Here is a 137,589-nt window from a genome sequence, read left to right on the forward strand (position 1 = left end):
TTAAGTTACGTTGCCTTAGATTAAGTTCCGCTTCATGTCCAGTTTTGTGAATTGGGGTTTTGGGGTTAGGACTGGTAAGAGATTGTGTGTGTGTGTGTGTGTGTGTGTGTGACAGCATCACAACTCCCCAGCATCCTTAGAGATGGGCTGGCATCAGCTCCTTGGAATCCCTTTCCACCTCCCCCTTCGATCCTGCCCTGCATCTCCGCTAGGTCTACTTTCCCTCACTCCTCCTCCCCTCCAAACCTCCTCCTGCAAGGACACCCCCGTGCAAGGAAGGTGGGCCAAAAAGGCGGAGCCTCGGAACCAGCCTTTTTTCAGCCCAGCTGCTACCGAAAGGGGTGCACTCTGTCCATGCTCAGAGGCCAGGAGCCACCCAGGTGCTGAAGGACAGCTCCCGGAGGTTGCGCCAGTAGTCGGAGGAGGCAGAAAGGGGGAGGGAGGGGCCGGGGGTGGGAGAACCCCCACCTCCTGCGGCCAAGGAAGGGCGGGGCCTCCCTCTAGGGGTGGGGCCAGAGCCCCCCCTTGCCCTCCCTCCGGCCGAAGCTCCCGCAGAGCCGGCCGGGCGCCAGGCGAGCGCCATGGCCGGGGAGCGCGCCCTTCTAGCGGCTCGCCAGGGCGATCTGGAGGCGCTGAAGGCGCTGCTGCCTCCGCCGGCCGACCGCGGGGTCCCTCTGCTGCCCCCCGCCGCCCTCCGGGACCCCCTGGGCGCCTCCCCCGTGCACCACGCCGCCCGCGCCGGGAAACTGCGCTGCTTGCGCTACCTGGTGGAGGATGCCGCGCTGGGCGCGCAGGGCCGGGCGCGCAACGGGGCCACCCCGGCCCACGACGCCGCCGCCACTGGCCACCTGGCCTGCCTGCAGTGGCTGCTCGGGCCCGGCGGCTGCCGCGTCCAGGTGAGCCCCTGAGCATGGGCAGAGGGCCGGCTTGGTGGGGGGTGGGGGGAGCGCGGGGCAGGATCGCGAGGAGATCGCGGCGCGGGCGCTTCAGATTGTTGGAGACTCCAAGACGGGAAACGAGGGGTCTCTTTCTTGCCCCCCACCACCACTCTGTCCACCCGGCTTGCATGAGGTGGCTGCCCGGCCCGAGTCCAGGTTAGCCTCTGAGCACGTACAGAGGGCAGGGAGGAAGCGAAGAGGCAGGAGGGGTGGGGAGGGTCGCGGCACGGGCACTTCAGACCGATGGGGACCCCAAGAGAGGGAAGTGGGGGGGTCGCTTTCTCGGTTCCCCTTCTTTCCACCTGTGGGGGCCGTTCGGTTTCGGTTCAGGTGAGCCTCTGAGATCGTGCAGAGGGCAGGAAACAAGGCGAAGGGTCGGGATCGCGGCGCGGGCGACCTCAAGCGAGTGAGTGGGTGGGGGTCTTTTCCTCTCTTGTCCCTCTGTCCACACGGCCTGCCTGCAGCGGCTGCCCCACCTGGGTCTAAGTGAGCCTCTGAGCACGTGCAGAGGGCAGCCAGGGAGGCGGGGATAAGGGAGGGGTCGCGTCGGCTTCAGTCCCCCACAGTGGGAAATTGGGGGTCTCTACCTGGACAGGTAGAGCTTCTTCCCCACTCGCCCCTCTGGCCTCCCTCCAGCTTGCCCGAAGGTGGGCGAGAAACCGACCCCGTGTTGGATTCACACAATCTCTCAACCCCGACTCTGATCGCAAGGGGCGTGGCGGAGGTCCAGTTGAGACGTTTGCCACTGGAAGGAGCCGTGTCACGGGTCACCCCGTTCCCAAGACCCCCGGCCCCACATTCTCACAACACTTTGACCCACCTTGTGGCTTAACTAGCCCGTGGGACCAGCTCGACTTTCTGGCTCCGGATAGAAAGAAGAATGAAGAATATATTTTTTTTCTCTCTCTCCAAAATGTAGCATATTGTAGAAGGTAAATTATTGGCCTGTGTGTGTTCGTAGATTGAACACTATCTCTGAGCATGTGCAGAGTGGGAATTGCCTGAGCTAAGCCAGCGAACATTTTAAAGACTTTTTTTTAAAAAAACTTGGAGCGTCTCATCAATCCAGTCGTTGCTTGTTGGAAACGGGACAAAATTGGTGAAATTGGTGAAATGAATTGGCAAACCATCTTTAACCATCTTTTGCTTCTTAATGCGGTGTCGAAATCCAGTTATCCCTTCAGGTTTTTAAACATATTTTTCTTGCTCAATTTTATTTTAAAAAAGTTTAGTTTAGTTTAGTTTAGTTTAGTTTAGTTTAGTTTAGTTCACTTCACTTCACTTCACTTCACTTCACTTCACTTTACTTTTGTTGCGTCCTTTGACTTCCATGAATCTTTGCCTTCCAAATTGCAGAAAACAACAAAAAAGGATTAGCTAAAACTCCCTTGGGAGCCATTCCCTGAATCTAACAAGTTTGTTTTGATGGCTTCCATTCACACAACCCTTTACACTAAACTAAAATGAGGTTGGGTAATTGGTGTGTAAGTTGGTGGGGAGAGCCCAGCCAGTCCCATTTTGTAGGACCTGCAAAATTGTGTAAAGCTGTTTGCTGCAAACCCGGGACTCGTTTCTTGTTAACCTGGGTTTAACAAGTTGTGTGAACGCAACCTTCCAACGGATGGAGCAGCAACCGTATCCTATCTCTCTCCTTCCTCCTTTCCTTTCCTTTCTTTGTCGTGCGTGGCCCAAACTTTGCCAAACTGCCTCGGAGTTGTGACGCCCTCGCCGTGTCCGTTCTTACAGGACACGGATCATTCGGGCGCCACTGTCCTGCACCTGGCCGCCCGCTTCGGCCACCACGACATCACCGACTGGCTCCTGCGCTTCGGGGGCAGCGACCCTCTGGTGCCCACCGAGACGGGGGCCCTGCCCGTCCACTACGCTGCCACCAACGGAGACCTTCCTTCCCTGCATCTCATCCTCGGACACTGTCCCAGGTAAGGGACCGCCTCGCTAGGTTGGCGCCACTTTCCCGACGCAGAATGGAGCATGTGTGGGTGGGTGGGCGGGCATGGGCGTTTCCAACTTTCACCGGGCGAAAGAGAGTTAAGGCTAACCATCATGTAAGTTAGGTCAGGTCGGTTGCTCTGCAAACCATGTTAATCGCTGGTCAAGGGAGGTTACACCCAGCCTCAAGGACCGGCCCCGTGCCTCAGTGTCTCCAGTGCAGAATGCGAGGTCTCTCGGCGTTCCCGCCGCAGCTGTGCAAAGGATGTCACAAGCGCCTCGGGCACAATCCTGGCTTGGCTTTGCTCCCATCCTGGCTTGTCTCCCTATTAGTTCAGCTTGTTTTCTGCATCTCTGACAGCTTTATGGGCAGGGGAGGGAGGGAGGGAGGGAGGGAGGGTGCGTGGGCTTCGGAGTCCCAATGGAAATGTAGCCCATGGGGCTTTGCAAAAAGCTGATAACACAGTGGCCTTTGTGTCTGCGGGTGTTATGCAAAGGGATTGTGTGCCAGGCGGGTGTGGGGGGAGGCTCCTCAGATGGGGAGGACAGCCAAAATTTGGGTGGGCAGGGAAGGGGGAGGACAGTCAGGGAGGGGCCGATTGAGGGAGGAGAGGGAGGAATTTGAGCCCCCATTTTCCTGAGAAGGGTGGAGATGTGTGTTGTTGCTCTCTGGCCACGTTGGGTGGGTGTGTAAGCTGTCATGTGGGTGGCTTGAGAGACACACAACTTCCCTCCCTCCCTCCCTTTTCTCATCCATCCCTCTTTCCTTCTTTCCTCTCTCTATTTCCTTCCTCCCTTTTCCTTCCCTTTTCTCATCCATCCATCCATCCCTCTTTCCTTTCTTTTCCTTTCTCTACCTCTTTTCTTTCCTTCTCTTTGTTTGTCATCCCATCCCTCTTTCCTTCATTCTTCTCTCCTTCCTCCCTTTACTTTCTCATCCATTCCTCTCTCCTCTTTCCTTCCTTCCTTCCTTCTCTTTCTTACCCCTCCCTCTTTTTCTTTTTTTCATCCTCTCCTTTCCTCCCTCCTCCCTCCTTGTCTGCTTCCATTATATATTCATACACACACAGAGATAGACACACACAGACAGACACACAGACAGACACACAGACAGACACACATACACATACACACACACACACACACACACACACACATATATAAAACTTGAGAATGAATATATATATATATATATATATATATATATATATATGAATGAAAAGAGGGAGAATTCCTTTGCAAACCAGACCTTTTTTAAAAAAAAACCAGTTCAATCCACCCTTGAAGCGTAATGCCAGAGGTGGAAGGGACCCGAGAGGTCGTCTATCCCAACCCTACCCCACCCCTGCCCTGGAAAAAAGATCACCACCATAGCTTTTCCAGCCAAAGCCCACCCAGCCTCGGCTGAAGAATACCTTACTTAGAATTGAACTCCGGCCAAAGAGCTAATATAAAATCACTCCGGCTGGGAAAATAGGTCAGCGGGATCCTTTTGAACTGCACCGCACAGTATGGGACAGATTAGAGGGTTTTTAATCTCATTTTCCACGGCGAGCCAACACGGTTCAGCCACAAATAGCCCTCGGAGCGAAGGCGGCTCGGAAGGGTAATTAAAAAACCTGCAAGATACGTTATTCCTGCCAGCCCAAAACCAACTTAAAACAAAAGCACAGGGTGTCTTTCCAACTTCGCAGCATGGAAAGTCCACTTTGCATCGAACAGAAATATAATCATTTAAGCCAGGCCTTGGTTAATGCAGAATTAATTTTGGGGACAATCGCCTGGTTTTCGCTCCTGACAAAGAGGAGAAAGAGAAAGAGAGAGAGAGAGAGAGGGAGAGAATATATATATATATATATATATATATATATATATATATATATACACTAAACAGCTTTTCAAAACATTTCTTCCTTTTTCGCTCACGAAAATTCTAATTCCACGACTTTTTGGCCGTGACGGTTAAGGGAATGGCTTCCGTTGTTAAGGGAATCTTGCTGTCGTTAAATGAATCTAGCTTCCCCATTGCTTCTGAAAAGGTCGCAAATTTGGATCACCTGATCCCAGGACGTTGCAACCATTGTAAATACACACCGGTTCCCTGCAACAGTCGTAACTACGAGGACCTAAGCCACTTTTTAAAGAACAAGTGGCCTTAAGTCGAGGACTTCCTGCATCGACCCCACAAGTCTTTAAATTCATGGCAAGGGAAATATCTGCAATCTTTCGCTTCTCTCCCTTTTCCTCGCAGGAGATCTGAGGATTACGTCCGTTCAAAATCCGGCAAGAATTTGTAAGACATTGATAGGATTAGCCAATGTATTGGCACGCCATTCTGCCGCAGGTCAACCTATCTTGTTTGGTAGTTTAGGATAGAGAGATCCAGGTGACGTGGGTTGGCTGGTCCCGTCTTCGTTCGGACCTCAAATAAATACTATTTAAGACAGACAGACAAATAGATAGATAGATAGATAGATAGATAGATAGATAGATAGATAGATGTAGGTAGGTAGATAGATGATAGATAAGATGATAGATAGATAGATAGATAGATAGATAGATAGATAGATAGATAGATAGATAGATAGATAGATAGATGTAGGTAGGTAGATGATAGATAAGATGATAGATAGGTAGATGATAGATAGATAGATAGATAAATAGATAGATAGATAATTATACGAGAACATATATTGTGTTTTGCCTGCCTTCGTTACGGAACAGCATGAATGATTTACAGCCAGGCAAGAACGATCTTTCAGCGGACTTCCACCCCCCAACACAAACGACAGCTTGATCCCGGACTCGGTTACTGGTTATTGCAACCGGATCCCTCCCAGGCTGCCAAGAAACATGGATGGTGGCTTATACAAGGGAGGTTTAGCGAACACAAACCGCCTTCGCATCTTGGCTTACTCTACGAATTTAATGTATTGTGTAATATTGTGTAAAATTCCTCCTTAATTTCAGGTTGCTTCTCTCCTTGATGAGTTAGGACCATTGATTGAGTTAGATGACTTGAATATAGGACCACTTTTCACACTTACGACCGTCGCAGCACTCCTTGCGGTCCCTGACTCAAAATCCAGAGGGAACTGGCATGGTCTTGTGACGGTTGCAGCATCCCGGAGTTACGTCCCTTTGGTGATAACGACCAGGGCCAGAAGGTAGTGACATTGGGGAGGGGTGCAAAACTACCTCCCTTAGCCTCAGAAATGTGGCGCTCAGCGGCGGTCATAAGTCAAGGACCACCTGCATTGCAGAACTCAGGGATTTCACTTCATACGTCAAGCATTTAGGCGGCTGGACTGGATGCTCTTCGAGAGACCCCTTCCTAAACCTCATGCCATCCTGGGCTCTCACTGGAAACATGCCTGGGTTTCGGGGTCAGACTAAATGACCTCCCAGGCGCCCTTTCCAACTCTCAACATCCTTTGGCCACATTTTCTGCCTTCCGGCCGGCCTGATAACCACATCCTTTACACCTTAAAAATAATCTTTTGTGGGTTTTTTGGCTCAAAATCTTCCACGGAGGGGAGGGGGGGCAGGCAGGATCGGGGTGGGGGCCAAGGGAGGAAAGAGACCACCAGGTGTTCCATTGTCCCTGCCTGCTTTTTTATCGCTGTGTCCTTTTTTTGTGTCCCTATAGCTAATCTGCAGCCTGGCACAATAGCAGCTGCCTGGAGGGATCTGATTTACGATGATGCCCGCCTCGCCAAGCGACGCCAGGCAGCACAGATAGCCATTATCGCTGCCTTTGCAGCTTCCGGGGGGGAGGGGTCTCTTCCCCCCCAATCCTGGAACGCCCACCCCTCTGTCCAGGGCAGTGAAGGATGGAAGCGCCTGGGAGAAGCTCGGCCTTCTCCAAGCTGCCCTTGAGTTACGACCATGAGTTGCGCCCCAAACTTCCTGTCAGTAAATGAGACGGGTCCTAAGTGAGTTTTGGCTCCCGTTCTATGACCGAGCAGGAAACCTTGTATATACCATTCAATTCTGGACAAATTATGGTTCAATTCTTTCTTTCTTTCTTTCTTTCTTTCTTTCTTTCTTTCTTTCTTTCTTTCTTTCTTTCTTTCTTTCTTTCTTTCTTTCTTTCTTTCTTTCTTTCTTCTTTCTTTCTCTCTTTCTCTCTTTCTCTCTCTCTCTCTCTCATCTATCTATCTTTCTACCGTATCTATCACAACCACAACCTCAAGGGCCCATTCACCCTAATGAAAGCCCTTCCCTATCTCTAATTAACAGCCGGAATAAATATCATTTATTCCGTTGGAGAGGCTGAAGTTAACGGAGGAGAAATTTGCACTGGTTTTGGGACACACACAACGCGATTGTTTGTCCGGTGTTTGTGTGTTGCAGGCAAGAGAAAAAGAACAACAACAACAAGGACAACTCAACATTTAGGAGCAGATGGAAAGAGAATAAGGTTGCAAAGAACTCGGCTTCTCCAATCAATTATTAAAAAGCCCGGCTGAGTTTTTCTTATGTTGCCTTTTTGAAATATTAAACAGGCTTTTCATGGGGCGTTTCCGGAGGCAGAGGGCATCCGAGCCCCGTGATTCCCTTAACAACGGTGGCAAAAAAAGGGTCTTTAAATGGGGCAACACGTCACTTCTTTAAAAATATGCCTCGCTTAGAGACAGAAATGCTGGTTGTAGGTCGAGGATTCCCCCCTGTAGTTGATTCAATCGCTTTGCCCCCCCAAAATGGAACTTATTCAACAGATTTCAACAGATTCGAGTTGGAAGGGGACCTTGTAGGTCATCTAATCGAACCCGCCACCCAGCACCTTCACGGTTTGATCCTGGAAAAAAAAAAATCTGATTTTTTTTCTATTTCTTTTTTTCTCTCTCTCTTTCCAGTTCGGTCAATGCCCAAACCAAGAACGGTGCCACCCCCCTGTATTTAGCCTGCCAAGAGGGCCACCTGGAGATCATCCAGTACTTGGTCAAGGAGTGTGGGGCTGACCCTCACCTACGCGCCAACGACGGCATGACGCCCCTCCATGCCGCAGCCCAGATGGGCCACAACACCGTCATTGTGTGGCTGGTGAGCAAGGAAGGGGGCGGGACATCGTGTGTGTGTGTGTGTGTGTGTGTGTGTGTGTGTGTGTGTTTTGTCAGGCTTCCGGCATCCACCTCCATTCAAATCACAAGTCTCTAGCTGCATCTCTCAGAGTTTAAAGATGGATTTATTAGGAGCGACCCAGTTGGCGTTGCCTGGTTGCAGCCGACTCTGAGACCCATCATTCATTTCCCCATTGACCCTGGTCTTCCCCCGACCCCCTGGATGTATATTCTCCAATGGGACACATTCATAGCCAAGAGCCATCCATCACGCTCTCCGGTAATAATCTTGCGTGCCAACAGCTTTGGCTGCCTAGCAATTATCTGGAGCATTTAAGGAATGCACTGCTTTCTCCCCACTCCCTTTCTGCTGGCCACTAAAAAGACCAAAGGAGTATTTTTGAGTTGACATGTGTGTCTGCGGGAGGGGGGTAGGCAGAAAGCTTTTCTTGCTGTCGTTCACATGCAGACCCATGTCCTCGACTTACGTCCGTTTGTTTAGTGATGCAACAGCACAGGAAAAAAAACCACTTAGGAACAGGGGTTCTTTTTAACCTACGTCTGTTCATGTGATCAAAATTCAGACAGCTTGGATGCTGTCTCGTATTTACAACGGTCGCAGTGATCAAAATTTGAACAGCTTGGACACTGTCTCATATTTACGACGGTCGCAGCATTTCCGGGAGGGGGAAGAGAAGCCCGATTTGCTGAACGACCGTGTCGCTAACCACAGCAGCAATTCCCCTCCCAACCGTGGCACGAAGGGTCGTTATAAAAGGGAGCGAGACTCGCTCGACTGACATCTCGCTTAGCAGCGGAAATTTCCGGCTCCCTTGTGGTCGTAAGTCGAGGAGGGCCTGGGGAAGGCCACCACCACCATCACTGAGACTCCGGTTCTCGATTAATTGATTATTGTTTAATTTTTTAAATTTATCCTGCTGGCTACGCAGGTGAGTTTCACCAAAGTCCACCTGTCGGAGCAGGACGACGACGGGGCCACGCCGATGCACTTCGCGGCCAGTCGGGGCCACGCCAAAGTCCTGAGTTGGCTGCTCTTACACGGCGGGGAGATTGTGGTGGACCGGTGGGGGGGAACCCCTTTGCACGACGCGGCGGAGAACGGGGAGCTGGAGGTGAGCTGGCAGAGAGATCATCCAGTCCAACCCCCTGCCTGGTGAAGGAATCCTAATTGAAATGTACACAACTGGAAGGGTTGAGAAAGGTCTCTGAGGTCACCTAGTCCGACCCCGCCGGGAACCACAATCTAAACTGAAATTCTAGATTCTAAACCCAAATTAAAAGACGGAAGCCTAAAACGGAAGGCTTTTGAGAGGGTCCTCGGAGGTCATCCAGCCCAACCTGCTGCCCGGTGGGAGGAATCTCAATCAAAATATAGATGCCTAGAATGAGTGGGAGAAAAGGGAGACCACTGAGGTCATCTAGTCCAACCCCCCCAAGTTCCCCCTTCTGCTCACCCATGTCCTCTTCTCTCTCTACCACCCCCCCAGTGTTGTCAGATCCTCGTGGTTAACGGCGTGGACCTCAGCCTGCGCGACCAGGAGGGCAACACTGCCGCGGACCTTGCCGACTACAACGGCCACTCGCAGTGCGCCAAGTACCTCCGGACGGTGGAAAACATGGTGCAGAGATGTGGCGGGGAGGGTGGCTTAGTCTTACCCACAGGGGGGAGGGGATGGAAAGGGGCTTGGGAGGAATATCGGGGCTTCTAAGGGGCATCTAGTGGTGTTCAACCTTGCCTCGGACTTATCCTTTCATCCGTCCGTCAATGCCCTGATTTGAGCCACTGTTCTTAGTCCTCATCTTACAACCATAATCGGGGCAAAAAAATATTAAGCATTCCAGTCTTTAAGTGAGGCCCCCTTGATTTTATAACCTTGTTTTTGCCATGGTCATTAAGTGAATCCAGCAAATCAATCAATCAATCTTTCTATCTTATCTATCATCTCTATATTTATTTATTATCTATCATCTGTCTATCTTTCTATCTATCATGTCTATATTTATTTATCATCTATTGTCTAGATAGATAGATAGATAACAGATAAATAGATAGATAGATAGATAGATAGATAGATAGATGATAGATAGATAGATAGATAGATAGATAATAGATAATAGATAGACAATACATAGATAGATAGATAATAGATAGATAGAGATGATAGATAGATAGATAGATAGATAGATAGATGATAGATAGATAGATAGACAGATAGATGCTATTTACATTATTGTATTTTTTCTCTGTTTTCCATTTAATTTTCAGTTTTGTTGCATTGCCTTTCAATCTTTTTGTTCTTGTCTTTATTTTTATGAGTTTTCTGTTTCTGTTATGGCACCGATTGTTAACATTTCCCTCCCTCCTCCATTTCTTCCTTTCTCTCCCTTTCCTTTCTTCTTCCCGCTCTTCTTTCTTTTCTATTTATGTTCTGCCCTTATTCTTTTTTCCTCCCCCTGTTTGTCCTTCTCCCTGTTTGTCCTGTCTCCTTCGTTGATTTACTTTCTCCTCTTATTCATTATTTTTCCCTTCTCTCTCTCTCCGCTCGGCTTCTCCCTTCCCTCCCGTTTCTCATCCCTGTTGTATTTTTATTTCTCCCTCCTTTTTTTTATTATGTTCATATTTATTTCATATTTTTTCATTCCCATTTGTTTTCCGTTTCTCCTGTTATTTTATTTTCTTTCCCCCCTCCGTCTCTTTCCTCCTCGCTTCTCCTGTTGCATTAAAACAACTCCAGAAAAATAACTATCGCCACAATTTTAAAAAAACACCGGTCTTCCACAGAAGCTGGAACAAGGCCACCGATGCCCTGGCCACTTACGAGGACCTCGTGGTACGTGCCACGGCTGTGGCTTCCTTCCCTGCCACCACTAAATGATGCTTTGCAAACCACGGGCATCGATCCCGACTCGCCTAAAAACCCAACCAATGAAAATGTCCTCCTCTTATTTGATTTAAGTTTATTTTTTGCACGGGGTGTGTGTGTGTGTTTGCAATCAGCACCCCCACTCTTTTCACATTATTTCCGGCCCGTTTGTTTCGGGGGTGGGGGAGGAATTTTGCTTTTTGAAAGCTCCCCAATGCCAGGGGGAATTCCCCAGCTGCTGGTTACCCTGGGCACCGGGTGTAAATCCTGCCAGGGCTGGCTGTGATGTCGAGCAACCCCCAGGGAGGCAAATAAGCCTGTTATTTTACGCTGGATGTTGATTGAGCTTTGGGCTGCGACGGAAGGAGAAGCCCCTGCCCCCCACCCCCCACCGGCATCATGGGCAATGTAAGAGGGGCCCCTGGGTGTTGGGTGCCCTTTTAAGGGGGTGCGATCTGCAGGCGTGACTTGGGGGGGGGGAAACAGGTGTCAATTTCGTGGGCATCTGTCCTGTCCTTGCTTTCAATCCGGTTTGCCTCCAGAGGTTGTGGATGCTGCATCCCTGGAGGTTTTTAAGAAGAAGCCGGACCACCGTTTGTCTGAAATGGTCTAGCTTGAGCAGGGGGTTGGACTAGAAGACCTCCGGGGGCCCTTCCGGCTCTGTGGTTTTATGATTTTGAGGTTGAAAAGATACATGGCAGAAAGAAGGTTGGAGGGAGGGAGGGAGGAAGGAAGGAAGGAAGGAAGGAAGGAAGGAAGGAAGCCTCTCCTGAAAATTGGGGAGGAGGGAGGGGCAGAAAGTCCAGGATGAGTTTAACCACGAGGTTCTGGGTTCGAGTGAAGCCACCTCCCTCTTCTTTAACCCTTCGTTTACTCCACAGAGTGTGGAACACCGGGTATTGTCCCGAGACCCCTCGGCCGACACGGAACTCAAGCAGCCGGATTCCGGCCTGTCCTCGCCCCACACCACCGTCTCGGCCCCCCGGACCCACTTCGAAACGGGGTCTCCGAGCAGCATCTTCTCCAACTACGATTCCTCGCACTCGAGTCAATCCAGCACGGGGGAGAAGCAGAATTACGCAGAGCCGCGTAAGCCAAACCTTTCGATGCTCAGCTGTCAAGATCCGGCGGCCGGCACGACCAATGTCGCGTCCGGATAATACGCAAAGACCATTCTCATCGCGACGTAAATCTCTGGGTGGTGCCCTTTCCCATCAGTTTCCCAAAGTTTCTTCCGCCCTTCACAAGACGCAGGAAGAGCCAACCTTGCTTTTTAAGGAACGGTTTGGCACATCATGTTTTCTCCCTGCCTCCGAAGCTTCTCCGATACCCCCGGTGCTCTACCGGTGCAGGCTGGGAACGAGGGGTGTTGTAGTCCAGCTAGGGCACCCAGTTGGGAAAAAGTTGGCGGGGTCTCCTGCGTCCTCGTCCCGGCACCTCTTTAGAGCAGCCTTCATGCCATTGAAAAGCAACTGGCCTCATTCTGGGAAATCGCCTCTGCTTGTTTTATAGCAAGAGCTCCCACGAGCATGTGCAGAGTGCCTTGTAGGAACCAGGTCTTGGGGGAGACCTGGCCAAAACAGCCTTCGAAGCAACAGCCCGCCATCCAACCAGAACAGTCCGTTTGCTAAGCTGCTCTACCGGTTGGATATCAATTTTATTTCTCCCCCCATTTTCGTTCCAGGGGTCCCCGAAACGGCGCTCACCGATATGCAGACCTACATGGACATGCTAAACCCAGATCTGGCCCCGGGCCCCGCAAAGCCGGGGGGCCAAACCTCTCCGCCCCACCCCCAGTTTCCCGGCACCTTCTCCCCCTCCCGCCCCAAGGGCCTCCCCCACCCCGGGGTACCCGGCGCCGAGCCCCGAAATGCCGCACACCGCCGAGATTTACGTCCAAGCCAAAAACAACCTTCGTCACGTCAACAGCGAATCCCTCAAACAGGAGGTAAGGGGTGGAGTGGGAGGGGCTTAGAGGCCCCGGGAGGGGGATTCTGGGACTTGGAGGAGGTTTTCCCCACCCGCCCTTGTTTTCAAGCGGCCATGTTTGAGAAACATGACCTCGGCTTACGACCAAAACCGAGCCCGGCATTTCTGTTGCTAAGCGAGACCCTTGTGAAGGGAGTCTTCCACGTTGGCGTTGTTGAGTGAATCAGAATTCCCCGTTGACCTTGCAAAAAGGGGACCACGTGATCCACCCGAGACGCCACAGCCATCGTAACTATGGGTCAGTGGCCAAGGGTCTAAATTTTGGACCTGGAACGGTCATAAGTGTGGATAACGGCTGTAACTCCCTTGTTTTCAGTGCCGTGGATTCCTAAGCCGTCACTAAACAGACAATTGTATGTCGTTTGAGGTGTCCCGCCTTGAGGTTGGACAGCTCCGAGTTTCACAAAAGCAAAGAACATTGGTCTGGAATGGATCTCTTGCTTCAGTAGCGGGTTGGACTAAATGACCTCCAAGGTCCCTTCCAACCTTGTGATTCTGTAATGCCAGATCAGGTTAATCAGTGGTTTCCTTCGGAAGTTGTGACTGCTCCATTGCTGGAGGTTTTTGAGAACAGACCAGAGAGCCATGTTGCAGAACGGTATGGGAGGGGGGTCTCCAGTGGGTTGGTCTAGATGACCTCGGAGGTTCCTTTCCAACTTTCTGATTGTGTTAAACTAGGAAAATCCTTGCTTTTTTAAAAAATAAAAAATTAAAAGAAATCAGCCTTGCCTCGGTCTGGCTGTCCAACACTGTTTGCCACCTGTTCAACTTTCATCCTATTTTCCGCCAGGGATAAATGGAGTTTGGCACAGACTTTGCATTTTGACTTATCTCACGCGACGCTCTCGCCGTCGCGACGCCAGAGTGAGGAAACTGGACTTTGCTCCGGTGTGCAAGCCAGATTCGCCCAGGATCCAAACCCAGATTTCTTTGGGAGGTGGGTGGGGAGGGTGGGAAATCCAGAATTCCCCTCCTGCGAAAATCCTTTGGGATTTTCCCACGGCTTGGCAGAGACCAACGCACCGGCCGACGGATGGACAGGTGCGTGCTAGATATCCCACTGGGCTGCCTTTGGTCCTCCTGTCCAGGTGATGTCATGAGGGGGGGCAGTGAAGGGTGTTGCTAATGGACTCGAAGGTCCCTGTAACCTGAGAGGCCAGCTCACCTGTCTCAGGTGTGCCGCAGGTGTCAGGTGTCTTGTGGCTTTCAAGGCAGCTGGAAGAGAAACCCAGAGGGGCACGTCGCTCTCCTTTCCCAGGTAAGAAAACCTGCAAAAGCAGAATTATTATTATTATTATTTTAAGAATATATATATATATATATATATATTTCTTTCTGGCTTGGCCAGGTGAGAAGAGAAGGATCGGAGATGCAAAAGAGCTGTAAACTTTTGAAAACAGAGCTGAAGCGAGCCAGGAAAAATACATACATACATACATACATACATATGTGCACTTTTTTTTAGAGCTTGGTTTGGGATTAGAACGAGAGAGAAAAAAACATTTTCGTGGCGGATCTGGCAGGGTTGTTGTGCATGGTGGCGAAAATGGAAGGGTTTGAGTGCAAAAATAATTCACAAATAAAGGACATTATAAAATGGGTTTATCGGTTGAGGAGCCTTCCCCTTGTTCTGGAAAAATGGAACTTGGGGGTTTTTGAAAAGCAGTTTTTAAAAATAAATAATCTACTTTCCGTGCTTTGCGTGCAAATGGGGGAGCCCATTGACTTAACAACGGCACAATTCACTTAACAACTGGGCCCAAAAAGGGTCACAAAATGGAACAAAGCTCTCTTAACAACTGTCTCATTTAGCAATGGAAAGGGTAGGCTGTCAAGTTTTCCTCTCATAACATTTTACACATAGTTGTAGAAAGATCGAGGGAAAGAGAGATGAGAGAGAAAGGGGAGGTGGGGAGGGATTTGGCAAGGGATTATAAATTCCAGAAAGGTGAGGAGAAAACGAGGAAGGGAGGAAAAATATGAAAAGATAAAAAGAGGAAAACAGTACAAGACAGGAAGAAAGGAAGGGAGGAAGACAGGGAGGAAAGAAAGAGAAAGAAAGAGAGAGGGAGGAAGAAAGAGGGAGGTAGGGAAAGAAAGAAAGAGGGAAGGAAGGAAGGAAAGAAGGAAGGAAGAGGGAGGGAGGTGAAGAAAAGAAAGAGGGAAAGAGAGGAAGGAAGGAAAGAAGGAAGGAAGGAAGGAAAGAAGGAAGGAAGAGGGAGGGAGGTGAAGAAAGAAAGAGGGAAAGAAGGAAGGAAGGAAAGAAGGAAGAGGGAGGGAGGTGAAGAAAGAAGGAAGGAAGGAAGAAAGAGGGAGATAAGGAAATAAAGAAAGAAAGAGGGAAGAAGGAAAATGTAAAATGTGTCCCAAAAAAATGTCATTTGAAGCAAATCTTGCCAACTGCCAAGGTTGGTTTCCCTCCTGGCATCCGGGATCCAATTTAACAAAGCTGATTATTATTATTTTTTTAGCTCACCTGCCAACAGCTGCAAAGGACAGATCCCAGCAGGAGATCCAAAAGATTCAGCAAACAGCCGAGCACGGGGGATTATTACAAACGTCTGGATAGCGGCGGCGGCGGCGGAGAACAGAACAAGAGAACGTCCAGGATGGCCCACAGCGAGGAGGTGAGAATCCAGATTTTTTTGTGGGGGTGGGTGGGATTAGAACCATGGACAGGGGGGCCCTGGGAGAATCTGCAGAACCGGAGTGGATCCCAGATCTCCAACCTGGTGAAGCTGCAATCTAGGCATCGGAGGAGGAAAAGGAGCGTGGGAAGCGTCCCAGGAGGGACCCTCCCTAGTTTCTTGGGCTGTAAAGAGGAGGGGGCAGAAATATTGCAGTGGACTATGGGAATGGCCTTGGGAGAGAGGAGGAGGAGACACAGACTAGGCAATAATCAGATAAGAGGCAGCTGAGCCCTGAGAAGGAAAAGGGAAGCACCTCAGGAGGGACCCTCCCTAGTTTATATATATTGGGTGGGGGGCTCCTTTTCGGATGCTGATCTTTTGTTTTCATGACCCCCCCCCGGCCCCCCCAGGCTTCGCTTCTCTCCAGCGAGAAAGTGCACAACGGAAGCGCGGCGGAGAAGACGCCCACCGGAGAGGCCCCTCCCCTCCTCCCCCTCCCCGAGGGGCTGCTCCCCCACCCCCTCCCCCTGCCTGCGGAGCACACACCCCCTCAACTGGCCAGCGAAGGTCTTCCTCCTCCACCGGAAGTAAGTCTTGGAAAAAACCCCCGTCCCCCCCCCCGACCTCAAAATTTGCATTCCCCTCCTGCTATCTTAAAGAGGTCCTGGGTGCAAATTCAGCCACCCAAAGTCCTCAACCCGCAACTTTTTCAACTTTTCATTCAAAAGTTACGCCGGCCACTGAAAAAAAAAAAAAGGGACTTACGACCTGTCCTCACCCTTACGACCATTGCAAGCATCCCTGGGTCAAATGCTGCCCCAAAGTCTTTTGGCCTGTCAGGTAGACTGCTCCTAAGAAAGAGGCTCGGTTTTTGTGTTTTCTGGAGGTTCACGTTTAGGGCGGTGATAGGTTTGGTTTTCTGTCATTTGGTTTTGGGGGCAGGAGGTTTCCAGGAACAGAAAGCTGAGAAAATGGCTGTGGTTTTTCTAGACTGGCTGAGTCATTTTTCTGGGGTTCCCCACACCCCATTTTCTCTTTTTGTCCAAGCAAAAATCAGAGAAAAAAAAAAACCCAGCTTGTTGGCCAAACCAGAAAAATTACTGTGTATTTGAGGTATAAAACTCACATTAAAATATCTTTCTTTTTCTTTTTTTCTCTTTTTTTCCTTCTTTCTTGTTTCTCATTTACTTTCTCTCTCCCTTTCTCATTTATTTTCCTTCCTTCCTTTCTCTTTCCTTCTTTCCTTCTTGTTTTTCTTGTTTACTTTCTCTCTCCCTTTCTCATTACTTTCCTTCCTTCCTTCCTTTCTCTTTCCTTCTTGTTTACTTTCTCTCTCTCTCCCTCTCTCATTTTCCTTCTTTCCTTTCTCCCAGTCTCTTAGTACAGAAGAGAAGAGAAAAGAGAATAGAAAAGAGAATAGAAATTAGAACAGAACAGAATAGAGTTGGCAGGGACCTTGGAGGTCTTCTAGTCTAACCCTCTTGCACGGGCAGGAAACAATGTACCATTGACTGACCCAAAGTCCAGCTGCAAAATGGAAATTGAATTCCTGGGAACTCTCTGTTGAATTTTGCATCCCCGACAGTTGATTTTTCCAACTTCCCTGCAGGTCGTGAATCGACCCAATGTAGACCAAGGTTTCTGATTTGCATAGGTGCCAAGCAAAACAGTTCGCGTTGCTTCCCAGCTGGACTGGTCATGCCTTACTTTTAAATTCTGCGTTATTATTTTTAGGAAAATATATCTGTGGTCCTTGGGACAACCAACCCAGCTGCTGAAAAGCCAAAGTGGTGTAAGGTTTCCTGCCTAGGCAGGGGGTTGGACTAGAAGACCTCCAAGGTCCCTTCCAACTCTGCTATTCTATTCTATTTTATTCTATTCCATTCCATTCCATTCTATTCTATTCTATATTCTATTCCTATTCCTATTCTATTCTATTCTATTCTATTCTATTCTATTCTATTCTATTCTATTCTATTCTAATTTTCTATTATATTCATTATTTATTTTACATTTGATTTTATTTATTATATTATATTATATGATTTCATTCTATTTTTATTTATTTGATTGCTATACCTGCCCATCTCAGCAAACGACTCAGGGCAACTCACCATTCAGAAACAAACATTGCAATTGCAATCTTCAAAAACAACTCGAAAGCAGTGAAAACAATAGTTTGAATTGCACGGCCGGTTTCCTGCAGTTTGTCTCCCGTTTTTCCTTCGCCCGTGCCCTCCCAAGGTGCCCCGATGCCAACCATGGCTTCCCTCTCTCCTCCTGCCCCACACAGGCACCAAATCCTTCAACATGATGTCCCCAGCGGCCGACAATTCAGAGCTCCTTGCTGAAATCAAAGCCGGGAAGAGTTTGAAGCCAACCCCTCAAAGTAAGGGATTCACCACCATCTTCTCCAGCTGTGGCCAAGCCGGCACCAATGTAAGTTCTAACCGGGAAATGGTTCCTTCTTTATCCAGTTTTTATTTCTCTTCCTTGAGCCGGGAGGACAAACAATTCCTGACTTACAATCCTTCGTTTAGTGACTGTCCAAAGTAACTTGGATTCCGTGGATAAGGCAGGAAGGCGTTAGCTATATTTGCCACCTTATTTGTAAAAATAAGGCACGTAAAAGTATGAATGAATGAATGAATGAATGAGAGGAAGGAAGGAAAGGAAGGAAGGAAAGAAAGACAGTAAGAGAAAGAAGAAAGAAAAAGGAAGGAAGGAAGAAAAAGAAAGAAAGGAAATAAGAGGAAGGAAAAAGAAAGAGGAAGGAAGGAAGGAAGGAAAGAAAGAAAGAGACAGAAAGAAAGAAAAAGGAAGGAAGGAAAGAAGAAAGGCAATAAGAGAAAGAAAAAAGAAAAATGGAAGGAAGGAAGGAAAGAAAGAAAGAAAAGAAAAAAGGAAGGAAGGAAAGAAAGAAAGAAAATAAGAAAGAAAGAAGGAAAGAAAGCCACTTCGTTAACTACCCAAAGAGGAATGGGGGCAGCTATCAGAACTTCCAACCCACGTCATAAGTTCCCCCGAGGCAGGTCCGTCCTAACTTCAGTCACTAAGCGAGGACTGCTTTTAAAGATAAAAGCTAGGGTGGTTCCTGTCTTTTGGCGACGCCTCCCACCTTCGCCTTGGTTTTCCCCACAGGTTGAGTTCCCTACAGGTTCCTCATCCCCCGAGGGGACGCCAACGCCCCCCTCCACCCCCGAGGAAGCTTCCGGGTTCACAGCTTCCGGCTCGCCCAAGCTGGAGGTCAACGGTTCCATGACGCCTTTCGGAAGCCCAACCGGCCACCGGGACCTGGAGGCCCTGATCCCCACGCACGATGAGCAGGGGAAGCCCATCCCGGAGTGGAAGCGACAGGTGATGCTGCGCAAGCTACAGATAAAAGTGCAGGAAGAGGAAGAGAAGAGGCACAAGGTAAACGGGCTGGACACGGGGCAGGGCGGGGATTGCTCAGCATGGGGTGCTGGTGTGCTGTGGTCCCATTTCTGTGGTGTGTTGGAAACCTCAGTCTGGACCCCAAGAAAACTAGGTCTTGTCTTAAAAGGCAAGCAGAGGGTCCGGGAGGTCACGGTCAGTTGGTTCCATGGCCAGACTGTGGATTCCTCTAGCGTGCAGGTGTCCCTTGCTGGTTCTGTGGGGTCCTTGGTGCTCCCTGAGCGTGGCTGTTTTCTCGCAGACGTTTCGTGACCCAAGTAGGGAACGTCATCAGTGCTAGAAAGGAGAGGGGTTTGCAGAAAGGAGGAGGAAGAGGAGGACTGAGGGGTCCTTGGTGTTCTCTGAGCTTGGCGGTTTTCTTGCAGACATCTCATGACCCAACTAGATAATGTCATCAGTGTTTGAAGGGAGTGAGGTATACAGAGTGGAGAAGGAAGAGGAGAATAAAAGGAGGAGGACTGAGGGGTCCTTGGTGTTCTCTGAGCTTGGCTGTTTTCTTGCAGACGTTTCATGACCCAACTAGGTAACATCATCAGTCTTGGGATTTACAGGGAGGAGGAGGAGGAGGACTGAGGGGTCCTTGGTGCTTGGTTGGCAAGCTCTGTGAGACCGTGAATGGAGATTCACAATCAAAAGGCCTTTTGCAGACCTTCTCAAGCCCATAACTTAGAGAAAGTGGGGTCCTTCCTTCTGACTTCTCTCTACTTTCCGTGTGGGGCTGCAGCATGTTCTCTGCATGGCTGTGCGCGTTGACCTGGTGTGACCCACTCCGAAGCTCATTTAAACCTGCACGACGGGCCAAGCGAGGACTGGCTCTCTGCACAGCGGTTGTTGTGGTCAAAATGTCCGCCACAGATATTCGGCGACTTACAAAAATCTTTCCCCACCAGATAAACGACCGGTGCATCTAAGAGCTCTCTTTGACTCCTTGTTGCCAGATACTGCAGGAATTAAATGCCTTACATGAGCGCTTCGTGGTGTAGCGTGTGGATGCTTCTTGCGGCGCCTGCCGTCAACGCCGCGGGGTCCTTGCACGATTCTCTCGCATGCCTGTCCACCCGAGCAGAAAAATATCGGTCTTTCTCTCCCGATACGGCCCTCCAGTTTTCCTCCCATGGCTTGTCTTGCCACGGGGAGTTTTTACTCAACCGCCCCGTTCTCATTACACCACGAAGTAACATGTAAGGCACAGACGGGGTGCAGAACGCAGATGGTGTAGTGGCCCGTCCTGAGGGACCCTCCTCGCCCTCTGGGTTGTGCTTTCTTTTTGTCTTGCGTAGCTACGACCTGGGCATTGCTACCCCCAGGAAGGCTGGCGGTATTCCCATGCTCACAACGCCATTTTGGGACCTTTCGGGGAACTGATGACCGAAGACGACCTCCTCCGTATCGAGAAGCAGATCCAGAACCTTCAGGTCGTGCACAAGGTGCAGAAAGTCGAGACCGAACTAGAACAACTCGAGCAGCAACTCCAGCAGCTGCTGCCCGTCTCGGCCGCCTTAGCGAAGGAACACTTCACCGTCAACCCCAAGTGCATGCATGGACGGGCGGAGGACCTCCCGGGCTGGTGCAACAAGATCTCTATTCTCTTGAAAAGCATGTCCATCCTGCTGGCCACGCTGGGCGGCAAAGCCACCAGCCTGGCGGAAATGGTGACCTCCGAAGCGTTGGCGCAGAAGAGCGAAGGCGCCCAGGTGCTCGTCTCCGCTGCGCTCAAAGACGGCCCGAGCCACATAGCCCGTTCTCAGTCCTTCAGCTGCACCCGGGAGGAGCTGGAGAAGGAGATCCTGCAGTGGGGGGTGTCCGTAAAGAACCTGAAGGCCAACTACGAAGTCCACGTGCAAGCGCAGCAGATCAGCGAAGCCACCAACCGGGTGTACAGAAGGAAGCGTTCCCTGCCTGTGGGAACGGCCCCGTTCACTCTCGGACGCGAGCCCATTTTGGAAGAAGACTACATCATGGGCCTGGAGACGTTCCCTGTCCTGGAAGATGAGGAGGCCTCCACCGTTGGTCTGGAACCCCCCATCCAGCGGTCCCACGCGCCTCTTCTGTACGAGGTGGGACCCAGCCCGTTCTCCAAAGGAGACTCCTTCGCAGAAACCATGTTCAGCCCCGACCACATGACCAGGAGCCTCCCGGTGCAGACGGACCTGAGCTGCATCCAAGACTACATTGACCTGCGCAAGGAACGGATTGTCTACCTTTTCCTGGAACACTGGAAGAGATGGACCTTCACCGATTCGGGCAGGCCAGTCCAGCCAAGGAGGATGGCGGAGATGGCGGGTCTCGATTTGGAAGAAGACGGCCAAGCGTACAACCAGTCTGCGCTGACAGCCACAGAGCCGAAACCCAGCGAGGACCACCAACTCTTGTACTTCATGAAGCAACGTCAGGTGGTGAGCAAGCTGCTCACTCACTGGAGAAGCATCATCAGCCAGGTTCCCACCAGACAAATCCGCCGCCTGAGCCACGTTGACATTTTCTACTGGCCCCAACATTTTTTGCCGCATGTCGATGGCTCGCCTGTGGAGTACGATAGCCTGACTTTGGACCTCTTCTTGCTCGGTTACTTCCAGCTGCTGGAGATGGACATGAGCCGGGAGGAACGCAAGTTTCGCCACCTGCTCTGCTACGAGATGTTTGACCACCTGGGCAGCCACAGCTGGGACCTCATCCGCCACTTTCACAAAGTGGTGATGGAGGAAGTGGAGGCCGGGCAGCGGGATTGGCTGGATGGATTTGAGGACCTCAAACAGAGGTTCTTCAGGGACCACCTGGCGAAGGACCACGGGACCACACCCAGTGTGGATGTCCCAGCCGAAACCCTACGTTCTCCCCCTACTCTCCCCCACCAGGAATCTTCTCAGTCCTTGCTCAGTAGCACACAGGAGCCCGTGTCCGTTGGAGAGGAGCTAGCTGTTGTCCCAGCTCTAAAGAGCAGGAAGAATTCCATCCAGCTTGTTTCAGAGCTTGGAGAATTCAGCAGCGATGACATTTGCCGCTACATAGATCGTAGCTTCTCATTTTGGAAAGAGAAGGAGGCGGAGATGTTTGCCATCTGAGGGTCAGATCTTTGCAGAAGATCGCTTCTTAAACACGGACCTGTTCAGAACTGGTCCTTCAGAAGGTGACATTCACTACACTCCCCAATAACATTTGTAAGAAGGTAAGGTGCTCCTAGCTAGGACTTCGGCTGGTCTTGGTGGACCAAGGCAATGGACCACGGTTGAGTTCCCTCAAGATCCGCTGCACCCAATTCTGAGATCAACGAAGAACACCGCTACAGTTCCAAGGCATACGTAGAGTGGCATCGCTGCCTGGACTCACTTTTCATCTTTGCATTGTGCTCCTTGGCTTGCATACGCCAATAGCCACACCCAGGCAAAACCTCTGTGGGACCTCTGTGCAAGTGTGAAAAAAGCGAATCCACTTTGCTATCCAACTCTGAGTAGAAGGAAAAACAAATAGAAGTTGTACTGTACAAGAGCGCTTAGTTATTGGTGGGGCCCACGATTTGGGAATCAAGAAAATTTGAAGCAGATAAAAGCACAATCAGACAGGGAGGGTGTTTAGAACCAAACCAGGCCCCATATCTGCTTTAGTTTTGTTTTTTTAAAATAAATCCATTTATGCCAGTTGTCCAACAGACTAAGTCCTCAACCAAGCAGGATCCATTGTATCTTAGCTATGTTTTGCAGATTCAACACGTGGGATTAAGGCATGGTGTGCAGAGTGTATACGGAACACTTTCCCCAGAGTAAGAAACTGAAGTTTTGTGCACCCTGATGCCAAAGACATCAGTGCCTCATCCGTGTTGGTTGCGTGACGACGTGCTCCACGCAACATCATTCAGACGTCACGGCAGAGTTGTACCAAGTGATTTTGCAGCAAATCGAGAGGGTTTTAGAGTTGATGATCTGTAAATGTGATTAATTTCCGAAATACTGATTATACTTCCCATAATAGTTCCATCAATTCTCTTCCCAACACCCCCAGAGGAAGGTGCTAGGATGCTAAAACAATTTACTTTGCGACAGTTTTAATGCGAAGAGACAAATTAACATCTCTTTGCCCCTGACTGTGTGATTTGGTTGTGTGTTCTGCTATCCTGGCAGGGGTGCGATGGCTCCTTTTTTTGTGTGAGTTATTATGCAAGATTTCCTAATTATTTTCTTCTATGGTCACTTACTACTAAAAATAGGGGAACAACCTCAATTAAATTGGAGAGCCGGTTTCATTTTGATGGAAATTTGTCTTTATTTTAGTTGTCTGAAGAAATAAAATTTATTGTGTGCAAGGAACTGGGCATCTTTTGTCATTGCCACGAAAGAGAGAGAGAGAGACAAACGAACTCAAAGGCACCTGGGCATTCTCCTTTCTACGCTCTGTGTTAGTTTAGACTTTGAAAATCTTTATCCTGGCCTCCATTCAACAATTGAAAGGATAAACACCGCATTAAAAAATAATCTGAATAATTAATGTTTGACTGTGAACTTAATTAATGATTAATTAACTAATAATTAATGTTTGACTGTGAATAATGAAAGTGAGTTTTAGTGGCACGGATTCTCAACATTTTAAAGATCTTTTTATTCAGGGATAAAAAGTGAATGAATTTTAAGAGCATCCCTCTTGGTCTAACCTTGAACCTCGGTGAAATTGATAGCTTTATGTCCAATGGGAATTTTAATTTAATTTGCCATTCTATTGGATCGTTGTACAGCAAAGTTTTTAAAAAGTACCTAACATTTGAAGTATTTTTTTTTTAAGTGAAAGGGGAGTCCAACTTGCCTTAAAATAGTGTTTTACAACCTTGGCAATTTTAAGAGGGGTGGACAATCAACTCCCAGAATTCCCCAGCTCACGGATCAATCCGATTTTATGGCCTTTTTGCGCGGCGGTTGTTAAACGAACACCACAGTTGTTAAAGCAAAGCCACGGTTTGTTAGAAGGCATCTGAAATTTCGACCATGAAGAAGCGGTCATGGTCGTAAGTGTGCAAAAATGCTCATCAGTTGCTTTTTGGGTGCTGTAGTGACTTTTCCTTTTGCAGAATGGGCACAGCTGGGAAGGGATCCCGCTTGGTGCAAAATAATTAGCTATCCACCTAATTTCAGAGTCACCCTGAAAATGTTCAGAGAAGAACGAACTACGGATAAATAAGAATAATCCCACGCTCTCGGCCTCCCCAAGAAAATTATTTATACTCCATTTTTTTCGACTTTTTGTGTCTGTGTGTGCATGCTACGGCTGTTCTGTGAATAGCTGCCGTGGTTCAGTGAATCCCACGGCCGTTAGGCGAATCCAGCTTCCCCGCTGAGTTATCGGAAGCCGGCTGGGAAACCGCAGGGTTGCAATGGTCGTAAATCCATGCCCAAATTTGAGCACGGGGATGCGGCAAAAGGATGGCAAGGCATTTTTTTCCAGAGCTATTGTAAACGAATGATTGTAAGTCAAGGATTACCTGTATTGTATTGAGATTGGTTATAATAAGAGAACAGGCTTAACTGGGATGAATTTCACCCCTTTATACTTCTGCAGAGTAGGCAGCTGTTTGTCTGAACCGCCTCCAAATCTTTATCATTTGCTCTGGACTTAAAAAACGTTTCATCCCTTTTCCATTCACTGAAGGGTTCTTGCATATTTCCGGCAAGGTTGCCTCCCTCTTCCTTTCCAGTTCTCCCCTCCCTCCTTTCACAACACCTTCCTGCTTGGGGAAGGGTGTTGATCCTCCTTCCTTCCTTGTCTTCCAGGAAAGAGAAGAGGAGGCGCGCCTGGCTGGCATGCCAGCTTGGAGAAGGGATATTTTCCGGAAAAAGATGGAAGAAGAGAGGTAAGAATCGATCGAAGAGAAGAATTTGTAGCTCGGGGGGGTTGAACTTGGTCCTCCCTGGGCTTGGTGGGTTTCTTGCAGACATTTCATGACCCAGCTAGGTAACATCCTCAGCACTAGAAGGGAGTGGGATTTGCAGAAAGGAGGAGGAGGAGGAGAAAGAGGAGGAGGAAGAGGAGGAGGAAGAAGAGGAGATAGACTGTGGGCTCCTTGCTCCCCTCTGAGCTTGATGGTTTCCTTGCAGACATCTTATGACCCAACTAGGTTACATCATCAGTGTTCTGGTGCTTTTTCCTAGACTGATCATGGACAATCTAGAAGTCTGTGATTGTTGATCCCGCATTTTGTGACAGCATCGAAACCCATCAGTCTGTTCTGCAGGGTGTAAAATTGCACAATGCACGTCTACCTTTCGAAGCTAACTGTTTGTTGTGGTTTTTCTTTCTTTCTTTCTTTCTTTCTTTCTTTCTTTCTTTCTTTCTTTCTTAGGTTACAAAAACGGTGAGTCTCAACGGCGCGGCTCAATGTTTGGGTTTGGGTGCCCGTTTCCTCTGCTTAAGGCATCTGAGTCCCTGGACCCATCAGGCGCAGCCTTGGGCTGGAAACGACGTGGATCCACACGAAAGAGTGCTCGTGGGTTGGAAAATATCACTGCTGGGCAGGAAGAAAACGAAACCTGTTCAGAGTTACCTTGTAGAGGCACCACAAACATTTAATTATATATTATATTTATATATCCATAGACCCACACACAAATATATATTGAATTATACATTATATTTATATATCCATATATATATGCACACATACACCACACATATACACCCAATTGAGCCCAAAATTTCTGTTGCTAAGTGAGATAGTTGTTAAGTGAGTTTTCTCGTGTTATGACTTTTCTTGCCCCTGTTGTTAAGCGAATCAATGCAACTGTTAAGTTAGGAACGTGGTTGTTAAGTGAATCTGGCTTCCCCATTGAATTTGCTTGTCAGAAGGTCGTAAAAAGAGGACTCCGTGACATCGCGACCGTCATAAATATGAACCAGTTAGTTGCCAAGTGTCACAATTTGGATCACATGAGCCTGGGGATAACTACAACGGTCGTAAGTGTGAAAAACAGTCATATAAGTCCCTTTTTTCGGTGCTATTGTAACTTCAAATGGTCACTAAATGGTTGTAAGTCGAGGACTATCTGCCTATCAATATATTACAATAAATTAAAAATAAATAAACTGGGGAATTTGGGGGGCACTGGGCATGTCGCTAACTCTACCGGCCTCTCATTTCTTTTTTTCTTTTTAAATAAAGTTTTATTAATTTTCTACTGTTACATTTAATTAGTGCTTAATAAACATGGTGTTGCCTGGATTGTTTGATCTGCTTAATGACGCAATTTATATTCCTAATCTTTACCCTGTTTTTTTTCCAGCCGTTGCTAAAATAAATCCCATGCTTGGGAGCATTCGTTCTGCATCTTTCTTTCTGTTTAACCTTGTTTGTTCCTCTCGTTTCTTTTCCGACAGACGGGAGGAGGAAAAACTGCGACGGATCGAGGAGGAGAAAGAGAAAGAACAGGCGGAAAAACTAAAGACTCTCGGCTTTGACGAGAACAAACTGACGCCCTGGCAAAGGCAGATCATTCTCAAAAAAGGAGACATGGCGAAGTATTAACCCTTCTCCGCGCTTTGGGGGATTCCCGTTTCGATCCCAGAGCCGGGAGGGGACCGCGGGAGACGCAGAGCGTCGTATCTCCTGGTGTGCGGATCTTCTGTGCTCGTCACCGGATCCACGCAGGATCTCTGCCTCTCGATCACTCGTTCTGTCAAATTTCCATTTGTCCGACCTCCGCGTCCTTTGGGGATCTGTCTGTCTCAGCGGCTCGTTTTGCGAAATGTCCATTCGTTCAACCCAAACCCGGATCCATGCGGGATCTCTCTCTCTCTCTCTCTCTCTTCATCCTTTGTTTATCTAAAATTTCTTTGTTCAAATGCCGCTCTTTGTCCATTCGATACAGGCGACTTTACTCGTCCAACTGCGAAGGGTGGGATTTAATTCTAAACCAACATCTGGTCTGCTCAACCCCATCTTAAGAGCAAATTCTGAAAAAGAGAAGAAGAAGAAATTGCAAACGGCCCAAATTTTCCACAGCTGGCACTACTGAGCACAGATTGGCCAATGTTGGAGAGGTCACTATAAGTAGTCCTGGACTTACAACCATTCATTTAGTGACCATTTGAAGTTACACTGAAAAAAGTGACTTAGGACCATTTTTCACACTTACATTGGTTACATGATCAAAATTCAGAGGCTTGGCAACTGGCATGTACTTATGATGGTTGCATTGTCCCAGAAGGGCACGTGACCCCATTTTGCAAACTTCTAACCAGCAAAGTCTCTGGGGAAACCAGATTCACTTAACAACTGGGTTACTAACTTAATGGCTGTGATTCACTGCGACGAATAAGGTCGTAAAATGGGGCAAAACTCGCTTAACAACATCTTGCTTAGCAATAGGAATTTTGAGCTCAATTGTGGTTGTAAGTCAAGGACTACCTTCTATGCAAAGCTGACTTCCTGGAAACATCAGCCATCAAAACCAAGATTTGTGTGCATGCAAAGCACCAGCTTAGCTACGATTCCACAGCCTGCCTGCATTTTTCACAATTCTTAATTGTTAAAATTCAGGCACCTTGGAGATCAAAAAACTCACAGGGGGGACCAGCAAATGTTTTAAAGTTGTTTTTATTATTATTATTATTATTAAGTGCATGAAGAGGAACTCCAAAACGCCTGATGTTAATATATATATACACACACACACACGTAAAATAACATATAAATAACCCCCTCCCCATCTTTTAAAGAATGAATTGGCCGCAAAGTGAACGCATAGAATCGTTGCAAACAGCGCAACCCCAGATGAGAAATACTTACTGCAAACTGACAAAATTGCAAAAAATAAAATAGGGCACTCGTAAAGAAAAGGAGAACTTGATAGTAGGGGAAATGAGATTTTATTGCCAAATTTCAATTCCATAGGAATCACGGATTTGGGGTGCATTCTGTAAAGTAGCTTGTTTGAGTGGGAAAATTTTTGCCCTGCGATGCGGCGTCTCACCCTGTTAAAGCTTACGAACATTTTAGCATTATAGAGATAAACAGGTATATCATTTTCCCCTGCAACTCTTTGGAAGATTAGCATCATGCCCCTTCTACAGATGGGTAGACTGAGGCCAGTCTTAAGACGAATCCTCTTCCATGTCTAAAATATTCCATGTGATTCACCATAAGAAAAAACTACCCTCCAGAAGATTAAACCTTTGTTTCAAAAGTGACATACAATGTCTACTACATCTGTTGCAGTGCCTGAACCCTTCAGAGCAAGCAGGTCTCGTCACAACCTCATCACAACAGCCCTGTGAGGTAGGCTTGTTAAGCTTTTCCTATGCGAGCCAGCAGGATGGTCGCAGATCAAGGACGATAGATTCACATTAGAATAGTTCTACGTGGAGAATTACTTACATCCTGGTGCTCAAAACAGAAATACCGTAATAAAATTCAAGTAATACCTCAAGTTGGCTAGCGTTATATCGGACTGATCTGTCTAGACCAGAGGTCGTCAACCGTTTGGACCTCAGGGACCACCAAATTCATAATTTTAAATCCCGGGGACCACTAATATGAATTTTGACCGGCGGTGGCTTGCTGACGTTGGTGAGCACCGGTTGGCGACTGCTGGTCTAAATGGCAATGTTGGCCCTATTTGTCAGACAAAACAAGATTGTTGGTTCTTCCAGTAAGGGTAGTGAGTTGCCCACCATTAGGCAAAATGTTTTGCGTGGCTCAGTCGATATCGGTAGTGCATCGCCCGCTGTCTGCTCGTATTTTCCCTTCACAAGGAGATCCACGTGGTATCTTTTGCACAGAAGACAAATGGACAAGTTGTGGACGAGGCTGAGGGTTCAAGTAACTGGGTACCGTCCATGGGAGTGAAGTCCTGAGCATTTCCAGCTGGAAGTCGTACATCAGCAATGCTACCCTCCTGAGTCTAGGACAACTCGCCACGACCAACTCGCCAGGGGAAAATCCCACGTAGGATAACTCAACACGACAAATATTACCTGCTACCGTTTCTTCGACCTCATTTCCATTTTGCCCATTAACACAAAAATGGAAATAATGTCGAATAGTGATGGGTAACGTTTATCGTGTTGACTTATCCTGTGTAGCATTTTTGCCCTGCAGCGAGTAGGCTGCACCGAGTTGTCCTGCGGTGAGATTTACCGTGGCAAGTTGGCTGCGGCAAGATGGTCTGCCGCTCGTACACCGACCCGACCCATGATGTATCTCCCCGTACAGGGGAGCCCCCGTCGCCGTCCACCTCATGGGTTGCCCCGCAGATGCTCCCCCTGCAGCTTCTCCTTCAGTTCCTGGGCGCAGCCGCCCAACTGCATGGCCTCCAGGGTGTCCAAAATGGCTGCCAACGAGGCGCCCCGCTGCTGACACCAGCGCTTCAACATCTCGTACTGCTGCTCGCGGAACTGAGAGTGCTCCAGTTCCACCAGCTCGATTTCGCCGTCCTGCAGCCCCAGGCCCCTCACAAACTCTTTCCACCGTCGTACGGGCACGGCGTTGATGACGGTGTACAGATTCCGGCCTTGTTGCAGGGAACGGGATGGCGGGGGCGCTTTGTCCATCAGCACGACTGTCTCGGGGGGGGAGGAGATGGGACTGCCTGGAAAACAGCAGGGAATCAGTGCCACTGGCTTATGGAGCTGGGGAGCCCAGTCTAACATCCCTAATTATAAGTCCCTCCAGAGGGGTTGGATTACAGATCCCATTGGGCTGGCAGAAGGATGATGGGCTCTGGAAACAAGCCACGAACACCATTTGATCGCTGCTAGCAAAGTCTGGACTGTTGTACTCTCAAGACCAACAGGCAGTGCGAAATAGGTAACCCTCAACTTACAAGCATTTATTTATTTATTTATTTTGTCATTTAATGACTTTGTAATCCCTTTCGGGGGGTGGAGTCAGGGCAACTGAATGGAGCCGAGTGTTTACTGGCCAGATGCTCTTCCTATTGCCAGAGCGGAGTTTTATTCAGCAGATATATTTTTCATTGTGTCCAGAGGGAATGAGAGCTCCACCTCTAGGACACCAGCACCATTCCTACAAGCATTTGTTTAATGACCATTCAAAATTGAAAAAAAACAACTTAGGGGAATTTTTCACACTTACGACCATTTTGATCCCCCAGGTGATCAAAATTCAGATGAATGGCCACCGACTCATATTTATAATGGTCGCAGTTTTCCCAGTGTGTGTGTGAGTGTGTCACACACTTCCCTTTTTGCGACCGTCTGACCAGCAAAGTCCAGGCGGCACGGGGTGGAGAGGGAAGACAGACACCCTTCGCACTTAATTTGCAGTGATTCACTTAGCGACAGTGGCAAGAAAGGTCGTAAAACGGGGCAATGTTCCTTTAGCGACTGACTTGCTCAGAATAAAGTCTAAAACACAGTAAAATCTAAAATAAAATAAAAGAAGTTTTGGGCTCAAGTTGGCGGTCGTAAGTCAAGGACTACCCATGGCGAATAAACATCAGAATGACCATCGAAATTTTTTTACCGAATTGCGGATTGCTAATGCAGATATTTGGTGCAGGGATCAGCTTCGGGACAGAAGTAATTTTCCTCTTCTTAAAACAGAGGATCAGGGCGCCTGCCAGGATGAAAATGCATCCACAAACACCTACAGCTGAGACCGGAAGAAGAGTAAAATCAAGCAAAAATCAAGATTTTTCAGATTTTCCCAGGAGAGATGGGTCAGCCAATGTTTCCTCTATGAAATTAAAATAAAATAAAACCAATAGGCAATGAAATGAAAGTCTAAAGTAAAATCTAAAATAAAACTCTAAGGTAAGATTTTTAAAAATCCAAAGTAAAATAAAACGAAAATATAAAAAAATTAAATAGAAATCTAAAGTTAAAATAAAATAAAATCTGATGTGAAACATAAAAGAAAATCTAAAATAAGAAATGAACATCTGAAAGAAAACAAAAGTCTAAAATAAAATAAAAAGCTACAGTAAAATAAAGTAAATCTAAAATAAAATAAAAAACTGATGTGAAACATAAAATAAAATAAGAATCTAAAGTAGAATAAAAATCTAAAATAACAAGTATCTAAAATAAAATAGAAATCTAAAATAAAGTAAAAAAAATCTAAGCTAAAATCAAATAAAGGTCTAAACTAAAAGGAAGTAAAGATCTGAACCAGAATAAAATGGAAACCTAAACTAAACTAAAAATGTGAAATAAAATGCAATTAAAAATCTACATTAACATTGGGGAGTGTTTTTCAGCCTGACAGTCTTACTGTCTTCTCTGGGATCTCCTGGTGGTCTCCCATCCCAGACAAATTTACTTGGGCTTCCCCCACAAGCCCTGAATCTCAGCTCCCTTCCTAACTCCCGCTCCGTCAACCGCGGCTTCGTCCTGCCAGCAATGGGGGGGGGGCGAGAAAAGAAATAACCATCCAGACCACGTACCGATTTTACACACCATGTTGCACTCTTCAACTCTGGGGGTCCTGCCAGGAAAGGAAAGGTAGTTTAAAAAAGGTCATGTCACTACCTGGGGGAGATTTGGGGTGCTGGGATAGAATTGGGACAGCTGAGGGTGAATTGGGGGGCTAGGGGAGATTGGGGGGGCCTGTACATTTACCTGGGAGTGATGCTATGAGGAGCCACCGTGGTGGACAACCTTATCTCCTGTGGTCTTTCTCTAAATAAAAGAAATACATTATTAATAAATAAAATACATTATTTTGAGCTTGGGGCACCCTATTTCCTCCCCCACCCTACCCCAATCTGGTTGGGGGGGGGGGCTTACGTCCCACATGGCTCGCAGGAGTAGTCAAATTCGCAAAAGCCGGAAAAGCAGGATCCGCACTTGGTGTCTTCGTCCGGGTGACCTTCAAAGAAAGCGTTCGGCCTGGTGACTCAAGGCAGGGATTCGTTCAGTGACCGTAGCAAGAAAGCTCGCAAAACGGGGGCGACGCTCGCTTAAGAACCGTCTTGCCAATGAAGCAAACCTGCAGCGATTTGTTTAACGGCGGCGGCCAGAAAGTTCGTAATAGGGGGCGAAGCTGACTTAACGACGGTCCCGCTTAGCCGTGGGAAAATTGGGTGCTTAATTGTGGTCTTCCATCGAGGGCTGCCTATACCTCTAATCTTTGAATTGAATACGGTTACTAAATGCATCCACCTGGCTGACAATCTTAACTGGGGTTTATTTTTGGGGTAGGGCTTCTATTACGAGCATCCAGAAAAAATCTTGCTAGGGTTTATTTTCCAGTTAGGTCTTATTTTCAGGGAAATACGGTACTAAATGTGTCCGCCTGACAATCTTTACTAGGGCTTATTTTTGGGAGAGGGTTAATATCATGAGCATCCTGGGGGAAAAAAAATCATGCTAGGACTTATTTTCTGGTTGGATCTTATTTTCGGGGAAACGGGGTCCATACCTAAAATTAACGCCATCCGGATTTACTTACAGGCCTGCAGGGTCTCCCTGTGCTGAGAGCTGCAATTGGTGCATTTTTGGCAGCTTAATATATGGGGAACATCCAGGTTGTTGAAATATCCCCCCGCGCAACCACACTCGGTGTCCCGGTTGCCTCTGCACTCCCGCAACAAAATGGTGTTCTCTCCTGCAAAGCAAAGCATTTTCAATGGCCAAGAAGCATGGACGCCTCCCTAATAACTGTGGGGAGTGGGTGGCGCCGTTTTGGGAAGGGGAGGGGGCTTTGGAGACAGCTTCCCAGAATCCCCCTCTCCCCCCGCCTTGCATCGGGTCCAATTTGGACGCACACACACACAACCGTGCAACGTTTTTGGGGTTTTTTTGGCGTCTCGGATGGGTGCAAACCGAACACTCTCTCCTGTCGGTCCCCCCGCCACAGTCCGCTCTCCGTGCTCACCTGTGCAGGACTTGCACTCAGAACAGATCTCCCTGTCATACTGGTACCTTCCCTTGGGACAGGAGACGGGTTTCACTGCGCCCGAGGAGGGTCCTTGAAGTGGGGCGGAAAGAGGATGAAGAGCGAGTGAGAAAGAGGCTTTTTCTTCTGGAAGGATTGCAAGACAAGTAAGGCCTAAAGGTTGTCCTGTCCATCTTTCTGGTCTTTCCTTCCTTCCTTCCTTCCTTCCTTCCTTCCTTCCTTCCTTCCTTTCTTCCTCCCTCCCTCCCTCCCATCCATCATCTATATTTATATCTATCAATCATCTATCTATCTATCATCTATCTATCTATTATCTCTATCTATCATCTTTCTATCCATCCATCTCTGTCTATCTTTTATCAAATCTATCATCTCCCTCCATCTATCTATCTGTCTATCATCTATCTATCTATCTATCTATCTATCTATCTATCTATCTATCTATCTATCTATCATCTATCTATCTATCATCTATCTAATCTATCATCTATATTTTTATCCCACCTGCATTTTTACAAATGACTCAAGGTAGCAAACCTATCCAACATACATTCCTCCTCCTATTTTCTCCATAACAACAACCTTGTAAGGTTGCGTTGGGTTGAGCTGAGAGAGAGAGAGGGACTGGCCCAAAGTCACCCCGCCGGTTTTCATAGCCAAGGAAGAACTAGAACTCACAGTCACCAACACTTACCCGAGATTCATTTTCATGGACTCTTGTTCAAACAGAACTCGGAGATCATCTAGCCCAACCCTGTTTTGTTTAATGAGGGAGGGGAGAAAATCACATGACTTACCAGGGTCACTCTGATTTTCCAATCCTATGGATCTTGAGCTTTTTTTCCTCCTAAAGGCTGATCCTTCCACTTCTCGGAATATCTTGCTGGCATCCTTCACGCCATCCAGGACTTGCGATCCAGCAGATAAGAGCAACAAACCCACCAGAAAGATCTAAAAGGAAAGGAGAGGAGATGAGGAGCCCTGCCTTGGGTTCGGGGTTGGACTAGATGACCTTTAGGGTTCCCTCGAATCCTCACAATTCCACTAGATGGGAAAAGTAAAGAGGCAGGAAGTAATATTTTTGGCCCAAAAGGTGATGGTTGGAGATCATCTAGACCAGCTGTCTCAATCGTAGCAACTCTTTAAGATGAGCGGACTTCATCTCCCAGAATTCCCCACTCGGCTGACTGAGGAATTCTGGGAGTTGAAGTCCACCCATCTTTAGAGTTGCCAAAGTTGATAAATACAAGATAATCCTTGACTTACGACCACAATGGCGGCGCCCCAGATTTCCGTTGCAAAGCGACGTTTTTGCAAAGTTGAGTTCTGCGCCCCATTTTACGACTTTCCTGGCCACAATCATGACGCCAAGCATTGCAGCCATTGAGCGAACCTGGCTTTCCCGCTTGACTTTTCTTGTCACAAAAGGGGATCGTAGGACGGTGCGCGGCATAAACCGGTCGGTTGCCAACTGTCCAAACTCATTCGGTTTGCCAACTGTCCAAATCTTTCATTTACAGGGGTGCTGCAATGGTCATATAGGATTTCCTTACGCGTAACGACCGACGCAATAAGAGATCATTATGTTTGGCAACGATCCCGTGACGAGCCACTTAAAGACCGGCAATAGCTTACAGTCGTAAGTCGAGGACCACCTGCCTTTCCCACAGACCCCACTTCAAACAAACCCAGTTTGTACCTCGCCGAGGATACTTGCCTCCTTATCCATAGGTCTCCAACCCAAAATTGCGCCCTTTCTAACTTCTTCTTCTTCCTTTCTAGATTCCTTTTAGCGAGACTTTCCTGGAGAAGAAAAACCCAAGACGCAACAAATAAGGATCCCATCATCCTCGTCCCAAATGCAAGTCGTCCTCTTGGGCTAGAAGACCTCCAAGGTCCCTTCCAACTCTGTTACTCTATTCTATTCTATTCTATTCTATTCTATTCTATTCTATTCTATTCTATTCTATTCTATTCTATTCTATTCTTTCTATTCTATTCTTCTATTCCTATTCTAATCTAATTTCTATTCTATTCTAATTATTCCATTCCATTCCATTCTTCTACTTTCTTCTATTTTATTCTATTCCCAAGGAAAATTTGGAGTGATTTCAGTAAAGCGGACATTTTTTACCTGGAGCTATTCAGGGGAAAAAAAAAAGCTATTAACGGGCAGTATTTTTAAATTTTTCCCCTCTTCCCTCTGCCTCGTCCTTCCTTTAGTGCTATCTACGCCTTTGGAAGCGCAACCCCTATTTTCAAGAGAGGGTCGTTTTTAGAAGACCCCTTTTTTCCTCCCCTTTTCTGCCCCGTCCATCACTCCGAGCAACCGTTTCTAGAGCCATTCGACCTGCTTTTAGCGTCAAAGCTCACATCTTTATTTCCAAAATAGATTACCCCGTAGAACAGCGTGGGCCCTGCCCGGGGAGATCCTTATCAGGGTGTACAGTCAGCTCCGGATTAAATTTACTTCCTTTCCCGAAATATGATCTCGTCTCCGTTTTAACCCTTTACCGCTCAGAGAGGAGGAGGGGCAGTTTTGGCACGCGGCTCTTATCTCTTGGGCATGGATGGAACCCACAATCTTTGTGGACTTAAAATGACCTTCACCGGTTTGGGCAATCCAGGCCTATCTCACTCTGCAAAGCAAACATTTGAAAGGGCAGGAAGTGCAAAAAGAAAGTTAAAAAAAAGACAAAACATGGCCAGGATTAACCTGGCAGGTTGTGAAATCTCCCCATCTGTTGCAAACCCCGCCCCCTATCTCCAAATTCAGCCTCTGATAAATAGGATGGTTGCAGCTCTTGGCTGCATTAATCCAGATGACCACCAGGGGGCCACCAGATGCCACTTTGGTGGCCCTCTGTGGAAGTGCAACTCCAGTCTTGCAACCTTTCCAGAGAAAGCTAGTCTCAAGGCCCCCTGGTGGCCCTCTGAGGCCTCTGCATTAACAACGGCACACATAACATACAACACGTACACAATTATTGTGCGTACAAGCACAACCTACCGCAGGAATAAAATACGCAAGCCTTTTGAATCCAGAGACTGCATTTAGCCGAGGTGGGACATAACCAAGAACCTCAAAATCAAGGTTAGATACGTGTCGCTAAACAACTTAACCTGGTTGTTGAAATTAAGCTGCATCTCAGATTGTCAAAAGACCTTGACTCTGGTGTGTGTGTGTGTGTGTGTGTGTGTGTGTGTGTGTGATCAAACATCTCCACCTTTCTGACGTTCAGTTATCCAACCATAGTGGTCTCCATCTGTGGTGTCTTGAGAGAAACAGGCTGATCCCTTCTTGTGGAGGGGTTAACTGGCTATCTTGCATGCTGCAGAGTGCTGGACTAGATGATCCTTGGGTGTCCCTTCCAGTTACACTGTTCTGATTCCCATTTCTCTGTCCTGCTCCCACTTTGCAAGATCTATCTGCTTCCTTTGCCAAAAAACCCCAAAAGTTTTCAGAAAAGACGTTGCCCTTTAAGCATCACTCCCTGTGCATTTATTAAAAGTACCAGAATTTTCCCACGGCGGAAAAGAAATTCCCAAACCAACCCTCCAGAAACGGATTTTTTAACATCTCTATTTCAATCTGAAAGCTGGTTTTGAGATTCTTTTTCAAAGAGATATTTGACAACATCAAAACAAATATTATTAAAGAATTTACAATTAAAAAAAACTTTTCCCAAGGTATTTAAGATTTTTAAAGGTTTTTTAAAGTTTTAAAACGTTTAAAAGCTTAAAAAGTTTTAAAACATTTTTAAAAAGTTTTTAAAGAGTTTTAATTTTCTTTAAAGATTCTAAAAAATGTTAAAGGGTTTTAAAACAAAGTTTTTAGAATTTTAAAAAAGATTTAATGATTCTTAAAAACTTTTAAAGAGTTTTTTTAAAAAGGTTTTCAAAGTTTTAAAAAAGTTTGTAAAGGTTCTTAAAAAGTTTTAAAGGGTTTTAAAGTTTCAAGTTTCATTAAAAGGGTTTTGAAAAAGGGTTTTAATTTTTTAAAAAAGTTTTTTTTTTAAAAAAAAAAGCTTTTACCAAGATTTTTAAGAGCGGTTGGCTTTCAGATCTTTTTACAAAGGAGACCCTCAGTTAAATCGGGGCAGATGGGGAACAGGGAAGAAACCCAACCAACAGGGGAGCCCACCCCATCATCCTCAGGGCTCCTGTTAGAACGAGGCAGAAAACCAGAAGCCCCTGACAAGAATCAAAGCAAGAAGCGACAGAAAAAAAAATCTCACCTACCTTTTCGACTGAAGACAGCTGAGCCTCAGTTTCGTCAACCTGGTGCCTAGTTGAGAATCAACCCGGCGGTTTTTCTATCTGCATAAATGAAGTTTTGCGAAATCGGATGCCCGCCGGTGCTTACCACAACAGCTGCTGCACGGAGACAGCCCACCCCGCATCGGTCGCGTTAAAAAGAGACCACAACCCACCTCCAAATACACCACCACCAAAAGTCTCAGGAAATCAGGGCCCTCCCTTGCACCCCCCAAGCCGTGCCACCTAGATGTCTTCGAAGAAAAGTGAATACCAACCCGCGGAGGCAAATTTTCAAGTCCACAAGACAGGAAGGAAATGTAATTAAAAAAATTAAAAAAAAAAGAACGCACACACACAAAAAATGAAAAGCGCAACTTTTTTTCTTTTTCAAGCGAAGGGATCCGGCGGGAAACTTTTGAAAAAAGTTTGGGAAAGAGAAAAATAAATAAATTAAGGGGTGGGTGAGGTTGATAAAAATATCATTCCTTCATTTTGGGGGGGAAAGATCGAATTCGAGGCGAAAAATTCGGCTGCTTTTTAGCGGTCGGAGGAAGATGATTAAAAAGGTTAAGAGGGAGATAAACGTGATGGAGGTTTTTTTTTTGTCTTGAGAATGTGATTTTGGTGAATTTTGCTGAAGAGCCAGTAATTTTTTTCTCCAAAAAAAAAAAACCCCACACCCCGCCTTTTATGCAAATACATTCACAGGCTGAGTTTGCAATGGAGGTGAAAGACGGATTGGAAATTATGAGCGCAGGAGGGAGCGACTGACGCAAAGGACCTGGGGGGGTTTCCCCCTCCTTCGTAGAAAAAAAGGCGATCACCCTAGATACCGTGGTTAAAAAGGGGCCTCGGATTGGCACCTATGGGTACGGGTGGTCCTCGGCTTACGACCAAAATGGGGAGCAGAATTTCCGCCCTTCTAAGCAAGGCGTTTGTTAAGCGAGCTGCGTCCGATTTTAAGACTTCTTTTTTTCCCCACGGTCATTAAGTGAAGCAGTTGTGAAGTGAAGTCCAGCTTCCCCATCCTGTCAGAAGGTCGTAACAAAGTGATCGTGTGACTCCGGGCACTGCGGCTGTCATAAATATGAGCAAGTTGCCAAATGTCTAAATTTGGATGTTTTGGTTGTGAAAAATGGTCCTAGGTCCCTTTTTTTCGGGGCCGTTTTAACTTCAGTCCCTAAATGAATGGTCGTTAAGTCGAGGACGGCCAGTCCCAAAGCAATTCGGGTGATGAATTCCACTAAAAAAACCCGGCAAAGCGAGCCCCATCTGCAAAATCTCAGACAATTATATTTCACATCCATATCCTGGTTTGTCGACCAAGTCGCCATGGGCTGGATTTCCCACCGTAACCCAGCAAGCAATGATGGTTTGCTGTCATGCCCAAACCCAGCCACAACCCCCCCTCCACCCCTCCTCCACAATTGCACCCCAGGGCACGAAAAAAAATAATTCATAATATTTAATCAGCCTTTAATTGGGGGACCAGTTATGCCAAGCAACCACATTTGCAAAAAAAAAAGGGGGGGGGGGCGGAGGGTTGTAAAATCAAGACCCCCCCCGCACAGCGTCTTGGGGGGGAGGGTAGCCACAAAAGCCACGGCATGCCATGGTAGAAAAAGAACTGGACCAGTTACACCCGCCCCGCCTTCTCCTGTCCGGCCACGAGAATACCAGCGTAATAAATAAGCCACGTTATAAGCCAACGCAAAACGCAACACGCCCTGAATTAAAAAGGGGCCTTTTGCGAGGAAAAACAAACAAACCGACATCCTTTTGGAGTTACGTCAAGTGGCCGATATATTTGGGGGTGAACTTTTGCACCATGCGAGTGGCGCCCCAATTTAGCTTTTCATCCATGGAAGAAGTCAATTGTCACCCCAAAACTTGGAAGGGCCACGGCGTCCCCGACAAAAAGGGGGGGGCAGAGGGGCAGTGGCACCCCCAAAGATAGCCTCAGTGTCACCGTAGTGTCATAACAACAGGTTGCTGTTCCATTTTTCCGTCTTCCGATACGCCCGGCTTACAAAACCCGGGCAGAAACGTCGCCCTTTCCGTAACCATCCGCTTTCCCGTTTCCTCGGATCATTTTTGTTATCTCTTCTTCACTCGTTCCCCTTCTCCGACCTTCTGGTTCTTTCTCCTTCCTTCCCCCCAAAAACTCCCCCCAGCCATGAACCCGTGCTCCCCGTCTCAGGATGCCGGTGCTGGACCGGATGATCTCTGGTGTTGTTCTTACAACACTTTCCTTGTTGCTGTGTGCACTTCCTCGGCGGGGGAAAACACTCCCAAGGAGGGTGGGAGGGAGAAGTCTTTTATTTTTCTCCTGCTGGATGGGAAGACCCCCGCACCGCAACGGGAGCAAGACAGTACCCATTACCCAGGCAGGATAATCGAGGCTGGAAACACCCCGATCCCTTCTTGGTTTGGTGCTCCAATGGAGTGCTGCGTACTGCAGCTTGAACGAGCAAATGTCAGGTTGTCTGGAAAGTGGATTTGAGAAGGGGCGACCATGCCGGGTGACGCCCACGTCCAAGGGGGAGATCCTGATCTGGGGTACCGAGGAAGCCACATTTAGGGGAGGAAGAGTCGAGTGAGGAAAACAACGGAGAAAACATTGCGCGGAGACCCTCTTGAATTATCCTTCTCCGTCCTTTGTGTCCAGAGAGGAGGATTGAACACGGAGGAATAAATAGTAAATAAAAGGTAAAACTTGGGGTTCAAATCCGAAGTTCCTGGGAAACTGTTGCTGGGGGGGGACCCCCCCTCCTGCCCCCCCCTTTCCCATTGTCTCTCATGTCCTCGGGCCAAGGGTGCACAGCAGCTGCAAACACGTCGATTGCACATACAGAGAAGCGGCACCCGTCTGGGATGCCGTGCCCTGTCTTTGCGCCCACCCCTTTGGGGCGGCTGGGTGGTCTCGATGCCCCGGTGGGGATGGGGGTGGGAACCGCAGAACCGGACCTTTGTCTCGCACTCGGTTCTCTTCTTCCGACACTTCTCATACCTCCCTGCCAGAGATGGGAGAAAATCACATGTTACAACCATTCGTTTGGGGACCGTTTGAAGTTACGACGGAACGGAAGAAAAGCGATTTGCGACCCTCATAAAACCCTTGCACCCGGGTCTCGGTGGTCACATGACCATGATTTCTGTGGTTAAGCACGACCGTTCTTAAGTGAGTTGGGCCCATTTCACAGCTTTTATTGCCACCGTTTACGGAATCCCTAAAATTGTTAAGGGGGTAACCCTGTTGTCGTCCGCCGGCAGCCTGCAGAGATGGCAGCGGAGTCGGACAGTGGGGAGAAACATGGGCCAGTCCAGGAGGGTGGGGAGGGCTCGAACGAGGGTCCTGCCTCCGACACAGAGATGGGGCCAGGGCCATCGTAGAGTCATGGGCCAACTCCGGAGCCTCCAGAATCTGGCAGTAGCGAGGCAGAGGAACAGCGGGAGCCTGTTCCCAGTGTGCGCTTGCGCAGAGCTGCCGGAAGGCAAGAACCGTTAAGACAAAAGGGGCAACTCGGGAGTAAGGCTTGGAGGTGACTGGCCCCTCCCATAAGACCTAAAGGAGGAGCAAAGGGACAGGAGCCTTTGCAGGAAGCAACTTTGTTCATACTGGTGGGTTTGAAATTTGAAGCTCGGTGTTGAATTTGTGTTCCATTTTGGCCTCGTATAACTAATTGCACATTTAGTCGTCGGCAGCATTTCAAGGAAGATAAAGGTGGGTGCTGATCAGACTTATCCCGAAGGACTTTGGCAGACTTTCACGGGACTATTTACAAACTGTTTGAGACTCATTACGGGCTGTGAATGACTAAAATTCACAGCCGTTGAAATAAAGGAAAAAGGGTTTTGGGACTGTGGATTTCTTAGTGTCCCCATAAGCCTCGGTCAGAACAAACCCAGTTGCTAAGTGAATCGGGCTTCGCCCATTGACTTTGTTGCACAGAAAGTCACAAAAGGGAATCATGTGACCGCCGGACACTGGGACTGTCATAAATACGAGCCAGTTGTCAAACGTTTGAATTTTTGATCACCACAATTCAGCATCAGCTCTCAGCCCGGTTCAAAGTCCCACCCGCCACCCGCACTCACGAGGCCGTAAGCGTGGAGTTGAGCAGCAACGTGGTGTGGAGGCGGTACAGCTGGCCCAGAGTCAACTTCCGGTGCTGAATGGTCGGCGGATCTGAAAACGCCTGCTGGTCCTCTGACAGCTCCTCGCTCGGAGGCTGCTCCTCGTCCTCCGGCCAACACGGCGACGGTGCTCCATTCGAGACGGCAGCCATCAACCCCGGAGAGCCGCAGGTCGTCTCCTCCGCTTCGGAGAGTTGGGAAGTGCTGCTGTTATCACTGCTGCCGCTAAAGGCCCTGCAGAGGGGCTGGCCTTGGGGCTCCTGCATGGGGGGAGCCCCGGACAGCAAGAGCGGAGGAGAAAGTTCAGACAAACTCTGACTCTGGATGAGCGACAGCGAGGGCGATAGCACCTGCGCGAGGTTGGCTTCGGATTTGGACTTCAGCACCTTGGTCTTGGCGGGCAGGAGCTGGACAGGGGTCTGACGACGCAGCTTTGGGGAGCCGGTCTTGGCGACATCCTCCTCCTCCTCCTCTTCGTCCTCCTCCTCGGCAGCTGCTGTCTCCCCCTGGGGCAGCGAGGGCTCCCCCAGTTCGTGTAGCGAGCCGAGTGAGAGGGTCCTGTAGGCGCTGTCGAACGATGAGCAACTGCAGGGGCTGGGTTCCGGTTTCGACAAGGCTCTGGGGGTGTCGGGGATCCGGTCTCCCCCCTCCAAGGAGGGCGTGGCGGAACTGGGAAGCGGGCAGAGGCTCAGTTCCTCCACTGGAGGGAGGAACTGGCTCCCGTTGGAGGAAGGCGGAAGGAATTCCTCGCTGGTCTCGGCCGTGATGATGGAGATGGTGTCGGTGGAGCCGTCAGAGAGGCTGCAAACCAAGATAGGAAGCTGGGTTAGGGTCAGTGTGCAAGTTGGGTGAGGGTTGCCTCCAGTGAGGTTTTTAAACCCCCCAAGCCCCCCAGCAGTGGTGGGATTCAAGTAATTTAACCACCGGTTCTCTGTCCTAATGATTTCTTCCAACAACCAGCTCACTAAACTGGTCAGAAAGTTAGCAACCGGGTCTGGTGAACCGGTGCGAACCGGCTGAATCCCACCACTGCGCCCTAGAGACCTACCACTGCTGGGAGTCCAAGCTGCTGGTGCTTTTCCGGAGGGTGGGAGGGGAACTGGCCCCCGAAGAGTCCCAGTTGCCTTCCTCCTCCTCCTCCTCCTCCTCCCCTTCTACTTCCTCCTCCTCCTCTTCCTCTACCGCCTTGGCTTCCACGACTTGAGGAAGCCGCTGGTTGCGTTGGAGCTCCTGCAGGCGCAGCTGCTGCAGCTTATTCTGTGGGACGGGAGAGCAGAGAAGCGTCACAAAGATAGACTCTCTTGGGACAGGGGAGATCCTTTGGTCCCAGAGCCCACGGGTGGATTGGCTCGAGAAAGGAGCAGAGGTCAAGAAACAAGAGGGTTGAAGGGTGGGATCTTGGAAGAGATTTTTTAAAATAAAATAAAAAAAAAATCAGGAAGAACACAACAACACAAAGGACATTAATTAAAAGGGGGTCTTTTAAAAATAGCCCAACATATAGACACAAAGGAAGAGAGGGAGGGAAGAAGAAAGGAAGGGAAATGGAAGGACGGAAGAAGAAAGCAAGGAAGGAAGGAAAGAAAGAGGGAAAGAAAGAAAAAGGGAAAGAAAAAAGAAGGAAGGAAAGAAAGAGAAAGAAAGAAAGAAAAAGAAAGAAAGGAAGAAAGGAAGAAAGGAAGGAAGGCAGGCTGTATTATGCTAATCGGTGTTCAGCTGGAGAGGTCTTTCTGTGCATCCAGGCTGGCTTTTCTGTTTCCTTCTGACACCCCTGGGGAAGAGCCTCCAGAGCCCAGCAGTGCCTACCTGAGCGTTACAGACAGCCTCAACCCAGCTCCGGCACAGCGACTGCCCACTGGTCTGGAAGGTGTAGGCACACACAGCGCTGCCAAACTCGTTCAGGTAGATCAGCAGGAAGGATCCTGGGGAAAGGGAGGGCGGGGGGGGGGGTAACACAGAAAGGGCAAAAAATCCCTTAAAACCCCCGAATTACGGGAAGCCCCCAATTTACAACAATTCACTCAGTGACCAAAACTGCAACGGCGCTGAAAACTCACACTGTCCTGGCTAAAGGACACCAGCGATCCGCTTAACACCTGTGGCAGCAAAGGTCGCAACTCATGGGGAAAGCTTGCTTAATAGCAGCCTCACTTAACGATGGATATTTGGGGGCACAATTGTGGTCGTAAGGCACAGACGACCTGAAGGTGGCACCTCCAAACCGACAAATTAAAAAATAAAAGTTTTTAAAAGTTGGGGGAATTTCGATGGGGAGCCTTATCGGTGGGTGTGTGTGTTTGGGTGTGTCACAGGTGTCGGTGCCTCACCTGGATCCCTGAGTGCCCGACACACCAGCTTGTCAATCAGGAGGGGCTGACGGACGACCCGAGTGCGTTCGGCCTTCTTGGCCGGCTTGGTGATGAGGAAGAGGTCGGTGAAGAGGAAGCAGTAGACGTCCATCTGGCCAGAGAGAGAGAGAGAGAGCGAACAGGGTGGGGGGAGGGGCTAGAAGCAGCAACCCCCCCCTTCTCCCGTCGGCCCCAAAGCGGAGTCAGCAAACTCCCCCGTGTCCCCCCCCCCCGCGCGTCTTTTTTGCGGCCCCACCTTGCTGTCTTTGCCTTCCCTCATCTTGAGGGGCCCCTCCAGCAGCAGCTGCCGCGTCTCCTCTCGGGACGTCCCGGGGATCGGGCCCGTCAGATCCAGGCGCTGAAACTCCTTCAGGATCTTGGGGGCGCAGAAGAGGAAGCAAATTGGGAGGAGGGTCGCATTTGGCCCCGAACCCCCAAAAAGCACCGCTTGCGAACGAGAAGCGAAAACCAACCGAAACCGGGTTGGCTTGAGTCCAACCAGGGTTAGTTTCAAGCCGGATCTTGGCCTCTCGTCCCACTGAGATGGTTCCCTAGACAGGGAGTCCTTGACTTACGACCGATTCCAGTCTCGCCCGGGGCACGAAAGCCAAGTGGGCGACTTGGGGCCGATCGCCGGGAGACGGTGAGTTCTAGTCACTGCTAGGCAACCCGTCGTAAGTCAAGGACTATCTGTAAGAGCGTTGAGGCTGGTCGTTTTTTGTGCCCCGCCCCTCCCCCCTGGGCCCCTTCCTCACCTTGTCCACTTCGTCCGTGCTGCCCTCCACCACCTCATAGGCGTCGATGCGGTTGACGGTGGTGGCCAGGCGCTGCTGCTCCTGGTGGTGACGCATCCGCGAGTTGACGTGGTTGATGAACTGCTCCACCGCGTTGATCTGGGGAGAAAGAAGAGCTAAGCGTCCCTCGTTGTGTCCTCGGGAGTCTGGGCGGCAGGAAAACTGGCAGGGTCTCTCTAAGGTAGACTGCGACAGAGCGTGGAAGCTCTACTAAGCCTTCGGGATTGATCGGCAGGTAGCTGGAAGGGGGAAATTTCACGCCTAAGGAGGGACTAGAACTCCCAGCCGCCTGGTGATGGTCCCAAAGTCGCCCAGTTTCAACTCTCTCCGAAATATTCATTTCTGTCGCTTAATTCCGTTCGGGCTCTTCCACTTTTTCTTGTTCGGTGTCCAGAGTACAAAATTGCGCAAAAGAGGGGGGGGGTTTGCCCCTTGAAGGCAAAATGGATTGAGAGAGTTTTAAAAATAAATAAATAAAATCAGCCCACTCTCAAAATTGGTGGCCAGTGGCAGGAAGTTCCCTAGGTTAATTGGGGACGGTGAGAACATCCAGTCCAGCCCCCCCCCGTCCTTTCTTTAATTCCCACTGTCGGACCTTCTGTTTCGAACCGAGAAAAATGCGAGAAAGTCGGCTTATCGAAAGGACACGAAGGCTTTTTCGTCTTTTCTTATCGGTCCCCCGAGAAAGAGGTTAAAAAAAGAGCTTCGAGCGCAGATTATCTCCTCCCTTATCTTATTTATTTATCTTATTTCCGGCTAAGAGGAGAGATTCGGCGCTGTAGCCGGTGGGCGGACGGCAAACAATTCAGGCTTTTCCTCCTATTAAGCGGCCCAGCGCTTCTCGGCTGTGGAAAATCCAGATTTACAGATTTGGAAGGGACCCGCGAGATCATCCAGCCCAACCCTCCCATCTCCACCTGAGCAGGAAGCCCCCTCTAGGGCAAGTGGCTGTCGGGTCTCTCCTTGAAAACCTCCAGGGACGGGAGCAACCGTTCTGGAAGCAACCCGTTTCCTCTGATTCATTGGTCTGGGATGACAGAACCAGAGTTGGGAGGGGGGGACCCTGGGGGTCATCCAGCCCAACCCCCTCCGCCCCTTGCCGATGCAGGAAACCTCGACCTTGACCCGTTCTGATCCTTTCCTTCCTTGGGCTCGCTCGCCTTGCCCAAACGGGTGAATTTCGTCAAAGCCAGGGTTGCGTGTGCGCGCGCGAAAGGATCTGCCGACTCCCCCCCCCCCCAAAAAAACCTCTCTAACCAGCCTCCGGGAACCTGGTTTGTCCGCTTACCATGCCAACGATGGCCTCTCGCGCCTTGGGGTCCTCGGTCTTCTTCAGGACGGACTTCAGGAGTAGGGGGTACTTGGTCAGGCGCTGGTGCGGCTTCACCAACATGTCGCTCAGCTTCAGCCGGTTGCATTGCTTGTGTTTCTCAGCCCACTACGGAAGAAGGGGGGTGGGGGCTCTCGTCACCAAGGAGTGTGGGGGGGCCACCGAAGAGGAGACCCCGCCAGCTCGGCGTCCCAAAACGGGTGCAGAGTCCTCTGCTGTATTGGGCGTCGTAAGCCGAGGACTTTCTCTACCGGCCACGGGAGGTGGGGGGGACAACGGCGCCGGGACTCCTTACCGTCACGTACAGGCGAAAGAGTTCGTTTTGTCGCAGCAAATTCCGCATGTATTCCATGCAGGCTTCCTCTTCCATACAGTAACGGAGGTAAGGCTGGAAGTGGGAGCCGAACTGCAGAGAAGGGAGGGAGGGAGAGAGAGAGAGAGAGAGAGAGACCCCGAATTAAACATGGTTTAGGGAAGAGGTCGGAAACTGGGATTATCTAGGGTTGGCTGAGTGCCCAGTGGGCCTCTGGGCGGCTTCTGGTCTCTTCTCTGCTGTGGTATAAATGCTTCGGTGTGGGGTCCCTGGGTGGCTTTCTGAGCTGGGTGGTTTCCTTGCAGACGTCTCATGACCCAGCTAGGTTACATCATCAGCTCTAGAAGGGAGAGGGAGGTTTGCTCTCTGTTTATAGACCGACTCTTCTCTTCCCTCGGCCTGGCATCCACTTCCAAGCTCTACTCCAAAGGCAGAGGCCCTCTGAGCTTACGCTAAGGGCCTGCCCACCATCGACCCACCCAAGCAGCCCTCTTCCCCTCCCCTCCCCCTCACCGTCTTAAACCCCTCGGACAAATCGGTGGGGTCCAGCAACTTTTGGCTCGCCCGGGCCTTCTCCAAAATGGGGGCCATGACCGTCCTCCAGAGGGAGCGATGAACCCGGATTATTTCTTGAATGTTGCTGAAAAGACGTTCAGCTTCCACCTGAAAAAAGACAAGACTTCGATCCCCCCGTTTCCCCACTGAGTTTTTAATGGGGGTCTGGGGGTCTGGGGGGGTTGTGGGGTGGGGGTGCTTACCTCGCACAGGAGACCCGAATCCTGCAAATTTAAAAGACAGCACAGGAAGAGCTGCAGAGAGAAAGAAATAATAAATAAAGGCATTAATCCTTTAGAAGTGGTTTTTTTTCCCCCAACTCAGCAACGTTCAAGGCCGGTGGACTTCAACTCCCAGAATTCCCCAGCCAGCTTTGCTGGCTGGGGAATTCTGGGAGTTGGAAGTCCATGCAGCTTAAAGCAGCCGGCAGGGAGAAATCCCCGTGTGGTAAGATTCGCACCGGGCACCGGGAAAGTGAGGGAGGAAGAGCTCCAGACTTACATCCGTGATGACTTTGAGTTTCTTGATGTAAGACGCTTCGGTGTGTAGCAGCTCCCAAATGGCTTCCTGCTGGTGACACTGGCGTCGCGTCAAGGCCTGGAAACAAACCGCGGTTAGGTTTGGCCTTAGTCGTCTTGTAGGAAAAAGAAAGGAGGAAAGAAAAGAGAGAGACAGAGAAAGGAAGGAGGAAGGGAGGAAGGAAAGAAAGAAAAGAGAGAGAGAGGAAGGAAGGAGGAAGGAAAAGAAAAAGAAAGGATAGAGGAAGGAAGAAAGAAAGAAACGAAAGAAAGAAGAGAGGAAGGAAGGAAAATAAAGAATGGAGAGAGAGAGGAAGGAAGGAAAAGGAAGAACGAAGAGAGAGAGAGAGGAAGGAAGGAAAGAAAGAAAAGAGGGAGAGGAAGGAAAGAAAATAAAGAACGGAGAGAGAGAGGAAGGAAGGAAAAGGAAGAATGAAGAGAGAGAGAGGAAGGAAGGAAAGAAAGAAAAGAGAGAGAGAGGAAGGAAGGAGGGAAGGAAAAGAAAAAGAAAGGATAGAGGAAGGAAGGAAAAGAAAGAACGAAGAGAGAGGAAGGAAGGAAGGAAAGAAAAGAGAGAGAGGAAGGAAGGAAAAGGAAGAACGAAGAGAGAGAGAGGAAGGAAGGAAAGAAAGAAAAGAGAGAGGAAGGAAGGACAGAAAAGAAAAGAAAAGAAAAGGAAGATAGAAAGACAGGGAAGGAAGGAAGGAAGAGCCACCTCGGTGCCCTGGATGATCTGCTGCCAGCTGTCCTCCATCCGAAGGCCGGCCTCGTCTTCCTCCTCTCCGTCCTCCCAGGAATCCTGGTCGAAGCGCAGCTGGTCGGGCAGCCGGGGGAAGCCAAAGAGGCTGTAGGACTTCAGTTTGCTCTCCAGCTGCTCCGTCTTGTCCAGTTCCTGTGGGGGGAGATTGGAGGGGGGAGATGAGAGAGAGCCACACCGGAAAAGGGAGGGAAGGAGGGTAGGAAGGAGAAAGAAAGAAAGAAAGAAAGAAAGAAAGAAAGAAAGAAAGAAAGAAAGAAAGAAAGAAAGAAAGAAAGAAAAAAGAAAGAAAGAAAGAAAGAAAGAAAGAGAAAGAAAGAAAGGAAGGAAGGAAGGAAGGAAGAAAGGAAGGAGAGGGAGGAAGGAAAAAGGGAGGGAGGGAGGGAAGAAGGGGGAAAATTTCCTTCCCCTAGAAATTTAACTCCTTTTCCCTTGTACATTTTCCCCCTCTGCCCTACTTCCCTTCTCTCCTTCCTTTCCCTCCCCTCAAAAAAGCCCTTCCCCAACCCATCGCTATTTCCCTATAGTCTGCTCCTGCACAGGGAGGCTCTATCTCGGGGGGGCGGGATGTGGGGGGAGACCCAGACCTTCCAGGAAGGAATCAAAACCCTCTTTGTGTTGTGTGTCTGTGTGTGTGTGTGTGTGTGCACGCAGAGGAATAAACTTGGGGTGCAGGCGGGCAATAAAAGCAGGGGACGCACCCTGGAGAATGAGCTTCCGCTGTTGCCTGACCCAAAGAAGCCGCTGAAGCGGCTGGCCCCCCGGTTCTTCCGCGTGTCCGGCCCGTTGGGGACCGGCGAGGGGGCCGCAGGCGGCAAAAGGTCCGGATTTGGGATCCTGGCATCGCCCAGAAATTCATTCATGTTCTTCCTTTGCCGTCCAGGGACCTGTAAGAAGGGGGGAGAAAGAGTTGAGTGGGGGATCCCAGGCAGATAGACTGGGGGGAGAGAGACCCCCAAAATGGCAATTAGAAATATCTATCTATCTATCTATCTATCTATCTATCTATCTATCTATCTATCTATCTATCTATCTATCTATCTATCATCTATCTATCTATCTATCTCTCGAACTTCCAATCTGGGTAACTGCATCTCTTGCAAATCGGAGCAGAGGCTCAAACCATCATTGTTGGTTTGTTGTTCGGATGCTTGGGAGAAAAAAATGTCCCCCTCTTTTGCTAAGCTTTCCTTTCAACCCACGATTGTGGCTAGTGCGTTACAGCCTTTCAAGTTAGACACCCGCATCTTACATTTTTATTAATTAATCCAACACGTTTTTCCCCCCAGCGTTCTGTTGATTGATTGGCTTTAAAGCAAGAACAAAGAAAAAGATTTTTTTTTAAAAAAGGAATACTCGTAATGCATTTGTGCAAAAGAAAAGAAAAAAATAAACGCAGGAGAAGTGTATTTATAAAAGAAAAGTGTAAAAGGAGGCACACAGCAGAAAAAGAACCAAAATGTAATATTGTTATAACAGTTCTGTCTATAGTTATCCAACGTAAATATTATTCAAGCACAAAAATTTCGTTTCTTACGAAAAAATAATATTGTTACAAGAGTTATACTGCCTATAACTTATCTAATGTAAATATTATTCAAGTAACCAGGAATCTGTATCTAAAAAAATAGTATTGTTATAAGTTACAATTCTGCCTATATTCAACGATTTAAACTTTACTTAAGTACATAAACATTTCTTTCCAAAAAGTGTATATTATACATCATAATAGCATTTATATTATAGTTGAAGTCCTCTCCAGAGAAAATTTCCCTTTATTTCCAAGGCAAAGCTTGACGGCGAGTCCTCGCGTTTACAACCACAACGGAGCTTGAAATTTCTGCTGCGAAGGCCAGACCGTTGTTAAGTGAGTTTTGTGGACTTTCTTGCCACGGTTGTTAAGCAAATCACTGCAGTTGATAAGTTAGGAACATGGTTGTTAAGTGGATCCGGCTTCCCTGTTGACTTTGCCTGTCGGAAGGTCGCCAGAGACCGTCATAAATGTGAGTCAGTGCCTGGATTTTGATCACGTGACACGGGAATGCTGCAATGGTCGTCAGTGTGAAAAAACCCAGTCCTTGTTTCAGTGTCGTTGGAGTTGGACTAGAGGACCTCCAAGGCCCCTTCTGACTCTGTTATCCTGTATTCAGAACTCCAGGGATTCAAAGAACCATAAAGTGATATAACCGACAGGTTGAAGGTTGTAAAACCATCTGTGTTTATCTAAAAGAGCCATAAAGCAAACGGAACAAACTATGCTCTCTGACACAAAGAAAATAAAAATTAGATCATAGGGGCAGAGAGAGAGAGAGAGAGAGAGAGAGGGGGAGGGAGGGAGGGGAGAGGGAGGGAGGAGAGAGAAAGAGAGAGAGGGAGGGAGGGAGGGAAAAAGGCCCGAAAAGAAAGCAAAGAACCCTAAAAAAAAATCACCAGGTTTTGGAAGGGACCATAAAATAAAATAAAGTCACGTTTTCATCAGCTTGAGTTTTATAGTTTTAAGATGATTTGATGTGTCTTTTAAGTTTTGATTGTCAGGCACCCAAAATTGGTTGAAAAAATTGGGTGGATGAGTGAATGAGAAGGAAGAAAGGAAATGAAAGGAGAGGAAAGGAGGGAAGAAAAAGAAAGAAAATGGGAGGGCAGAAGAAAGGAAAGAAAGAGAACAGGAGAGTTGGGTTCACACAACACTCGAGACCAGCTCACTGAAAAACCTAGCAGCCGCAGCATTCCCTGCGCCACACAAAGCTGGTTTAATGTCGGTTAAGCTTGCGGCAGCTTCACAACACCCGGGTTCTGCTGCACTAAGCCAACTCAGGTTTCCGATCCCTTTTAGGGCTTAACGGTCCCAGAAATAACAGACTTACATACTGTTTGGATGTCCAACCTCCAGGCTGACCGTGCCAATTGTTCTGGGCCGGACACCCTTGTCCCCCGGGCTCACTCTGACCGGCTTCTTTGGTGCCATGACAAAAATCCCTGCTTGGTTTTCCTCGCCGGGAAGAAACTCCAGAAATCTCAGATTGAGAATTGTAGAGCTGAATTCGAGCGGCGACAAACCCCGGCGCCACAGTCAGCTCCCGGCCGAAGGGCTCGTCCAGTAGGTGTTGGAAACGGGCGCAATGCAGCACCGGCCACTCGCTGTGGGTTGGAAGGTCCCACCTCCTCCACTTGGGCCCAAACATGGCCGGGTCCTTTTAATCCCGTATGATTTTCGACGAAGGGATTTATATTTCCAGAGTCCAACGAAGTGGAAAGCAAACGGGCCTTTTTGAAAGTTGCACCCTTGATCTCTGAATTCGAACTCAGCCGAGGGGGAGAACCCAAAAGATCTTTAAGTGGGGAGGGTGATGGGTTTTAGCACCCTTGTTTTACTCAAAAAGGCACCCGACAGAGTAGAGACAGAGTAGAGTAGCTCGGCTGCAAGACTACGAGACGTCTGGCCTTGCAAAGACCCGGTGGATGCAGGCGGAGTACAGATTTGCAAATGGGCACCAGGCTGGCAAGGTGTTGGCACTTATAATCGACTCCAAAGGTCAGGATCTGGAGCAGCCACAGGGATCTGATATACGCCCATCAATCAATCAAAGAATTTATTTACTGTCCAAATTATAGGAACTAAATAGGCTCACCTAAGAGGCAACGACAAATAACTTCTGAATTTTTCTCTTTCTCTTGCACTAGATTGTAATTTTCGTCCTTTTGGCTTGAATCACAAATAATCAGAAGTCTTTTAAGTAAGTAGACCAGAGGCCCCCAAACTCGGCAACTTTAAGACTTGTGGACTTCAACTTCTGAAGTAGACAATAGGCTGAACTGTAATATTTAAGCCCAGCCCCAAAATGTTGTAGGTCATCGGGAGTTCTAGCAAGAGGGCAAGCAAAAAGCTCTGGTTTTAAAATAAAATAAAATACTAAATCTGAATCAAAAACAAAGGTTAAAAATAAAAGTAAGCATAAATGAAAAACAAGTGAAAAATAAAATTAGATACAATATAGAAGTAAAATATTAGTTAAATATTAGTTAAATATAAAATAAATTTAAAGTCAATAAAAATAAAATTAAATATTAGTTAAATATAAATAAAAGATACAATTAAAGATGTTAAATATAAAATAAAGATAAATTTAAATATACTAAAAATGAAATGAAAAAAAATATAAATTAAAAATAAAATTAATATAAATTAAGACTCAAATCCAATATAAATTGAAAATAAAATATAAAGTCAAATTAAAATCAAACAAACTAAAAACTCAAATCAAATATATAATAAAAATCAAATCAAATTTAAATTCAAAGCAAAACTACATCAGCTCTCTCGAGTTGAACTCTGGGGCCCATCATCCATTTGAGTAATCCTACGGAATTGAATTGTCATGGCTTTCTTTTAACCTCCTAGCCTGGTTCTCAATTCAGGGATCTCCCATTGGTCTTCCATCCCAGCATTAATCCACTTCCTGCCAAAGTTGGTTGTGTGCTGCCACCTGCTGGCTGGCGGTAATAAATAGGCATAAAGAACAACCTTCCTTTCTGGTCTGGTTCCTGCTCTAAAGTCCACAAGGGGAGAAGCGATGTCATCCTGGTTTGTTCAGTACAAAGAAGGTTTTTCTCTCAGGTAGAAGCCAAGTTCAACCAGCACGTCCATTTCTGTCACGGCCGCTGAAGGAACCGTCGTAAAACGAGGACTACCCGTATGGCTCACCCTCCTTGCTCTCTTTCCAACGAAGCTAAACGGATTACTGCAACCCATGGTTTCTCTCCCACCATTTTGTTATTTTCCAACTTGGGACCGAATGTGATAATCTGAAACGTGACCTAGTCAGTTTCACCACGTTGGTAGAAATTTCCAGCTTATTTTTGCTCGCTGGTAGAGCAATTTGTTAACCTTGGCAACCTGAGCTGGACTTCTAACTCCTGAAATGTTGGGTAGATCTCGGCCTGATAAGGGAACAACGTCCAGACAAGGTAGTCCGTTCCCCAGACAGCAGCCTTGAATGCAGCTCCTTCTCCCAGTCCCCGATCCCTCTGCTTCTGGACATGGGGAGCCACCCCACCCCTGTCCCCCAACTCACCCCAACATCTGTGCTCTCGCGGCGAAGGGAGATTTGCTCCAGCCGATCCAAAGACGGGGTGGCAAGGAAGGAGGGGCTGATGCCCGCTGGGCGCAGGATGGGCAAACTCAAAGATTTGCTGTCCTTCACCCCGTCTTCCACCTTGAGATCGTTCCCTGGTTTGGCTGAAACAGAGGGGGGGGGGGAAACGCGGTTTACGTTGAACCACTTATTAGCGGCCTAATTTGGGTCCCCATCCTACTCCGTTCTCCAAGCAGGTGCCCTCTGGATCCATCTCAGGTGGAAATAATTCAATACTGTAGTGACATCGTTTCTTCCGGCATGGTGAAACTGACTAGATCACGTGCCTGTTTGGGCAAAAACGGGGAAACATCGAGGCGGCGGGAGAGAAATGATGATCGGCAGCCCTTGGCGACATCCCTCTGTCCAGAAATGGGCTGTCAAGCCATCGTTTCTCTCCTGCCGTCTGGATATTTTCCAATTTTGGGGGTGGTGGCGGCGGTGGTGTCGGCAAACAGGAACGTGATCTAGTCAGTTTCGCCACGCCCAGGAAAACGTCCAGCTTGATTTTTTCCTCCCTTTCGTAAAGCAAACTTTTGTCAAGACTTGGAAGTTGGGCGGAATTCAACTCCCGCAATTCTGGCTGGGGAATTCTTGGAGTTGGACGCCCAGCCTGAGCAACCCGTCACTAAGGTGGATCAAATCCCAGTGTTTTACCTTTCACCCGCAGGTAATGTCCTCCGAAGTGATAGGCTTCGAAGTTGAGCGAGAGCGGAGTGTTAGACTGGTCCAGGTAAATGTTTACTTTCGACAGGTCGATGCCTTTCCGTTCGAAGACCGGAAACAAAACCTCCCTGCGTTGTTCAAATGGCGGAAAAAGAAAAAAAAAAGGAAACCAGGCCAAAATTCAACAGGGGGCAGCGCTCAACAGGCCGGTATCCACCCCCAGAGAAGATCAGGCTCAAACTCCCGTCTGAAAATGTGCATTTTTGAATTATTACTTGAAATGTATGAATGTATTAATTCTACTTATTGCCGATTTATTAAGTAATGGATGCATATTTTTATCCACCGTTAATCAACTAATTAGAGTCATTTTGATAGGAGATGGTCGGCAAATAAATATTTATTTTATGCAGGAAATGTGCAGGCAGTTCCTTGACTTACGACGGCAACTGGGGCCAAAATTTCCACAAGGCCAATCTGTTGAGCAAATTGCATCTCAATTTACGACCTGTTTTGCTTTCTCCCCGTGGCTGAGTGTCATTACTGCCGTCGTTAAGTTAGTAACAAGGTCATAAAGTGAACCCAGCTTTCCTGTGGAGGTTTGCCTGTCGGTCAAAGGTCACCAAAGGGGCTCACTGAGACTGTCGTAAACGTGAGTCGGTTGGCAACTGTCCGAATTTTTATCCCATGATGGTGGGGATGCTGCAGTCGTTAAGTGTGAAAAACGGTGCAAACTCCCCCTTTTTTCCCCTGCAGTGCCGTTGTAAGTTTGAACGGTCGCTAAGTTGAGGACTAGCTGTAGAATCATTGGGAAATATTTGACAGGGACCTGCACCCACACGGAAACTGGTCTCACCCTAAAGATTTCTTCTTCATTGCTGGGGCGATCTCCGTTTCGACGTCCACGTTCAAATCAAATTTCAGAGTGAAATATTCCCTGCTGGGATCCTGAAGAAGAAACATAAATATAATATGTTTTTTTTAAAAACAAAAAAGTTGGCGAGTTAGGGTTTTTAACGTATTTTATAGGTGGGTTTTTAAAGTAGTTTTCTTTAAAAAAACAAAAAAGATGATGTCTCCACAGATTTGTTTATAGCAGAGTGTTTTGCGAACGTGGTCCCTTTAAGACGGGGTGAACTACAACTCCCAGAATTCCCCCAGCTGGCTGGGGGAATTCTGGGAGTTGAAGTCCACCCGCCTCACAGCATCCCACTTTGAGGAACAAGGATTCAGCGTGGATTTAAATTTAAAACGATCTGCCTTTTTTTTATAGGCGACTCGGAAGCTGAAAGATTCCCCTGTTCATCTGGTTGATGGGCGACGGCCGTTACAGGAGGAAGAATCGGTCTGAGCAAGGGGGTTGGACTGGATGACCTCTGAAGGGGTCCTATCGATTTGACAATCTTGCGAGAGCTGCAGTTGGGCCTCTGGATCCCGTTCAAATGTGGCTAAGCGGTTGAGCCGTTGAGGACCACCTAGATAGATTCTGGATAGAAGCAAGATACGATCGAAGCCTTACGTCCGTGTGCCGCCTTGTTCCTTTCTTGGGCTTCCGAACTAAATTTCGTTTTTCTCTGCAAGAAACGAGGGAGAAAACAAAATTGGGGTTACAAAACACAGCCTGTCTCTGCCCACCTGTCATGCCCCTGTTGGAGACTGACTCCGAGGGAGAGGAGGAACAGCCGACAGGGGGTGGAGGTGTGGCTTCGAGGTTGTGGAGGAGGCTGGGGAAGGGCAGAGGCCGGCTGAACAGTCAGATGAGGACCCAGGCCCACCCGCTCTCCATCCTAGGGCACGCAGGGAGGAGACGAGAAGGGAGAAATGTGAATGGCATGGTCTATGGGGGAGGAAAGGGCCTTGATCCCCTTCATGGGCTGCAGCTGTGACAACTGGCTAAGAGGATGGACATGCGTATGGGCCAATGCTGGAAACAAAGCGTGGAAATATCTCTGGTTTATGGTTCCTCTCTGCATTTGGCATCCTTCCCAGTGTGTGTTCTGTTATCTGTGGACGTCCTCCAGCCCTTATCTTGCCTGGTTTGTGTTGCTTTTTTCCTTCTTCGTGTAACTGTTTGTGTGGGAATTTTTTGTCTCCCATCAAGGATATTCAGAGCTTGGAAGCAAAGTGAAAGACTGTGTTTGTTTGGGATCTCCACCCTGGGTCATCACACCACCTGGCTGTTCCTCCCAAAACAGGGGTGAAAAAGAATATGGGGTCCCGTTCCCCCCCCAAGATCTTTCCATTCCTTCTGAAAGCTAGCTCTCCAGGAAATGAGACGCTGACAAGCTAGCTTTCTGAAGCGTGGGGATGTTGGCTGAATGGCTCTTCTCTACACTCACCCTCTCCCGTCAATCAATGGCTCGCCATCCTCTTCCACATCGGAGGCCGGGCTAGTGCGTGGCGGGCAGGACCGGGTGGAGACGTTACGTGCCAGGATAGACCCTGAAGACAAAGAGTTATGGGGAAGTTAGTCCCTGCATTGGGACTCGGGAGTCCCGTTCACACATTCCTCCTCCCTTGGAGAGATTCCCTATCCGGCCACATGTCTTTTGATGCTCTTTTATTTTATTCCTAGAAAGGCTTTCAGGTGCCACGAACGGTGGTTCGTGTCTTCCGAGGCATAGGCAGAAGTCTGCATCAGGTGCAAATCCTGCATCATATAAACTGGCATCTCTACATCAGTGTTGCTCAACCTTCCCTACCTTAAGATGGACGGACTTCAACTCCCAGAATTCCCTGGTGATAATGCTAAAGGAACAATAGTAATAAAATAAATAACAAAATAAAATAATAATAAAAATGATAAAGGAATCTTTTGATGCGCATACCTGCTTACTCTCTTTATAATCCCTCCCTCTGCAATCTTTCTGGGGGATTCTGGGAGTTGAAGTCTCAAAGCACCCAAGGTTTATTTATTTGTTGAATTTATTCGCTGCCCATCTCGTAAATTTACGATTCTGGGCGGATGGGTTGAGAAACTGCTCTCTTTTGTCCCTTAAAACCACTTAAAAGAAAGGGTGCTGTGGGTGAGAGGACCAGGCCCAGCTCTGGCCCAGGGAGCCTCGGGCGGTCACCTGGAGGTGGAAGGTCGAAGCGGATATGTCGGTCAAAGTGCATCGCCCTGTGGATCTGCCCGTCACACTCCTCACACAAGTGCAGAGGGCCGTGGTGGTTGAGCTGCTCACATTTGGCGTGGTGACAGACCTGGAGAAGGAGGCAGAGGAGAGGAGGGAAGGGAAGATGGCGGCTTATGAGTGATAATCCTCCCAGGGCAGTGGGAAGCGGGGGGGGCACGACTTATTTTGAGACCATTTTCCAAATTCTGGGAGCTGAAGTCCACAAGTCTTAAAGTTGCCAAGTTTGGAGTCCTCTGGTGTAGACTCGACAACAATTGTCCAGTGTGAAAAATGGTCGCCAGTCACAGTTTTCAAGATCCACTTAAAACAACAGTTTTGACTAATTTAAGAACTCGATTCACTTAGCAACTGCGGCAAGGAAGGTCGTAAAATGGGAAGGGGGGGAACCTGCTTAAGAACGGTTTCACTTAGCAACAGAAATCTTGGGCTAAGTTGTGCTTGAGGACTGCCTGTAAATAAAATAATATAAAATATGCCAAGATCAAGATACAATTTGATTTTAATACAAAAAAACAAAACAAAACACAAAATATAGCACAGCACAGCAGAACATAACATAACACACATAACACAATAAAATGCAATATATTATATTATATATGTGTGTGTGTGTGTGTGTACACATTATAATATATATAATATACATGTTATATATATATATTATACACACACATGCAGTTTACATATACATATATAAATTATATATACATATACACATACAGACACACACACATATATATAATTGATAAATAATAATTTATAAATAATGATAAATAAATGAAGAGAGAGATACTGGTAGATTAGAGAGAGAGAGAGAGAGAGATACACGCATTAATAACATAACATAACATAACATAACATAACATAACATAACATAACATAACATAACATAACATTAGCAAAAATGCAGGGCCAAAATACTTTGCCTGAATTTCTATGGAGATTCTCAGTCATCCAGGTCACAGTGAGCATCTTTGCCAAAATTCCTCCATATTTTCCCCCTCTTTCAATATTCAGTTTTTCCCAGCCAATCCAGATCAGACAGCCGCCCCCTCTGCCCCTGATTTTAAAACTTAAAATGTCTCTCACCCCACAAAACGGAGAACATTCATCCCTGGCACGCCAGTAAAATTTGAAACAAAATCTGAATTCTTGGTTGATCGCTCCAATTTTGATTTTTGTTTCTTTTTTTTTTCCAACCGGCTGCTTCCTTCGGAAGGAGATTTTTTTTCCCCAACTGGCCTGGGCAGAATTCCCGAATCTCATTCCAACAGAAAGAAAGAGGTGGGGGGGGGGGCTGTCTGCTCTCTTCGGTTGCCAATAAAATCTGACTTCCTCCCCCCACTGCGCTTTTTTTAACCCTGTTCAGCAAAGGGGTGGACGGCACCCCCGGCTCTCCAACTGGTCCAGACAACCTTCTGGCGGGTGCCTTCCTTCCTTCCTGCCAGCCTTCAATGGCCCATTCTACGTCCCCCATCTCATTTCAAACCAAATCCATGCGGGGTGGGGGGACCAGATTTGGGGGCAGGAGAGGGGTGAGATTCAGACAGAGGTGTCCAGGAGGAAGAGAGAGAGAGAGACGTTCCCGCTTCCCAGCACTCCCCCAAATCCCCCCATCTTTGTGACCCCTGGGTTGCCCCGGCCCAGCTGATCCGCTACGTTGCAAGGAAGCCCCCTCCCCACGACCCCCTACCCTTGCCCTTGCCCTGCCGGGGTTGAGGAGACCCTTGGCCCTATAACCTGTGCAGACCGACGCTGCCTTCCTTCCTTCCTTCCTGCCAGCCATCTAACCCGCTCCCCGTTTCAAAACCGCATCCATGCATAGGAAAATCCAGGTTATATTTGGGCGGGGGAGACGGGGGGTCAGAACAGAGACCCCCCCAAATTCCCCGATCTGCTTCCTTGCCAGCTTTGGAATGGCTTCTCTCCAGCTAACCCGCGTTTCCCCGACTCGACTGATCTTGGAAGACCCCCCCTCCCCCGCTTCCTCCTCTCCACGACCCCCGCAGGCCCTCCGACGCCCTTCCCCCCTCGCCAGCCGGCTTTCAAGCCGCCGGCTCGGCTTTCGGCTCGGCTGGCAGGCCGCGGGCAGGCGAACAAAGGCCGGAGCAGGGGAGGCGGAAAGCCGCCGCGGCAGCCCCCCAGACTCACCTGGCCGGCAAGAAGCGGCGGCGCTTGGCAAGGCGCGCCCGGGCTCAGCCTTCTTGGATGAGGAGACTACAGCAGCTTTGGGGTGCCCGTGGCTTGGCTCAGCGGCAATTGTGGGGGGGGGCGGGGAGAGGAGGAGACAGCCAGGGAAGGGCAGTTGGCAGCTGAGCCAGACGGATCTCCGCCTGGTGCCTGCCCGAGCTTGCAGCCGTCCTGGTCGGGTGCCTTAATCGCACCCGGCCCTGCTGCGTTTTTACGCGCCGGCTGGCTGGCTGGTGTCTCTGGTGCTCCCCCAGCGGCCGGCTTGGGAAGCCCCCCTCCCCCTGGCTGGTAGGCAAAGGAGGGAGGATGGGAGGGGGGCTGGAAGCTTGGCTCCCGAGCTTAGCAGGGATTTTAGCTGGGGGGAGAAGGGGGAGAAGCTTCCGGGGCAGCTGGAGAGGCGAGCCGGCCGTGGGGAGGCGCTGCGCAACTGGGCCACCCAGAGCTGATGGTGTGGGGGGAGACCGTCTGGTCTGTGCCCTTGCAAGCCAGGGCTGGGGTGGCAGGATGGGCGGGGACGCAGAGCCGGAGAAAGCCAAACCCCCCTCACCCCCACCCCCGGGGGATTTTATCTTCCCAGCAAGCGAGTCTCGCTTTGCGTTCACACAAACGTGGCCCAACGCGCGCGAGGAGACGGGAGAGGTCGGCCACAAGGTGGGGAATTGCAAGACACCCCCCCCCAACTCCGTCCCCGATTTGGGGGAAGCAGGATGGGGGGGCAGGGATGGAGAAATGAGACAGCGGAAGAAAAAATAAAAATAAAATTCTCTCTCTTCTAAAGGTAGTTTTAAAAAGATATTTTAGTAGGGGGTCTTTTAAAGATGGTTTTTAGGGTTCTTTAAAAGATATTGCTTAGAATTTTTTAAAAGAATGTATTTTTTTAGATTTAAAAAAAAATATGTTTAAAGGTTTCTTTAAAAGGCAGCTTTTTAGATTCATTTTGGAAAGGGAGTTTTTAGGTTTCTTGAAAAGATACAGGCGGTGCTCGACTGACAGTGGTTCCTTTAGCGACCATTCAAAGTTACGACGGTGCTACTGACAAAAGGGATCCAGGCAACGGTGAATTATAGCGTTAAAGGCGGCTGGGGGACAATCAATCACCAGGAGACGGTGAGTTCTAGCTCCAGCCTCAGGCATGAAGGTATCCCCCTGGTCACGGGTCAAAACTTGGACGCTTGGCAATTGGTTTCGTAGTTATGACAGTCGCGGTAGGTCCCAAGGTCACGGGATCCCCTTTGGCGACCGTCGGAGCCAACGGGGGGGGGGAAGGAAGCTTCCCTGAACGACCTTAAACAACAGCAGTGATTCTCTTAACGACCGGTGGCGAGAAAGGTTGCAAAATGCAGGCAAAGCAATGAGCGTCTCGCTCAACGATGGGAATGTCGGGCTCGGTTGGTGGTTGTAAGTCAAAGACTAGCTTGGATTTAAGAGGCCCAGCCCTCTGGATCCGGGGAAGGGCCGGGATGAGTATATGTGACCAGCTAATAAAAGCCCAGGACATGCAGTGAGTCATGCAGAGAGCCAGCAGGCGCTCCCTTCCTGAAAAACCTGTCGGAGCATGCTCAGTCTACACCGTAGCGCCTCTGTTGTTCTTTGTTGCCACGGCAACATTCAAAGGGAGGGCGAGGGGGGGGTGCTGTAAAGCTCCATTTCGGAAACAGCTGTCAAGGGCTGAGATGCCAGCTTGAGATTTTCCCACAATGCTTTGCACCTGGAGCTATCCTGAGCTCTGAACACACAGCGCCACCTGTGGACGCCGGGAGGGAAAGGCAGCTTTCGGCCGGTGCAAAGGTGCCCCCGTTCCCCCCGCCAGGTGTCCTGCTGCAGGGATGTGACGGACAGAGCGGGAGAGGAAGAGGACTTTCAAGCATGTACAGATGGCAGTTCTGCTAGTGATGAAGCTCCGCCAACTTAAGAAGAAGGATGGAGGCTGTTGGCCTATTTTCCAAAGCATCCGAACGCGAGACCCCAAAAAAAACCAACGGATGGAAGCTAATCAAGCGACCTAGAATTAAAGAGAAATTTCCCTAACAGGGAGGACAATTAACCCGCGGAACAGCTTGCCACTGGTGCGCCATCATTGGAGGCTTTAAAAAAAAAAAAAAAAAGACCGGATAGCCCCCACCTGTCTGAAATAGGGATAGGGTCTCCTTGCTTGAGCAGGGGGTTGGACTAGATGACCTCCAAGGTCCCTTGTAGTCCTATGAAATGGTCTGGGGTCTCCTTGCTTGAGCAGGGGGCTGGACTAGAAGACCTCCAAGGTCCCTTCCAGCTCTATTCCGATCCTGATTCAGCAGTGAGGTCTGGAGTGGACTTAAAAGGACTCTCCCGCCCCCCCCAAAAAAATTAAGATAAGCACCCCCCCCCCCCCAAAAAAAACAACTTCAGCTGATTCTACATGCAGAGTAGAAGAAAACGCAATTTTTATGACGGGAACGGGCAGTGCGACTGAGACAGTCTCTCCCACAGCTAATTTGCTGGCAGACACACAAATTACGATCTGGCGGCGGCTTCCGGCAGGGAAATTGTGGGCATCAGCGGCTGCGCCTGGGCCTGGCCGAGGGAAGGGCTGGCGTCCGGCCAATTCACACATCACGAGAAGGCCGACCCGGGTTGGAACTCTGCATTTTGGCAGGAGTCCTGCAGACGAGCCTGGCTTTGTGTGTGTGTGTGTGTGTGTTTGTCACTTTTGTGGAATGCTTAGCACACTGCCAGGTCCCTTAGGAGAGCCAGAGGGGCTCTCCTGGCTGGGGAGGATGGGTGAGGTGGTCCGGAAAAAAATCAGCCGAACGAATGGAGCTGGGAACCGCTCAACCCCCGCAAGGATTCGCTGAAGAATGGCGGAGGGAACGGTCGTAAAACGGGGTGGGAAAGGCTCCGCTTTAGCAGCGTAAATTTGGAGCTCGGGCGTAATCCGAGAGACGCCTGTAATTCCTGTTTGGGAATCTGAGTTCTTCCACGCTGCAAACCATGTTTGAATTTTGGGGCGGAGGGCGGTGGGTGTTGAGAAGGGGCACGATAGCATCTTCCACAATTTGAGGGGCGGGTGCCCCCCTTTTCCAAAGCACCAGAAAGCAGCAACGGATGGAGACTCACCCAGGAAAGAAGCAACCTGGAATTAAAGAGGAATTTCTTGGGCAGTCGGGACAATTAACCCATGGAACTGCTGGCCACCAGAAATTGTGAATGCTCCATCACTGGAGGCTTTTAAGGAGAGACCGGACAGCCATTTTGTCTGGAATCATGCAGGGTTTCCTGCTCGAGCAAGGGGGTGGACTAGAAGGCCTCCAAGGGCCCTTCCCACTCTTCGTATTCTGTATTCTGCAGTCGTGGACTTTCTGGTAAGCACTCAGGTTTAGAAGAGGATAGGCCAGGAAGGATCCCAAAGCCCATGGGGCACTGCTGGTGGGCAGGGGAGTTACCTTGATGGCCCTCTGGTTCTCGGCACAGCCGGGGTTTTGACACTGGGGGGCGGTCTCCTCCGCTACGGCTGCTTCTTCTTCTTCTTCATCTGGGATTAAAAGAAAGAGTGGAAGACGCGGGTGAATCGGTGCGAGGCGGTTGGTCTCCGTAGACACAGGGAGTCCTCAACTTATGGCCACAATTAAGCCCCAAATTTCTGTTGCTAAGCAACTGTTAAATTGAGTTTTGCTCCATTTTGCAAGAGAAATGGAGACAGAGAAAGAATGGAATAGAATAGAATAGAACACAGAATAGAATTAGAATTAGAATTAGAGTAGAATAGAGTAGAGTAGAGTAGAGTAGAGTAGAATAGAATAGAATAGAATAGAATAGAATAGAACAGAACAGAACAGAACTGAATTCTGTTTTTGGCCAAGTGTAATTGGACACACAAGGAATTCGTCTTCAGTGCACGAGGGAAAGAAAGAAGAGAAATAGAGATGGAGAGAGAGGAGAGAGAGGAGAGAGAGAAAGAAAGAGAGATGGAGAAAGAGGGAGGGAGAGAGACAGAGGGAGAGAGAAAGAGAGGAGGAGGGAGAGATAAGGAGAGAGAGGAGGGAGACAGATAGGGAGAGAGAAGGAAAGGAGGAGGACAGAAAGAGAGAGAAGGAGGGAGGGAGACAGAGGAGAGAGAGAGAGAGAGACGGGCTGCCCACGCTTCCAAATTTTTCTGGCCAGACCCCCCCACCTTCAGACAAAGGCCCCTCTGTCTCCTTGTCTGTCCTCAAGCACTTAGTGACAGCTTTGCTATTGGCCAAACGGCTGAGCAAAATTATTTCTGCCCGACAATCTATTATGAATAACAAGGAAAGTGGAAAGTGACGGTTTTTGAGCCAAGAAAAAGGCCATCGAATGAGGAAATCCAGTTGCAAGAGGGAGTATAAACTGGGGGGACAATAGCGGGGGGGAAAGACCCCTAAATTGTAGCAAACAGTGTGTGTGTGTGTTGCTTCTCAGTATCGTGGATTTTAAAAAAAACACTAGCGGTCATCTAGTCTAGCCCCGTCCAGGATACGGGTCAAAGTGTTTGAATGCAGCCGCATCCCCTGGGCATAAAACACAAGCAGGAATCAGATAGGGTGACTTTGCACTTGTATTGAGCGGGGGGAAGTGGGGGGAAAGCTAAGATAATTCGGTTTTTTCCACAGACAAAGATGGATGGATTTGTTCCCAAAGGCCGGGTTTTGGGGGTGGTTTTTTTTAAAGTGAAAAAAGTACTTTTTCTGTCCCTTTGCAGAAATAAGGATTTGAGATGTCATTCCCGGCTCGATTTCCTCAGAGGTGGTCAATTTCGTCAAAATCGGTTTCCCCCCCAAGCTTGTTTTACAGAGGCTTAGTCAATTTCACGGTCTTTTGCTATCAGGTTCCGCAATTCCAGGTGTATACAGGTGGTCCTTCACTTACAACCCTTGCTTTCTCAACTCACCTGGTTTCATGCCTAAAGTGGGACTAGAACTCCCCGCCTCCTGGTTTCTAGCCTGGTTTCAGACCAGCGGTAGGAAATGCATTATTAACTCAGTTGAGGACCACCTTCATGCTTGGTCGTAAGTCGAAGATCACCTGCCCAAACCCCACAGGCGAAACCGTCCAATTCTAGCCGCCAGTTCCACCTGACTTACCCTCCAGATCCTGGGCAATGCTGAGCGTCGAGCTCCAAGAGAATTTCTCCACCAGGCCGGCCTCTGGATCCATCCAGTCGGGGGGCAGCGCCTCCAGCTCGTAAGCCCCCCTCTTCTTCCAGTAGAGAAACATCTCGGAGCCGCCGGGGACGGGAAGCCACCTCCGACTTTATCCCGAGTTTGTGCTCTCCTTCGTGATTGTCCGAAGGGGCTTTTTTGCTAACCGCTTAGGTGGGTCCCGAGACACCCACCCCTTGCACCCCCAAAGGAGCCGTTTTTTGGGGGGTGGGGGGTTTACAAGGAGCCCCTTCTTCAGCCCCTGCAAGCCGGCGTTTTCTGGGAAACCAAGTCGGGCTGAAACCCAGCAATGTTCGTCAACTTGGCCAGGACAAAGAAGCCTTTTTCTTTCGCCTCCTACGGACACCGTCCGTCCTTCAGGAGAAGGAACTCAAGCCCGAGACAAGACGGACAGACGGAGGGAGGGGGTGGAGGGGGGGGGTCTTGGAGACGGACCGGATGGGGAAGGCCTGGTTTCCCGCCCCCCTAACCCCCAACCCGAGGAGAGGCGAGGGCAAAGCCATTTTCCTTGGATGGGAGTTTGCATGACAAGCCAACATGGGCTGGCTTGCCCAGCTTGCAAAAAAAGTAGACAGATTGAATCAGCCTACAAGCTAGCATATAAAAGATTAAGCCAGCATACCAGCCAGCATATAAAAGTAGATAAAGCCAGCATGTAAGCCAGCATACAAAAGTAGAAAGATTAAGCCAGCATACAAAAGTAGACAGATCAAGCCAGCATACAAAAGTAGACAGAGTTAAGCCAGCATACAAAAGTAGACAGAGTTAAGCCAGCATACAAAAGTAGATAAAGCCAGCATACAACCCTCCGGCTTCGCCCGTTTACACCCAGCCTCACTCGAGACGCGCAGTACGTCGGAGAAAGCCGGCAGCCGCCCGTGAAATGGAGAGATTTTGGAATCGGCCTGCTGGAAAAAATCAGAGTGGACACCCGCTGAATTTGGGTCCTTGTGGAGTCTGCTCCCCTGCGCCATCAAACCGGAGGAATTTCAGCTGGTGGACAGAGAGCAGGATGGGATAAATAGCTCCAGGTCAGTTAAAAGGCACCCGGGTAGAAACCAGGAGAAGGCAAGTTCTAGTTCTGCCTCAGGCCTTGAGGGAAGGTGGGTGACTTTGGGCCCATCACCCAGGAGACGGTGAGTTCTAGTTCCTCGATGGGTGTTCAAGCTGACTTGGGAGTTCTAGTTCCACAACGGGCATTAAAACCGACTGGGCGACTTTGGGCCAAGGAGACATGATAGATGGGGCTGTCCATGAGGTGTCCCCCCCCCAAAAAAAGGAATGAAACTGGGAGGGAGTCACGTGATCCAGAGGGAAAAATGGAGGGAGGGGTCAAGCAGCCCCTCCAGCGCCAGGAACGGCGCCTGGGGCGAATTTCCCCAGATCTGGCTCATTTTCAACCGTCATTTTGCTGTTTCTGCAACGTGTTCTGTTTTCTTTGCTTCGGGGCAGACGGCCGGCCGCTGGAACGTAATCCCTTTTTCCGATGACGGAGAGAATAAAAGGGATTGTCCGTTAAACAAACACCCAGCGTGGCGCTATTGTCCTGGGCATCGTACACCGAACCCACCACCTCCTTCGATGAGCACAATTTTAGCAGCCGATTGCACAAGGGAACAAAAAATCGTGCAAAACAACACTTACCAAATGGATCGCTTTCGCACAAATGTGGAAAAACCCCAACTGAGGAATTAGTCCAACAAAAAATAACGGAATATGCTGCAACGGATATGCTCACGTTAAAAACGAAAAAGAGGGTTCTCAGTTAATGGTATGAATGGATAGCGAATAGATATAAGAATTAAGATGTGAAGATTAACTGTGACGTTAAGAACATGATTTGTAAATATGTAAAACATATATAAGATAGAATCCGTTTACTGACAAAGATAACAGCTATTGATAGTTGTATATTAAATGCATTAAGACTTATAAGTTCACAATATTTGTAGATGTCAAAACGCTGTTGAAAATGCGATGATGATTTGAGTTGTATTGGTGGAAAACACAATAAAAATCTACTTAAAAACAACGAACGGCTCGCTTCAAAAGAGAAATTTGGTGCTCCGCTCTGGTCAGAAGTCAAGGACTTTGTCAGTAACGAACTAGGGGGTGTAATATGTCTATGCGTTTTTGTGTCCTTTTTATGTATATTTTTTAAACCTCTCGCTTCTGTAAAAAAACCTTTTTTCGGAGTTTCGTGTTTTAATAGAAATAAAATAAAATAAAAGTTCAAAATAAAAAAAAGAGAGAGAGTTAAGATTTTCAATCTTGATTTCACAGCCTTCCAAAGCCGACGTGGACAGTCAGATACCCACCAGGTTTGTGCAAAATGTGTTTTAATTTGAACATCGCGATGAAAAGAAAAAAAAAAGGAAGAAAAGGTCATCGGAGAAGGGAGGGACGCGCATTTCGCCAAGGGGAGGCACCACGCCGGCTGAAAGGATTCCCGGAGACCAATCCTTCCAGAGGAAGAATTCATGGGCAACGATGCTCTCTCCTCTGCAGATACCTCTTAACTTTTAATTTCCCAGCACCAGAAACGGTGTAGTTGTAATCCGAGGTGACGTATGGGGTCTCCCCATCGGTCTTGGCCTGGAAACAGAGAAAGGAGGTGTGGAGAGAAGGGAGTAGACGCTATTACGGGACACTCGTCCTTAAGGAGATGCCTCTGAAATTCCAGGAGATGTGGGAGTATCAAACGGTGCTTTGGAGCCTTGGGGAACAATTTTATCTGGCAGGGAAGAGGTGTTGGGTGGGCCGCTATGGGGCAGCTTGTGTCCCCCCCACCCCCAAGGCTACTGACCATCTCAATGCAATGATCTGTAAGAATCAAGGAGAGAAGCAACCTAGAATTTAGGAGAAACATCCTTAACAGGGAGAACAATTAACCTGTGGAACTGCTTGCCACCAGAAGTTGTGGCTGCTCCAACCCTGGAGGCTTTTAAGAAGAGATTCGGCCTAGGGTCTCCTGCCTGAGCAGGGGGTGGGACTAGAGGACCTCCAAGGTCCCTTCCAGCTCTGTGATTCTAGGTTCTGAGATAGATAAGATACATGACAGAAAGACAGCCGGACGGACGGACGGAAGGGCCTCCAGAACTTGAGTGCGCCATCATTGGGGGTTTTCAAGAAAAGACTGGACAACCATTTGACCCGGAAGATATAAGGGTTCCTGCTTGACTAGGGGGCTGGACTAGAGGATCTCCAAGGTCCCTTCGAACTCCGTTGTTAACCACAGAACACGAGAGCAGCCTTCCAGGATCTCTGGGGCTGCCCCAAAGAAGAACGGGGGTCAAGCTCTTCTCCAAAGCCCCCGAAGGCAAGAGAAGAAACCAGGGATGGAAACTTCTCAAGGAGAGAAGCAACTCGGAATGAAGGAGAAACTCCCCGACAAAACCCCTTAATGACCATTTGATTCACTTAATGACCAGAGGGATTTGCTTAACCACCGCAGGAGAAAAAAGGTCATAAAATTGGGTGCAGCTCTAACAACCTCTTTGCAGTGCAGCAGTGGGAATGAGGACCGCGGTTTTTCCCCGAGAAGCACAAACTGGCACCGTGCGAGACGCCTCCTCCTCCTCGTACGGGATCCTGTGTCCTAAGACCGCAACCCCCCCGCCACCCTCCCCTTCAGGCCTCCTCCTAAATCTATCCTCAATATTTGGGATCCTCAACATTCTACCCCCTTGCTTGGATCTTCTGCATGGCTGCGTGTTGGATGTTTTGAGCTCCAACCCCGCCCGCCGGCCGGCCAAGGAGCAGCGCCCTACCGTGCGTAACGAAAGCGCAGCGAGAGGGATTAAAAGAGATCAGCAACAGCGAGCGGGGATTAAAAGAGATCGGCCCTTTGCTGCCTGTTGACGTTTACCCAAGCGGTCCAGCGTCCACTTACTTGGTTCAGAAAGATGCAGTTGGGGACGGCGACGTCGCCGATCAGCAAACAGTTCACGTGGCGTAAGCTCTCCGGAGCCAACGGCGTCAGGATGTAGTAAAGCTTCTTGGTCATGTCCACCCCTCGGACAATCCCTGTTTTAAAAAGAAATTAAGATTTGGGGCTTTCGTCCTCTGGTTATTCAGCAAAGGATGCGGTTAGATCCAAAACGGGGTCTTTTTAAAAAAAAAAAAAAACGACGCAGAAATTGTCCCAACTATTATGGAGATTTTAAGACTGAATTTAAGAGCTGCAAAACTCGGAAATAAAGGGCGGATTAGGGCCAAACGATCACCGGTTCAAATCCTACCCCTTGCAACCAGGCCCACTTACCGAAGCCCAGGCAGTCGCAGAGGGGCGTCTGAGACAAAACCACCACTGGCCCCTCTGAATTACACGGGAGCCGATCCGGCAAGTGGCACAGGCCGACCCAACTGGCATTGAGGGAGCACAAGACGTAGGTGGGGGCCACGTCCACGTGGATCACCTTGAGGGCAACGGCGTTGAAGGGCACCTGGGAGAGGGAAACGGGGGGGGCGGGAGAGACAGGACAATTCGGTATTTTTTGCCTGGGTGACGGGCAAATTTACCTCATTGAGCCGCGGCCAAACTAGTTATCTGAATTTAGGGTAGGGAGGAGAAGCGAGAAGGGAGGGAGATCTTCAGGTGTTCAGGAAGTCCCTCAGGTAGCAGAGATGGAGGAGGAGGGATTTAGTTTTAGGGAGATGTTAGCCAGGTAAAGGAAATTGCACAGGGATATTGCTGAAAAGAGAGTATTTGTAGCTCAGAAAAAGGAGGAGGGGAAGAGGAAGAAGAGGAGGAAGAGGAGGATGGGAGAGGAGGAAGAAGAAAAAGGAGGATGGGAGGAGGAGAATGACTGTGGGGTCCTTGGTGCTCTCTGAGCTGGGTGGCTTTCTTGCAGGCGTTTCATGACCCAACTAGGTAACATCATCAGTGCTAGAAGGGAGGGAGGTTATAAGCACTTTTTAACTTTCTTGGGATTAAAACGTTGTAGGAGCCACCGGGAGTCCTTTGCTCAGGTTAACGCAAGGGAGCCTCCATTCCCTACACCTGCCCGTTCTCCCCAGGTAGGGCCTCACCTGATAGGGCACCAGGCTGGCCAGGGGGACCACCGGTTCCAGGCCGGGGGGCTGTAGTTGGCTCAGGTAGCCCACCATAGTCAGGTTCCTCAGGGTACTGCTGTGCGTTCGCCTGCAAGGACCAAAGCGGAGGTCAACGACGGGGGTCCTCGACTTATGACCCGGGAGTTTCCGAAGCTAAGTGAGACCTCCATTAGGGTTGACCTTTCTTCCGCTGTTGTTCAGTTGGCCCCGCCCGGTGATCGCAAAAAACGGGCAATCACGTAACTCCGGCACGCTGAGATCATCGTAAATACGAGTCGTTTGTGCCAAGCATCCGAATCTGGATCGTGTGACCACTGGGATGCTGCGACGGTTGTTAAGTGTGGGACACGGTACTATGTCGCTAAACGGACGGTCACAACCCGAGGAGCCCCTGTTATCAGTTTTTCTGAGATGTACGGGAGGGTAGAAGGCGAAATGCTTCTCCATCTCATAGGGGCAGCGAGACAACGGCAGACAGCTCTCTTCTTACGACCGCAACGGCCTTTCCCCTTGTCGTTAAGTGTGAAAAACAGTTCATAAAATCACTTCCTCCCTCCCACCCCCAGGACTGTTTTTCTCACACTTAACAACATTGGAAATTCTAGTCCCCATTTGCTTTTTGGGTCACTGAACGAATGGCTGTAAGTGGAGGACCTTGTTCCCTTATAAATTTAATCAAGAAAATATTGAGCCGGGGCAGGGCAGCCGGAAACAAACCCCCCTATTCATATTCCGAATTCTTTTCTTTTTTTTATTTCTCCTGTCTTTCCCTGCTACGTACCCAATGCCGGGGAGTCCGGCGCCCGGAAAGTTTGCCTGGACACACAGCAACTGATGGCTAGGCTGTGGAGCATGGGTCCCTTGCCAGCTTCCGCCGGGGTGTTTCCTTTGAGGGAGGGCTTCCCCGGGTGTGCAGGCCGGCGGCGGTGTGGATGTAGTCGGCCGAAAGCAGAGGCAGCTCTTCTAAGTCCTTGGCACTCAGCTGGACGACGTGGGTGGGCGACAGCGAGCGGATGACGTCGATCAGCAGCAGCAGGCCGGCCCCTGGGAGGCGGGGTGGGTGGGGGGGAAGGAGGACCAGAGTGAGATGGAAACCACCCACCACGATGGATCACCCACCGCCAGGGTCTTGCTTGGCCCATCTCCTGCCTCTCAGCTGGGTGGTTTACTTGTGGATGTTTCGCGACCTGGCTAGGGTACATCATCAGTGCTAGAAGGGAGTGGGGTTTGTAGAAAGGAGGAGGAGGAAGAAGAGGAGGAAGAGGAAGAATGCGGCAGCAGAAGCAGAAGAGAAAAAGAAGAAAGAAAAAAGAAAGGAGGAAGAAGGAAGAAGGAAAGAAGGAAGGAAGGAAGGAAGGAAGGAAGGAAGGAAGAAAGAAAGAAAGAAAGAAAGAAAGAAAGAAAGAAAGAAAGAAAGAAAGAAAGAAAGAAAGAAAGAAAGAAAGAAAGAAAGAAAAGAAAGAGAAGAGGAGGAGGAGGAGGAGGAGGAGGAGGAGGAGGAGGAGGAGGACGAAGACTGGCTTAGCAGACTGCCACCTACCTTTCATCCATCCCATGGTGTTGATCAGCAGAGGGACGTCTCTCACGTAGCCCCCAAAGACATATTTCAGCGTGTCGAGGTAGCGCTCCGTGTCGCGCTCGCAGGAGATGTCCCCATAGAAGGCCATTTTGCGAGGGGGCCGCTGTTGGGCGAATGGCGGGCCTGAAAATTGCAGCAGTCCGAGGGTCAATTCCATAGATTTCGGAGCCAGTGGGAAGGTAAACTCGAGATAAACCCCCTCTGACTTCCCCCCCCCCCTTTTTTTAAAATTCCCATTGAGGGTTTTCTGCAGGTTAAGTCCTCGGCTGAACGGCCGCGATCGAGGCCCAGGGCTTTTGTTGCTAAGCGAGGCTGTTGTTGAACCTCGTCCCGTTTTATGACTTTTCAGTAGAACAAAAGCAGTTGTTAAGTGAATCTGGCAGTCGGTTAAGCGAACCTGCGTTGATTTGGCTGGTTGGAAGCCGGCTGGGAGATGGTAGCTAAAGAAGGGCCGCGATTTGCTTAAGTTGTGAGGTACAAAAGATGGTAAAATCAGGTGAAATTTATCTATTCTCTCTCCTCTCTTTTGTTCTCTTTCTTTCTCTCTGTATCCCTCTCTATTTCTGTCTCATCTTTCTCTCTCTTTCTCCTGTCTCTCTCTCTCTCTCGTTCTCTTTCTGTCACTGTCTCTTGTCTCTTTCACTTTGTGTCCCTATTTCGCTCTCTCTTTCTGTCTCTTTCTGTCGGTCTCTCTCTCTCGTTCTCTTTCTCTGTCTTTGCGTCCGTATTTCTCTCTCTTTCTGTCTCTGTCGCTCTGTCTCTCTCTCTTTCTCTGTGTCCCTATTTCTCTCTGTGTCTCTCTCTCTCTCGTCTCTTTCCGTCTGTCTGTCTCTTTCTCTCCTTTACTGTCTTTTCCCCCTCTCTTAATAACCAACCTGCTTAGCAACAGAAATTGTGGGTCCCCCTGTGGTCTTAAGTCGAGAACTATCTGCAGACAGCCACGGGGTGGTTTATTTTGTTCCTCCTTTTACCTCTACCGCTCGTCCTCCTCCTCATCTCAAAAGCTCCTCTGGCTGTTTTTGCAAAGAGGGCGGGGTTTTTTGTTTTTAAAGCTTTTTTTAAAAAAAGATCCCGCAAGGCACCTACCCAAAAGGGGCTCCCGCACATTGACCAGGGAAATGCACCCTGGTGGGTTGAACTCTGGCTGCCCCAAATCGCATTCCAGGTATTCGAGGCAGGGAAGGCTGGAATTTAAAAGGGGAGAAAAAACAGTGAAGAGAAAAAACGGAACGCAAAACAAACAACAGACCGAGATTAAGGCAGCCGGGGGGACGGGGGACGGGGGGAGATCCCTCCCCGCTTACTGGTTTAGTAAAAGATTCATCAGGTATCTGTTAAACGTGGACTTTCCGGTGCTTTTCGGGCCGCAAACTAAGATAACCGGGCAGCCTTCGTCTTCCACTAAAAAAAAAGCAAGCAAGCAAAGAGCCTGGATGAGATTTGGGGGGGCGAAGATTCAAGAATTCAGCCCGGGAAGGGAATCCAGAGCACAGGGAATCTCTGGGGATCCACCAGCAGGAGTTGGAAGTCAGTGTTTCCCCCCTTTTTCTCTGCACTTTTTCCCTCCTTCCTCTTTCGCTCCCGTTTTCCTCTTATTTTCTTCTGGGGTTTCTACATTTTGCTCAATTAATTAAGCCATATTTGACCAGAAGTCACCGTCCCGAGAGAAAGACCTGCTCCTAAAGACAATCCCGCTCCCGCTGTCCCTGAGCTACCCACCCTGGCAAGCCCGGACCAGCTCCCCGATGGCCGAATCCATGCTTTCGGATATCCGCAGGCCGCTGCTGGGCTCCAGCCGCACCAGGCCGGCCGATGCCAGCACGGTATCCTCTGGAATGAAAGGGGGAATACGTTGCTTCTAGAGAGGGAAAGAGAGGAGGGGGATTAGCCGAAAGGGACCTGCAAGGGGGGCCGGGGAGGAGGAGGTGAAAGGGACCCCGAGGCAAAACTCAAGAGGAAGGCATGCTGGCGTTTTGCTCCTCTGCCCAGAGCAACGGTCACTCCAGACACAATCTTTCTCCTTCCTTCGTTTGGAATAATACCTTTATACCTTTATTATCATTGCATCCCACGAATACAATGAAACTTGAAAGAGGCTACAACACAGTGCCCCAAACACCACATCACAATCACACTGCAAGAGTATTTAAAAATTAAAATAATTAAAATAACCATAATTAAAAACCTAGTCTAAAATCTATCCTTCCTTCCCTTTTCTTCCTTCCTTCCTTCCCTCCCCTTCCGTTTATCGATTTCTGCAGCAGGTCACCTCAGTCTGTCACTGAGGGATTTACAAATTATACAGACACATACAAATCTACACACATCATTCATTCATACGCGTACAACGTTACGTCTAAAACAATATGCCAAAAGTGGTTTTTCCAAAAGGCAAATTGAACTTTCTTGCTATTTCTCCTCCTCCTTTTTAGGAAAAGGTTTTGCCTCTCAGCCAAGAAGCTTCTTCAGTTCTTCAGTGAGCTTTGCTTAAAGCCCCCCTTCGAAATTGTTGCAACAGCAACTGAAGACTTAGCTGTCTTTAGGCCACCCTGGGACTCACTTTCGGTCTGAAGATCTTGGCGAATTCCGGCTGGCTGAGAATGAACTTGGCCTCCGGCGTGTCCAGCTGTTCCAGCAAGAGGAGGGAGCAGCCTGGCCCAAAGTTTTTGAGCAGCTGGCCTCTGGCCTCTGAAAAAGAAAGACAGGAAAACCGATTTATTTTCATTTACTCATTCAATTGATTTGCTCACCAAAAGGCAACTCTACGTTCTGCTGTTAGAATTGCATATACAGCCAGCCGGGTCTAGTGGTTGAGACAAGGGCTAGACACTAGGGGGTGGTGAGTTCTAGTTTCTCTCGAGGCACGAAAGGCGGCTGGGTGTCTTTCCGCCAGCCTCTCTCTCTTTCAGCCCAGCCCAACACGCAGGATCGTTGTTAAGCGGGAAACAGGAGGACGAAGGCGTGCCGGATATCTTCTCCACCTGCGGTTATTTCGTCCACCCAGTGAAGGTGTGACACGGAAGAGCAAAGAAGCCCAACGTGAAACCAACCTGGTCACCTGGCGCTCCTTACCCTGGGGCACAAAGTGAGCTCGCAGGACGGCTCTGGCCTCCACTTTCATCTCCTTCTCTGATTTTTCCGGGTCCCTGAGGCCGTTGGTGGCTTCGATGGTGAGGGCGCAGTAGGTGTGGGGGGAATAGAGGTCGTAAGGGGGCTGGTCCGGAGCGATGGTGAACCCCAAAACCCGCACAGATCCATACAGGCACGTCAGGCGACATTTCCCAGCAAAGGTCAGAGTCTGGAGAGGAAAAACAGAGCGAGGTTGGAAAGAGACACACGATGCGGGCGTTCCCCGACTTACGACGGTTCGTTGAGCGACCCAAGGTTACGACGACGGCTTGAAACAAGCGACTTTGGATTGTTTTTCACACTTAACGACCCCTGCGCGTCCCTGTGGATCAAAACTGGGGCTCTCGGCCACGGATTCAGACTTACGACGGTCGTGGTGTCTCGGGGGGGGTGTCCCATTTTTGCGACCTTCCCAAATGAGCAAAGTCAGCAGGGAAGCCAGATCCGCTTAAGAAACCCCGTTGCTAACTTTAAAAAACAGCGGCGACTCACTTAACGCCCAAGGTCGTAAAATGGGCAAAACTCACTTAACAACCGTTTTGCTTGGCCATGGGAATTTTGGGGCTCTCTTGAGGACTGCCTGTATTTGGGATTTAGGCGGGGGGGATCCAAGCCCAGAAATGACACCTAAAGCCCCCCCCCCAAAAGGGGAGGAGCCCCCCAAAGATCCACCCACAGCGAACTGCCATTCGAATAGCAGCCAGACGCCTAAGCAGCATGTAAACACACGCTAGGCCCCGCCCCCTAAGAAAATTTACATAACCCCTCCCGTTTCGTTTGCATAGCCCCGCCCACACCCACTTCCTTCGCAGGGAGCAGCACCACCGCGCGGCCATCGTGGGCATCGGCGTAGGTAGCCGGCTCAGCCGGGAGCTCCAGCGGAGGCGGGGTTTCTTGGCGAGGTGCCCCGTTGTGGAGCCGCTTCAGGCCGGCCGAGCGGCGGCGGCGGCGACCCATCCGAGCCTCGCCGGAGCAACGAAGAGGTCTCCACAGCGACGGTGCAGCCGTGGTCTCGCGAAATCTCGAGGACTCTCGCGAGAGGACGGCCCGCCACGCCTTCTCCGCCCTCCTCCTCCTCCTTTGGTGCTCATAGAGCTGCGAAAGTGTAGATGAGCCCCTTCTTCAGTAGGTTTCCATCTTCCGGGAATGTTTTAGCGAGTTGAATTAAAAGGAAGCCCCCCCCGCCCCCCAACGATATGCAAAGAGTAAAATGAAGATTATTGGTTTATTTTTTTAGACGATGCGAGGGGGAAACCCTTTCCTAAATATTCATTTGCCCCCTTGCAGTTCCAATTCAAGGAGATGAAATCACACAGAGGAGGCTATCAGAGACTTCTGAGGATGGGTGGGCTTCGGCTCCCAGAATTCCCCTCCTTAAGCAAAGCTGCTGCAGAAATTTAAGGCTTATTTTAAGAGGGGTAGACTTCAGCACAAATTCTACTGTTGAAATCCATTTATCTCAAAAACAGATTAAAAATGCTATGTTATTTTTTAAAAAAAATAAATAAGAGGGCAAAAGCCACGCCTCTCTCTAAATCAGTCCCTCCTCCCCTGGGATCACCAGTCCCATTCACGGGCTGGCTGGGAAGCATGTGCTGCGTGGTGCACCGCCTCCCTCTCTCTCTCTCTCTCTCCCTCCCCCGCACGTGGCCCGGGGGCGTGGCCGTTGGGGGCGTGGCCCGCCCGTAATTAGCATACCGCGCCCCTCCGGTGGTGACGTCACGCGTGTCTCTGCCCGGGCCAAGATGGCGGCGATCCGATCCTCTTGCGAGGTGAGCCCGGGGCGCCTGGGGTGGAGGTTGCGGGGCTCTTTACTTGGCTGAAAGGGCTGGGAAGGGGGCAGGCAGATCCTTTTTGTGCCGGGCTGGAGATGATGGGGGGGCATCCCTGCAGGCAGGGCTGGTTTGCAGTAAGAAGGGGTGGGACTCTAGGACCCATAAGGCTGTGCTGGCCCTTGCACGCCCATTGAACTAGGACTACCTTTGCAAAGACTGACACACACACACACCCCAGGGCGAGCTGGAGTTGCACCGAGGTTGGTGGGGGGTGGGACTCCAAGACCCATGCGCCCCTTCCGGCCCTTGCATACCTTTTTGCACGCTCATTGCATGCTCCTTGAACGAGGAACCCCCTTTGCAAAGACACCCCCCCCCTCAAGGCCGAGCCCGAGTTGTACTAAAGTTGGTGCGGGTGGGACTCCAAAACCCATGCACTTCTTCCGGCCCCTGGGCAGCATTGCATACCATTTGCACATTCGTTGCACCCCCGTTGCATGGGAACTCTCTTCCTGCCTTTGAAAAGACATTTATCTTGGTGCAAACGCTCTCAGTGCACATAAAAGAAAAGAGACATTCGTCAAGAGTCAAGAATCATCAGGCACTTTGTAAATAGTTGGACCGTGTTGAGGGAATTATGTTTTTTAGTAACGCTGCCGCCCCTCCTTTCTCTCCCAGCGTGCCATGGAGGGGGCCTTTGCCCAGCACAGCGTGCGAATCCTTCAAGAGCTCAACCGCCAGCGCCAGAAGGGCCAGTTTTGCGATGCCACCCTGGCCGTGGGCAGCCTGGTCTTCAAAGCCCACTGGAGCGTCCTGGCCTGCTGCAGCTCCTTCTTCCAAACCACGTACGGTGCCGATGGTGGCGCCTCCCGCAAAGTCACCCTCCCGGAGACCTTCATGGAGGCCTTCACCCTCCTCCTTGACTTCTTCTACACCGGCCACTTGGCCGTCACCCCGGACAACCGGGACCGGCTGCTGGAGACGGCCAAGGAGCTCTGCGTCCCTGAGGCCATCCAGCTGTGCCAGGAGTTCCCATCCGGCCCCTCGCAGAGCGGCCAAGTTCCCGTCGACCGAGATCCCAACGCCACTCCGCCGGCGGAGGAGCCGACTGGCGAGGCTGAGCCTCCTGGCCCGCCGGACGTGGAAAGTCCCCGGATCCGGGGCATCAAAGGAGCTCAGGGGCCCCCAGACGGCCCCGGCCTCCCTCGGGGGAAGTTGAAAAGGCTCCCCAAAACAAACGTTGTAAGCCGCCTGGGCGACGTAAAGGATACCCCGGAATGTAAGGAACTTAAACGGCCCCTGAAAAACGAAGCCGCCGAGGACGCGGGCGCCAGTCACGAGGTGGCGTGCGGAGTAACGGTGCTCTCTAGGAATTGCCCTTGTCTGCTCCTGACCCAGAAAACCAGGGGGGAGGGTGAAGGGGGGGAAGGAGAGGGAGGGGAGAAGGTGCGGGGGTCTTGGAAAGTCATTAGCAGTTTGCCGCAGGTTTGGAGAGTGGGGAATTTGGGGTGCCACCTGCCTATTTTTTTAAAAAAATGTTTGGACTCGTCAAGGGACCAGCCCTCATTGAGGTCCTGGGACAATCTAGTATTCCACAAGTAGCCGTGTTCTTCCTTCCCAGCAGGAGACCCCCAGAGCTCCTGGGATCGAGCGATCTCCCTTCTGAGGATCTCAGTGGAGGAAGGGAAAAAGGTGACACGGATGAAGATTACGTCCCTGGTCAGGAGAGCGCCCGGGCGAGAAAAAGACCGTCCTTAACCAGAGCCTCTCGCAGCAGCTCCAAAAAACCCGGAAACGGGCACAATCACAAGGCTGCGGCCCTCAGACCCCGGCGAGGCACGGCAGAACCGGTTGAATGTCCCACCTGCCATAAGTCTTTCCTGAGCAAATATTACCTGAAGGTCCACAACAGGTTAAGTTTGGGGCGTCTGGGGAGGAAGGGAGGAGGAAGAGGAGGCTTCTGGGAACCTGTAGAAGGGAAGTGGGGTGGGGGTCTCTGCTCTCGTTGGGTGGTTCTCCTGTGTTGCTGGCTGCTTGGGCTGGAGATGCACTGGCCTGTTTGAGGTATTGCTATCTGTGCTTTGTGAAGCCACGTTCCCTGGAATGACCACCAATGTCCGACTTTCCTCACTGGAAATGACCAGTGATCAACCTCACTTCTTGGAATGACCATTGATGAGTCAGTCTTCTAGGAAAGACTGTCTTCAATCTCCTTGGTCAATCTCATTCCCTGGAATGACCAGTGCTCAGTGTTATTCCCTGGAATGACCAATGGTCAACCTCGCTCCCTGGAATGAGCAAAGCCCAACATTGCTAATTCGACCCCGTTTTATTTTATTTTTTAATATTTTCCTCCACCCCTTGCAGGAAGCACACGGGGGAGAAGCCGTTTGAATGTTCCAAGTGCGGGAAGTGCTACTTCCGGAAGGAAAACCTGCTGGATCACGAAGCCAGGAACTGCGTGAACCGGTCAGAGCAGGTATTCCAAACGGCAGCTCCTTCCCGGTTGGAGAGTTAGGAGGGTCGCCGACTTTGGGGAGCCACCAATTTGGGGGCCCCCGTAGTTGCGTGGGTAGGAAGCCCAACCGTTGGCCAAGTCATCCTCTTAGAAAAAGAAAGCTGGCCTTGGGTTATTTCAAAGCCGGTCTCGGAAGTTCTCCAGAACCTGCTAAGAGGAAACCAGCTGTTTCACACGGTTGGGAAGGTTGGTGGAGTAAGATGGAAGATGCCAACTCGTAAAGCATCCCTGGCCTCCTTTTGAGTTGCCATAGGGAGGGAGGAGGAAACCCTGGAGGAGCAGCAAGGGAATCCAAAACCAGAAGTCCATTCCATGCGTAGCTTACCAAGGCTGTCTCCCTGGTTACCGATCCGGTTGGAGGGGCGTAGTCCCCAGAGTCTCGGTTGGAGAATGTGACTTATGACGCACCAGTCATGAAGGTGCTTCGTTGGAGAATGTGATTCATGACGCACCTCCGTTGGAGAATGTGATTCATGAAGCACCCTGGGAGGAAGGGGGAAACAGGGTCATAGGTGGGCAGTAAATTACGTGGGGCAGAGCCGGCTGCCCTTGGGGAAAGTGCTGACGTGCTGCTCCTAATAAATCATTGGGTTTCTTTTGAAGTTTGGCTCAAGGCTCATGACTTGATTAGGGCATCCTTCGGAACCCCGGCAGAAGGCTTGTTCGGGGTTCCAGCTCGACTCTACCTCTCTTGTCTCCCCCTCCCCTCCTGCCAGGTGCACACCTGCTCTGTCTGTCAAGAGGTCTTCAAGAAGCGGGTTGAACTCCGCCTGCACATGGTCAGCCACACGGGCGAAATGCCTTACAAGGTGAGCCAGCCTGCCTTGCCCGTGAGCGTTGCTGGGCGCAAGCGGGGTGACGGGTGGCCACACTGAGGAATTGCTTCCCCAGGCACGGCAACCCACGCTGCCCGGCCGTTACCGCTGTAGGTGAAAACGGACGCGTGTCTTGCAGAGTCCAGCTGGGTGCGTGTCTTGCATTCTGCTGGGAAAAGCCGGGAATTGCCAAACGTGACCCAATTGAAGCGTGCCAGGGAAGGGGGAACCAGCTCCAGTCCTCCCCTGTCCCCTCCCTCTGTTGGGGGTGGGGCACCTTGGCACTGAGCGGGGCCTGTCCTGTTTTGCAGTGCTGTTCCTGCATCCAGCAATTCATGCAGAAGAAAGAACTGCAAAGCCACCTCATCAAGTCGCACGGGGCCCCCAAGCCCCACGCGGTGAGCAAGCGCCAGTGGGGTGTCACAAGCCCCCTGAGACTTGGCAGGAGGAAGGGAGGGTCTCCCTCCCCCCCCCCAACCACGCCCTCCTCACCCCTCCCCATCCCTTCTCCTCCAGTGCTCCTCCTGCCCCAAATGCTTCCTCTCCCGCACGGAGCTGAGCTTCCACGAAGCCTTCAAGCACCGGGGCGAGAAGCTCTTCGTCTGCGAGGAGTGCGGCCACCGGGCCTCCAGCCGGAACGGCTTGCAAATGCACGTCAAGGCCAAGCACAGGCAGGTGCCGGCGGGGAAGGGCGGGCCCGCCGGGCTGCGGGGAAGGGCGAGCTTTGGCTTGCTGCGGCCTATCTGACGGGGGCGCTGCCTCCTCCCGCCAGGAACGAGCGGCCGCACGTCTGCGAGTTCTGCCAGCACGCCTTCACCCAGAAAGCCAACCTCAACATGCACCTCCGGACCCACACGGGCGAGAAACCCTTCCAGTGTCACCTCTGCGGGAAAACCTTCCGCACACAAGGTACGGAGGGACGTCCCGGGTTTCCCCGAAAATAAGACCCCTAAGAGATTTATCGGGTCGTTAAAAGGAGACAATGAACCAGGATCAGGTGCGTGTGTGTGTGTGGGGTGTCTCCCCACCTGTGCCGGGAAGGACGCCCAAGAGATCGGTCACAGGGTTGAGACAAAGCCACGCCCCGCAGGTTCATCTATTGCCTTGATTTCTGTCCTCGTCCGCAGCGAGCCTGGATAAGCACAACCGGACCCACACGGGCGAGCGCCCCTTCAGCTGCGAGTTTTGTGCCCAGCGGTTCACTGAGCGGGGTCCGCTCCTCCGGCACGTGGCCAGCCGCCACCAGGAAGGACGGCCACATTTCTGCCAGATCTGCGGGAAAACGTTCAAAGGTAAACGGCTGGAGCGGGGAAACCCATGCTGCGTTTCTCCCGCGCTGCAAAGGCAGAAACTCACCTGGTGGCACCCTTTCCTTGAGGGGGCGGAAGAGGAGCAGGGAAGGCCTGTCTGACTCCAGACCCTGCACGCTCTTTGGAGACTCTCGGTGGAGACCCCAACACCAATTTTTAATTGATTTTTTTTTTTTTGGTCCTCGTAGCGGTGGAACAGTTGCGAGTCCACGTCCGGCGACACAAAGGGATGCGGAAGTTTGAGTGCACGGAATGTGGATACAAATTCACACGGCAGGTATTGTGTGTGTGTGTGTGTGTGTGTTCCTTTTTTGCCTTCTTATCGGTTCGAGGCAGGGAGGAGTCGTCTAAAACCTCCCGTGTCCCTAAGCCCTTAGCTAAAAAAGTTATCCTCTGACGACCTCTGAGGCCCCTTCCAGTCGTATTAATTGGGTCCTGAAGGTGACACTTGAGGTGGTTGGAATTTAGGGACCTTCCTTGCCCCGGAAGCCTGCTTGACTTCCTCACCATCTCTCTCTCTCTCTCTCCTCCGCCAGGCTCACCTGAGACGCCACATGGAAATCCACGACCGGGTGAAGAATTACAACCCTCGCCAGAGGAAGCTACGCAACCTGGTCATCGAGGACGAGAAAGTGGTGGTTGTGGCTCTGCAGGCCCCCAACGTCCTGGAGGTGGGCTCTGCGGAGGTGATTGTGGAGGCCCTGGCCCAGAGCGCCGCCCCCAGCGTGGATCTCTCGGCCGGACAGAGACTCTGCCCCGCCGAGAATTTGGGCCCCGCTGAAGTCACGGAACAGACCTTCCTCATAACTATCCCGAACAATTGCGGGATGTAGCGGGGTGCTCCCCATAATAAACGATTAACCAAGCGTTTTGTCTGGAATGGCCATGGGGCCTCCCCCTTTGGGCAGGGGGTTGGACTAGACGACCTCTGAGGCTCCTCCCAATGTTGTTAATTCTGTCATCCCGGATCGATTAACTTGCCTCTAGAAGTTGTTGATGCTCCACCTCCGGAGGCTTTTAAGAAGAAACTGGAAATTGTGAATTTTCACCCGGCGGGGATGGGATTTAGACCCCTCCGTGCAAAACACATCCCCTCTGCGGTCTCTCTCTCTCTTTTCTCTCCTCTCCCTCTCTCTCTCTCTCTCTCCCGTCTCCCTCTCTCGCTTTCCTCAATCAGATTCCGGCAGAGTCAACAAACACATTTCTTTTATTTGGCACGTTTCAAGTTCTTTCAAAGGAAAGCTTTACCAAAAACCAGACTATTCTTTGCTTCGAAGGAAAAAGAAATCTACAGTACATTAGGCCAAGTGCAAGGACTACATTTAAAACGTTCAATAAATACAAAAAAAGGAACGGAGATTGCGAACTCTTCCCATTCTTTTGAAATTATTCTCATACATTGGAAGGGATTAAAAGCAGAACCACGCGAAACGGCCACGGCCGCACGGAAAAACTAGCCCGTCTTTAAATAGCGATAGTCCTCGACTTAATGACTGATGGACCCCGCCCTCAGAATACAAGTAAATACGAGTCGGGCCGAGCGTCCGGATTTTGAACACGGGTTCACGGGGGAATGCTACAAGCGGTCGTAAGTAAACGGGCCATAAGCCGCTTTTTTGAGTGCCCTTGTAACTTTGAACAGTCACTAAGCGAAGCATTGTAAGTCAAGGACTATCTGGAGGTTTTCTTTTCTTTTTTTTTAGCAATTGCAGAGTTGCAATGGGTAAAACGGAGAACGAAGCAGCAACGCAAGAAGGAAATCATCCCCCTCCTGCATTGCTGCTTCGGTCTCTGTGTTTTCATCCATTCTGGGTCAGTGCATAGAAACTAAAAAGTCTATAAAAATATCCTTTTCTCCCATCGTAGAGATTACAGGCCATGGGGAATAGTCTTTAAAAAAAAAAACTACAAAAGGTAATCGTTTATTTTTCCCAAGATGCTAGTCCTCTTGAGGAATGAATGCCAGAGGTAGGGTGTCAATTCAGCCTTTTTTTTCTTTTTAAAGCAACTTTAAAAATCCCTTAATTTGGTAAATTTAAAATGTCTTTTTTTCCTGCCAAAGTTTAACAAGTGGGGAAAAACAAGCTGAAATAATTTCTGAGTGGATCAACAATACGGAAGGGCACCACATTGGCTTGGTTGCCATTTTGCTAAAGCGGAAGTTGGTTTAGTTGTGGTTTATTGAATGGACTGTTGCCTGGGTAAAGAAAGCCAGGCTGGTACGAAACACACCGTGAATGAAATTAACCAGGATTATCCTACCTGGAAGAAGGGAATTTGCTGGGGATATCCCCTTGCCCTGCAGAGGATCCACAAACCATATTCGCGTTTTTTTAATTTTGCAAAAAATCCACTCCTAAAATGCAATCGATCGGTCCTTGTGACGCCACATAGGGCAAAAAATCAAGGCTCCCCCCTCAATCTAAGGCACACCCAAAATGGGGTTCAGTTGAGCCAACTGGCACACACAGGCTTTTCTGTTCACACATCCTACACGGCAGCTCAATTCCAGCTGGCGCGCCTTATAACCATCATTCATGGTTTATGACCCAAGCATTAACACGAGGCTTTCCTTTCGCCTCCAAGGCACACTGGCTCAATGTGCAATTTCTTCCAGGAAAATCAAAATATTATGGCCTCTCTCTCTCTCTCCAGATGCAGAATGGCAGAAATGTAAATGGGGGTGGGGTGGGCACCGTAAAGGACATCCAGTCCAACCCCGTCACTCAGTGCGAGGACAGGCAACACGATCCATTCCCCCCACTCACCCCTAGCAAATACCAAGGAATGGATGGCATGCCATGTCGAAAGACGGAATCTCTGGTCAACCTGACTGGGTGACGACAGACAAGCAGAACCTAGGAAGGATCCCCTTGAGGTCATCCATCCCAACCCCAGGGGAGGGAAAATATCATTTTTAGAGGATTTTTTTGTTTTTACCAGTACAGAAAACTTGACTTATGAATTCTGTCCAAGGCCAAGAAAGGGGAATGGACACGTTCTGGCTTGGCTTTGCACCCCAGGCCGCATTTCTGACCCTTCTCACATGGAAGACCTTCCCTTCATGGCTCCCCCCACTCTTCCACCCCCGTGCCTGAACCCCAAAACCTCTGCCCACCCTCCACCCCCAATTAATCGTTCAGGAACCACCCTGCAATGCCACCCCGTTCCCGCATTCGCCAAAGAGGAGATTGGCGGAACTGCTAGGACAGGACCAAGTGTGCCAACCCACTTCGGCAACGGGGTGCCCTCTGCCTTCTAACCCCGAGGGGTCCCACCGGACCACCGACAAACCACAACAGCCGACGACCCCTCGAGCCCCTTAACGCAGCTCCTGCAGGTCTTGTCGCGGAGGGTTGGGGGCGAAGGGGTCTTCCAGAGCCCGCTTCTCCTCCTCTTCCTCCAGAGCCGTTGGCATGAACTGACGGAAGATACTGACACTGTTGTGCCAAAAAATGGGCTCTGGCAATTGGCCGGCCACGCTCCATTTCCGGGTCTCGGGATCGTACGATTCAATCGTGCTGGAGAGTTCAAAAGTATTGTCGTAACCGCCGGAGACGTAAAGTTTGCCTCCTAGGACGGCCAAGCTTCCTCCGACGTGCACCTAGAATGGAGGGAAGGAAAGAAAACGCGCCAAAATTATTATTGATGACAATTGGTTGCATGGTCAGCCAGATGTTCAGACTGGACCTGGTGTTCTTATCCAGCTGTTGAGTCCGTCCCAAGGATGTGGGAAGAGACAGGCATGATTGACAACGAATTTTGTCGTGGGATTTAAGCTGTTCCAAGCCAAGCTGCCTTTCGCAATTGACTGATGGGGATTTTGTCAATGCCAATGGTTATTAGGAGGGGCGGTCGCACAATCAGCCAGAGTGGATTTGACAATTTTGATCATTATCGAGTCCGTCCCAAGGGCCTGGGATAGACAGAGGTTGCTGTTTGATGCTGTTAAAGTTAATTCTGAGAACTGAAGCCCGCTCCTCTTAAATTTGCAAGACCCCCTACCTACCTGGAGCATCGGAGGGATTTTGTCCCATTGATTCTTGGTGGGGTTGTAGACATCCACTTCAGCTGAGTCGTCTCTGCAGGAGAAGAAAAAGAATAGATAATAATAATTATTAATGGCTAAAGCGGGACTAGAACTCGCCGTCTCCTGATTTCTAGCCTGACGCCCTAAACACAACACCCAACTGGCTCTCGTACCCGAATATCCTTGTTATTAATCTTAGATTTTAGGGTGTTATCAAGCAGAGCTTCAGATTTCTTGACGGAAAGGAAACCTTTTTTGCAAGTTTGCCCCGCTTAATATCCCTAGAGATCAGTCTGCTTATGAAACACCCCCAAATGCACCCTGCGCAAAATCAGCCCTCCTCTGCCTGTTCCTCGTTTTACCCAGAACCTTCCAGAAGAGTTGTCGGCCAGGAGTTGTGAGTTAAGCACAGTGTGTTCCTTTGGCCGGCTCCAGTTGTGAAACGCCAAGTGTGACAGCAACAGGTGCGACCCAGGAATTGGGGGGGAAGAGAGGGAGGATGGAGGAAAAAAATTGTTTTGTCACCTCCACGCCGGAGACACAAACCTATTGGAGCTGCCACAAACAGGAGGCCAAAATTAGAGGTGGCCCTTCACGATGACCACAGCGGAGTCGCACCATTTCTGCAGCTAAGTTGAGATGTTCGTTCAGTGGACATTACGATTTCTTTAGCCACGGTTGCTAAGCGAATCCCTGCAGCTCTTAAGCTAGTAACATGGTTGTCAAGCAGCATCCCGCGGATGCTGCTTGTCGGAAGGTGGCCAGAGGGAAATCGCGTGACACGGCGACGTCATAAATACGAGTTGGCCAGTTGTCTGGATTTTAATCACCCGGTCGTGACGTCCCTAAGTGTGAAAAGTCCCTTTTTTCCAGTGCTGTTGTAACTTTGGATGGTCATTAAATGAACGTTTGTAAGTCTATTTTTAAATAATAATAATAATAATAATAATAATAATAATAATAATAATAATAATAATAATAATGCAGCCCATGTCAATTTGGGAAATTTGCAGGAAATTTGGTCCTTTTTTTCTCCCCCCCGTTGGAAAAACTTTCAGGAGGAAATTCTGCAGAGTCCAAAGTCTAAGGATCACCGGCACTTTGCCTCGTCTGCTTTTGGCAACAGGGACGTTTTTCTTGGGTTCGGCGAGGAATTCGAAGCATGCTTTATAGCCGGCTCCGGAGAGCTACGCGGCTAGAAAATCTGCGGGGACCAGCTGCAAATTTCAGTGCTGGGAAAGAAAAATATCTTTGGCATCCGTTCCTCGTTTGTCTCAAGAGCCCACAAAACGGGGGGGGGGGCCTGGAGCCAAAGCCCTCTTAGCAGCTGGGGGGCTGTCCACATTTGCACACCAACCGTGCGGAAATGCCAAGCAGGCTCCCTGCCATCCGCCGTCCGCAAACACGGCTCTTATCTTGGCGATAAGAAGGGGGACGAGTTCCAGGCCTCGCCACCCGAAAGGCCATTTTTGGCTAAAACCCTGGACCTCCAGCGGCCGATACGATCAGCGAAAGCAGCTCATGTTGTCCGCCCGAAGATTTGGGACCCCAGAAAAGAAAAAGGGGGTGCTTTTTCTCCCCAGCCAATTCGGGGGAGGTTCCCCCCCACAAAATGCGCAAGACAGCCTCTGCGGAAAGCCGGGAGAAATTGCAATAATCTCATTTAAAAAAAAAAAAAAATCAAGAGCTTTTCTGCCGAAAGCAGAAAAGGAGGTTTTGGACCCAGAAAAAAGGGGTCTTTTTTCTCCCCATCTGATTCGGGGGGAGGCTCCCCCAAAAAAATACAGCCTCTGCAGAAGTTGCAATAATCTCATATTTTTAAAATATGTATATCTCACGAGCTGGTTTCTTCCCGAGGAGGAAGACGCCAGCCAGCCAGCCAGATAACCTTAAGAGCCTCTGGAAAACAGGCGCTATTTTTATAGCCTCTGGAACGTGGGACTTGTAAAAATCTTTAATTTTGCAAACTTTGTTCTACTTTTAGCAACCTTTTATTTTGGGGAAAAGAAAAAGTTCTTTTAAGGCTAAGAGACTGCAGAAGAGGCCGACCAACCACAGATAAGTGGAAAGAATTCAACTACAGGTAGTCCTCGAATTACAACTGTTTATTTAGTGACCACTTGAAGTGACAACAGCATTGAGAAAAGTGACTTAGGTCCAGTTTTTCACACTTACGACCATTGGCCACGTGATCAAACTTCGGACGCTCGGCAACGGACTCCTATTTACGACGGTCGCAGCGTCCCGGGGAAGCAAACCAAGTCAATGGGGAAGCCAGATTCACTTAACGACCGTGTAATAAAAGTGCTAAAAAAATGGTTGTCACTTTTCCAGTGCCCTTGTAATATTTGAGCAGTCGCTAAACAAACCGTTGTAAGCCGAGAACTGTCTGCATTTACTTTCTGGACTGATAATACAATACAATACAATACAATATTGTATTATAATGCAATATAATATAAAAATATAATAAAACTAATATATTGTAATGCAATGCAATATAATATATAGCATAGTATAATTAATATATTAATATAATATACTATAATACAATACAATATAATGCAATGCAATATGATATAGTATAATATTGTAATGCAATGCAATGCTATATAATGTATAGTATTGAATAGTAGAATTAATATAATATATAAATATAATGTAATGCAATGCAATATAATATACTATCCTATAATATTGTAATGCAATGCAATGCAATAGTATAGTATAATTAATGTAATAATACGATATAAAGTAATGCAATATAATGCAATATACTATAATAAATGCAATAGGATATATAATACAGTGGCTGCTTTGGGACTTTGCTCTCCAGTCCTGATGCCCTAAAGGGGGTCATTTTTGCAGCTCTCCCATCCGAGACCCTCCCCATTACCTGACGAAGTACATGAGCCCGCCCAGAGTGACCGCCTTGGGGGCGAAGGACCAAGGGGGCAGAGGCCCACAGTTCACCAGCGTCCAGAGGTCCGACTCCGGGTCGTAGCACTGCATGACCATGGACTCTTTGCCGGCCAGGGAGCCGGTGGCGTAGAGCTTCCCGCGGGAGGTGACGGTGGAGCAGTCGTCCATGGGGTAGGGCATGGGCTGCAGGACCTCCCAGCTGTCCAGCGTGTGGTCGTAACGCTCGGTGCTGTCAGCCGCCACGATGTAGAGCAGGCCATCCAAGACGGCCGAGCTGTGGTACTCACGGGCTTTCAGCATGGGGGACACCTCCGTCCACTCGTTCACGCTGGAGTTGTAGCGCCAGACGGAGTCGTAGAGGCGCGAGCCGTCGGAGCCGCCTGCGGAGGAGAGCCGTCAGAGAGCAGGTGCAGAGAGCTTTGGGCTAGCGGGAAAGGCACCGGGCTTAGAAACCAGGAGAGGGTGAGTTCTAGTCCCAGGTTACGACTGCAAGGTGGCTGGAAGGCGGTAGACGGGGAGTTTCTAGTTCCACCTTAGGCAGGAAAGCCAGCTGGAAGTCAGTGAGTTCGAGTCCCACCTTAGGTAGCTTTCCTGCCTAGGATGGGACTAGAACTCCCTGTCTCCCAGTGACCGGGCCCAAATCACCCAGCCGGCTTTCCCGCCTATTACCGAACTAGAACTCCCACTTTCCAAACCCCAGAAGGGCATCGCTGCCCCCCTCCAAGCGCCTCCCCAGCGCAGGCCCGATCCTAACCCTTTGTCTTCCCGCCCAGGGGTCCCGGGTGCAAGAAGTGGGGGGTCTGCCTCCTCACCGGTGACGTAGACATCGTTGCCCAGGGCAACGGCGCTGTACCCTCCTCCCAGGTGGTCGGGGAACTCGGCCAGGTAGCGCCAGTGTCCCGTGCGCGGGTTGAAGCCATCCACGGTCACCAGCTCGTCGCAATCCCGGTCGCAGCCGCCCAGCACCACCAGCAGCTCGGCCAGCCCCGTGGAGGGGCGAGGGCGGAGCCGGGCGCAGGGCGATCGCTCGTGCCGATCCAAGCGGCCCGCCTGGAAGAGCCGCGCCTCGGCCACCAGGCGCAGGCAAGCCGGGGAGCGGGCCACCAGCGGCTCCCCCTCGACCTGCGCCAGGAGGGCGAAGCGCCGCACGAAGGGCAGCCGCACGTGGGCCAGCAGCTGGGGCAGGAGCCCCGCGCGCGATCCGGGCTCGGCGCGCACCCAGCGCAGGGCCAGGGCGAAGGCGGCCTCCTCCTTGGGCACGCGCAGCGCGTCCTCGCGCAGGTAGGAGACCAGCCGGGCCAGCGGGACGCGCTCCAGCTGGGCGCCCAGCTCGCCCTCCGGGTCGGCGGCGTGGCGCAGGACGCAGCGGCGGGCGGCTTCGGCCAGCGGGGCGCAGGCGAAGGTCTCGCCGAAGTCCTGCAGGTCCAGCGCGGCGGCGGGCTCCAGCCGGGCGGCCAGCCAGGCTCCGCAGGCGGCTTTGACGGCCGGGAACTGGAGCAGGTCGGCGGCGCGCAGGAGGCGCTCGGCCAGCTGCGGCTGCGGCGCCGGGGGCGGCGGCTCCGGCTCCTCGGCCCCTCCGCCCGGGCTGAGGGCGCCCAGCTGGCCCGTGTAGGCGAAGTCCAGCAGCAGCGCCAGGCAGTCGGGCTCCACGCCGTGCAGCCTCACCCGGGACGCCCGGGCTTCGCGCAAGCCGCCGGCGAACATGGCGCGGAAGTAGCCCGAGGCGGCGGCCAGCACCGCCCGGTGCGCCCCGAACTCCTCGCCGGTGCCGGCCAGGAGGGTGACGTCCAGCAGCGCCCGCTCCGAGCGCAACGCTGCCAGGCCGCGCAGGAGAGCCGAGGCGTGCGCCGCTTCCGCCTCCATGCCTGGAAGGGCCGGACTGAGAGACGCGGGCCGGAGGGGATCGCGCGGGGCTCCGCCCGGGCAAGGCGCCCGCCTCCTGGGCGGACCTCGGAGGGCGGGCAGTGGGGAGGGGGCGGCCGCCCTGCCGGGGTCTCCAGCGCTGCTGGTTCCTTCTGCTATAGAACGACGGGGTTGGGCAGGGAGCCTGGAGGTCTTCTAGTCCAGCCCCAGCCTCCAGCCCCCTACCTACCGCATCCTGTTCGAAACGGCTGTCTAGTAGTCTCTTGCAAAGGGGGGGGGGGGGGGGCTTGCAGGGATTGGAGTCCAGTTATTTACTGTTATTGTCTATTTTACTTTTTGGGATAAAACAATAAAGAATAAAGAATAAGGAGGAGGAGGAGAAGAAGAAGATGAGGAAGAGGACGAGGAGGAAAAGAAGAGAAGAGAAGGAGAAGAGGAAGAGGAGGAAAAGAAGAAGAAAAAAAGAAAGGGAAAGAAGAGTAAGACTGTCAGTCATTCCTGTCCCTTGAAGGGGATCTGGGGACCCCTGGGAAGATGGGGGCGTCCGGGTTCAAGGACGGGAGTTCCTTTGGGTGCCCCCTGACATTTCTGAATTCGGAAGCTGCCTCTGGGCTCTCCTTTCCCTGCCTCACCTGTTTGTGTCCTTCCAAAGTTGTTTACACACCGAAGCCAGAACGGAAATTTTATACAGGTTGTCCACGCCTTACAAACAGCTACATTTAGTGACTGTTGGGAGGTTACAACTGCACTGGGGAAAAAAGGCCACTTAGGGCCGCTATTTCCACTTAACGACCGTTTGCGGCATCCCTGTGGATCACACGGTCGAGATTCAGAGGCTTGGCAACTGGCATGAACTTATGACGGTTCCAGCATCCCAGAAAGTCACGTGTGATTTCCCCCTTCGGTGGCCTTCTCGATGGGGCAGAGCCAAGGGGGAAGGCCAGATTTGCTGGACCGCCGTCGTGCCGCTTAACGACGGCGGGGATTGGCTGAACAAGAAGAGGAGGACAAAAAGCGGATGTTTTGCACCCCAGATTTGCGGACATTGTAAATCTTGTCACCCCCAAAGAAATAGTGGATGGACTCAGGTTCTTTTTCTGTGTTTCTCATGTCACCCCCCCCACCGACCATGCCCCTCCCACCTTAGACACACACACACACACACACACCCCACAAAAGCAGAAATGAAAGCAATACAAAAGGTGCCAATCCCTTTCTCCCCCCCCCTCTCCTTTTTGGGGGGGTAAATCCGCTCTTTCTCCAAGCTATGGCCCATCATCTCTCTTTTCTTTGGCTGCTGAGCACCGGGACTTGAAATGCAAACGAGCCCCCTTTGAGGAGGGGGCCCTGAGGAGGCAAGTTTCTAGTCCTCATGGGGGAAGGGAGGAGCACTCGCCCCCCCATCGCTAACCCTCGGCTTCGGGTGGAGGATCTAGAAAAAGAGCCGGCCAAGGGGGAAAAAAAATAATCAAATCAAATTTTTTTAAAAAATTGCTTCTTCCATTTTAGCAAAGGGGAAGACCAATAATATCAAAAGTGGCTGGTAAAGACCAGGGAGAGGCTTCGGACTACGTTCTCCGGCATGCCCTGCGCGTGGGCCACGGTGGGCATGCGTCGGCTTGCCGACACCGACCGTGGACTACGATTCCCGGCAGGTCTCGTGTGCCGCGCAGGCGCACCAGCAGCGAATAGAGGCGGAGCCCAGACGGCGGCGCGGGGGGGCCAAGTCTCCCCCTTAGCCTGCCAGGGCGGGGCTCCCCCCTCTCCCCGCCCACCCCAGACCCCGCTGCCGGTACCGGGCGACGCCGCCGGAGGAGACCCCGCCATGGACTCGGACTCCTGTGCTTCCCCGCTGCCCCCGAAGTGAGTCGCCCCCAAAGGGGCATCCCTCTTCCCGGGGGGGATCTGACACTGGGCACCCCTGGCCACGCCCACGGAGATGGGGGAGTGGGAGAAATCGGACCCCCCACTCCTGCTGCAAAAGACCTCCCGGGGGCAGATTGGCTGGAATGCAACGGGGAGGGGGCGTTTGCCCTGGGAGGGGTCCCTCTTCCGCGTCCCCCGAGGGGGGCATCGTTTTCCCTTTCTGCGCCCCCCATTCCTGCCCCCTTTGATTGCAGCCTGGAGAAAAGGGGAGGGGGCGGAGACTCCCCGGATCGGTGAGGGGGGGGGGGGGCGAGGTTAGCGATTGCACCGTCCCTTTGCGAGGGTCCCGGCTTAGCTCGACGCCCCCCACCCCCCCGCCCACGATTTCTTCCCCGGTGGCTGGAGAAGCAGCGGAAGCCTCGGTGGTGGGTGGGGGCGCCTCCTGCTTGCAAAGCGACCCCCGCCCCACTCTCCACCCGCGGGCGTTGCAAAGCGCCCCCCCGCTCCTCCACCCCGGCACCGCCGCCGCCGCGCACTCGCCCCCCCCAACTCACCGCCGCCCCCCTCCTCCTCCTCCCCCCGCCTCTCTTCGCAGGATTTCCCCCGGCTCCAAGCGCTGCCGGACGGTGGAGGATTTCAACAACTTTTGCACCTTTGTCCTGGCCTACGCTGGCTACATCCCCTACCCGCACGAGGTGGGCGGGGGGGCTTTATTTTGGGGTGGGGGGCTGGGAAGGGGGGTGTCTTGCAAACCTGGCGGGGCAGGGTTTGCGGGCGGGGCGGGGGAAGCAGCCCTGGGCGTTTTCATCGGCAAAAAGGTCTGGGTCCTTTGAACAGCTGAGCCAGGGAGGGGTTGGGGGGGGAGGGGCTAGAGGAGAATTTTGGGTGGGGGGCTTGAACCCCCCCCAAGCTTTTGGAGGTTTTGTCTAGGGCTGCCAAAGGACAAAGATCGGCTCCCCCCTGGGAGAGGCTGCCATAAAGATTAGGAAGTCTGCTTGAGAAAGGGGGGGCGGTATGCCAGGGATGGTTGGAACTCTTTAAAGCGGCCACCTCTTGTCTGCCATTCCATCTTTTTGTGCAAAGAGCGCCTGTCTCTCCCTCCCAACCCTTGTAGCGTAGGAGAAAAGATTCAGAAGGGCGGGTGGGAACTTGGCGGCATGGCTGGCACTCTTGAAAGTGGCTGCATCTTCCTAGCACAGCCCGAAGGGCGGCTGTTTGCCAGGAGCCTTGTAGGGATTGAGAAAAGATGCAGAAATCGGGGAGGGGGGGGGAAGGGGGAGAGAGGGGGGGAATGTGGCCCACAGCTGGACTCATTAAAGCTGCCATATCTTTTCTGCAATTGGACAGCCGCAGAGAGTGGCTATCCCCCGTCATATATGATAAAAATGCAGCAATGTGGGTGGGAACTTGGCACAGCTGGCACTCTTGAAAGCAGCTGCGTCTTTTGTGCCTTTGCATCTTTTTTTGCACAGCAATGAATAGTGGCTGTTTGCCAGGACCCTAGTAGAGATCTGAGAAAAGATGCAGAAATAGGAGCGGAGGAGGGGATGTGGGCCATAGCTGGAATCATTAAAGCTGCTACTTCTTTTCTACAATTGGACAGCAACCGTTCTCCCACTCCCCTCAGGTCCCTTGTGGTATATGAGAAAATAGGCAGAAATGTGGGAGGCGGGGAGGAAACTTGGGCCACGGCTGGCACTCTTTAACGTTGCTGCATCTTTTCTGCCATTGCAGAAATAAGGCGGGCAGGAAGGAAAGGAAATAGGGGACGCAGCTGCAACTATTTAAAGCAGCCACATCTCTTCTGTGATTCCATGCTTCCTTCAACTGCACAGCCACTAAGGAACTTTTTCTCAGGATCCTTTGTGGTGCTGGAGAAAAGATCCAGAAACGGGGCGGGAGTGGGGAATGTGGGCCAACACTGGCACTCATTAAAGTTGCCACATCTTTTCCACCAGTGCTGCCGAGAGGATCCCTTTGTGGTGCTGGAGAAAAGATCCAGAAACGGGGCGGGAGAAGGGGGAAAGAAATGGCCACGGTTGGAACTCTTTAAAGCCACTGCATCTTTCCTGCAATTGCACAGCCATCCTTGGTGGCTCCTCCCACATCTTTGGAAATGCTGGGGTAGCTTTAAAGAGCTGCGAAAAGGGGGTTCCTTCTGCCCCCTGCCTTGAGTTCCCACAGCACTTTCTAAGGAAAATAACTCAGCGTGGCTGTTTTTGAAGAGTTTTCTCGTGCTTGCAGGATACGTCTGGCTGGAGCAGTGCCAGCTCCCCCAACAGCACCCGGGGGGCCATTGACAGCGATGGAGGGGACCCCCCTTTGGGACACCTCTCCCTGCCAGGAAAAGCCCGGAAGACCTTCAGCCAACTCAAACATGGCAAGGCTTATTCCTCCCTCTACCAGTGGTCGAAGCCCAACGGGTTTTTGGTGGACCGGAAAAAAATGGAGAAGTTCCGGAAGAAACGGCGGCTGGTGAGGAAGGATGTGGCGCTGCCGGATGTCCAATACACCGAAGACGACGAAGAGGAGGAGGAGGAAGGGCTGCGGGAGAGAGAAGGAGAAGAGCCGTACGCCGAGACCCCGCTCAGCCCGTCCTCCGAAGGCGATGCTCAGTCTTCCACAGGCCGCTGCTCGGCCTGGGATTCGGACACCCCCTCGAATCCCCCCTACCCAGCCGCCGCCCCGGAGGAGCAGAGCCTCGTCCAGACGGTGGGCAAGAGGACCATCATACGGCAGGGGAAGCAGGTGGTCTTCCGAGACGAAGACGGCAGTGGAGACGATGAGGACATCATGGTGGACTCAGGTAAACCCTGGTGGGAACCTCTCGCCCTCGGAGCCCCATAGGAAGATGGCGGGAAGCGGGAGAGAGGGTGGGGGTCGCTGGTGTTACAGGCCCTTGGAGGATGGGGGTATCTCCTCGGCAGTGTTTCTCTACCTTTTTAAGACGGGTGGATTTTCAATTTCCCAGAATTCCCCAGCCGGTCCCCATTGGACTTCGGCTCCCAGAATTCTCCAGGCTGCTGGAGGAATTCTGGGAGTTGAAGTCCACGCATGTTGAAGTCGCCACACGGTTAAGGAATCCTGCTGTACGGTAGGATGGAGATGGCTGATGCCGAGAAGGAAGCAGGAAGGAAGTCATTTGGAAGCAGGCTAGAGACCGGGAGACGGGGAGTTCTAGAACTGCCATAGGCAAGAAAGCCAGCGGGGTGCGTTTCGGCCAGTCGCCAGGAGACAGTGAGTTCTAGTTCCGCTTTAGGCATGAAATCAGGTCGGTGACTTTGGGCCAATCACTAGGTAGCAGGGAGTTCTAGTGCCATCTTAGGCATGAAAGCCAGCTGGGGGACTTTGAGCCGGTCCTCTCTCTCTCAGCTTAGTCCACCTCACAGGGGTGGAAGAGTGAGGACTACTGGGTGTATCTGCTGCCCTGAAATAGTTATAGAATTAATAGATGCAGGGTAATAAATTAATATACCAAAGGCAGAGAAACAGACTGGGTGCGTTCAATCCTGCTCCTCCTAGAACCGAAAAGCAATCCAATCCCCAAAGTTTCCCCACTTTTTCTGACATTTTTCCTCCCCGTTTTTCTGGACCTCGGCAGACGACGACTCGTGGGACCTGGTCACCTGTTTCTGCATGAAACCCTTCGCCGGGCGCCCCATGATCGAATGCAAAGAGTGCCACACCTGGATCCACCTGTCCTGCGCCAAAATCCGCAAATCCAACGTTCCCGAGGTTTACGTCTGCCAGAAATGCCGGGATTCCAAATTCGACATCCGGCGGTCCAGCCGTTCCCGGATGGGCTCCCGGCGGCATTTCCTGGACTAAGCTGGCGGGAGAGCCGGCGGTGGCCAAACCTTGAAATTTGGGAGTTTTGGGAGTCGGTAGGACCGGGGGTGGAGATCTGCGAGCCCGACCGCGAGGCCCGCCTATCTTCCGAATCACCGGATTTCCCATCGGGAGTCGGAACTGATTCCCGGCTGCAAAAATTGGGGCGAAGGGGACTGGAGGGGGGGGGGGGTGTCTTCTCAGTTTCCTTGTCTTGGGGAGCAGAAAGGGAAATAACTGGGAGCTGACCAGCCACCCCATTCGCGGAGGGATTGAGTGCAACAAACAAACAAACAAAAAACACAGCGGAAAGGACCTCTAAAGGAGACAAGAGGAAAACAAATAATCTCTCGTTATTCGAAGCACAAGATTTGGAAATCGGGACGGTTTGTAGAATTTGACTCTCTTTCCCCGCAGAGGTTAGTCCAAAGATTTGAGAAGCCCTCAATCCCACCAGCTGCGCTTGGAAGGACGAGAACGGCGCCTTCCCTTTTCGGAGGGAGGAGAATTTTTTTCTCCCTGGTGCTTCCAAGAACCAGCCAAGGGTCCGAAAAGCTGGACAAAAGCCCAGCGGGACGAGGGCAAGGGGCAGACCTCATTTTCGGCTGTCCGTCGGTGCTGCCTTTGGACTTTACTGCCTTCGCCTCCTCCGACGGGCGAGGGTAGGTGGGAGAAAGTGGGAGAAGACACCCCCCGCCGCCGCCCGTAATCTTCGATCGATTTAAGTATGACATTCCTGGTCCGTTTCTGGTGTTGTGGTGTGAAGCCCCTTTGCCCAAGTCCCAAACGTCTGTATGGGGGAAGGCGGATTCCTGGATCCTTCAAAAGACCCCTGGCGAGATCCACTGGGATCCCTCTCTCAACAGCTGGCACGCCTGGAGGAAATTTCCGGTTTCTTTTTCCGGGACTTTACGCCAGGATTTAATTTTCCGTTCCTTTTCCTCTTTGGTTTATCCACGTTGGTCGGATTGGGGGTGTGTGTCCCTACAACCCAAAACTCTGGGTCTTCCTCCCCCGTCCTGCCCAAAGCAGCTGTGTATCCAAGCTTTCGTCTGTGTACAATCTCCGTTCAAGAGCTTTAATTTTTTAAAACGACAATTAAAATTATTTGTTTTATGGAGTGCGGCCTCTCGAGTTCGAATCCCTCGCTTGGCTGTCTTCCAGCTGCGTTCTTTCCTCCCCACCCTCAAAAAAAAAGGCTTAAAAATAATGCAAAAGAAAATCAGGTGACATAGTAATTTGGGGGTATCATTGTACGTACACCCCAAAATCAATAAACCAACATGTTCTTTTAGATTACAGATAGTCCTTGACTTGCGACAATGGAGCCCAAAATTGATGTTGCTAAATGAAATGGGGGTTACGTGAAACTGCCCCATTTTACGACATGGTTGTTAAACAAAACTGGCTTCCCCCTCGACTTGGCTCATTAGGTCGCAGAAAGGGAACACGTTACACCAGCCCCCGTCCCCCAGGAAATGCCGACCGTCGTAAATATGAGTCCGTTGCCAAACGCCTGAATTTTGAGCACGGGGATGCTTTGCAACGGAACGCTTTTTCCCAGTCCTGTCGTAACATTGAACGGTCGCTAAATGAACAAAAGCCGAAAAGGGGCTTGCAAAGGACAGCCCTGGTCGGCTCTGCAGGGCTGTTGTAACAATTTACAACACAGGGGAGGAATAAGGCGAAAAGACCCCAAGTTTGTAGGCCCTGCAGGGAGCAAGACTCGCCGGGGCCTCTGAGCACGTGCAAAATGCCCCTAGCCCCCTGGGCTTTCTGCAGAGGGGGGCGGGGCGTTGGAGCCTGACAGGGAGGGCCCAGCCAAAGTGAAGGGAGCCCAAGGGGAAGGAAGGCACCGCCGCCATTTTGGGTGAGGATGATGCCCAAAGCTAAGGGAATGTCGGCTTTGCAGGCGGATAACCACCCGGGAGAGAAGCCAGCTGCTCAGCCGAAGCCTTGCAGGAATGAAGGAGGCGGGCAAAGCGCTTCCATCCCGCGGGATCCCGCTCCGATCCTCCTGGCTGGGGAAGTTCGCATGGCAACCAGAAGGAGGGGGTTGCAAACACACACACACACACACCCCGCTCTACCTCTATGACGTTTCTAGGCAGATGCGCACAGGCTCCAGAAGGCCAAGCGTTGTGTGCAGCCCGCTACAACCGGTTCCCGAGCGGAGCGCTGTAGGAATGCGGGGCGAAGGGAGAAATGCATATGGCTGGCTGGCTGGGAACTCTGGGAGTTGAAGTCCACATACCTTATAATGTGGGAAATGCTGGACATTTGAAAGAAAGGGGGCACACGAAATAACTGGAAGGGTTTGGCAAGATTTACAACGTGTGTTGACGCATGGATTTTCTCTCGGGGGGGCCATTCCACTCGTCGGGGGAAAGTCCCAAATTTTAATTCGCAAGTGGCTGCTCTCTTCCTTCCCTTTCTCTACAAACAGCCAATTGTGTCCTGATGCACAACAGAAAACCCAGCTTGCTGCAGCCCCAGAGCGTGGGACCTCCACGGGGAACAATGGGGGCTCTTTCCCCGATGCATCGAGGAATGTTGGCTTATGCCTCAACCCCGGGCAAACCTGGGCAAATCGCTCCAGACTGGGACCAAACATGGTTTTGTTTGGGGTCCTTTATTAGCTAAGTTCCCATTGTGTCTTTATTATTGTTCTAAGTAATTCAAGGTGGTGAATGTACCTAGGTCTGTTTCCCCCTCCTATAGTCCCCAAAACCAACCCTGTGAGGTGGGCTGGGGAGAGAGAAAGGGAGGGAGAGAGGAGAGAAGTATGGAGAGAGAAGAGGAGGAAGACAGAGAGAGAGAGATGGAAGGAGAGAGAGAAAGGGAGAGAGAAAGGGAGAGAGAAGGAGAGAAAGAGGAGAGATGGAGAGAGAGAAAAGGAAGAAGAGAAAGAGTGATGGAGGGAGAGAAAGGGAGGAAGACAGAGAGAGAGAGAGAGAGAGATGGAGAAAGAGATAGGGAGGGAGACGGAGGGAGAAGGAGAGAAAGAGGAGAGAGATGGAGAGAGAGAAAAGGGGGAAGAGAAAGAGAGAGAAAGAGAGATGGAGGGAGAGAGAAAGGGAGGGGAGAGACCCAGTCACCCCATCTGTCTTCCATGCCCCAGGTAGGGCTAGAACTCCCCTCTCCCGGTTGGTGCCTTAACTACTAGACCCCACCACCCAATTTCAACAGGGTCGCTTCAAAGAGAACCTTGTCTCAGAAGCGCTGGGGGCTTCCATTCACCCCACCCAGGGGCCCTTACGACAGTCCGGACAGCCGCTTGACCTGGATGGCCTACGGGTCTGCCTGCCTGAGCAAGGGGGTTGGACTGGGTGGCCTCTGAGGCCCCTTCCAGCTCTCGGGACCCCACCTTCCAAACACCAACTTGCGCTGGGGAACCCAGGTGGAGGTTTTGCCCTCTTTCTCTTCCGGGGGGGGTGGGTGGGTGGGGATGCCAATCCCCGAGCCCCCTTCAATGGGGGATCCAACCCCACCCCAGCCATCTCACACAGACGACGCCGGCCGTCACAAAATGGGGTGGTTGTTTTTTTTTTATTGTCCTTGGATGTTACAGGGAAAGAGGCAACCTTCCCTTCCACACACCCCCCCTTAGCTCATTGACGGGGGGGAGGAAGAGGAGGGTTAGAACACAGGCTGCTTGTCACCAAAGACCCAGGGGGGGCGGGGGGGGGGCGGCTGGATCTCAACCTGTTGCAAAGATCTGGGGGTGAATGGCCTTAAAACAGCAGCGGGTGGATTAACCAGCACCAAACGGGGGCCGCTAGGGTGAGGAGGATTATCCCAAACCCTGGAAGTTGGCAAAATGAGCAGCGCAAGGAAAAAAAAAGGACGGCTTGTGGGAAGTGCGTGTGAACCAAAACACACACACACACACCGCCTTTTTTTTTTTTTTTCCTGGGCAGGTGCTTAAAATCCGGGGAGAAATACCTTGTTTCAGAGCTGACCACGCGGCTTTCGTGGCGTCGAGGACAAATGGATTTTTTCCGGCGTCGGGAGCATCCGGGGTGGCTTTTCGGAAGGGGAAGGGCCTGCGATTCAGAAACTTGAGCCCATCCGCCACAGAAGGGGTCTTGCGCCTGGTTTTTATTGTCCTCGGGGTTCCAGCCAGGCCCTACGCGGGGATCGAGCGGTTGGGAGTCTTAAGTAGCCTGGTTCTTGCCAGGGTGTGTGTGTGTGGCTGATCTGGAGGGCGGAGCGAGCTTCTTTCGGCTCCCCCCCCCCCAAGAAGATCCCGGTTGGATCGAGAAAGGAGGCTTAAGCAGGAATCCCGTCGGGTCGGCAACGCAGGCCGTGGGTCGCACCGCCCGTCTCTTCGTTTCTTCCCCACCCCCCCCGTCTTCTTTTTCACGGTTTTTTTTTTTAAAACACAGCTTGGTTAGAAGAAGAAACAAGATCGGCCGAGGTTCACACGCTGGAGATGGCGAAGAGTCCGAAAGATACAGAGGTCAAAGGGTGCCGGAAGTGTTGGGATGATTGAGTGTTTAAAACTGACCTTGCCTCTTTGGCAAGGGGGCTGGGGGGATGTTGATCGTGGATCCTCCTGCCCCACAGCGTGCCTGGGTGATGGAGGAGGAAGAGGAGGAAGCACCCTGGGCACCTGTAAAATAAGCGGGCTGTGGCTCCTCCTCCATCCCAGGGACACGGGTGCGAAAGCCACTGCGGCCGCATTAGCTGTCCATATCGATCCGGTGGGCTGTTGGCGGAGGAAGCCGGGAAAAGAGGAGAAAAATAAGAGAGAAATTAAAATAGGCTGGGGAGTTATGGGGAGAAGGAGCACACGGGGGGCGCTTGATCGACCTCCTTCTGTCTCACTGGGCCTCGTCCCTCCCCCCAAAAGGAGAAAAACGACACCCACCCAAATAGGGAGGCCTCCTCTCTTAAGGAGGCTTCTCCTGGTGGCTCCCAGACAGCTGTCATGCCCAAGGCGGGACTAGAACTCAAGACCTCCTGCTTTGTAGCTTGTGGCTTAAGCGCTTAGGCCAAACTAGCTTTTGGCTTTGTAAAAGTCACTCTGAGTCACCATGAGTTTGCCTGCCAGATGCACATTTTCTTAATAAAGTTTGATTTGAGAATTGATTTGATCACATTTGAGAAATAAAACGGTCATGAACTCCGACCCCCTGCTCGGATCTCGGTTTCACCCTTCCAGTGTGCTTAAATCGAAGACTGAATCTGAACACAACCACTAACCACAAAGAAGGGATAACTGACTGGGTTTTAATGTGTTTTTCTTAAATACTTTTACGTTGTAAAGCCATCCAGGGTCGTTTGACACCGGATGGATAGCAGATAAATTCCATAATAATAAAAATAGGGGGAACCATTATTAGTTTGGGCTGTCGTTTGCTCCTAAAAACTCCGCTGAGATCTCAAAAAAAGAGAGGCCTTAATAGAATCAGCAGCCCTGCGTAACAAATACCAGAGAATTAAGTCTCAAAAGAGAAGGCAATGTCCTATGGAAAAGGACAAAAACCTTTTACATAGCTTTTACATTCGTATGCTGATGGGGTTTGCAGAAATCACCTCTGACCAGGGATGCAACTTAAGGAAACTTCAGGAAAAGCCAAACAATGCAAGATCGAGCGATCAAAATTGGGCTATGGGAAAAATTTGATGGTAGATAAAAGAGTCTCTTTGCAGAGTGAGGTTGGTGGCCTATAAATAAATTTATAAATGAGAAAAGGCTAGTTGAATTTAAGTTGGGCTAGCAATTTTATGAGCCCAGTTAATGTGGTTTTGGAAGAAAATATTATTTGAAAGGAGAAGGGTTGAATAGCAAGAGCACTTACACACCGCTTCACAGTGCCTTACAGCCCACTCAAAGCGGTTTACAGAGCCCCCAACAATCTGGGTCCTCGGTTTACTGACCTCGGAAGGGAGGACGGAAGGCTGAGCCAACCTTCCAACTAATTTAAAGGATTTCTTGGACTCACACTGCTTTGGTATCCGAAGGGCCTCGTTGTCCGCCGACATCACTTGGTGCAGAACGCCGCGGAACTGGTAGAGCACTTTCAAGTTCTTGTCTTCGCCAACGCACGGGTCGTAGAACCCGGGTAGGCCAGCCTGCGGGGAGTAAAAACCGGGGTTCTTGGAACAGGAGAACAGAGCTCCTGAGCTCGTGCAGAGCGGCAACCCAGAACAGAACAGGAATAACAGAGCTGGGAGGAACCTTGGAGGTCTTCTAGCTGAGCCCCCTGCCTAGGCAGGAAACCCTACAGCACTTCAGACAAAGGGTTATCCAACCTCTTCTTAAAACCTTCCAGCATCGACGACCTCTGGAGGCCAGTTGCTCCACTGATGGATTGTTTCAATTGTCAGGAAGTCTCTCCTTGGTTCGAGGTTGTTTCTCTCCTTCTCTCCATCCGTTGCTTCTTGTTTTATCATCAGGGTGATTTGGAGAATAGCTTGACTCCCCCCTTCTCTGGGGCAGCCCCTGAGATACTGGAAGGCTGCCATCCTGTCTCCCCCGGTCCTCCTTTTCATCAAACTCGACAAAACCCAGTTCCTGCCGCTGTTCTTGAGAGGTTTTAGCCTCCAGCCCCCGTAATCCTCTTTGAATCCCGAGACGAAGAGAGCCAGGAGCACCCGTCTGCCTCCTTCACTCCCTCCTGGCGCCATCCTTACCTTGGAAGCTTCGGTGAGGATGAGTTTCGAATCCTTGACCAGGCACTGTAAAGGCACCGTCACGTCGATGACCTTGGCTTTCTCGTCCCGCCTGCTCTGGTCGTTGACAAACTTCCCGTACCAGGCGTTGACGATAATCAGACCTTTGGAGGAATGAGAAGGCCACGGGGGGGGGGGTGTCAGGTGGGGGTGGAGTTTTAATCCAGCGGTCTAAACAAGCCCCCCTTGTCCCCCCAGCCTCCCCAAAGCAAGGAAACACCCCCCCCCCACTCAAAGAAAAGAGGGAAACCTGCCCCTCATCATTTGACAAGCGGGGAGGAGGAAGGAAGGGCAAAAGAGACAAACCAGCTTCACGCACCCATTCTGGCTTCTTCGGCCTCAATGATTCTCCGCACGGACTCTTGCATCAACCGCACCTGCGTAGCAGCAGAGGAAGAGGCGGGATTAAGCTGGCAAATCTTGGGAGTGGCTCCGCCACAAGGGGACGGATTTCAGGCTTCGGATGGGGATGTTGTTATCATCAAGCCAGGATCGGGCGCCCGGTTTGTGGCTTGTTGGCCTGGCAGGCTGCCGAGGGCCTCCGGGAGCCTGATAGAGAAAGCCGGGCGTGCTTCCGCGACTCAGGAAAACTTAAGGTACCTTCCTGGAAATCAGCGTTTCTCACTGTGGACTTCAACTCCCAGAATCCCCCAGCCAGCCAGGCCTTAAAAAAGTCACCCAGGTCGAGAAACAGGGCGGCGAATATTCCTGGGTGGAATTCAAAGGAAGGCGGGGCACTTACGGCAGCTTCCGCTTCCTGCTTCTTCTGGAAGGTGTCGCTGGCGCAGCTCTCTCGCTGCTTCTCCAAGTCCCTAACGCCAGAGAAAGGGGGGATGACGTGGGGTCCAGATGGGCTCCTCCCTCCCTGCCAAGACCCTGGAGGGGAAGGCTGCAGGACACGGGGACCCCTGGCAATGCGTGTCTCCCTCTCTCTCTCTCTCTCTCTCTGTATCTCTCCATCCATCCATCTTACCTACATACCTACCTACCAGTATCTCTCTCTCCATCCATCTATCTATCACTATCTATTCATCTGTCTGTCCTATTTCTCTCTCTCTTCTATCTATCATCTAGCTTATCTATCTATCTAGCTTATCTATCTTCTATCTATCTATCTATCATCTATCTATCATCTATCCATCTATCTATCTATCTATCTATCTATCTATCTATCTATCTATCTATCTATCTATCTATCTATCTATCTATCTATCTAATCTATCATCTATCTATCTATCTATCTATCTATCTATCTATCTATCTATCTATCTATCTATCTATCTATCTATCTATCTATCTTATAAGCTATTTATCATCTATCTATCATCTTATCTATCATCTATCTATCTATCTATCTATCTATCTATCTATCTATCTATCTATCTATCTATCTATCTATCAATCATCATCTCTCTCTCACCTCTCTCTCCCTCCGAGCCACTCCTAGCCTGTCCAGCTACAAACGCCCACCGGGCCCTCAGCTCTGGCGGTCAGCTTCCACCCTAGCTGGGCCAGAGACCCCCCTTCCCACAGCCCTGGGCCACTCACTTCTCCTTCTGTGCCCGCAGGTAGGGTTGGATGATCAGCCGGTCCATGGCGAAGTACAAGACCAGCGGGCCAGCCGTGGCATAGAACACGGCGCTGGGCAGGAGTTGGTCGGTCAAGTGGATGGGAAAGAAATACGTCTGGCTGGCTCTGTTCAGCCTAGAAGGCAGGAGAAAGGAGGAGGAGGAGGAGGAGGAGGAGGAGGAGGGAAAAATATATTGGTATCTACAAATGATCATTGCTTTGGTTGCTGTATATTTATTTATTTTTATTTTTGGACAGGTAGTGTCCAAACTGAGCTTTTTCTGCACCCTGCAACGGTAATTTCCCCTTGGGGATTTGCCCCCTGGCATCCGGGGGCCCCTGAATGAATTCCTCCTTCTGACATGCCGCCCCACCCCTGCCCCGATGCGCCAACTGGGCATGGTCGGTCAGAGCCAAGGGGGTGCAAAGAGGCTTCAGGCTCCGGAGATGCCCATCGAGGCCGACCGTCTCGGCATTCGCACACGGGCAAGGCCCCCTGCCCTCCGTCCTGCTGGTCCTGGCCAGAACGGGCAGGAATCCAGCGCCCGAAGATCCGGTGGGCGGCTGACTTACTTGATCTTCAGCGAGACCCCTTGGGGTACACCGACGCTGACTGTGGCCCCCAGGACGCTGTGCTTGGAGATCTTCCGCTCCGCTCCGTACTCCACGACGGTGCCAAAAAAGCCAGCTCTGGAAGGGACAAAAAACAAAACCCAGATGCCGTCAAGGAAGCCAGAAAAGCGGCGTTAGGAAGGGCCCCTGGAGGTCTTCTAGTCCAACCCAAGACCATGTCAGACAGGTCCACTCTGTTCTTAAAAGCCTTCAGGGATGGAGCACTCACAGCTTCTGAAGGGAAGCTGTTACATCCATGCATCCTCTGTCTACCCCTCTTGTCTCTCTGTCATGTATCCTATCTATTTCAGAATCACGAAGTCGTAGGACTAGAAGGGACCTCAGAGGTCTTCTAGTCCACCCCCGTTGCTCAAGTGGAAGCCACTCTATAATTCTGGACAAATAATGGTCTAATCATCATCATCATTTAACCATAATCCCTTGTGGGGTGGAGTCTGAGCAAATGAATGGAGTAGAGTGTTTACTGGCCGGATGCCTTCCCTGTTGCCAGAGCGGAGTTTTTTTTCCCAGCAGATATATTCCCACTGCGCCCAGAGCGAGAAATATCTGCCTCTCCCGAGGGTCGAACTCACAGCCTCCTGGTGGTGAGGCGAGAGCTCCACCCTCTGGACCACCACCACACCACCCTTTGGACCAGGGGTCCCCAAACTATGCTGGCTGGAGACTTCTGTGAGTTGTGTGCAAGCGCACAAGTCTTAACGTTGCCAAGTTTGGAGACCTCTGCTCCCAATTTCACACCGCACTCTCTCTAGGTCTCATTCAGCACCCGGCCGCCGGTTCCGACATACTTCAGGGATCCTTTGACCCGTGTCTGATCTTCATCCTGAAACTTGTGCTGGTAGCTGACCATGACGAAGGAGTGGGGGATACCCAGCTGCCAAGATTGCAAAGACATAAATTAAATCAAATTAAACACGGCGAACGTTGGAAGTCAAGGCCCAAAGTCACCGAAGAGGGAATCCTCCCACCTGGAAGGCCATGGTGAAGTGGCTGGTTTTGGTGTCCCGGACGAGGCTGGTGTTCATGGCGGACTGGATGCCCCAGCGCCACTGCAGGTAGCCCATGGTGTTCTTGTCCAGATTCCGGGCCAGGACCGTCGTAAGGCCGGGACGGATGCCACGCGAGGAGAACTGGAGGGCGCAGTTCGTGGTGACGAAGCTGACCAGGGTGCCAAGACGGAAAGAAACGGAGCAGGAGTGAGAAAGGAGGCCCTAAAAACGTCCTCGACTGACGACGACAAGTGGAGCCCCCAACATTTCTCTGGCTAAGTCGTTAAGTGAGTTCTGCCCCACTTGACGGGCCTTCCTTGCCCCGGGGTTTGAAGCAAAAGTCGCCGCAGGTCAGTTAGCCGCCATGGCTGTGGAAGCGAAGCTGGTTTCCCCGCTCCCCGTCGCAAGAAGGGATGGAAGGGTCGCGCCGCAACCTTCCCTGGGGGTCCCTTTGTGGGGGTCCCTTTGTGGGGGGGTCCCTTCGCAAGAACCATCTTACCATCGCTGCGTGAGATTGCGAAACATCTTCAGGCCAAAGACTGGGCCCTGCAGGTCTCCGGCTCCGAATTCTAGCTGGGGAAACGGAAGAGAAGAAAGAGGAATTGCCGGCAGTCCTCGTCTTATGGCTGTTTCTGTCCTGTATTCTATATTCTATTCTATTCTATTCTATTCTATATTCTATTTTATTCCTATATTCTATTCAATGCTATATTCTACTTTATTCCTATATTCTATTCTATATTCTATTCTATATTCTATTTTATTCTATATTCTATTCAATTCTATTTTCTTCTATCTATTCTATTCCTATTTTCTAGTCTATATTCTATTCCTTATTCTATTCTATTCTAATTTCCTATATTCTATTTTATTCTCCTTTTCCTCCCCTTCACTCTTTCTCCTTCTCCCCTCTTCCCCTCCTCTTCCTCCTTCTCTCTGCAAACCACTTACCCTTCTAACATTGAAGGTGTTACCTAGCTGGGTCATGAGACGTCTGCAAGAAAACCCCCAAGCCCAGAGAGCACCAAGGACCCCCCGAGTCCAACCCAATTTCCTCCCCCTTCGACGCAAAGCAAATCAGACTCAAAACCTGCCCCCCCGCCTTCCCAGTTTACCTCTCCCCATCCTTTGGCGGAGGTCACCCGCCGGAGTCCCAGGCTGACCGAGCCGCCGCCATTGCCGTTCTGCGTCGAGAGGTTTCCCGAGAGGATGGCGGTGTCCGTGGTCGTGAGCGGGGCCTGTGCAAGAACGAACGGATCGAGACAGTGAGCCAAGTTAGAGATGAGCCAATGAAGTTCTTTGAAAGCGCCAGGCACCCTCTGGGGGACAGAATGGGGGAAACTACCGCAAACGGCCACACACACACAGAGGCCTCTTACCTCGATGGACTGTGATATGTGCATCCGGTTGATTTCGATGTGGGGGAAAGGGCTGGCCGACACGTCTTCAAACTCCTCATCATAGCGGTCGAACAGGTCGGTCGCGTCCACTCCGACGCTAATCGTGCCCTGCGGAATTGGGACAGATCCTTGGGGTTAACGGACGGTGAGAGCCTTCGCGTCTGGAATTGCAGGCAGTCCTCGACTTCCAACCCACAAGCGAGCCCAACGGAGGAAGGAGTTAACAGACTGGCTACCTCCTACAAATCCCACCCTAATGACTCGTTTAATGATGGCATCACTTAGCGACTGATCATGTCAGTCCCGGATTGCAGTCGTAAGCTGAGGACTAGCTGGATGGAAGTTGCTCGTTTTATCATCCTCGCGGGGTTTCATTCACTGCTTGGGGGAGATTTAAACTCACCTTCTAGGAAATAAGTCTATTTACAAACAGGAGGACAAATATGATTTCTTCCTGATTCTGAAATAAATACATTTACAAACAGGAGGACAAACACAACGTGATTTTGACAATCCCAGAGTCTTACTTTGGGGTTCGTCCGCTGCTGAAGCCGCCTCTCCTCCCTCTCGCGCTGCAATTGTTCAAATTCCTCCCGGATTTCGGCCGGGGTCCTCCTCCTTTCGACCACCTAAACGGGACAGAAATTCGTTTTTTTCCCATAAGTTTTTTATTTTTAAACAGACATACACAAAACACACAAAAAAAACCCCCATAAAACCATTTTTCAGTTATATACAGTGTGTCAGTTGGTACCAGTCTCTTGTGTGCAATCTCTACACTTATTCCCTTCTAATTACATGTTAATCCTCATATTATGTATAAATTATATATATTTCTAGTATTATTATTATTTATTAGACTGTTACTTGCATTTCATCATTTTATGAGCAAATCCTCATTCTGACTTAGCCTACTTTGTAACATTGATTTCATCATCACTCATCTATTCAATAATACTTGGGACAGAAATTCATTTTTAAGGGGTCACCGGTTAACAAACGCAGGCAAAATGGAAAGTCAACCATTCAGAAGACCTTCTGACCTGCATTTCCCTCCCTCCTGCTCTTCAAACTGGCTGCAGAGATACTTGTCCAGTCTCCTGCTGGACCAGGGGTTGGACTAGAAGACCTCTAAGGTCCCCTCCAACTGTTATAGACTTACAACAGTTCATTTAGTGACCGTTTGAAGTTAGAACGGCACTGAAAAAAAGTGACTTGGGGCCATTTTTCACACCTATGACCGCCGCAACATCCCCGCAGTTACGTGATCAAAATTTGGAGTTTGGGGCACTGACTCGTATTTATGACGGTTGCAGTGTCCCAGGGATCCCCTTTTGCGACCGTCTGACAAGTCACTGGGGAAACCCGATTGGCTTCCCAAACTAACTTAACCAGATTCGCTTAATGACGGTGGCAAGAAAGGGCGTAAAAAAAGCCACTTTTAAAAACCGTCTCGTTTAGAAGCGGCTCCGTTGGGCTTGATTGTGGCCGTAAGTCAAGGACTTACATTATTTCTCCAAATCAAGGGAAGTTTCTAGCTTACCGAGGAGAGAGCGTCCTTCAGCAGGGATTATGGGGAAGAAATCCGACCCACTCACACCCCCCTGAGCTCAACCTCTTCAAACCCCCGGCCTGAAAAACCCAGGGGATTAAATTATCCGCAGGGCCAAGAAAGGTGAAACGGACGGCGAATAGCCAGGATGAAAGAATTTATAGCCAACGATTTTTTATCTCCGGGTCTCTTTTGGGGCCAGATGGAAAGGAAAGGACAAATTAAAAAAGAAAAAAAGGCATCTGCGAAGAAAAAGCCCACTTAGAGAGTCTGGCCACATCTGCCGGGACTGACCCCGAGGTTAAAAACATCTGGCCCGAGGTGAGCTCATTGGAGGATGCTTTTCTTAGGGAAATGGACGGGTCAGGGGGCTAGGGAGATTGGTTCTGCAGCTGAGCAGAGGGAGGTCAGACTTATTTCGCCGGGGGGGGGGGGAAAGAAAAATAAAGCTGGGGGGTCGAAGAAAAATGACCCCGCCTTAAATCCCCCTTCTTAGCTGTCTTTTCTCCCCAGCTACCAGCTCTGGGCAGCCGATCTGGACTGCGTCGTTTCTCATATGGATATATAGGGGGTTATGTGCATCATTTGGTATTTGTATATTTATTTATTTTGTCATGTTGGTGTGTATATGGGAGGGGGAGGCCCTTTGAGAGCCGCATGCAACGAAATTTCATTTTAATGTATGCCTATTAGTGTCCATTTGAAGTGACAATAAAGTTCTATTGTATTGTATTCTAGATTCTATTCTATTCTATATTCCCTTCTCTATTCATCTGTTCTATATTCTACTCTTCCTCTTCTCTATTCTATTCTGTTCTATTCTATTCCTATTCTATTCCATTCCATATTCTCTTCTATATTCTCTTTTATTTGATTCTCTTCTCTTCTCTATTCTACTCTATATTATTCTGTTCTATTTCTATTTCTCTATTCTATTCTATTCTATTCTATTCTATTCTATTCTATTCTATTCTGTATTCTATTCAATTCTGTTCTATATTCTCTTCTCTTCTATATTCTGCTCTATATTATTCTATTCTATTCTCTATTATTCTATTCTACTCTACTCTTTATTCTACTCTCTATTATTCTATTCCATTCCATTCCTCTACTTGCTTCTATTTTATTGTTTTATATATATATCTATATATCTATATATAGTGGACAGCAGCTCTCTCTCTCTCCTTCTTACCTCCCATCCTTCCATCTCAAGGCCTCGCTTTCCATAAATGTCATAGATGGCTCGGGTCTGAGGGTCACTGAGCACTGGAAATGAAAATCGAGATGGTATTATACGAAGCTGCCACTTTGGAGGCTGAGTTCACAGCCAAACCTCTGCACCCAATCCATGCAAACACATTTCCAGAGCTTTTTCACGATTATTTTTAGAAGACCAAAAAACAAAACCCCAACCCACACACAAAAAAGCAGGCCACCCCATTCACACACAGTGAAATGACTGTCGATCTCTAGAGAGGTATTTTTAAGCCTTTAAAAAATAAATACATTCTGTCTAGCCCCAAACCTCAGCACCTTTCCAAAAACTGGGTTTCGAACTGAGGCACTGGGGAAGACCGGAAGGTTTTAGAGGCAGGAACAGGACTCCTTTCCAGCTCCTTAAAATCTTGCTCAAAATTCTAGTTAAGGATGTTGTAAATTGTTGTTTGTCAACCTTGGCAACCTTGAAGATGAGCGGGCTTTGCCTCTCGGAATTCCTCAGCCAGCCATGCTTGTTCGTTTCCTCCCCCACTCCCTTCCCCAGAGCGGAGAGAACGCAGAGGGAGGGTTTATAAGAGAGTAAGCAGGCCACAATGGGGATACACGCTGGGAAGAAGGGAGGGAGGGAGGGAGGGGAGGAAAGGAGGAAGGAAAAAGAAGAGGGAGGGAAGGAAGGAAGGAAGGAGGAAGGAAAAAGAAAAAAAGAAAGAATAGGAAGGGAGGCAGGAAGATGGAAGAAGGAAGGAAGGAAGGAAGGAAGGAAATAAGGAAATAATAATAGGGAGGGAGGAAGATGGAAGGAGGGAAGGAAGGAAGGAAGGAAGGAAGGAAGGAAGGAAGGAAGGAAGGAAGGAAGGAAGGAAAGAAAGAAAGAAAAAGAAAGAAGGAAATAGTAATAGGGAGGAAGATGGAAGATGAAATAGTAATAGGGAGGAAGATGGAAGAAGGAAGGAAGGAAGGAAGGAAGGAAGGAAGGAAGGAAGGAAATAAGGAAATAGTAATAGGGAGGGAGGAAATGGAAGGAAGGAAGGAAGGAAGGAAGGAAGGAAGGAAGGAAGGAAGGAAGGAAGGAAGGAAGGAAGGAAGGGGATGCCTGGAGAATTCTGGGAGTTGAAGTCCACCCATCTTAAACCAGCCAAGGTTGAGGGAGAGCCTGCGGTCTATCATTCCTCTCACGTCGAGAGTTAATCGGAGGCCAGAAATGCTGAGCCTTCCAAAAACCCCAGAGCCAAAATTTCTCCAGCTAATCTCTGGGATTTAATAAGAAATCATTTATTTACTATTTCTCTCCGGACCCAAGCTACAGACGGCGCCAAAACTGCCAGCCTTGCAGTTTCGCTGGGAAAAGGAAAAGGAAAAGCCAAATCCATCCAGCGGCTCATTTACTTCAGCTTCGGTCGCTTCTCCTTCCATCTCCTGCTCGGCCCTTTCGGATCTCCAAAAATTGCCGCAAGCGATCAATAATTCAGAGGCGGCCCAAGATTCATTCAACCAAACCGGGATCAGGGAAGGCCAGCCGAAGCGCCAGCTTTTCATGGAAAACTTGACCGGAAATGGCTTTTGCACAACTACCCCCCTTACCCCCCCCACCCCAAAATAAAATAAAAATAAAACCTGGCCGTCTCACATTATCGCACACGGTGTGGATCCATTATTATTATTATTATTATTTTGCACGCGCTGTTAAATCCCCTCTCCTCTTGTCCTTTTGGCCAGCTTCCCTCTAAAAACGCTTAAAAGCTTTTATAGAAGATTGGCAAAACCTTTTCTTTTCTTTCTTTCTTTTTGCGGAGGGGAGGAAAGAGGCCGCTGGGAATCGGGAGTGGAGGGAGGAGGGGAAATAAAAGAAGCGAGCCCTTCGCCTGGTTTCTCAGCCTGGGTGACCTTGGAGACCTCCCCCCAATCCCCGCCCCGCCTCTGCCCGACGGAAAGAGCAGACGCATTAAAGTGACTGGGAAAGAGCTCCGTGGCGAAGCCTCTTTAGGCGGAGAAGGCCCGCCGTCTGCCGATGGGCAGGCCAGGAGTGCGGTTGTGTTAAGCGCTTACGGGAAACACACACGCACGACCACACGGGAGAGGGGCTCACGTGGGCAGCCACGAAGGGGGTGGGGCCATCACGAAGAGGGCAACGGGGTCTTCAGCAGGCCCAGCATCCCAGAGAAGCGTAATGTAAGAAGGGCTGGCTTTCGAAGGGAGGGAAGGGCAGGGAGGAGGAGGAGGAAGAAGAAGAAGGAGAAGGAGAAGGAGAAGGAGAAGGAGAAGGAGGAGGAAGAAGAAGAAGGAGAAGGAGAAGGAGAACAAGGAGAAGAGGAGGAGGAGCAGGACTCTAAGTCTTCACAGTGTCTGAAGTTGGTTGTTTTCGGTAGATGTTTCATGACCCAACTAGGTAACATGATCAGTGCTAAAAGGGGGATGGATTTGCAGGGAGGAAGAGGAAGAGGAGGAGGAGGAGGGGGGGGGGAGGGACGACGACCTGTGGGGTCCTTGGTGGTTTCTGCGCTGGTAGGGTTTTTTGACAGACGTTTCATTGCCAAACTGGGTAACAACATCAGTGCTAGAAAGTTTGGGGGTTTCAAGAAGGGAAAAGGAGGAGGAGGGAAGGAGAAGAAGAGGGGGAGGAAAACGAGGAGGAGGAGAAAGAGGAGAACTTCTAGGGTTTCTGGAGCTCTCTGTGCTTGGTTGGCTTGTTTGGCAGACATTTCATTACCAAACTAGGCAACATCATCAGTGCAGGAAAAGATGGGGGATTTGAAGAGGGGAAAAGGAGGAGGAGGGGGATTGTGGAGTCCTTGGTGCTCCCGGAGTGGTTGTCCTACACTGGTTTCATGGCCCAACTAAGGAACATCATCGATGGCTCTACACAACACACACCCCGTCGGCGACAGGCCGCACGGATGCCGTTCCCAAGTTGGGTCACGAAACGCCTGCCAGAAAGACTCCCCGGCTCAGAAACAGAATCCCAGTTTCCCGGAAGGGAGACCCCCGCCCTCCGCCTCTGACCTTCGTAAGCCTGATGCAGGAGGTTGAAGAGCTGTTCAGCCTGCCTCTTGAGTTCGGGGTCTCTGTGCTTGTCGGGATGGTACAACATGCACAGCCGGCGGTAGGCGGCTTTCAACTCCTCTTGAGAGGCCTGCGGTGCGGGAGGAAATAAAAAGACCAGAAATGTGCAATTAAACCAGCAATCAAGGCTACTGAGTTCCCAAATCTGCTGGATAAGGGAAGCCAAGCTTTGCTGGTCAGGAGGTCGCAAGGGCGGATCATGTAACCCTGGGACGTTGCGACCATCGTAAATTCGAGTCGGTTGGCAAGCGTCTGAATTTTTGACCACGGCAGCGGTCGTAAGTGTGAAAAACGATCAGAAGTCCGCTTCTGAACTTGAAACGGTCGCTAAAACAAATGGTTGTAAGTCAAGCCCTTCCTGTATTAGGGAAGCTATCATTAAACCACCATGCAAATCCAGGAATATCCCTGAGGTTTATGCAACTGAAGGCTTTATTTAAGCGGTAGAAAAAAATGTGTCTAGCTTCCTGGAGCAATTTTAAACAGTGGAACGACTTGCCACCAGAAGTTATGAATGCTCCAACACTGGAAGTTTTTAAGAAGAGATTGGTATAGGGTTTCCTGCCTGAGCAGGGGGTTGGACTAGAAGACCTTCAGGGTCTCTTCTAGCTCTATCGATTGATTATCATTGATCGATTGATTGAAATGGTCACTTCCAGCCCTATTCTAATTGATTTGATCGACTGACATGGTCTAATCTCCTGTTTGGGGGCTGGACTAGAAGACCCCAAGGGTCCCTTCCAGCTCTAACCTTAATGGATTGATCTTGGAATCATCTCCTGGCCTTCACAAGTCGAAGAGCCCAGGTTCTGTTCTTAAAGTCAGCAGAAAACAACCACAAGACCGTTTTCAATATCCATAGCGGGACTGGAGCCATTCCTGAAACTGAGATTATTATTATTATTATTTGTTCTGTTGTTGTTTTTTTAAAAAAATTCTCAGTTCATCTACATGCAAATTGGACAAAACCTGCCAGGTTTTGAAAACGCGTCTCGCGGCCTCTCTAATAATTTAGGAGAATGAACGCCGATAAGGAAGGAGTAGAAATTCTGGCTGGGCCGAGACTTTTATTTAATCAAACCGGTGATAAATGGCTTCATGTGCTATTGATTAAGTCATAGAAATGCGCCGTTCAATTCCCCTCCCCCCACGCAAATATCATGTTCAATAAAATGCAAAATTGGGCTTTTCATCACTGTCGGGGGCAGCGGGGGGGAAATCGCTACGGTCACCGGGCTCAATATTGCATGAACAAAGAACGCCTCTCCAGCGGCTGCCCGAAATCCTGACAGCATTTCAAGTCGTAATGAGAGACTAATCCTGATACAGGGAGTCCCCGAGTTATGGCCGCAATCGAGGCCGAAATCCACACATCGTAAAATGAGGCGAAATTCGCTTCACAACAGTCTCATGGCAAAATAGAAATTTAGGACTTGTCATCGTAAGTCAATTTTTTTTGTCATTGACAGAACTATTGGCAAGAGCCAGATTCCCCACACCCCCATTCTCATCTCATCCTGGTCTGTTTAACTCTGCTCTCTTCCATCCTCCTGGTCAGACTAACCAGGATAAGAGAGGGAGGAGGAGGAAGGACACAGAATCGGGGAGATCGGTTTGCAAATTTTAATAAAATCATTCTGGCAGGATTTGGTTTCTTTAAAAATAGGTTGGGAATACAAGAAGCAATTAACTCCAGACGCCTTCCCCGAAGCCAGCATTCAAAGCTTAAATGTGCCTGGAAGGCCCCCACCTTGGTTCGATCTTGATTTATAAGTTTCTCAATTAAATGGTCTGTCATAGCAGCCTTATATTTTGAAAGGACCCTGACAGGTTTCATGGCCCCGTTCGCCTCTGCTTCGTATTTTTTTTTGTCCCTCCTGGCAAATCATCGGATCATGGAAATCAGCCCCGCCATCTTTCCTATTTAATAAACATAGTTCTGGGGGGGGTCTTCCTGTTCTGGATACAGCCCAAAATTAATAACTATAAAGAACTGTCATCTTGTCAAAACGTTTGCCTGTGTGCGGCCCTGGATGGATTTGATCCTGTGGGAAATAAACAGAATTTCCCCCTCTATTTATTTGTTTAGCCATTAAAGGGTTTTCTCGCCTTCTTTTCAAACATAGCCTGTGAAAATATGTCATTTTTCATATTACATATTACAACCTATTAAGGAGAACTTAACAAAGGACATGAAGTATAGCCTTCAACTATTTTTTAAATCTACTTGGTTCTTTTTAAAAAAAAAATGTAATAGATGAAATCGTGCATGGTTCCAAGGGGAAGAAATTCACATAAGTGTGAAGACAGTCAAAATAAAATTTGGCAAAATTAACTATGGAGTTCTTAGTGCTCTCTGAGATTAGTTGTTTCCTTGCAACGTTTCATGACCTTATTAGGAAACATCATCAGTGCTAGAAGGGAGTGGGGTTTGTGGAGAGGAAGAAGAGGAGGAGGGAGGGCGAGGAGGAGGAAGAGGGGGAGGAGGGGGAGAGGAGGAAAAAAGGAGAGAAGGGGAGAAGAAGGATGGAGAGAGAAAGAAAAAAGGAGAGGAGGAGAAGAGGAGGAGGAGGGGAAGAGAAGGAAAAAAAGGAGAGGAGGAGAGAAGGAGGAGGACTGTGAGGTCCTTGGGCTCTCAGAGCTTGGATGTTTTCTTACAGACATTTCATGACCTAACTAGGGAACAGCATCAGTGCTAAAAGGAAATGGGGATTACCTCCCCAGTTATATACCTATAGCTCACTCCCTTCTAGCAACTGGTATGTCTTTATGACTGTAACTTTGAATTGTCCCTAAGTGAATGGTGGTGAATTAAGGACTGGATGTTTGCCTGCACAAGTGTGGAAATCCCCTCCAGACAAAAGAGTTCAGGTTCAAAGATGGCTAGGAGAGCAAGAATATGAACACAGAGTTAAAAAGAATTACAATTTGTCCCTTTTTTTAAAAATAGCAACTTGATACCAACCCTTTGTTTTTGCCACTATCGAATTTATCCCCGAAAAAGCCACAAAACTTTCAAGAACTGAATAGAGGGCCCACGTGTCTTTCAATTAGCCATTAACTCTGCAAAGGAAGCTATTCTGCATTTTTGGCAGAATGTTAACAATGATGGTAGAAAAACAAGAGTTTAGTGTCGTTCCGATTTTATTTTTCCCTCAGGCCAATTTAAACGGGGGAAAGAGCCGAGCGGTAGATCTGCTCAGACGAAAGCTCTCCCGAACTAATTAATCCAAAATGTAATGCAGAATACACTAACAAGCACCATTTTTTCTACCTCTGGTGGTGCAGTTGGTTTTTTGATATAAAAAGATCCTCAAATCTGAAAATAGACGGAAGGGAGATACTGTATCCAGAGGTTGGGAACGAGGATCGGTAGTCAGTAAAAAGGAAACCAGCATAATCCATAAAACCATTGTCCAGTCAATAGAAGTAGTCGAGTTATGGCCGTTCAATGAAGTGACCATTCAAAGAAGACTGAAAGAAGTGACTTATGTCCGTTTTTCACATTTACGACAGTTGTACCATCCTGGGGTATATACGGATAGATTATAGATTATATATCTATATCTATATATCTATCTATCGATCGATCGATATGTATCGTATATGTGTATGTGTGTATGTGTATGCATGCAAATATGTGCGTGTATATACATATATGTATATGTACATATATATACATACATACATACATACACATATACATATATATACAATACAGAAGCCTGATGATGGCAGATGAGATTCTGCCGAAACGTTGCTACAACTTTAAAAGCACAACTACTATGACGTGGGAAAATATCCGAACAAAGCTGAATACCCTACATATATGTATATGTGTGTATATGTATATATGTTCAAATACAGAACATGGATATGTGTGTGTTTGTATGGGCATTGGTATACAGGTAGTCCCAGAGTTACAGCAGTTCATTTAGTGACTGTTCAAATTTACAATGGCACTGACAAAAATGCAGCACCTCCTTGGTCACATGATCAAAATTCAGACACTTGGCCACTGACTTGTTGCTGTGTCTCAAGATCACGTGATCCTCTTTTGCGACCGCCTGACGAGCCAAGTCAACAAGGAATGACCATGTTAACAACTGCAGTGATTCACTGAACCACTGCGGCAAGAGAAGTCGTAAAACGGGGCAATGCTCACTTTGCGAATGTCTCACTTAGCCACATCAATGTTGGGCTCAATTGTGATCATAAGTCAAGAACTACCTTGCATATGTATGTGTATGGAGACAATGAAGATAGACAGATAGACAGATAGATGGATAGTTAGAAATAGCTAGATGATAGATGACATAGTATACATACGTATATATACACACACACCTCTATCATCTTTCCCTATCTATCCTGTTAAGAGTTGGCATCAGAATTTCACCTTTAATCCGTGCCAGAGCGTACATAGCAAAACTGACAGTAAAGGATTGTGTGTGGGCAAGGGGGTGGACTAGATGACCTCTAGAGGACCCCTGCCAAAGTGCCTTTTGGGCCTCTCCTCGGCAGGAAAAACTCCAAAATCGAGATCTTCTCAGCTCTGGGGCAAAAGGAGAGGCTCCTGCTTCACATACCACATTAATTATACATTTGACCGAAATCCCCGCCCGCTTCTGTCCCGTCAATGACTGGCCGAGCCTCCAGCGTGCTCTCCCTAACGCCTCCCGGTCCCGGATCGCCTCGGAGCGGACCCCCGGAGGACGCCGGATCCCCTCAGCACCTCACCTCTCGCCGCACATTCAGCAACGAATAATAGTCCTCATTGTCCGGCACTTCATCGCCTGAAGAGGCCGCCGCCATGCTGCCGACCTTTCACCTTCCCCGCGCGCATGCGCCGGCGAGCAAGCGCCCTTCCCTCCCCGCCCGCACACGGCCGCTCTAGGAAAAGAACAGGCCGGCCGCGGAACGCGCGAAACGAAGAGCAGTTCTGCCTGCGCGGAAGGGGAACCCGCCCCCGCCAAAACAATAAAAAATAAAAAAAAAAGCCGGCGGTTGGAAGCGGACATGCGCAGAAGCGGCCGAAGGAGGACGGCCTCGAGGTTTTTGAAGGAGGCGCCGCGTGCCCCTTTGCCACGCATGCGTCCTAACGGCAGAGGGGAAAACCGCGCCCACTTGTGGGCGGGGCTACACGCTACCCGTCTGGGGTTGGCAGTAACGTGTGAACCACGTGCAAAAAAATCTGGACTAAATGTTAATATATATTGCAAGTCCATGTAGGATAGGCCATATCCTAAAGCAAATAAATACACGCTCAAAATGCTTGTGATTGCGAGTTTATGCACATAACATTTATTAATTTACATATAAAGCCTTTTGAGAGCTGTATGCCATGAAAATTTCATTTTAACCTATGCCGATCAGTGTACATTCTATATTCCATTCTATTTTATATTCTGTATTCCATTCTATTTCCTATTCTATATTCAAATCGATTGGATTCTATATTCTACATTCCATTCTATATTCTATTGCATGATTCAATTCTATATTCCATTCTGTTCTATTTTACATTCCATTCTATTCCATTTCCTGTTCTATATTCAACTTGATTTGATTCTTACGCTAGTCTAGTCTACTCTAGCAGATATTTCATTAAATTTTTACAACAGCCATCTCCACAACAAAGTGACTCTAGTTCTTAGTGATTTAAGCGACTTATGACCATTTTTCACACTCGTGACCATTGCAGCGGTCACGGGAGAGGGAGAAAAAGGAAGAGAGAGATACGAGATGCCCAGGGAAAACAGATGCACCCTCCAAGAAGGTCTTACAACCAGCAGACCCCAAGTTTCTCCTCCAAAGGGACTAGGATGCCGCTTTCTTATGTTAAACTGGTCTCCTTACCTGGGCTGGAAGCAGGTGGGGGGGAAAGAGGACTGGAAGGGCTGGAGGCGCCTTTTGTAGATGCAGATGGGCAGAGCATGAATAATGCAAATTCCAATTCTTATGAAAATGAGGGAGTTTAATTGCATTACCTACAGAATGGAGGGGGAGGAGGAGGGAGGGGGAGGACAAACATTTTTCGGGAGCTGTTTTGAAGATCCCCTTGCCACCAGGGAGCCCTGGATCCCCTCCAGGATCTCCTCCTCTGAAAGATCTCAAGGTTGTCCTCCACTGCCTGGTCTTCTGCACTTCTCCAAGACCTGGAAACGTGTCCCTTCTCCTTCCTCGGGATCCCCGCCCCCTCTGCCCAAAATGTCCTTCTCTTTCTCCCCCAAAAAAGCCAGGAGGATTTCCTCTTCCTTCTCCTAAGATCTTAAGCCGGTCCTTCTCCTTCTGCGGGATCTCCTCCGCCTGCTCTTCACCAAGACCCCTCGCTTGTGAAATGGCCACAACTGCCCGCGAGATCCCAGGACCATGTGAGTCCGTTGCCAAGCATCTGAATTTCGATCACGGCCGCAACGGTCACATAAGCGTGAAAAACGGTCCCCGGGTCCCCCTTTTTTTTTCCCCAGAGCTGTTGCAACTTCGGTCATTCAATGAACCACTGTAAGTCGGGGACGACCTGTGGAGACGGGGGCAGCCTCGTGAGTTCTCCCTTAATCTTGGTTCTCTGCATGGAATTGGACTTTTAAGGGAAGCACCAGGCTGAGCATTGGGATGATGGCGACGTCTCTAAGGAGGGGAGGCGGGGGAGGAATTATATATATATATATTTTAACAAGAAAAGCCTTTGGAAGAATCTCGGGGTCTTCTGAACCCGGTTCAGTAAACAGAGATCTTTGCGCCGCTTGTGGCTTCCCACTCTGGGATTAATTAAAGTCTCCGCTTTCCACTTTGCCTGGGTAACCTTTCTTTTATGCCTTTTAGGAGGTGTAGGGGCCCCCCCAAAAGTCAAGTCTATTATCGGCACGGCTCAGAGGCGAAAGGATCCTGCCCACCCTTGAAAGAACACGATGTTTAATGTTGCGTAAGGCTTCTGCTCCAGATGCTGCTGTCAGAGAGGTTCAGGTGAGAGGCTGGGCCTGTGGGAGGGAGGGAGGGAAGGAAGGAGACAGGATGGAGCCCGCTGAAATCTCTCTCTCTCTCTCTTTCTATTTTTCTATCTCTCCTTCCTCCCTCCCTCCCTCCATTCCTTTCCTCGCTAATCCTTCTATCCTTTCTCCTTCCTTCCTTTCCTTCCCCTCCTCATTAATCCTCCTTTCTCCTTCCTACCTTCTGTCCCTTCTATCTTTCCATCTCTCTTTCCTTTCCTTCTCCCTCCCTTTTCCTTCCTTTGTACTTTCCTTCCATCCATCCACCCACCCACCCTCCCATTCCCCACTTCCTTCCTTCTCTCTCTGCCTTCTATCTTTCCATCTCTCTCCTCCCCCTCCCTTCATTCTTTTCCTTACTAATCCCTTCCTTCCTTCCTTCCTTCCTTCCTTCCTTCCTCCCTCCTCCCTCCTCCTCCCTCCCTCCCTCCTCCCTCCTTCCTTCCTTCCTTCCTTCCTTCCTTCCTTCCTTCCTTCCTTCCTGTCTCCATTTGAAGCCAAGCCGGGGATTCCCCTGAAGCAATTGTAAAAAAAAGGCAGAGGGGGCTTAGCCTCACACAGAGCCTCCTCCTCCTCCTCCAGGGACACTTTACCAATCCTTGCTAGGCTGAAGACCCCCCAATCCTGCCTGCAATCTCCCAGAGACCCCTGCCCATTTCTGGAATCTGATTTTGAGACAAGGAACAGAAGAAGGGAAATTAATTCTTCGCACAACCTAAGAGCTTGTGGGAGTTGATCACAGTTAAAATCGAGAAAGAAAGAAAGAAAGAAAAAAAAGGCAAGGGCCCTAGAAGCATTAAATCAGATTTCTGGCCACCGCAGAAGCCTTTCACCGCCTCGGATTAATTTCTGTGGGAAATTGGAACTCGGTTACCTTTACTCCTACATCTGTCTTTCCTTCCCACGGCCTGGAGGGATACCTGACATTTTAAAACTCGTCTTTCGGGGTGGGTGGGTGGGTTGCTGGCTTAATGCAACCCCCCCCCCCTCGGTCTTTTCTTCCCCGGCGGGAAGAGATTTTCCATTACGAGCGCCTCCTTTTATAGTCCCGCATTCCAATTTAGGAAGAAATACGTCCCGATCAAATATTGATGGGCGGAAAACAAATCGGATTTTCGAGCGATGAGACAGACGGACGAGACTTTGGATGGTCGCGCCTCTGTCGTAGCCAAACAGGAGGGGAAAAAAAAAATGGAAAAAAAAAATCCTTCCCCGCCAGGAAATTTCTCCTTAGTTCTTCGGTTGCAGAAGGGAAGAGAGAAAGACAGGAGAGAAAGAAGAGGGGAAAAAAACAAAAGGAGGAGAATAAGAGCGATGGGTTGAGGAAGGGTGTGAGACGTGACCCAAGGAGGATTTTGGAAAGAAAATGAGAATATTCCTTGGCCAAGGACGGCGGCAGCGGCTCTCAGACGGCACAGAAATGTTAAATGAATTCCCCAGAGGGAATATCAACAAGTGAGCATGTCGCTCCAAAATGTTCCCCTGGTATCTTTGCTTCTATTTGGGGGGACATTTCACCCCCCCCCCGATCCTGTTGCCACCCCGAATGTTATTGTGGAAAGGGCTGGGGTCCTTTTTTTGTCTCTTGGCCCAAGAAATAAATCCTCTCGGCTACAGAAAAGGAGGAGGAATCCATCCCACACCTGAAGATGCTCCCTACACGGTTGGTTGCCAGGCTAACACAAAAAGGTTGTTTCCAGGAAACGCTGAAAGCCATTCAGACATGAAAATCGACTCAGAAGGCTGAGATTCAAGGCTGATTATTGCTTTCCTTTCCTCCCTCTTTCCCCTCCCTTCATTCCTTCTCCTTCCTTATTTTCACTTCCTTCCTTCTTCCCCTCCCTCTCTCCCTCCTCCATCTCCTCCCTTCCTTCTATTCCTCCCTCCCTCCATTCCTTCTCCTTATTTTCACTTCCTTCCTTCTTTCCTTCCCTCCCTCCTTCCTCCATCTCCTCCCTTCCTTCTATTCCTCCTTCCCTCCCTCCATTCCTCTTCCTTCCTTCTCTTCTTTTTCTTCCCTTCCTTTTCCTTCCTCCCTTCCCTTCTCTCATTTTTCCTTCCTTTCCCCCTTCCGTTCTTGTTCTTTCACTCCCTCTCTTTCTCTCTAGCCATACTCCTCTTCTTCATCTGGAGACCTTCCAATAGGGTTGGAAGGGACCTTGGAGGTCTTCTAGTCCAACCCCCTACGGTCTCTTCTTTAAAACTCTCCAGTGTTGGAGCAACCCACCACTTCTGGTGGCAAGCAGTTCCATAGTCTAATTGTCCTCCCTGTCAGGAAATTCCTCCTTAATTCCAGGTTGCTTCTCTCCTTGATGAGTTTCCATCCGTTGCTTCTTGTCCTGCCTTCTGGTGCTTTGGAGAATAGCTTGACCCCCTCCCTCTTCTCTGGGGCAGCCCCTCAAATACTGGAAGATGTTATCATGTCACCCCAGTCCTTCCCCTTCTCACATTAGACCTACGTAGCTCTCTCAATCTCTCATTCCTGCACCCCTCTGCAGGCTAGGTCGACTAGGAAGATTGTATCTCAACATCATCCGCCAACATGTGGTGAGAGCCGATCAACCAAACAGAGACAAGACAGATCGGGCCATGAATTCTGCCGTTCCTCTTCCAGCACGATTCTCAGGCTGAAATATTTAAGATTTAGCTGCCTTCCTTTGGTAAATAATTGATGTCCCATCTTAGCAGCTGGAGAACATCAACCCTCCGCATTGTTGACAAGCAGAACAGAGCGTTCCAAGATGTTTGCTGGAAGTGAATTTGGACCTCCTGGAAAAAGGACTTCTTCTTTTGGCTTATACACAGGTTGCTGTCTTTCCCCCGAAAACACGCGGGTTGGCAGGCAGGTGGGAACGAGCCCCAGGAGCGATGGAGTCGGTTTTCGTAAGGCAGAGGAAGAGAGAGTCCTCGATTTGCGACTGTTTGTTCAAAGTTACGACAGGACAGAGACATTCTCATACTTTAGAGCAAGGGTCTCCAACCTTGGCCACTTTGGAGGCAGGCGGACTTCAACTCCCAGAATTCCTCAGGCACGAGAGCTTTAAAGACTTGTGGACACCAACTCCCCAAATTCCCCCCAGCCAGCCGTGATCAAAATTGGGGCGATCGGCATGTTTCTTTTTGAAAACCTCCAGTGATAGAACATTCACAGTTTCTAGTGGCAAGCTGTTCCACTGGTTAATTGTCCTCCCTGTCAGAAAATTTCTCCTTTAATTCTAGGTTGATTCTCTCCTTGATGAGTTTCCATCCGTTGCTTCTCGCTCTACCTTCAGGTACTTTGGAGAATAGCTTGACTCCCTCTTCTTTGGGGCAGCCCCTCAAACATTGCAAGATGCTATCATGGTCCTTCGTTTCGTTCAACTAGACGTCCCCAATTCCTGCCTCCGTTCTTCGTATGTTTTATCCTCCAGTCCCCTAATCGCCTCTGTTGCTCTTCTCTGCACTCTTTCCAGAGCCTCAACATTTTTTTCCTTCTCCCTTCAAAAAGAGCCAGTGACTTTTGAGGAGGGCGTCAAACCGTCCTGGCCACAACCTTGTTTTAGCAAGCCGGAATCTTGATCCTTCTTCCTGTCTTCAGACCAGATCCACGCAAAAAAAAGCACATCTCTGGGAAGAATTCGGTTTTTGCTGGATGGTCGGCTTTCTACCCCCACACATCCCCCCACCCTCGATGAAATCCTCACTTCCTCTGCACCTGTTCTGTGCAACTGGCCAAGAGAAGTTTCTCTGTCTCAAGGGCATCCATGCTTTTGAGAACCAGAGACGATTCTTATCGAGTCAGCCCACAAACAATCATCTCTCTTATCACAGCAAAACGAGGTTTCTTCCCTTGCTCTGCGGTTTCTTATTCCGCGCCTTCTCAGTTGCAAATTTCCAGAGAAAGTGGGCAAAGGAGAGAGAGAGAGAGAGACAAGAGAGAAAGACAGAGACAGAGTCAGACAGAGAGAAAGAGACACCCAGACAGACAAGGACACAGAGAGAGAGACAGAGCGAGAGAGAGACAGAGTCAGACAGAGAAAGAGACATACAGACAGACGGGGACACAGAGAGACAGAGCGAGAGAGAGACAAAGACAGAGAGAGAGAGAGATGGATGAACGGATGGAAATGTTCCTACATCTTTTTCGATACAGGAACTGCCCAACTTCAGACTGACAGGTCATATCACCCGATGGACACGATATATTGCTGTTACCTAGTACGAATAAGTTTATATTATGCAAATTCCCCCATCCTGTCTATTTTATCCTGTGGCTTATCAGCCTGGGATTTGGGAGATGGGATCATTTAAAATATTGCCATGGAGTCTTAACGGCACTGGATCAATGAAAGATGATGAAATAAAGAACAGGTAAAAGTCTGTATAGGAAGTTAAGCCAGATACGTTATTGCTAGAGAAACTGCATGGTAAAAATTACACTTGGGTGGTGTAGAATGATTTCCCAGCACTTCCTTAAACTCAGAGACGGAGCTGTTTGGATTGCAAAGTTTTAGAGATACTAATTCCGTGAGAGACAACGAGGGTAAATTTGTGTTTATCAAAGAGGGAATTACAAAGGAAAGGATCTAATTATAAGATCAATATATTGCCCCAACTGCAATCAGTCGGTATTTATGCAATCACTATTGCAAAAACAAACAAAAACAAACCTAAACTCATTAAGAATTGGAAATGTCATTAGAAAGGGAGGGGGGAACTTCAGCCAAGTTTCGGATAACAAATTATGGTGATTTTCTTAAAAAAAGGCAACAGGGGAAATAGGACGATAATTTTGAAAAATCTCGGCTTGTGCTGATTTGGTTTGATAATTTGGTGAGAGAAACATCCAGTTGAGAACAAGGATGACATCTATCACTCAATTTTTTTTTTAAAAAGGCCAAATTCCAGATATTTTAAGGTTCGGAAAATGTTTTCTGATGGCATTTTGTCATTGTCAATTATTCCGAATTAATTCCCTGCCAATGCACCCACTTTGGGATGGTAAGTAGTCCTCAATTTATGACCAACATGGGAGCCAAAATTCCCGCTGCTAAGCAAGACAGTTGTTAAATGGAGCTTTGCCCCATTTTACAACCTTTCCTGGCTGCAGCTGTTAAGTGAATTATTGTGGTAACCCGGTTATTAAGTGGATCTGGCTTCCCTACTGACTTTGCTCGCAAACAGGGAATCACACGAACTTCAGCCATCGTAAATACGAGTCAATTGTTGAGTGTTTGAATATCAATCACATGGCTCTACAACGGTCACAAGTGTGAAAAAAAAGTCCCTTTTTTCAGTTCCCTTCTTTCTTTGAACAGTCACTAAATGGACTGTTGTAAATCAAGGACTATTTCAAATTCCCCCCCTGCTTTAAAGTGAGATTATTTGGGGGAGGGGCATCTAACTTTGTCACATTTGCTCTTTTTAAGTAATAATAGTGGAATTTTAGCTATTTTACCCCCTTTTTCTTCCATCATTTCCTTTCCTTAATGGACGGTGGGAACGCTGCCGATGTAATACATCTTGATTCCAGCAAATCGAGAGCTTTTGATCCAGAATTCCTGAGTTGTTCATGACAAGGCTGGCTGAAAAAAACAAAAAACAGATCCCAGGGGATCCTTCAACGGAGATGCCCCAAGCATTCGGATCTTCCCCTTATCCTGCAGGGTTTTGCTGGCCAAGGGATGCAATCAGGAGCTCAGGGTGGTCGCAAAAGAGGCCTCACCTGAAAAAAAATTATAATAAGGGCGAAATAAGGGTTTGTATGAGAAGACCTGCATGCGTGCACGCGTTCACACGTGCAATTGGAATGCGTGCAGCTGGAAAAAGTTGCAATACCCGGCCTTGGGAAGGCTATGAAGGACGCACCGCCCTGCAAAATACCGCTGGGGCGCGATCCTTCCTCGGAAGCCGCCTATCGAAAGGACGGGATCCCGGGAATCTTCCAATGACACGCGTGCCCGCCCGCCGCCACGCGACTCGCATTCCAGGAGGCGGGATCCCGCGGAGAGGGGAGGAGGGGGAAAAGGGAGAAGGCGCTGGCCAATCAGCGCCGCCGCTTCGCTCCGGCCCTTTCCAGGTGGCAGCTCCGCTCCCTCGCGTCTGGGCCAATCAAGAGCTTTGTTTAGGGTTAGCGGGCCGAGGAGGGCGCGGCTGCCTGTCAAGGAGGCCGAGCCAATGAAATCGCCCTTTGGGTTTTTTCGCCCTGCCCCCTCGGAGCGCTCGCGCTCTCCTTTCTCCCCTTCCCTACTCTTGAGCCGCGCTACCGGTGCTCCCCGCTATTTGCGTCACTGACTTCTTCCCGCCTTTCAGAGCCTCTCCGTCCGCCTATTCGCCGCCGCGGCTGTCAATCGCGCCATCGCTCTCCCTCCGCGGCCACCGATTCGCTACTGTCCCTCGTTCAGCACTAACGAGCGCCTCCTCCTCCTCCTCCTCCTTCCATCCTAGCTGCCCTCGCGCTTCCGATACGCCTCCCCTTTCCTGGCCCCGCCCACTTGTCAAGACCACCGGCGTGCTTGCCAGTCAAGGTCCATCCTCTCCTCGCGCCCGCCTCCTCCCCAGCGCCGGTTGGCTCACCTCGACGCCCATCCCGCCGAGCGGCCAATGGCAACCGCGGGCGTGTGTGAGGGAGCGTGAGGAGGACGAAAAAGAAGGCCGAAAAAGGCGGCGGAAACCGCGCCGGCGGCGGCGGTGGCGGCAAAGGCAGGCCTCCCGAGAGAAGCCACGGCCGCCCGAAGCCACCGAGGGGGAAGAAAAGCCGGCTACGGGCCGCCGGGAAGGCGGGAGCGGAACCGGAAACGGAGGAGAGGAAGGGGCGGGGCCAGCGGGAGAGGCGGCGACAGCAGCGGCGGCGGCGGCGGCGGGAGCAGCGCGCGCGCCTGCCTGGATCCTGGTCGCGAGGAGGAGGCGGCGGAGGAGGATGTGGCGCGCGGAGGGGAAATGGCCGCCGAAAACAAGCCGGAAGGTGAGCGGGGAGAGCCGGCCGGGCGGCCTTCTGAGGGGGGGAAGAACCGACCGACTGACTGGATGGCTGTGAGGGGAAGCCGGCGGGAACGCGCATGCGCGGCCCCTCCGGAATTGCCGCCTCCTCCTCTTCCTTTCTCCTCCTCGCCTTCCCGCCCTTCGCGTTCCTCGCGCGGGGGGGGGGGGGTGGGTGGGTGCGGAGGGGGGGGCTATGAGGCCTCGGGATCCCCAAAGTTGGGAGGGGCGGGGCGCGGGGCGCCCTCCTGGGGAGGGGGCGGGGCCGACGGGACGCCCCTCCTTTTCCCTCGCGGGGGGTGGACCGGTCCGGCGTCGTTGCCTGGCGACCGAGAGACCCTCCTCCCTCCCTCCACCCCGCCCAGAAAGTCCTCCCGGGTTGATTGGGGGGAGAATATATCGAAAGGAGTTGGGAAGCCCCCTTCCCTAGCCAAAGGGCGAGGGAGCCCCCTTCCACCCCCCCCAAAGTGCCCTTCTCCCTGCCTGGGCCGCCTCCAGGGGTCACCCGAGGATGGAGAAGGGATGGGAAACACCCTCCCCAATTTTTTTTTTTTTTTTTTTCTTTTAGCATCCTGACCCTCAAGGGCACGTCCCTCCCCCGCCAGGTTGAGGAAGGGGGGGTGTCTGAATGTGGAATGTGGGGAGGGGAGAAAGGAGAGCACTTCCTGGTGGGAAGATGGGGAGGCTTTTGGGGGGAGGGGGGCTCAGGGGAGGCAGGGAGGGGGAACTGCCGGCTGGCGCTGCGCCTGCGGGATGTGGGAAGAGGAGGAGACCCGAAGTGGGATCGAAAACGTCCCTCTTGATTTAAAAATCCCTCTGAAGCTCTTTGGAGTCTGTGGCGCTCGCTCGGTGCCTTCCATTCTCTCTCTCTCTCTCTCTCTCAAGCCAGAGCTGTGCAGAAATAATCCCGGGTTGGACGTGCCTTCCTAGATGGAGAAGGGGAAATACTTGACATTGATGCAATCTTGTGCATGTTTTATAGATACACAGATGTAGATACAGATGTAGATTTGTGTATATATAGATGTGTGTGTGTGTGCAAGAGAGAGATCTATTCTGATCTATAATCAATAACTCAGTATCATCTTTTTTATCCATCCATTTTTGGCTATGTGTATCATCTATCATCTGTCTATATCTCTTTATCTTCTGTCTCTTGTTTATCCATCATCATCCCTTATCCATCCCTCCACCTACCTATCCTGTATCTACCTACTTATCATCTATCAACCTACCTATCTATCTACCTGTATCTTGTCATCTCTCTCTCTCTCTATATATATATATATATTCGTCCAGACACACATATACACGTATTCATACACGCGCATGCATATATACATATAAAGCTACCCAGACAGGATTTCGGGATCATGACTGGCCTACATTCAATGCTTTCGATTTAATGCCTGCCTTCCCCTGCCTCCTCCCTGTCCATAGAGCATAAGCCTAAAGAGAACAGGGACCGACCCCTTCGGTTTTATGGCTGCCTCTGTTTCTGGCTGTAAATAGTTGAGAGAGGACCAATATATGGTCACGGTTGACGGCGCCTCCATTTCCCATCCACCCTGAGAGCTGCCGAGATCTTGGTTTTCCTACACACACACATGCCAACAATCCTTGCCGGTATGGCCTAAATGTTGCTGAACCATAGGTAGCCTTGTAGTTGCGCACCTCACTTGTTGGCAAGTAGTATCTCCTATTTCCTGAAGGTATCTCTGCACACTGTGTAAGTGTGGAGTCAGCTTGTTCAGGTGCTTCAGAGGGGGGGGGGGAGAAAAGGTGAGAGCTGTCATTGTAGGTGTAGCTTTTAAAACACACACATACACACACACACACACACACACACACACACACACACACACACACTGATGGTCCTGCATTGAGTTCCTGCCATCTGCAAATCTGTTAGAATCCCTTTGGCTACTAGAGATTTCAGGAAAGCCTTTGCAGGTTTCAAGGAGGCAGAAGATTGGGTATTTTTCACCAGGGCAAGAACATAAGAGATGAGTTGAAGGACTAGCTTGGCGTCAGGCAATTTCACACTTGATGCTGCTCATCAGAGAAACTTAAGAAAGGTGGTTAGCCAATCCTGCCTCTTTTTCATCCTGCCCATACGAGATCCTGCCTGGAAGGTGAAGTGTGCTTCATTTCTGAAATTTTTAAAAAATGGTGAAAAATTCATCTTCCCGTGCTTTTCAGTGGTGACACAGAGGTTGCCCCATTGAGCAATATTTTCATCTCCTCCCCCTTGCAAAGTTAAATAGGTGTGCTTACGGATGGGGCAAAAAAATCCCCCAGTGGATGTTCATTGTTGTAGATGAGCTTAGTCCAAGGCTCGTATTTGTCCTTGCGTGCCTCCTTTCGTCTCACCTACGGGCAGCACTGTGTATTTATAACATCTTCCTGAACGTGTTTGTGTGAGTTGCCGCCCGCTGTCCTACAAAACGTTTGCACCGTGCGTTGCTGAAAGAGGCTCTGCTCCTTCCAGTCTGGGAGGTGCTTTGACCCAGGTCATTGTTAGAGCAGTTGAGAGAGGCTAGTAGTAGCTGGAACTGGAAATAACCAGTGCCTGGAAAATGGTAATGAAAACAATATGGTGGGGGACATCGGAGTCATCCCACAACCTCCTGCCCTCTATTTCTGCTGGATATGATGGGGCTAGAGAAGGTCAAGATAGCCGATGGGGCATCAAATGGAAGAAAGATGGACTGTGAAAGTCATAAGCGGCGGTGGATTTTTGAAGTCTGTTTGTTTTGGATATTGGAAATTTAAAAAATATATCTTTTTTTAAAAAAACTGAGAAGTGGTAGTGTCATTTCACCGAAGAGAGTACCAGCATGGAGAGTCTATAAAATGAAATTGTCCTGTGCTCTCATTCGCATCTCTCTCTCTCTCTCTTTTCAGTTTTGGTCCATCCATTTAGATGATTTGAGATGAGTTTTGATAGGAATGGAAAGCTTCCTGTTAAAATAACGTATCAATTACTTTCTCAGTACAGTCAATAAATAGAGCCATCCGTTTTTTAGGACCGTGTTACATTTTAGGACCGTGTTACATTAATCAAGGCATTTTTGTTACATTCTTCCAAAGATAGGAAACTTCGATATAAACTAAGGCTGGTGAGAGTTCAGTTGGTCTTTAGACGAATGTAGACCGATAATCGTTAATGTTTAAGAGTGAAACAGGTAAATCCTGAACATTTCCTGGTGAGAATTGCCCCAAAAGAATATAGTTTTTGAAATTTGGAAGCAACAGCTTTTAGCTCATATCCACAAGGGGGTAGTGATGTACTGTTGGAGTTGTCTGTCATGGAAATATTAGGAGATTCCTTTAAAAAAGAAATACAGATTGAGGTAGTATATTTGACTGCTCACTTAATGGCTTTTTAAAAAAAGAAGTTGGTAAAGCAAACCTTTTAAGGGGTTAAATGTTTGGGGTTTTATTCAGCTGTGGAATAATAGTCCAGGTGTTCCCTCTCTGACAACACCAATCCATGTACATCATTTGCCAAGTTGTGTGTGTGTGTGTGTGTGTGTGTGTGTGTGTGTGTAAGTATATATGCACATCATATGTTGCGATTTTTCAGGCTTTTACATCATCTTGTGAAGAATACTGTCTTCTTATTTCTGATCTTGGCTAGGGCCGAAAAAAATTATTCGACTTTTAATACCCACCATCAACTTTTGCACTAAACCAAATAGCCCCAAGGGCAGATTCTACCTAACATTAATGCTAACTTGTGCGACCTTGCCTCAGGGGTCCCAACTCCTACACTATACATTCATGAATAATGTACAGATGAGTATTAAGGAGATGGATAAGATAGAGAAGACTGTTCAGAACTTTGCCCAGCATTGATGCTTCTAGTGTCTGCTGCATATCCAGCAAACCACGTAGCGTTTTTTAAAAGAAATAATTTTGAGTTGCCGCTTTGATGCCTTTTAATTCATTATTTCAGACCATCCACATGACCGGCTCTATCAGGTTTCAGGATGTGCATCTCGCAGTAAGAATGACGTCAGCCAGGATAATATGGCTGAAACGCAGGGTAGATGGAGGGTGGCAGATTTAATTCCTTCCAAGCTTTTAGATAGATGCTCGGTTGCCTTTTTTCCCCACCCCCCCGGTTGAAAAATCATTTCGTGGTGCGGTAAAAATGGAATCAGCCTTGGTGATTTCCTGGGCTACAATCTGTGTAGTTTTCTCGGTAGCAGTGTAGGTAGTCCTTCACTTAAAACCCCAGTTGAGCCCCAAATTCCCGTTGCTAAGCGAGACATGCTTTAAGTTAATTTTGCCCCATTATGTGACCTTTCTTGCCTCAGTTGCTACGGTTGTTAAGCGAATCCTACTTCTCCTTGACTTGGCTTGTCAGAAGGTCGCAAAAGGGGACCCCGGGATCCTGCAACCATCATAAATACGAGCCAGGTATCTGAATTTGGATCATGGGGCCACGGGGGATGCTGCCATAGTCGTAAGCGTGAGAAACGGCCATAAATCACCCTTTTCGGGGCCGTTGTAACTTTGAACTGTCACTCAAGGAACTGTTGTAAGGCGAGGACTTGCTATCTTCAGCTGGTTCCCGCACTTTAGTGGGAAGGTAGGCCCATTTGTAAGCATCAGTTCCCATCCTTCAGTTTCTTCCTCTTGTGATATCTCTCTCACACTAACGGCCATCTGAAATGTCCCAACGTGGTTCCCCCCCCGCCCCCCCAGCAGCTGTAAGCACCAGTAGTAAAATGAATTTGAAGGATGGTATTACACTTACAAAATAAGAGAGGATAAAATATATTCCTTAGGAACTTTATTTCTTGAGTACCCTCTGGGCATGCTATGTTCTCATTACTTTTTTTTTTTTATTCCTCCTGTACCTGCCATATTTCAACTTCTACTCCTTTGAAAGAGTGAGAGAGAGAGAGAGAGAGAACATTCTATCCTTGGTACGGCATTATCTTTCTGTGGCTAAATGAAACCGGGTTTATTGCACATTCTTAAAAATGGGCTACACAGTCTTCACAGAAACTTGGGGTATTCTAGACAACGGGTACTCATTTTTTCTTCCACATGTGATAAATATTTGTCATAATTATAGTGAGGAGGTCTTATTTATGAGTGTTCTTGTTCTCTGTTTTTCTGGCTTAAGCATAAGATATCAAAAGTATACAAGGAGTCATTTCTCTTTTAATGACCATACAAAGGCCAGGTTTCCATTACTGGCTTATGCCACCCTGGTTAACTTAAACACCAACTTTAATAACCTCTGGACTTCATGAAATCAAGCAGCCTGGCTATCTGTATACTGTGCAGGTGGCCCACAACTTAGGACTTGGTTCAGCAACCGAAGTTACGACAACACTGAAAAAAGTGCTCCCACTTATAACCAGCGTAGCATCCTTGCGGTCATGTGATCAGAAACCAGGCATGTCTTTACAATAAAGGCAGCATCCCAGGGACACGGGGTTGCCATTTGTGACTTTCCCAAGGGGCTTCCCACAAGCCAAGTCAATGGGACAAGCGACAAAGTGTTGTAAAACCTGCCACAACCTGCTTAACAGCCACATTGAAAGCTCTGGTCCCAATTGTCATGTCGAGGACTACTTGTAACTACTACACTTTGATCAAATCTGTCTCCAACTATCAATCAATCAACTATCAATCAATCTAATCCAATTATGATATTCTATCAATATTCTATATACTCTAGTCAATTCTATAGATATGCAGGTAGTCCTCGACTTATGACCACAATTGAGCCCAACATTTCTACCACTGAGTGAGACTTTGAAAGAGTTCGTTGCTATGTTCTGGGGCAAAATAGAACAGTTCTATTGAAAGATGAAGATTTTTGTGGCCATTTAAAGCTAAGGGAGGATGCAGCCTGACTCTCTTCTAGAAACCGTAACGGTAAATAAAGCTATTTTAGAGGGCTGAGGATTTGACTGGCTTTTGAAAGCATCTGATAACAGAAGTAGATATGAGGACAAAGCAATGACCTTGTGTTCAGCTGAAGAAAGAAACCCCCAATGTGTTTTCCCAGGATTGCCACGGGAAAAGATGTGGCTGCTTTAAAGGGTTCCTTTGGCTTCAAAACCTCCTTTTTAGGATTCAATCCAAAGTAGCGCACAGCCATACTGAAATCCATGGAGATTTTAATTGAAAGGCGTCAACCTTTTCTTTTAACGCTCTCCCTCTCTGTGTTATTTGATGCATGGTTGTTGGAAGAAGCCCTTGCACGCGCTTGGAAGAGGATTTCTCGCGATTGTCTCATTTGATAATATTCCCAAATACAGAACGGAGACCGCTGAAAAAGCCCTGAATTCCAATGCTATTGATGGCTCCAGATGTCAAATAGTTGGCAGGTGTCCACAGCGGAATGCGAGGGTTAGCTGGCCCGCCATCCGTCTTTTTCACCTAGTTTGCAAGCTTGCAGAAAAGGGCCTTGTTCAAGCCATCATAAATAGCTTTTGGAGAAGGGGAGATTTTTTAAAAAATGAAAATGCGCTCTTTTTAAGGCATGGGGGCTTTGCCATTTGGATAAGATCATCAACTTGGCTGCGGTGTTTTGAGCTCAGGAACAAAGCAGATCATTAAAGCAGCCTTGTCTGATGCGAGGTTGATATGGCTGCTTCGATGGGCACCCAGGGCTTTGGCCCACACAGAACCTGTTTGCTGCTGTTTTCCACCATTGTAGGAGTGAAGCTTTATGTACAGGTATTCGTCGACTTACAACGGTTTGCTTAGTGACCATTCAAAGTTACAACATCCCTGGAAAACGTGACATTTTTCACACTGACGACTATTGCCACATCCCCATGATCAGGTGCTCAGAACTGAGGTGGTTGGCAACTGACTCATAGTTACAACGGTTGCAGTGTCCCTGGGCCCTGTGGTTTCCCCTTTTGCGGCCTTCTGACAAGCAAAGCCCATGGGGAAGCAAGATTCACTTAACAACCGTCTGACTAATTGAACAACTGCAGCGATTCCCTTAGCAACTGTGGAAGAAAGGTCATAAAATGGGGGTTAAACTCATTTAACGATACACATTTTGGGCTTCATTGTGGTCATAAGTCGAGACCACCTGCGAAAGGCTTCGAAGATGTCTCATATCAGAGAAAGGGTAAACTCTTCAAGGCAGTATCTGACGAAAGATTTTAGTTCATGAAACTATGCAAAATGTGGATATAGACATATCTTCCCATCTTACAAATTATTAAAATATAAGAGTATGAGGTCGATAGATAGTTGATTGTTTGGACCAAGGAAAACTCGTTTGTCGTGCTTTGCATAATTAAATTAAAGGATTCGCTATTACCAGATACAGAGATTGATATTTAAGAAAATGAGAGAAATTCTGGGCAGTAGCGGCCCAATTAATTGCTCTTCGCCGAATCACAAGTAATGTCCCAAATAGATTGCAATCTAATTTACCACATTTCTGTTTAGTAGATCAAACAAACAAATACAAAAAAAATGCTATTTTAATTTCCTGTGTTGTATAAATTTCTCAAAAATACCTTTCCATCATCCGGAACTATTTGAACTAAAATTCTGAATGAGCAAGGCAGGCTTAATACAGCTAACGTACTTTTTTTTTTAAATCAAAGCATCACTTCGAAATTATTATTAAACTGCTTGTAAACACTTTAAAACCCAGGCAATTCATTACATTAGTTCACGGGAAAGAAATACTTTTAAACCTTTTAACCGTGGCGTGCCCAAAGAGCTGTGTGAGAAAAAAAAAAGCCTGAGATACTTAATAGATAATGCTAATGGTTTTAAAATGTTAATTACAATTTGAAAATTCCCAGGGCGGCTGATAGTGTGACTTGATTCCTTTGAGAAATGGAATCATTTTGGTAGACAAAGCTGAAGATGTCCCTGTCTTATAATCGGTGTCTATTTTATGTGACGGTATGCAGAGCTAGGGCAGAATGTATGAATGACCTTGGGGAGAGAAAAGAGGAGAAGCGGCCTGGGAAGCAATTAGGTAAAAGAGTCAGGAGCCCACAGTCTGCTCAACCGTCAGAAAAAGAAACTGGGGGAAGACCCCCCCACCCCACCCACCCAATGGATCAAGTTGATAAAAGTTGGTCCCTTCAGACTTGCAAGCTTCCTTAAAGGGTGACTTCCAATAAAGTCAAATTATCTTGTCTTTTTTTTAAATTCCTACCTGGTTTGCTAGCAGGGCAGGCACCAAGGTTCCTACCTTCTCTTCTCCAACAGGATTTTTTGGGGGAAAGATTCTTTGATTGGCTTAGGACTAGATTTGCCACAATGCCAGTGGAATTGGCCAACATTGTTTAAGGTTGTAGCCCATCCTCTCAAGTGCCTAAAGCCAAAATATTAATTACAGGTACCCCCCAACTTAATGGCAGTTCAGTTAGTGACTGTTTGATGTTACACTGAAAAAAGTGATTTAGGACCGTTTTTCACACTTATGACCGTTGCATCATCCCTCGGGCCACATGATCTAAATTCAGATGTTTGGCAACTGGCTCGTATTTATGACGGTTGCAATGTCCCGAGGTCATGGGATCCTTTTTTTTTGCGATCCTCTGACAGGTGAGCTTCTGAAGGCCCCCAAGCTCTGCTTCCTATCTGATGATGATGATGATGATGAAGGAAAACAACCTAGAGAGAGAGAGATTTATCACAGCTTGGTAGAATTAAGCAAAAGTGCTTTCGTTCCTCAGCGTCGGCTTTGAAGACTATGTTGATTGAATACTCATTAAAGAAGAAAGGATGTTCGTATCTAGAGTTTGGTTCTTAGCTATATCACTAATGGGTATAAATTTGTGCTTCTATTTCTTTTCTCTAACGCTTTTGCTTCCCAGTCCCTCCCTCCCTCCTTTTTCTTTCCTTCCTTCCTTCCCTTTGGTGCTCTCTGAGTTTAGTGGTTTTCTTGCAGAGGTTTCATTACCCAACTAGGTAACATCATCAGCCTTCCTTCCTTCCTTCCTTCCTTCCTTCCTTCCTTCCTTCCTCCCTCCCTCCCTCCCTCCCTCCCTCCTTTCCTTCCTTCCTTCCCTCCCTCCCTCCCTCCCTCCCTCCCTCCTTTCCTTTCTTCCTTCCTTCCTTCCTTCCTTCCTTCCTTCCTTCCTTCCTTGTAGAATCTTGAACCAGGTAGCTTTTTTCAAAAAAACCCAACAACAACCACCTACTAATGAAAAGAGCAGAATTATAGTCTCGATAGTCAAACCGAGTGGGCGCACGGGTAGGAAAAATTTGTGAAGCTGGGAATAATGCTTGTCAAGCCTTTAGCTTTGTGTGTAAGGTTCATCCGTCAGGCTCATTTTATATTTGGAAGTGGGCTGGTTGTTGTCAGGGTTGGCATGAATCACACCTGAGTGTTGATTGTGAAGAGCCAGTTACCTGCAAGGCTATGAGAAATTAGATGGCTGCATGTTAAACGCAAGTTTTTGAAAACGCTAGGGCTGGAATTGACAAGGCAGCCTCGATGGGTTTCTTAACCTCGGTGGCTGGAAGACGGGTGGACTTCAACCCCCAAAATTCCCCCAGAGGCGGCATTGCTTTGAAATAAAACTTTTGCGGGTCTCTTCCCAACTCAGAATGTGTGAAGGGCCCCCTTCCTTGTCTCCACGGTTAGCGGATTAATCATCAGGGCTCCTGTTCTTAGGTATTTTGTGGAAGTTTTCATTGTGTTCATGTATTTTTACTGATTGTAATTTAATTTTAGTTGAAATTGTTTTAATTGCTTCCAAACTCTAGACTTGTGAGCCCACGGAGAGTCCCTTGGTTGAGGGAGTGGTCGTAGCAATTGAATACGGGAAATCCTCAACTTACAACCATTCATTTAATGGCCATTCGAAGTTACAACAGCACTGAAAAAAAGTTGCTTGGGATTCTTTTTCACACTTAACAACCGTTGCCCCGTTCCCGCGGTCACCTGATCAAAATCAAGTCATATTTATGTCGTGTGTCAGTGTCTCAGGGTTATGTGATTCCCTTTGGCAACCCTCCGACAAGCAAATGCAAATGGGGAAGGCAGATTGACTTAACAACCATGTCACTAAACAACTGCAGTGATTCGCTTAACAACTCTGGCAAGAAAGGTCGTAAAATGGAGGCAAGACTCACTTCACGGCTGTCTCGCTTTGCGACAGAAATTGTGGTCTCGATTGCGACCATACCCACCCGTATATTTGCATTACAGGAGATATTTTAGCATTTTACAGGTCTATATACCCTGAACCTGAGATGGGTAAAACCAGGGAAGAAATTCCAAAACCTGTAACACACTAGGACCAAAAAAAATAAAAAAAATAAAAAATACAACTGTACAACCCGAGGCGGGAATAATTGTGGTTCTTTATGATTCTTTCCTGCCTTGCGTTAAAAGCACACCTTATTCCTCTCCCAGATCAGATGATCGCCCAGAAAATAAAGTTAAGCACACCGAATATAAATCTAGAACATCCTGTAATACAGATCAGAGATAAAAGACTCCCCGAGATCGTTAAAGCCCAAAGTTCTAACCGTATTGATGAATTCAAAGAGCCTCCGGAGAGGGGAAATTGTTGGATATTGATGGGGTTGTTATGATGGGTGATAAGAGTTGGGGAGGCTTTTCTTGGTTGCAAGGCGATAAAAGACATAACAGGAACTGCAGTAACAGGGAGTCTCAGTACAGGCGGTCCTTGACCTACGACCGCCGTTGAGCCCCACATATCCACTGCCAAGCAAGGAGTCGTTAAGTGAGTTCTCTTTGCCCCCTTTGACGACCTTCCTCGCCACCGTCGTTAAGTTAGCAACGCTGAATCGCTGCCATTGATAAATCACTGGAGGCCTTCAAGAAGAGACTTCATGATATTCAGAGTCCAGAACGGTCCAGGGCCTCCTGCTCGAGCAGGGGGTTGGACTAGAAGACCTCCAAGGTCCCTTCCCACCGTGTTCCTCTGTGTTCCAGTTGTGTCGAGCGCAGAGGTGATCGTGTCACGAGTGAGCATAACCGTTGTCCCTCCCCTTAGTGGCTCGATCAGGCTGGATTATTTCCCCCAGTTTTTACAACTTCTGGGCCGGTACCGCCTGGGCTTGCCTGATGACTAACATGCGCCTTAATTGATGTTTCTCAAGCGCTGAAAAGCACAGGATAAGTTTTACAGGTTTAGAGGCCCCTGGAGGGTGGGGGGGAAACCACACACACACACACACACACACACACACACATATTTGAGATATTGTGTACCGAGCTTGATAGGAGCGACTGCAGCTTTTTTTGTCATTACTTCTCACCTCCGGTTTCTAAAATGCCTTTTTTTTAAAAAAAATAAAATTGTTCCTGTGCTATGTGTTTTTATATCTCAGCTGGGCATCTCATTCCTTTTATGTTTCCTCCACCGAGTGAGAATAATATTCCTACCTGATGCCAAAAGGTCTCTGCATCCTCACAGCCGTTCATCTCCCGGCAGTTAAGGATGAGAGAGAGGTTTTTTTTTTTTCTTCCCCCCACCCCCTTGGAAAGTGTGTTTTAGAAATACGGGGCCTACAGTACCGCAAAAGCCCATTCAACGAACCAGACAAAAGATTGCGCAGTTTAATTCGATAGGGAAGCTCAAAGCTCCCCCTTGGCTAGGGCGGGAGAAGCCTTAAGCGCAGGCCACGTTTGAAGGAAAGGTCACTTTGGACCTCTCAAGCACTGGAGCACCCTCTTGGCACAACGTCGTCCTGGGCAGCCCCAGAATTGCCCCGCTACGGCTCAGTCCTCGACTTAACCACCGTTCATTTAGCAACCCCTTCGGTGGCGCTGAAGACTTGCAGCCAGTTCGCTGATGACGGATTGGTTGTTCCGACACCCGACAGGTCTTTCAAAT

The 137,589-nt window shown here is 49.5% G+C and overlaps 9 protein-coding genes and 1 long non-coding RNA gene across 19 annotated transcripts in view; 4 read left to right on the top strand and 6 right to left on the bottom strand.

Annotated features, from left to right (window-relative positions):
• Positions 1–538: 538 nt before the first annotated feature.
• ESPN (espin) lies at positions 539–26,708 on the top strand. The gene is given in 16 exon segments (XM_087915173.1): positions 539–896; positions 2,685–2,878; positions 7,748–7,934; positions 8,902–9,084; positions 9,460–9,591; positions 11,718–11,908; positions 12,501–12,620; positions 12,622–12,784; positions 15,297–15,452; positions 15,866–15,911; positions 15,914–16,042; positions 17,749–17,894; positions 18,597–18,869; positions 24,644–24,723; positions 25,213–25,224; positions 26,244–26,708. Coding segments are annotated over 16 exon segments (2,475 nt in total). The 5' UTR covers positions 539–581; the 3' UTR covers positions 26,392–26,708.
• A 788-nt stretch (positions 26,709–27,496) lies between these two features.
• Positions 27,497–34,111, bottom strand: TNFRSF25 (TNF receptor superfamily member 25). The gene is made up of 9 exons (XM_026720916.2): positions 34,070–34,111; positions 33,525–33,678; positions 32,707–32,799; positions 32,281–32,436; positions 31,617–31,698; positions 31,449–31,508; positions 31,274–31,314; positions 30,352–30,480; positions 27,497–29,455 (listed from the first exon to the last, which is right to left on the bottom strand). Exons 1-9 carry the CDS (start codon positions 34,109–34,111, stop codon positions 29,103–29,105), a joined length of 1,110 nt encoding a protein of 369 aa, XP_026576701.2. The 3' UTR covers positions 27,497–29,102.
• Positions 34,112–38,446: 4,335 nt separating this feature from the next.
• On the bottom strand, positions 38,447–64,140 carry PLEKHG5 (pleckstrin homology and RhoGEF domain containing G5). Of its 6 annotated transcripts, none has more exons than XM_026720869.2 (21): positions 62,284–62,380; positions 56,612–56,741; positions 55,877–55,979; positions 55,057–55,111; positions 54,394–54,485; positions 53,529–53,665; positions 52,812–52,975; positions 48,441–48,626; positions 47,698–47,874; positions 46,966–47,061; positions 46,668–46,718; positions 46,423–46,572; positions 45,892–46,002; positions 45,555–45,704; positions 44,228–44,365; positions 43,729–43,848; positions 43,452–43,584; positions 42,931–43,046; positions 42,173–42,381; positions 41,086–41,925; positions 38,447–40,001 (listed from the first exon to the last, which is right to left on the bottom strand). In XM_026720869.2, the coding sequence occupies exons 2-21, from the start codon at positions 56,652–56,654 to the stop codon at positions 39,992–39,994; spliced, it is 3,081 nt and encodes a 1,026-aa protein (XP_026576654.2). In that variant the 5' UTR covers positions 56,655–56,741; positions 62,284–62,380; the 3' UTR covers positions 38,447–39,991. The 6 variants fall into 6 exon arrangements, with proteins under 6 accessions (XP_026576654.2, XP_087771247.1, XP_087771248.1 ...); XM_087915121.1 differs by lacking the exon at positions 62,284–62,380 and adding an exon at positions 58,826–59,250; XM_087915122.1 differs by lacking the exon at positions 62,284–62,380 and adding an exon at positions 58,826–59,250 and having other exon boundaries at positions 56,612–57,123.
• A 2,201-nt stretch (positions 64,141–66,341) lies between these two features.
• On the bottom strand, positions 66,342–75,668 carry NOL9 (nucleolar protein 9). Its single transcript, XM_026720871.2, is given in 14 exon segments — positions 66,342–66,615; positions 67,913–68,046; positions 68,285–68,465; positions 69,052–69,163; positions 69,857–69,931; positions 69,933–70,119; positions 70,616–70,777; positions 71,741–71,838; positions 71,959–72,055; positions 72,374–72,512; positions 73,215–73,342; positions 73,727–73,952; positions 74,585–74,878; positions 75,507–75,668. Coding segments are annotated over 14 exon segments (2,112 nt in total). The 3' UTR covers positions 66,342–66,498.
• Positions 75,669–76,240: 572 nt separating this feature from the next.
• ZBTB48 (zinc finger and BTB domain containing 48) lies at positions 76,241–81,067 on the top strand. The gene is made up of 10 exons (XM_087915174.1): positions 76,241–76,911; positions 77,196–77,470; positions 77,926–78,037; positions 78,793–78,885; positions 79,203–79,289; positions 79,408–79,562; positions 79,664–79,800; positions 80,019–80,183; positions 80,390–80,478; positions 80,738–81,067. The coding sequence occupies exons 1-10, from the start codon at positions 76,243–76,245 to the stop codon at positions 81,032–81,034; spliced, it is 2,079 nt and encodes a 692-aa protein (XP_087771300.1). The 5' UTR covers positions 76,241–76,242; the 3' UTR covers positions 81,035–81,067.
• A 323-nt stretch (positions 81,068–81,390) lies between these two features.
• Positions 81,391–90,098, bottom strand: KLHL21 (kelch like family member 21). 2 transcript variants are annotated; one of them, XM_026720866.2, is made up of 4 exons: positions 87,966–90,098; positions 87,128–87,533; positions 84,211–84,283; positions 81,391–83,805 (listed from the first exon to the last, which is right to left on the bottom strand). In XM_026720866.2, the coding sequence occupies exons 1-4, from the start codon at positions 89,014–89,016 to the stop codon at positions 83,524–83,526; spliced, it is 1,812 nt and encodes a 603-aa protein (XP_026576651.1). In that variant the 5' UTR covers positions 89,017–90,098; the 3' UTR covers positions 81,391–83,523. The 2 variants fall into 2 exon arrangements, with proteins under 2 accessions (XP_026576651.1, XP_087771301.1); XM_087915175.1 differs by lacking the exons at positions 81,391–83,805; positions 84,211–84,283 and adding an exon at positions 85,292–85,463.
• An 892-nt stretch (positions 90,099–90,990) lies between these two features.
• Positions 90,991–95,830, top strand: PHF13 (PHD finger protein 13). Its single transcript, XM_087915176.1, has 3 exons — positions 90,991–91,577; positions 93,127–93,688; positions 94,484–95,830. Exons 2-3 carry the CDS (start codon positions 93,328–93,330, stop codon positions 94,708–94,710), a joined length of 588 nt encoding a protein of 195 aa, XP_087771302.1. The 5' UTR covers positions 90,991–91,577; positions 93,127–93,327; the 3' UTR covers positions 94,711–95,830.
• Positions 95,831–98,246: 2,416 nt separating this feature from the next.
• DNAJC11 (DnaJ heat shock protein family (Hsp40) member C11) lies at positions 98,247–116,922 on the bottom strand. Its single transcript, XM_026720865.2, has 16 exons — positions 116,553–116,922; positions 111,753–111,882; positions 108,727–108,800; positions 106,510–106,611; positions 105,962–106,090; positions 105,698–105,820; positions 105,082–105,155; positions 104,562–104,751; positions 104,382–104,467; positions 103,534–103,650; positions 102,940–103,095; positions 102,134–102,203; positions 101,711–101,768; positions 101,353–101,495; positions 100,662–100,791; positions 98,247–99,421 (listed from the first exon to the last, which is right to left on the bottom strand). The coding sequence occupies exons 1-16, from the start codon at positions 116,625–116,627 to the stop codon at positions 99,396–99,398; spliced, it is 1,683 nt and encodes a 560-aa protein (XP_026576650.2). The 5' UTR covers positions 116,628–116,922; the 3' UTR covers positions 98,247–99,395.
• A 6,397-nt stretch (positions 116,923–123,319) lies between these two features.
• LOC113449777 (uncharacterized) lies at positions 123,320–125,405 on the bottom strand. Its single transcript, XR_015739877.1, has 2 exons — positions 125,275–125,405; positions 123,320–124,505 (listed from the first exon to the last, which is right to left on the bottom strand). It is a non-coding gene; the product is annotated as an uncharacterized LOC113449777 (long non-coding RNA).
• Positions 125,406–125,610: 205 nt separating this feature from the next.
• CAMTA1 (calmodulin binding transcription activator 1) overlaps positions 125,611–137,589 on the top strand; it is a 249,247-nt gene continuing 237,268 nt past the window's right edge. For all 4 annotated transcript variants that reach the window (XM_087915178.1, XM_087915177.1, XM_087915180.1 and 1 more), the window contains exon 1: positions 125,611–125,744. In XM_087915178.1, the coding sequence (XP_087771304.1) occupies positions 125,720–125,744 (25 nt within the window). In that variant the 5' untranslated portion in view covers positions 125,611–125,719. The remainder of the gene's footprint in view (positions 125,745–137,589) is intronic.

This window comes from Pseudonaja textilis, chromosome 18 (assembly GCF_049901715.1).
Source record: "Pseudonaja textilis isolate UNSWEBS1 chromosome 18, rPseTex1.2, whole genome shotgun sequence".
NCBI classification, from domain to species: domain Eukaryota; kingdom Metazoa; phylum Chordata; class Lepidosauria; order Squamata; family Elapidae; genus Pseudonaja; species Pseudonaja textilis.

Coding starts and splice junctions, on each gene's coding strand:
- KLHL21 (XM_026720866.2), bottom strand. CDS start 89,016: ATGGAGGCGGAAGCGGCGCACGCCTCGGCTCTCCTGCGCGGCCTGGCA. Junction 87,534..87,965: donor CAACGATGTCTACGTCACCG/GTGAGGAGGCAG, acceptor TCTCCTCCGCAG/GCGGCTCCGACGGCTCGCGC. Junction 84,284..87,127: donor GGGCTCATGTACTTCGTCAG/GTAATGGGGAGG, acceptor CTTCTCCTGCAG/AGACGACTCAGCTGAAGTGG.
- PHF13 (XM_087915176.1), top strand. CDS start 93,328: ATGGAGAAGTTCCGGAAGAAACGGCGGCTGGTGAGGAAGGATGTGGCG. Junction 93,689..94,483: donor GGACATCATGGTGGACTCAG/GTAAACCCTGGT, acceptor GGACCTCGGCAG/ACGACGACTCGTGGGACCTG.
- TNFRSF25 (XM_026720916.2), bottom strand. CDS start 34,111: ATGGCTGCAATGCTTGGCGTCATGATTGTGGCCAGGAAAGTC. Junction 32,800..33,524: donor GGAAAATCAGAGTGACCCTG/GTAAGTCATGTG, acceptor CCCCACTTCAAG/GACCCTCCTCGGGCGCAGTG. Junction 31,699..32,280: donor CAGGGAGACCCTGCAGGCCT/GTAAGTAAATCC, acceptor CTTTCTTTGAAG/GTCACCCGGACGAAGACACC.
- PLEKHG5 (XM_087915125.1), bottom strand. CDS start 64,075: ATGTTTCTCTACTGGAAGAAGAGGGGGGCTTACGAGCTGGAGGCGCTG. Junction 56,742..62,283: donor AGAACCAGAGGGCCATCAAG/GTAACTCCCCTG, acceptor CTCCTTCTCCAG/GTCTGTCACCACGCCAAATG. Junction 45,705..45,891: donor TCTTTCGCCTGTACGTGACG/GTAAGGAGTCCC, acceptor CTTCTTCCGTAG/TGGGCTGAGAAACACAAGCA.
- DNAJC11 (XM_026720865.2), bottom strand. CDS start 116,627: ATGGCGGCGGCCTCTTCAGGCGATGAAGTGCCGGACAATGAGGACTAT. Junction 106,091..106,509: donor AGCAGCGGACGAACCCCAAA/GTAAGACTCTGG, acceptor CCAATTCCGCAG/GGCACGATTAGCGTCGGAGT. Junction 105,821..105,961: donor ACATATCACAGTCCATCGAG/GTAAGAGGCCTC, acceptor GTTCTTGCACAG/GCCCCGCTCACGACCACGGA.
- ZBTB48 (XM_087915174.1), top strand. CDS start 76,243: ATGGAGGGGGCCTTTGCCCAGCACAGCGTGCGAATCCTTCAAGAGCTC. Junction 77,471..77,925: donor TACCTGAAGGTCCACAACAG/GTTAAGTTTGGG, acceptor CACCCCTTGCAG/GAAGCACACGGGGGAGAAGC. Junction 79,290..79,407: donor GGGCCCCCAAGCCCCACGCG/GTGAGCAAGCGC, acceptor CTTCTCCTCCAG/TGCTCCTCCTGCCCCAAATG.